This window comes from Aristolochia californica, unplaced genomic scaffold, assembly GCF_029961685.1.
Source record: "Aristolochia californica isolate CCGP_79_NKW_82.1479 unplaced genomic scaffold, dmAriCali1.0.hap1 SCAF_8, whole genome shotgun sequence".
NCBI lineage: Eukaryota > Viridiplantae > Streptophyta > Magnoliopsida > Piperales > Aristolochiaceae > Aristolochia > Aristolochia californica.
Window position 1 is genome coordinate 31,441,121 of NW_027182279.1, and position 125,877 is coordinate 31,566,997.

At 35.3% G+C, this 125,877-nt stretch overlaps 2 pseudogenes; both read right to left on the minus strand.

The window, feature by feature from the left end:
• Positions 1 to 43,353: 43,353 nt before the first annotated feature.
• Positions 43,354 to 99,989, minus strand: LOC137939515 (protein transport protein SEC23 D-like; annotated as a pseudogene).
• Positions 99,990 to 110,583: 10,594 nt separating this feature from the next.
• LOC137938407 (general transcription and DNA repair factor IIH helicase/translocase subunit XPB1-like) lies at positions 110,584 to 116,839 on the minus strand (annotated as a pseudogene).
• Positions 116,840 to 125,877: the final 9,038 nt, after the last annotated feature.

Below are 125,877 nucleotides of genomic sequence, written 5' to 3' on the forward strand. Positions count from 1 at the left end.
GATCATTAGGTCACTTGCATCCTCAACATGTTTCTGGCATGCATGTCCACCACATTTAAAGCATGTTAGGATCAGTTAGAAGTCCCTTTCCTATAAAATTCCACCAAGCTTTTTATATGGGGTTGTACCAGAGGAATTTCTGAAACACTGATGACAAAACCTTGGAGTTCATTTTTACTGTGTTCACTTACATTTATTATAGTTTTCATATTTTTTTGCATACATGAACTCTAAAATTTTATTTTTTTATGCCTCATATCTTTTTTGTTTATAAGAAGAATGGGAGAGTGAGTTTTGGATCTGAAAAGAAATAAGAACAACCAAAATGGAAATGCACAAATGCTGAGAGAGATAATTCCAAAAAGTATCTGTGATTTTCAAGGATAGGTAAAAAGTGGGTTGTTTTGCTCTGGTAAATATCGAACCACTTGAGAATTTGATTTTTTCTACTCTTTTAAATTTTTGGATCATTAGATCACTTGCATCGGCAACATGTTTCTGGCATGCATGTCGACCACATTTAAAGCATGTTAGGATCAGTTAGAAGTCCCTTTCCTTTATAATTTCACCAAGCTTATTATTAGGGGTTGTACTAGTGGAATTTCCCAAACATGGATAACAAAACCTTGGAGTTCATTTGTAGTGCGTTCACTTACATTTATTATAGTTTTCAAATTTTTTTGCTTAAAATTTTCATTTTGTTATGCCTCACATCTTTTTTGTTTACGAGAAAAATGGGAGAGAGAGTTTTGGATCTGAAAAAAAATTTGAACATCCAAAATGGAAATGCACAAATGCACAGAGAGATAATTTAAAAAAGTATCTGTGATATTTAAGGATAGGCAAAAAGTGGGTTGTTTGGCTCTGGTAAATATCCAACCACTTGATAATTTGATTTTTTCTACTCCTTGAAATTTTTGGATCATTAGGTCACTTGCATCCTCAACATGTTTCTGGCATGCATGTCCACCACATTTAAAGCATGTTAGGATCAGTTAGAAGTCCCTTTCCTATAAAATTCCACCAAGCTTTTTATTAGGGATTGTACCAAAGGAATTTTCGAAACACTGATGACAAAACCTTGGAGTTCATTTTTACTGTGTTCACTTACATTTATTATAGTTTTCATTTTTTTTGCATACATGAACTCTAAAATTTTTATTTTTTTATGCCTCATATCTTTTTTGTTTACAAGAAGAATGGGAGAGTGAGTTTTGGATCTGAAAAGAAATAAGAACATCCAAAATGGAAATGCACAAATGCTGAGAGAGATAATTCAAAAAAGTATATGTGATTTTCAAGGATAGGCAAAAAGTGGGTTTTTTTGCTCTAGTAAATATCCAACCACTTGAGAATTTGATTTTTACTACTCCTTGAAATTTTCGGATCATTAGGTCATTTGCATCCTCAACATGTTTTTGGCATGCATGTCCACATCTTTTAAAGCATGTTAGGATTAGTTAGAAGTCCCTTTCCTATAAAATTCCTCGAAGCTTATTATTAGGAGTTGTACTAGAGGAATTTCCCAAACAAGGGTATGAAAACCTTGGAGTTTATTTTTAGTGGATTCACTTACATTTATTATAGATTACAAATTTTTTTGCATTAAATTTTTATTTTGTTATGCCTCGTATCTTTTTTGTTTACGAGAAAAATGGGAGAGTGAGTTTTGGATAAGAAAAAAACTTCGAACATCCAAAATGGAAAAAACACAATTGCTAAGTGAGATAATTCCAAAAAGTATCTGTGATTTTTAAGGACAGGAAAAAGTGGGTTGTTTGGCACCGGTAAATATCCAACTACTTGAGAATTTGATTTTTTCTACTCCTTGAAATTTTTGGATCATTAGGCCACTTGCATCGTCAACATGTTTCCATCCTGCATGTCCACCACATTTCTACCATGTTAGGATCAGTTAGAAGTCCCTTTCCTATAAAATACCATCAAGCTTATTATTAGGGGTTGTACTAGTGGAATTTCCCAAACATGGATAACAAAACCTTGGAGTTCATTTTTAGTGCGTTCACTTACATTTATTATAGTTTTCAAATTTTTTCCCTAAAATTTTCATTTTGTTATGCCTCATATCTTTTTTGTTTACGAGAAAAAAGGGAGAGTGAGTTTTGGATCTAAAAAAAAATAGAACATCCAAAATGGAAAAGCACAAATGAGGAGGGAGATAATTCCAAAAGTATCTGTGATTTTTAAGGATTGGCAAAAAGTGGGTTGTTTGGCTCTGGTAAATATCCAACCACTTGAGAATTTGATTTTTTCTACTCCTTGAAATTTTTGGATCATTACGCAGCTTGCATCTTCAACATGTTTCCGGCATGCATGTCCACCACATTTAAATCATGTTAGGATCAGTTAGAGGTCTCTTTCCTATAATATTCCGCTAAGCATTTTATTAGGGGTTGTACTAGTGGAATTTCCCAACCATGGATAACAAAACGTTGGAGTTCATTTTTAGTGCGTTCACTTACATTTATTGTAGTTTTCAAATTTTTTTGACTAAAATTTTCATTTTGTTATGCCTCACATCTTTTTTGTTTACGAGAAAAATGGGAGAGAGAGTTTTGGATCTGAAAAAAAAATTGAACATCCATAATGGAAATGCACAAATGCTCAAAGAGATAATTTTAAAAAGTATATGTGATATTTAAGGATAGGCAAAAAGTGGGTTGTTTGGCTCTGGTAAATATCCAACCACTTGAGAATTTGATTTTTTCTACTCGAAATTTTTAGATCATTAGGTCACTTGCATCCTCAACATGTTTCCGGCATGCATGTCCACCACATTTAAAGCATGTTAGGATCAGTTAGAAATCCCTTTCCTATAATATTTCGCCAAGCTTATTATTAGGAGTTGTACTAGTGGAATTTCCCAAACATGGATAACAAAACCTTGGAGTTCATTTTTAGTGCATTCTCTTACATTTTTTATCATTTTCAAATTTTTTTGCCTAAAATTTTCATTTTGTTATGCCTCATATCTTTTTTGTTTACGAGAAAAGTGGGAGAGTGAGTTTTGGATCTGAAAAAAATTTGAACATCCAAAATGGAAATGCACAAATGCTGAGGGAGATAAATCCAAAAAGTATATGTGATTTTTAAGGATAGGCAAAAAGCTAGTTGTTTGGCTCTGGTAAATATCCAACCACTTGAGAATTTGATTTTTACTACTTCTTGAAATTTTTGGATCATTAGGTCACTTGCATCCTCAACATGTTTCTGGCATGCATGTGCACCACATTTAAAACATGTTAGGATCAGTTAGAAGTCCCTTTCCTATAAAATTCCACCAAGCTTATTATTAGGGGTTGTACTAGTGGAATTTCCCAAACAAAGGTAACTAAACCTTGGAGTTCATTTTCAGTGTATTCACTAACATTTCTTATAGTTTTCAAATATTTTTGACTAAAATTTTCTTTTTGTTATGCCTCATATCTTTTTTCTTTTCGAGAAAAATGGTAGAATGAGTTTTGGATCTGAAAAAAATAAGAACATCCAAAATGGAAATGCACAAATGCTGAGAGAGATAATTCCAAAAAGTATCTGTCATTTTCAAGGATAACCAAAAAGTGGGTTGTTTTGCTCTGGTAAATTTCGAACCACTTGAGAATTTCATTTTTTCTACTCTTCGAAATTTTTGGATCATTAGATCACTTGCATCCGCAACATGTTTCTGGCACGCATGTCGACCACATTTAAAGCATGTTTGGATCAGTTAGAAATCCCTTTCCTATAAAATTTCACCAAGCTTATTATTAGGGGTTGTACTAGTGGAATTTCCCAAACATGGATAACAAAACCTTGGAGTTCATTTGTAGTGCGTTCACTTACATTTATTATAGTTTTCAAATTTTTTTGCATAAATTTTCATTTAATTATGCCTCATATTTTTTATTCACGGGAAAAATAGGAGAGTGAGTTTTGGATCTGAATAAAAAAATTGAACATCCAAAATGGAAATCCACAATTGCCCAGAGAGATAATTCCAAAAAGTATCGGTGATTTTTAAGGATAGGCAAAAAGTGGGTTGTTTGGCACTGGTAAATATCCAACCACTTGAGAATTTGATTTTTTCTACTCCTCGAAATTTTTGGATCATTAGGTCATTTGCATCCTCAACATGTTTCTGGCATGCATGTCCACCACATTTAAAGCATGTTAGGATCAGTTAGAAGTCCCTTTCCTATAAAATTCCACCAAACTTTTTATTAGGGGTTGTACCGGAGGAATTTCCGAAACATTGATGACAAAACCTTGGAGTTCATTTTTACTGTGTTCACTTACATTTATTATAGTTTTCATATTTTTTTGCATACATGAACTCTAAAATTTTTATTTTTTTATGCCTCATATCTTTTTTGTTTACAAGAAGAATGGGAGGGTGAGTTTTTGGATCTGAAAAGAAAAAAGAACATCCAAAATGGAAATGCACAAATGCTGAGAGAGATAATTCCAAAAAGTATCTGTGATTTTCAAGGGTAGGCAAAAAGGGGGTTTTTTTGCTCTGGTAAATATCCAACCACTTGTGAATTTGATTTTTACTACTCCTTGAAATTTTTGGATCATTAGGTCACTTGCATCCTCAACATCTTTCTGGCATGCATGTCCACATCATTTAAAGCATGTTAGGATCAGTTAGAAGTCCCTTTCCTATAAAATTCCACCAAGTTCATTATTATTAGTTTTACTAGTGGAATTTCCCAAACAAGGGTAAGAAAACCATGGAGTTCATTATTAGTGCATTCACTTACATTTATTATAGATTTCAAATTTTTTTGCTTAAAATGTTTATTTGGTTATGCCTCGTATCTTTTTTGTTTACGAGAAAAATGGGAGAGAGAGTTTTGGATAAGAAAAAAAATTCGAACATCCAAAATGGAAAAACACATTTGCTGAGAAAGATAATTCCAAAAAGTATCTGTGATTTTTAAGGACAGGCAAAAAGTGGGTTGTTTGGCACTGGTAAATATCCAACCACTTGAGAATTTGATTTTTTCTACTCCTTGAAATTTTTGGATCAATAGGCCACTTGCATCGTCAACATGTTTCCATCCTGCATGTCCACCACATTTCTACCATGTTAGGATCAGTTAGAAGTGCCTTTCCTATAAAATACCATCAAGCTTATTATTAGGGGTTGTACTAGTGGAATTTCCCAAACATGGATAACAAAACCTTTGAGTTCATTTTTAGTGTGTTCACTTACATTTATTATAGTTTTCAAATTTTTTTGCCTAAAATTTTCATTTTGTTATGCCTCATATCTTTTTTGTTTACGAGAAAAAAGGGAGAGTGTGTTTTGGATCTGAAAAAAATAATTTAACATCCAGAATGGAAAAGCACAAATGCGGAGGGAGATAATTCTAAAAAGTATCTGTGATTTTTACGGATAGGCAAAAAGTGGGTTGTTTGGCTCTGGTAAATATCCAACCACTTGAGAATTTGATTTTTTCTACTCCTTGAAATTTTTGGATCATTAGGCCACTTGCATCCTCAACATGTTTCCGGCATGCATGTCCTCCACATTTAAAGCATGTTAGGATCAGTTAGAGGTCTCTTTCCTATAATATTCCGCTAAGCTTTTTATAAGGGGTTGTACTAGTGGAATTTCCAAACCATGGATAACAAAACATTGGAGTTCATTTTTAGTGCGTTCACTTATATTTATTATAGTTTTCAACTTTTTTTGACTAAAATTTTCATTTTGTTATGCCTCACATCTTTTTTGTTTACAAGAAAAATGGGAGAGAGAGTTTTGGATCTGAAAAAAAATTTGAATATCCAAAATTGAAATGCACAAATGCTTAGAGAGATAATTTCAAAAAGTATCTGTGATATTTAAGGATAGAAAAAAATTGGGTTGTTTGGCTCTGGTAAATATCCAACCACTTGAGAATTTGATTTTTTCTACTCCTTGAAATTTTTAGATCATTAGGTCACTTGCATCCTCAACATGTTTCCGGCATGCATGTCCACCTCATTTAAAGCATGTTAGGATCTGTTAGTAGTCCATTTCCTATAATATTTCGCCAAGCTTATTATTAGGAGTTGTACTAGTGGAATTTCTCAATCATGGATAACAAAACCTTGGAGTTCATTTTTAGTGCATTCACTTACATTTCTTATCGTTTACAAATTTTTTTGCCTAAAATTTTAATTTTGTTATGCCTCATATCTTTTTTGTTTACGAGAAAAGTGGGAGAGAGAGTTTTGGATCTGAAAAAAATTTGAACATCCAAAAAGGAAATGCACAAATGCTGAGAGAGATAACTCCAAAAAGTATCTGTCATTTTCAAGGATTGGCAAAAAGTGGGTTGTTTTGCTCTGGTAAATATCGAACCACTTGAGAATTTGATTTTTTCTACTCATTGAAATGTTTGGACCATTCGATCACTTGCATCCGCAACATGTTTCATGCATGCATGTCGACCACATTTAAAGCAAGTTAGGATCAGTTAGAAGTCGCTTTCCTATAAAATTTCACCAAGCTTATTAGTAGGGGTTGTACTAGTGGAATTTCCCAAACATGGATAACAAAACCTTGGAGTTCATTTGTAGTGCATTCACTTACATTTATTATAGTTTTCAAATTTTTTTGCATAAAATTTTCATTTTGTGATGCCTCATTTTTTTGTGTTCACGAGAAAAATGGGAGAGAGAGTTTAGGATCTGAAAAAAAAATTTGAACATCCAAAAGGGAAATGCACAAATGCTGAGAGAGATAATTCCAAAAAGTATCTGTGATTTTTAAGGATAGGCAAAAAGTTGGTTGTTTGGCCCTGGTAAATATCCAACCACTTGAGAATTTGATTTTTTCTACTCCTTGAAATTTTTGGATCATTAGGTCACTTGCATCCTCAACATGTTTCTGGCATGCATGTCCACCACATTTAAAGCATGTTAGGATCAGTTAGAAGTCCCTTTCCTATTAAATTCCACCAAGCTTTTTATTAGGGGTTGTACCAGAGGAATTTCCGAAACACTGATGACAAAACCTTGGAGTTCATTTTTACTGTGTTCACTTACATTTATTATAGTTTTCATATTTTTTTGCATACATGAACTCTAAATTTTTTATTTTTTTATTCCTCATATCTTTTTTGTTTCGAAGAAGAATGGGAGAGTGAGTTTTGGATCTGAAAAGAAATAAGAACATCCAAAATGGAAATACACAAATGCTGAGAGCAATAATTCCAAAAAGTATCTGTGATTTTCAAGCATAGTCAAAAACTGGGTTTTTTTGCTCTGGTAAATATCCAACCACTTGAGAATTTGATTTTTTCTACTCTTTGAAATTTTCGGATCATTAGGTCACTTGCATCCTCAACATGTTTCTGGCATGCATGTCCACATCATTTAAAGCATGTTAGGATCAGTTAGAAGTCCCTTTCCTATAAAATTCCACCAAGCTTATTATTAGGACTTGTACTAGTGGAATTTCCCAAACAAGGGTAAGAAAACCATGGAGTTCATTTTTAGTGCATTGACATACATTTATTATAGATTTCAAATTTTTTTGCACAAAATTTTTATTTTGTTTTTCCTCGTATCTTTTTTGTTTACTAGAAAAATGGGAAAGTGAGTTTTGGATTAGAAAAAAAATTCGAACATCCAAAATGGAAAAACACAATTGCTGAGAGAGATAATTCCATAAAGTATCTGTGATTTTAAGGATAGGCAAAAAGTGGGTTGTTTGGCACTGGTAAATATCCAACCACTTGCGAATTTGATTTTTTCTACTCCTTGAAATTTTTGGATCATTAGGCCACTTGCATCGTCAACATGTTTCCATCCTGTATGTCCACCACATTTCTACCAAGTTAGGATCAGTTAGAAGTCCCTTCCTATAAAATACCATGAAGCTTATTATTAGGGGTTGTACTAGTGGAATTTCCCAAACAAGGATAACAAAACCTTGGAGTTTATTTTAAGTTCGTTCACTTACATTTATTATAGTTTTCAAATTTTTTTGCCTAACATTTTCATTTTGTTATGCCTCATATCTTTTTTGTTTACGAGAAAAAAGGGAGAGTGAGTTTTTGATCTGAAAAAAAAATTGAACATCCAAAATGGAAAAGCACAAATGCGGAGGGCGATAATTCCAAAAAGTATCTGTGATTTTTAAGGATAGGCAAAAAGTGGGTTGTTTGGCTCTGGTAAATATCCAACCACTTGAGAATTTGATTTTTTCTACTCGAAATTTTTGGATCATTAGGCCACTTGCATCCTCAACCTGTTTCCGGCATGCATGTCCACCACATTTAAAGCATTTTAGGATCAGTTAGAGGTCTCTTTCCTATAATATTCCGCTAAGTTTTTTATTAGGGGTTGTACTAGGGGAATTTCCCAACCATGGATAACAAAACGTTGGAGTTCATTTTTAGTGCGTTCACTTACATTTATTATAGTTTTCAAATTTTTTTGACTAAAATTTTCATTTTGTTGTGCCTCATATCTTTTTTGTTTACGAGAAAAATGGGAGAGAGAGTTTTGGATCTGAAAAAAAATTTGAACATCCAAATGGAAATGCACAAATGCTCAGAGAGATAATTTCAAAAAGTATCTGTGATATTTACGGATAGGCAAAAAGTGGGTTGTTTGGCTCTGGTAAATATCCAACCACTTGAGAATTTGATTTTTTCTGCTCCTTGAAATTTTTGGATCATTAGGTCACTTGCATCTTCAACATTTTTCCGGCATGCATGTCCACCACATTTAAAGCATGTTAGGATCAGTTAGAAGTCCCTTTCCTATAATATTTCGCCAAGCTTATTATTAAGAGTTGTACTAGTGGAATTTCCAAAATATGGATAACAAAACCTTGGAGTTCATTTTTAGTGCATTCACTTACATTTATTATCGTTTTCAAATTTTTTTTCCTAAAATTTTCATTTTGTTACGCCTCATATCTTTTTTGTTTACGAGAAAAGTGGGAGAGTGAGTTTTGGATATGAAAAAAAATTTGAACAACCAAAATGTAAATGCACAAATGTTGAGGGAGATAATTCCAAAAAGTATATGTGATTTTTAAGGATAGGCAAAAAGCTTGGTGTTTGGCTCCGGTAAATATCCAACCACTTGAGAATTTGATTTTTACTACTCCTTGAAATTTTTGGATCATTTGGTCAATTGGATCCTCAACATGTTTCAGGCATGCATGTGCACCACATTTAAAACATGTTAGGATCAGTTAGAAGTCCTTTTCCTATAAAATTCCACCAAGCTTATTATTAGGGGTTGTACTAGTGGAATTTCCCAAACAAAGGTAACTAAACCTTGGAGTTCATTTTTAGTGTATTCACTTACATTTAATATAGTTTTCGAATTTTTTTGACTAAAATTTTCATTTTGTTATGCCTCATATCTTTTTTGTTTTCGAGAAAAAAGGGAGAGTGAGTTTTGGATTTGAAAAAAAATAAGAACATCCAAAATGGAAATGCACAAATGCTGAGAAAGATAATTCCAAAAAGTGTCTGTGATTTTCAAGGATAGGCAAAAAGTGGGTTGTTTTGCTCTGGTAAATATCGAACCACTTGAGAATTTGATTTTTTCTACTCTTTAAAATTTTTGGATCATTAGATCACTTGCATCCGCAACATGTTTCTGGCATACATGTCGACCACATTTAAAGCATGTTAAGATCAGTTAGAAGTCCTTTTCCCATAAAATTTCACCAAGCTTATTATTAGGGGTTGTGCTAGTGGAATTTCCCAAACATGGATAACAAAACCTTGGAGTTCATTTGTAGTGCGTTCACCTTCATTTATTATAGTTTTCAAATTTTTTTGCATAAAATTTTCATTTTGTTTTGCCTCATATTTTGTTGTTCACGAGAAAAATGGGAGAGTGAGTTTTGGATCTGAAAAAAAAATTTGAACATCCAAAATGGAAATTCACAAATGCTCAAAGAGATAATTCCAAAAAGTATCTGTGATTTTTAAGGATTGGTAAAAAGTGGGATGTTTGGCACTGGTAAATATCCAACCACTTGAGAAATTGATTTTTTCTACTCCTTGAAATTTTTGGATCATTAGGTCACTTGCATCCTCAACATGTTTCTTGCATGCATGTCCACCACATTTAAAGCATGTTAGGATCAGTTAGAAGTCCCTTTCCTATAAAATTCCACCAAGCTTTTTATTAGGGGTTGTTCCAGAGGAATTTCCGAAACACTGATGACAAAAACATGGAGTTCATTTTTATTGTGTTCACTTATATTTTTTATAGTTTTCATATTTTTTTTGCATACATGTACTCACAAATTTATATTTTTTTATGCCTCATATCTTTTTTGTTTACATGAAGAATAGGAGAGTGAGTTTTGGATCTGAAAAGAAATCAGAACATCCAAAATGGAAATGCACAAATGCTCAGAGCGATAATTCCAAAAAGTATCTGTGATTTTCAAGGATAGGCAAAAAGTGGGTTTTTTTGCTATGGTAAATATCCAACCACTTGAGAATTTGATTTTTACTACTCCTTGAAATTTTCGGATCATTAGCTCACTTGCATTCTCAACATGTTTCTGGCATGCATGTCCACATCATTTAAAGCATGTTAGGATCAATTAGAAGACCATTTCCTATAAAATTCCACCAAGCTTATTATTAGGAGTTGTACTAGTGGAATTTCCCAAACAAGGGTAAAAAAACCATGGAGTTCATTTTTAGGGCATTCACTTACATTTATTATAGATATCAAATCTTTTTGCATAAAATTTTTGTTTTGTTATGCCTCGTATCTTTTTTGTTTACGAGAAAAATGGGAGAGAGAGTTTTGGATAAGAAAAAAAATTCGAACATCCATAATGGAAAAACACATTTGCTGAGAGAGATAATTCCAAAAAGTATCTGTGATTTTTAAGGACAGGCAAAAAGTGGGTTGTTTGGCCCTGGTAAATATCCAACCACTTGAGAATTTTGATATTTTCTACTCCTTGAAATTTTTGGATCATTAGGCCACCTGCATCGTCAACATGTTTCCATCATGCATGTCCACCACATTTCTACCATGTTAGGATCAGTTAGAAGTCCCTTTCCTATAAAATACCATCAAGCTTATTATTAGGGGTTGTACTAGTGGAATTTCCCAAACATGGATAACAAAACCTTGGAGTTCATTTTTATTGCGTTCACTTACATTTATTATAGTTTTCAAATTTTTTTGCCTAAAATTTTCATTTTGTTATGCCTCATATCTATTTTGTTTACGAGAAAAAAGGGAGAGTGAGTTTTGGATCTGAAAAAAAAATTGAACATCCAAAATGGAAAAGCACAAATGCGGAGTGAGATAATTCCAAAAAGTATCTGTGATTTTTAAGGATAGGCAAAAAGTGGGTTGTTTGGCTCTAGTAAATATCCAACCACTTGAGAATTTGATTTTTTCTACTCCTTGAAATTTTTGGATCATTAGGCCACTTGCATCCTCAACATGTTTCCGGCATGCATGTCCACCACATTTAAAGCATGTTAGGATCAGTTAGAGGTCTCTTTCCTATAATATTCTGCTAAACTTTTTATTTGGGGTCGTAATAGTGGAATTTCCAAACCATGGATAACAAAACGTTGGAGTTCATTTTTAGTGCGTTCACTTACATTTATTATAGTTTTCAAATTTTTTTGATAAAATTTTTATTTTGTTATGCCTCATATCTTTTTTGTTTACGAGAAAAATGGGAGAGAGAGTTTTGGATCTGAAAAAAAATTTGAACATCCAAAATGGAAATGCACAAATGCTCAGAGAGATAATTTCAAAAAGTATCTGTGATATTTAAGGATAGGCAAAAAGTGGGTTGTTTGGCTCTGGTAAATATCCAACCACTTGAGAATTTGATTTTTACTACTCCTTGAAATTTTTGGATCATTAGGTCAATTGCATCCTCAACATGTTTCAGGCATGCATGTGCACCACATTTAAAACATGTTAGGATCAGTTAGAAGTCCTTTTCCTATGAAATTCCACCAAGTTTATTATTAGGGGTTCTACTAGTGGAATTTCCCAAACAAAGGTAACTAAACCTTGGAGTTCATTTTTAGTGTATTCACTTACATTTAATATAGTTTTCAAATTTTTTTGACTTAAATTTTCATTTTGTTATGCCTCATATCTTTTTTGTTTTCGAGAAAAAAGGGAGAGTGAGTTTTGGATTTGAAAAAAAATAAGAACATCCAAAATGGAAATGCACAAATGCTGAGAGAGATAATTCCAAAAAGTTTATGTGATTTTCAAGGATAGGCAAAAAGTGGGTTATTTTGCTCTGGTAAATATCAAACCACTTGAGAATTTGATTTTTTCTACTCTTTCAAATTTTTGGATCATTAGATCACTTGCATCCGCAACATGTTTCTGGCATACTTGTCGACCACATTTAAAGCATGTTAAGATCAGTTAGAAGTCCTTTTCCCATAAAATTTCACCAAGCTTATTATTACGGGTTATACTAGTGGAATTTCCCAAACATGGATAACAAAACCTTGGAGTTCATTTGTAGTGCGTTCACTTACATTTATTATAGTTTTCAAATTTTTTTGCATAAAATTTTCATTTCGTTTTGCCTCATATTTTGTTGTTCACGAGAAAAATGGGAGAGTGAGTTTTGGATCTGAAAAAAAAATTTGAACATCCAAAATGGAAATTCACAAATGCTCAAAGAGATAATTCCAAAAAGTATCTGTGATTTTTAAGGATAGGTAAAAAGTGGGATGTTTGGCACTGGTAAATATCCAACCACTTGAGAATTTGATTTTTTCTACTCCTTGAAATTTTTGGATCATTAGGTCACTTGCATCCTCAACATGTTTCTTGCATGCATGTCCACCACATTTAAAGCATGTTAGGATCAGTTAGAAGTCCCTTTCCTATAAAATTCCACCAAGCTTTTTATTAGGGGTTGTTCTAGAGGAATTTTCGAAACACTGATGACAAAAACTTGGAGTTCATTTTTACTGTGTTCACTTACATTTTTTATAGTTTTCATATTTTTTTGCATACATGAACTCAAAAATTTATATTTTTTTATGCCTCATATCTTTTTTGTTTACATGAAGAATGGGAGAGTGAGTTTTGGATCTGAAAAGAAATCAGAACATCCAAAATGGAAATGCACAAATGCTCAGAGAGATAATTCCAAAAAGTATCTGTGATTTTCAAGGATAGGCAAAAAGTGGGTTTTTTTGCTCTGGTAAATATCCAACCACTTGAGAATTTGATTTTTACTACTCCTTGAAATTTTCGGATCATTAGCTCACTTGCATTCTCAACATGTTTCTGGCATGCATGTCCACATCATTTAAAGCATGTTAGGATCAGTTAGAAGACCATTTCCTATAAAATTCCACCAAGCTTATTATTAGGAGTTGTACTAGTGGAATTTCCCAAACAAGGGTAAGAAAACCATGGAGTTCATTTTTAGGGCATTCACTTACATTTATTATAGATATCAAATCTTTTTGCATAAAATTTTTGTTTTGTTATGCCTCGTATCTTTTTTGTTTACGAGAAAACTGGGAGAGAGAGTTTTGGATAAGAAAAAAAATTCGAACATCCATAATGGCAAAACACATTTGCTGAGAGAGATAATTCCAAAAAGTATCTGTGATTTTTAAGGACAGGCAAAAAGTGGGTTGTTTGGCACTGGTAAATATCCAACCACTTGAGAATTTGATATTTTCTACTCCTTGAAATTTTTGGATCATTAGGCCACTTGCATCGTCAACATGTTTCCATCCTGCATGTCCACCACATTTCTACCATGTTAGGATCAGTTAGAAGTCCCTTTCCTATAAAATACCATCAAGCTTATTATTAGGGGTTGCACTAGTGGAATTTCCCAAACATGGATAACAAAACCTTGGAGTTCATTTTTAGTGCGTTCACTTACATTTATTATAGTTTTCAAATTTTTTTGCCTAAAATTTTCATTTTGTTATGCCTCATATCTATTTTGTTTACGAGAAAAAAGGGAGAGTGAGTTTTGGATCTGAAAAAAAAATTGAACATCCAAAATGGAAAAGCACAAATGAGGAGTGAGATAATTCCAAAAAGTATCTGTGATTTTTAAGGATAGGCAAAAAGTGGGTTGTTTGGCTCTAGTAAATATCCAACCACTTGAGAATTTGATTTTTTCTACTCCTTGAAATTTTTGGATCATTAGGCCACTTGCATCCTCAACATGTTTCCGGCATGCATGTCCACCACATTTAAAGCATGTTAGGATCAGTTAGAGGTCTCTTTCCTATAATATTCCGCTAAACTTTTTATTTGGGGTCGTAATAGTGGAATTTCCAAACCATGGATAACAAAATGTTGGAGTTCATTTTTAGTGCGTTCACTTACATTTATTATAGTTTTCAAATTTTTTTTACTAAAATTTTCATTTTGTTATGCCTCACATCTTTTTTGTTTACGAGAAAAATGGGAGAGAGAGTTTTGGATCTGAAAAAAAATTTGAACATCCAAAATGGAAATGCACAAATGCTCAGAGAGATAATTTCAAAAAGTATCTGTGATATTTAAGGATAGGCAAAAAGTGGGTTGTTTGGGTCTGGTAAATATCCAACCACTTGATAATTTGATTTTTTCTACTCCTTGAAATTTTTGGATCATTAGGTCACTTGCATCCTCAACATGTTTCTGGCATGCATGTCCACCACATTTAAAGCATGTTAGGATCAGTTAGAAGTCCATTTCCTATAATATTTCGCCAAGCTTATTATTAGGAGATGTACAAGTGGAATTTCCCAAACATGGATAACAAAACCTTGGAGTTCATTTTTAGTGCATTCACTTACACTTATTATCGTTTTCAAATTTTTTTGCCTAAAATTTTCATTTTGTTATGGATCATATCTTTTTTGTTTACGAGAAAAGTGGCAGTGTGAGTTTTGGATCTGAAAGAAAATTTGAACATCCAAAATGGAAATGCACAAATGCTGAGGGAGATAATTCCAAAAAGTATATGTGATTTTTAAGGATAGGCAAAAAGCTTGTTGTTTGGCTCCGATAAATATCCAACCACTTGAGAATTTGATTTTTAATAATCCTTGAAATTTTTGGATCATTAGGTCACTTGCATCCTCAACATGTTTCTGGCATGCATGTGCACCACATTTAAAACATGTTAGGATTAGTTAGAAGTCCCTTTCCTATAAAACTCCACCAAGCTTATTATTAGGGGTTGTACTAGTGGAATTTCCCAAACAAAGGTAATTAAACCTTGGAGTTCATTTTTACTGTATTCACTTACATTTTTTATAGTTTTCAAATTTTTTTGACTAAAATTTTCATTTTGTTATGCCTCATATCTTTTTTGTTTTCAAGAAATAAGGGAGAGTGAGTTTTGGATCTGAAAAAAAATAAGAACATCCAAAATGGAAATGCACAAATGCTGAGAGAGATAATTCCAAAAAGTATTTGTGATTTTCAAGGATAGGCAAAAAGTGGGTTGTTTGCCTCATGTAAATATCGAACCACTTGAGAATTTGATTTTTTCTACTCTTTGAAATTTTTGGATCATTAGATCACTAGCATCCGCAACAGGTTTCTGGCATGCGTGTCGACCACATTTAAAGCATGTTTGGATCAGTTAGAAGTCCCTTTCCTATAAAATTTTACCAAGCTTATTATTAGGGGTTGTACTAGTGGAATTTACCAAACATGGATAACAGAACCTTGGAGTTCATTTGTAGTGCGTTCACTTACATTTATTATAGTTTTCAAATTTTTTTGCATAAAATTTTCATTTAGTTATGCCTCATATTTTTTTGTTCACGAGAAAAATGGGAGAGTGAGTTTTGGATCTGAAAAAAATATTTGAACATCAAAAATGGAAATGCACAAATGCTCAGAGAGATAATTCTAAAAAGTATCTGTGATTTTTATGGATAGGAAAAAAGTGGGTTGTTTGGCACTGGTAAATATCCAACCACTTGAGAATTTGATTTTTTCTACTCTTTGAAATTTTTGGATCATTAGGTAACTTGCATCCTCAACATGTTTCTGGCATGCATGTCCACCACATTTAAAGCATGTTAGGATCACTTAGAAGTCCCTTTCCTATAAAATTCCACCAAGTTTTTTATTAGGGGTTGTAGCGGATGAATTTCCGAAACATTGATGACAAAAACTTGGAGTTCATTTTTAATGTGTTCACTTACATTTATTATAGTTTTCATATTTGTTTGCATACATGAACTCTAAATTTTTTATTTTTTTTATGCCTCATATCTTTTTTGTTTAGAAGAAGAATGGGGGTGTGAGTTTTGGATCTGAAAAGAAATAAGAACAATGGAAATGCACAAATGCTCAAAGAGATAATTCCAAAAAGTATCTATGATTTTCAAGGATAGGCAAAAAGTGGGTTTTTTTGCTCTGGTAAATATCCAACCACTTGAGAATTTGATTTTTACTACTCCTTGAAATTTTCGGATCATTAGGTCACTTGCATCCTCAACATGTTTCTGGCATGCATGTCCACTTGATTTAAAGCATGTTAGGATCAGTTAGAAGTCCCTTTCCTATAAAATTCCACCAAGCTTATTATTAGGAGTTGTACTATTGGAATTTCCCAAACAAGGGTAAGAAAACCATGGAGTTCATTTTTAGTGCATTCACTTACTTTATTATAGATTTCAAATTTTTTTGCATAAAATTTTTATTTTGTTATGCCTCGTATCTTTTTTGTTTAGGAGAAAAATAGGAAAGAGAGTTTTGGATAAGAAAAAAAATTCAAACATCTAAAATGGAAAAACACAATTGCTGAGAGAGATAATTCCAAAAACTATCTGTGATTTTTAAGGACTGGGAAAAAGTGGGTTGTTTGGCACTGGTAAATATCCAACCACTTGAGAATTTGATTTTTTTCTACTCCTTGAATTTTTTGCATCATTAGGCCACTTGCATCGTCAACATGTTTCCATCCTGCATGTCCTCCACATTTCTACCATGTTAGGATCAGTTAGAAGTCCCTTTCCTATAAAATTCCACAAGGCTTATTATTAGGAGTTGTACTAGTGGAATTTCCCAAACAAGGATAAGAAAACCTTGGAGTTCATTTTTAGTGCATTCACTTACATTTATTATAGATTTCAAATTTTTTTGCATAAAATTTTTATTTTGTTATGCCTCGTATCTCTTTTTTTTACGAGAAAAATGGGAGAGAGAGTTTTGGATAAGAAAAAAAATTCGAACATCCAAAATGGAAAAATACAATTGCTGAGAGAGATAATTCCAAAAAGTATCTGTGATTTTTAAGGACAGGGAAAAAGTGGGTTGTTTGGCACTGGTAAATATCCAACCATTTGAGAATTTGATTTTTTCTACTCCTTAAATTTTTTGGATCATTAGGCCACTTGCATCGTCAACATGTTTCCATCCTGCATGTCCACCACATTTCTACCATGTTAGCATCAGTTAGAAGTCCCTTTCCTATAAAATACCATCAAGCTTATTATTTGGGGTTGTACTAGTGGAATTTCCCAAACATGGATAACAAAACCTTGGAGTTCATTTTTAGTGCGTTCACTTACATTTATAATAGTTTTCAAATTTTTTTGCCTAAAATTTTCATTTTGTTATGCCTCATATCTATTTTGTTTACGAGAAAAATAGGGAGAGTGACTTTTGGATCTGAAAAAAAAATTGAACATCCAAAATGGAAAAGCACAAATGCGAAGTGAGATAATTGCAAAAAGTATATGTGATTTTTAAGGATAGGCAAAAAGTGGGTTGTTTGGCACTGGTAAATATCCAACCACTTGAGAATTTGATTTTTTCTACTCCTTGAAATTTTTGGATCATTAGGTCACTTGCATCCTCAACATGTTTCTGGCATGCCTGTCCACCACATTTAAAGCATGTTAGGATCAGTTAGAAGTCCCTTTCCTATAAAATTCTACCAAGCTTTTTATTAGGGGTTGTACCAGAGGAATTTCTGAAACACTGATGACAAAACCTTGGTGTTCATTTTTACTGTGTTCACTTACATTTATTATAGTTTTCATATTTTTTTGCATACATGAACTCGAAAATTTTTATTTTTTTATGCCTCATATCTTTTTTGTTTACACGAAGAATGGGAGAGTGAGTTTTGGATCTGAAAAGAAATAAGAACAACCAAAATGGAAATGCACAAATACTGAGAGAGATAATTCAAAAAAGTATCTGTGATTTTCAAGGATAGGCAAAAAGTGGGTTTGTTTGCTCTGGTAAATATCCAACAACTTGAGAATTTGATTTTTACTACTCCTTGAAATTTTCAGATCATTAGGTCACTTGCATCCTCAACATGTTTCTGGCATGCATGTCCACATCATTTAAAGCATGTTAGGATCAGTTAGAAGTCCATTTCGTATAAAATTCAATAGAGCTTATTATTAGAAGTTGTACTAGTGGAATTTCCCAAACAAGGGTAAGAAAACCTTGGAGTTCATTTTTAGTGCATTCACTTACATTTATTATAGATTTCAAATTTTTTTGCATAAAATTTTTATTTTGTTACGCCTCGTTTCTTTTTTGTTTACGAGAAAAATGGGAGAGAGATTTTTGGATAAGAAAAAAAATTTGAACATCCAAAATGGAAAAACACAATTGCTGAGAGAGATTCATCCAAAAAGTATCTGTGATTTTTAAGGACAGGGAAAAAGTGGGTTGTATGGCACTGGTAAATATCCAACCACTTGAGAATTTGATTTTTTCTACTCCTTGAAATTTTTGGATCATTAGGCCACTTGCATCCTCAACATGTTTCCTTCCAAGATGTCCACCAAATTTCTACCATGTTAGGATCACTTAGAAGTCCCTTTACTATAAAATACCATCAAGCTTATTATTAGGGGTTGTACTAGTGGAATTTCCCAAACATGGATAACAAAACCTTGGAGTTCATTTTTTGTGCGTTCACATACATTTATTATAGTTTTCAAATTTTTTTGCATAGAATTTTCATTTTGTTATGCCTCATGTCGATTTTGTTTACGAGAAAAAAGGGAGATTGAGTTTTGGATCTGAAAAAAAAAATTGAATATCCAAAATGGAAAAGCACAAATGCGGAGTGAGATAATTCCAAAAAGTATCGATGATTTTTAAGGATAGGCAAAAAGTGGGTTGTTTGGCTCTGGTAAATATCCAACCACTTGAGAATTTGATTTTTACTACTCCTTGAAATTTTTGGATCATTAGGTCACTTTCATCCTCAACATGTTTCTGGCATGCATGTCCACATCATTTAAAGCTTGTTAGGATCAGTTAGAAGTCCCTTTCCTATAAAATTCCACCAAGCTTATTATTAGGAGTTGTACTAGTGGAATTTCCCAAACAAGGGTAAGAAAACCTTGGAGTTCATTTTTAGTGCATTCACTTACATTTATTATAGATTTCAAATTTTTTTGCATAAAATTTTTATTTTGTTACGCCTCGTATCTTTTTTGTTTACGAGAAAAATGGGAGAGTGAGTTTTGGATAAGAAAAAAAAATTCGAACATCCAAAATGGAAAAACACAATTGCTGAGAGAGATAATTCCAAAAAGTATATGTGATTTTTAAGGACAGGCAAAAAGTGGGTTGTTTGGCACTGGTAAATATCCAACCACTTGAGAATTTGATTTTTTCTACTCCTTGAAATTTTTGGATCATTAGGCCACTTGCATCGTCAACAGGTTTCCATCCTGCATGTCCACCACATTTCTACCATGTTAGGATTAGTTAGACGTCCCTTTCCTATAAAATACCATCAAGCTTATTATTAGGGGTTGTACTAGTGGAATTTCCCAAACATGGATAACAAAACCTTGGAGTTCATTTTTAGTGCGTTCACTTACATTTATTACAGTTTTCAAATTTTTTTGCCTAAAATTTTCATTTTGTTATGCCTCATATCTTTTTTGTTTACAAGAAAAAAGGGAGAGAGAGTTTTGGATCTGAAAAAAAAATTGAACATCCAAAATGGAAATGCACAAATGCGGAGGGAGATAATTCCAAAAAGTATCTGTGATTTTTAAGGATAGGCTAAAAGTGGGTTGTTTGGCTCTGGTAAATATCCAACCACTTGAGAATTTGATTTGGTCTACTCCTTGAAATTTTTGGATCATTAGGCCACTTGAATCCTCAACATGTTTCCGGCTTCCATGTCCACCACATTTAAAGCATGTTAGGATCAGTTACAGGTCCCTTTCCTATAATATTCCGCCGATCTTATTTTTAGAGGTTGTACTAGTGGAATTTCCCAAACATGTATAACAAAATGTTGGAGTTCATTTTTAGTGCGTTCACTTACATTTATTATAGTTTTCAAATTTTTTTGACTAATATTTTCATTTTGTTATGCCTCACATCTTTTTTGTTTATGAGAAAAATGGAGAGAGAGAGTTTTGGATCTAAAAAAAATGTTAACATCCAAATACGAAATACACAAATGCTCAGAGAGATAATTTCAAAAAGTATCTGTGATATTTACGCATAGGCAAAAAGTGGGTTGTTTGGCTCTGGTAAATATCCAACCACTTGAGAATTTGATTTTTTCTACTCCTTGAAATTTTTGGATCATTAGGTCACTTGCATCCTCAACATGTTTCCGGCATGCATGTCCACCACATTTAAAGCATGTTAGGATCAGTTAGAAGTCCCTTTCCTATAATATTTCACCAAGCTTATTATTAGGAGTTGTACTAGTGGAATTTCCCAAACATGGATAACAAAACCTTGGAGTTCATTTTTAGTGCGTTCACTTACTTTTATTATAGTTTTCAATTTTATTTGACAAAAATTATCATTTTTTTATGCCTCAAATCTTTTTTGTTTACGAGAAAAATGGGAGAGAGAGTTTTGGATCTGAAAAAAAATTTGAACATCCAAAATGGAAATGCACAAATGCTCAGAGAGATAATTTCAAAAAGTATCTGTGATATTTAAGGATAGGCAAAAAGTGGGTTGTTTGGCTTTGGTAAATATCCAACCACTTGAGAATTTGATTTTTTCTACTCCTTGAAAATTTTGGATCATTAGGCCACTTGCATCCTCAACATGTTTCCGGCTTGCATGTCCACCACATTTAAAGCATGTTAGGATCAGTTAGAGGTCCCTTTCATATAATATTCAGCCAAGCTTTTTATTAGGGTTTGTACTAGTTGAATTTCCAAACCATGGATAACAAAACGTTGGAGTTCATTTTTAGTGCGTTCACTTACTTTTATTATTATAGTTTTAAATTTTTTTGACTAAAATTTTCATTTTTTTATGCCTCGCATATTTTTTGTTTACGAGAAAAATGGGAGAGAGAGTTTTGGATCTGAAAAAAAATTTGAACATCCAAAATGGAAATGCACAAATGCTCAGAGAGATAATTTCAAAAAGTATCTGTGATATTTAAGGATAGGCAAAAAGTGGGTTGTTTGGCTTTGGTAAATATCCAACCACTTGAGAATTTGATTTTTTCTACTCCTTGAAATTTTTGGATCATTAGGTCACTTGCATCCTCAACATGTTTCCGGCATGCATGTCCACCACATTGAAAGCAGGTTAGGATCAGTTAGAAGTCCCTTTCTTATAATATTTCGCCAAGCTTATTATTAGGAGTTGTACTAGTGGAATTTCCAAAACATGGATAACAAAATCTTCGAGTTCATTTTTAGCGCATTCACTTACATTTATTATCGTTATCAAATATTTTTGCCTAAAATTTTCATTTTGTTATGCCTCATATCTTTTTTGTTTACGAGAAAAGTGGGAGAGTGAGTTTTGGATCTGAAAAAAAAATTGAACATCCAAAATGGAAATGCTCAAATGCTGAGGGAGATAATTCCAAATAGTATATGTGATTTTTAAGGATAGGCAAAAAGATTGTTGTTTGGCTCTGGTAAATATCCAACCACTTGAGAATTTGATTTTTACTACTCCTTGAAATTTTTGGATCATTAGGTCACTTGCATCCTAGACATGTTTCTGGCATGAATGTGCACCACATTCAAAACATGTTAGGATCAGTTAGAAGTACCTTTTCTATAAAATTTCACCATGCTTATTATTAGGGGTTGTACTAGTGGAATTTCCCAAACATGGATAACAAAACCTTGGAGTTCATTTATAGTGCGTTCACTTACATTTATTATAGTTTTCAAATTTTTTTACATAAAATTTTCATTTTCTTATGCCTCATATTTTTTTGTTCACGAGAAAAATGGGAGAGTGAGTTTTGGACCTGAAAAAAAAATTTGAACATCCAAAATGGAAATGCACAAATGTTCAGAGAGATAATTCCAAAAAGTATCTGTGATTTTTAAGGATAGGCAAAAAGTGTGTTGTTTGGCACTGGTAAATATCCAACCACTTGAGAATTTGATTTTTTCTACTCCTTGAAATTTTTGGATCATTAGGTCACTTGCATCCTCAACATGTTTCTGGCATGCATGTCCAGCACATTTAAAGCTTGTTAGGATCAGTTAGAAGTCCCTTTCCTATAAAATTCCACCAAGCTTTTTATTAGGGGTTGTACCAGAGGAATTTCCGAAACACTGATGACAAAACCTTGGAGTTCATTTTTACTGTGTTCACTTACAGTTATTATAGTTTTCATATTTTTTTGCATACATGAACTCTAAAATTTTTATTTTTTTATGCCTCATATCTTTTTTGTTTACCAGAAGAATGGGAGAGTGAATTTTGGATCTGAAAAGAAATAAGAACATCCAAAATGGAAATGCACAAATGCTCACAGAGATAATTCCAAAAAGAATCTGTGATTTTCAAGGATAGGTAAAAAGTGGGTTTTTTTGCTCCAGTAAATATCCAACCACTTGAGAATTTGATTTTTACTACTACTTGAAATTTTTGGATCATTAGGTCACTTGCATCCTCAACATGTTTCTGGCATGCATGTCCACATCATTTAAATCATGTTGGGATCAGTTAGAAGTCCCTTTCCAATAAAATTCCACCAAGCTTATTATTAGGAGTTGTACTAGTGGAATTTCCCAAACAAGGGTAAGAAAACGTTGGAGTTCATTTTTAGTGCGTTCACTTACATTTATTATAGTTTTCAAATTTTTTTGACTAAAATTTTCATTTTGTTATGCCTTACTTCTTTTTTGTTTACGAGTAAAATGGGAGAGAGAGTTTTGGATCTGAAAAAAAATTTGAACATCCAAAATGGAAATGCACAAATGCTCAGAGAGATAATTTCAAAAAGTATCTGTGATATTTAAGGATAGGCAAAAAGTGGGTTGTTTGGCTCTGGTACATATCCAACCACTTGAGAATTTAATTTTTTCTACTCCTTGAAATTTTTGGATCATTAGGTCACTTGCATCCTCAACTTGTTTCCGGCATGCATGTCCACCATATTTAAAGCATGTTAGGATCAGTTAGAAGTCCCTTTCCTATTATATTTCGCCAAGCTTATTATTAGGAGTTGTACTAGTGGAATTTCCCAAACATGGATAACAAAACCTTGGAGTTCATTTTTAGTGCATTCACTTACATTTATTATCGTTTTCAAATTTTTTTGCCTAAAATATTCATTTTGTTAGGCCTCATATCTTTTTTGTTTACGAGAAAAGTGGGAGAGAGAGTTTTTGATCTGAAAAAAACTTTGAACATCCAAAATGGAAATGCACAAATGCTGAGGGAGATAATTCCATAAAGTATATGTGATTTTTAAGGATAGGCAAAAAGCTTGTTGTTTGGCTCTGGTAAATATCCAACCACTTGAGAATTTGATTTTTACTACTCCTTGAAATTTTCGGATCATTAGGTCACTTGCATCCTCAACATGTTTCTGGCATGCATGTGCACCATATTTAAAACATGTTAGGATCAGTTAGATGTCCCTTTCCTATAAAATTCCACCAAGCTTATTATTAGGGGTTGTCCTAGTGGAATTTCCCAAACAAAGGTAACTAAACCTTGAAGTTCATTTTTAGTGCGTTCACTTACTTTTATTATAGATTTCAAATTTTTTTGACTAAAATTTTGATTTTGTTATGCCTCATATCTTTTTTGTTTTCGAGAAAAATGGGAGAGAGAGTTTTGGATCTGAAAAAAAATACGAACATCCAAAATGGAAATGCACAAATGCTCAGAGAGATAATTCGATAAAGTATCTGTGATTTTTAAGGTAAGGGAAAAAGTGGTTTGTTTGGCTCTGGTAAAATTCCAACCACTTGACAATTTGATTTTTTCTACTTCCTGAAATCTTTGGATCATTAGGCCACTTGCATCCTCAACATGTTTTCGGCTTGCATGTCCACCACATTTAAAGCATGTTAGGATCAGTTAGAGGTCCCTTTCCTATAATAATCCGCCGAGCTTATTTTTAGGGGTTGTACTAGTGGAATTTCCGAAACATGGATAAAAAAACCTTGGAGTTCTTTTTTAGTGAGTTCACTTACATTTATTATAGTTTTCAATTTTTTTTGCATAAAATTTTCATTTTGTTATGCCTCATATTTTTTTGTTCACGAGAAAAATTGGAGAGTGAGTTTTCGATCTGAAAAAAAAATTTGAACATCCAAAATTGAAATGCACTAATGCTCAGAGAGATAATTCCAAAAAGAATCTTAGATTTTTAAGGATAAGCAAAAAGTGGGTTGTTTGGCTCTGGTAAATATCCAACCACTTGAGAATTTGATTTTTTCTACTCGAAATTTTTGGATCATTAGGCCACTTGCATTCTCAACATGATTCCGGCATGCAAGTCCACCACATTTAAAGCATGTTATGATCAGTTAGAGGTCCCTTTCCTATAATATTCCGCCAAGCTTTTTAGTAGGGGTTGTACTAGTGGAATTTTCCAAACATGGATAACAAAACCTTGGAGTTCATTTTTAGTGCGTTCACTTACATTTATTATAGTTTTCAAATTTTTTTGCCTATAATTTTCATTTTGTTATGCCTCATATCTTTTTTGTTTACGAGAAAAAAGGGAGTGTGAGTTTTGGATCTGAAAAAAAAAATTGAACATCCAAAATGGAAAAGCACAAATGCGGAGGGAGATAATTCCAAAAAGTATCTGTGATTTTTAGGGATAGGCAAAAAGTGGGTTGTTTGGCTATGGTAAAATTCCAACCACTTGAGAATTTGATTTTTTCTACTTCTTGAAATTTTTGGATCATTAGGCCACTTGCATCCTCAACATGTTTCCGGCTTGCATCTCCACCACATTTAAAGCATGTGAGGATCTGTTAGAGGTCCCTTTCCTATAATATTCCGCTGAGCTTATTTTTAGGGGTTGTACTAGTGGAATTTCCCAAACATGGATAACAAAACCTTGGAGTTCTTTTTTAGTGCGTTCACTTACATTTATTATAGTTTTCAAATTTTTTTGCATAAAATTTTCATTTTGTTATGCCTCACATATTTTTTGTTTACGAGAAAAATGGGAGAGAGAGTTTTGGATCTGAAAAAAAATTTGAACATCCAAAATGGAAATGCACAAATGCTCAGAGAGATAATTTCGAAAAGTATCTGTGGTATTTAAGGATAGGCAAAAAGTGGGTTGTTTGGCTCTGGTAAATATCCAACCATTTGAGAATCTGATTTTTACTACTCCTTGAAATTTTTGGATCATTAGGTCACATGCATCCTCAACATGTTTCTGGCATGCATGTCGACCAAATTTAAAGCATGTTAGGATCAGTTAGAAGTCCCTTTCTTATAAAATTTCTCCAAGCTTATTATTAGGGGTTGTACTAGTGGAATTTCCCAAACATGGATAACAAAACCTTGGAGTTCATTTGTAGTGCGTTCACTTACATTTATCATAGTTTTCAAATTTTTTTGCATAAAATTTTCATTTTGTTATACCTCATATTTTTTAGTTCACGAGAAAAATGGGAGAGAGAGTTTTGGATCTGAAAAAAAAAATTTGAACATCCAAAATGGAAATGCACAAATGCTCAGAGAGATAATTCCAAAAAGTATCTGTGATTTTTAAGGATAAGCAAAAAGTGGGTTGTTAGGCACTGGTAAATATCCAACCACTTGAGAATTTGATTTTTTCTACTCCTTGAAATTTTTGGATCATTAGGTCACTTGCATCCTCAACATGTTTCTGGCATGCATGTCCACCACATTTAAAGCATGTTAGGATCAGTTAGAAGTCTCTTTCCTATAAAATTCCTCCAAGCTTTTTATTAGGGGTTGTACCAGAGGAATTTTCGAAACACTGATGACAAAACCTTGGAGTTCATTTTCACTGTGTTCACTTACATTTATTATAGTTTTCATATTTTTTTGCATACATGAACTCTAAAATTTTTATTTTTTTATGCCTCATATCTTTTTTGTTTACAAGAAGAATGGGAGAGTGAGTTTTGGATCTGAAAAGAAATAAGAACATCCGAAATGGAAATGCACAAATGCTCAGAGAGATAATTCCAAAAAGTATCTGTGATTTTCAAGGTTAGGCAAAAAGTGGGTTGTTTTGCTCTGGTAAATATCCAACCACTTGCGAATTTGATTTTTTCTACGCCTTAAAATTTTTGGATCATTAGGTCACTTGCATCCTCAACATGTTTCTGGAATGCATGTCCACCACATTTAAAGCATGTTAGGATCAGTTAGAAATCCCTTTCTTATAAAATTCCACCAATCTTTTTATTAGGGGTTGTACTAGTGGAATTTCCCAACCATGGATAACAAAATGTTGGAGTTCAATTTTAGTGCGTTCACTTACATTTATTATAGTTTTCAAAAAAATTTCCTTAAAATTTTCATTTTGTTATGCCTCATATTTTTTTGTTCACGAGAAAAATGGGAGAGTGAGTTTTGGATCTGAAAAAAAATTTGAACATCCATAATGGAAATGCACAAATGCTGAGAGAGATAATTCCAAATAGTATCTGTGATTTTTATGGATAGGCAAAAAGTGGGTTGTTTGGCTCTGGTAAATATCCAACCACTTGAGAATTTGAATTTTTCTACTCCTTGAAATTTTTGGATCATTAGGCCACTTGCATCCTCAACATGTTTCTGACTTGCATGTCCACCACATTTAAAGCATGTTAGGATCAGTTAGAGGTCCCTTTCCTATAATATTTCGCCAAGCTTTTTATTAGGGGTTGTACGAGTTGAATTTCCCAACCATGGATAACAAAACGTTGGAGTTCATTTTTAGTGCGTTCACTTACTTTTATTATTATAGTTTTAAATTTTTTTGACTAAAATTTTCATTTTGTTATGCCTCACATATTTTTTGTTTATGAGAAAAATGGGAGAGAGAGTTTTGGATCTGAAAAAAAATTTGAACATCCAAAATGGAAATGCACAAATGCTCAGAGAGATAATTTCGAAAAGTATCTGTGGTATTTAAGGATAGGCAAAAAGTGGGTTGTTTGGCTCTGGTAAATATCCAACCATTTGAGTATCTGATTTTTACTACTCCTTGAAATTTTTGGATCATTAGGTCACATGCATCCTCAACATGTTTCTGGCATGCATGTCGACCACATTTAAAGCATGTTAGGATCAGTTAGAAGTCCCTTTCTTATAAAATTTCACCAAGCTTATTATTAGGGGTTGTACTAGTGGAATTTCCCAAACATGGATAACAAAACCTTGGAGTTCATTTGTAGTGTGTTCACGTACATTTATTATAGTTTTCAAATTTTTTTGCATAAAATTTTCATTTTGTTATACCTCATATTTTTTAGTTCACTAGAAAAATGGGAGAGAGAGTTTTGGATCTGAAAAAGAAAATTGAACATCCAAAATGGAAATGCACAAATGCTCAGAGAGATAATTCCAAAAAGTATCTGTGATTTTTATGGACAGGCAAAAAGTGGGTTGTTTGGCAGTGGTAAATATCCAACCACTTGAGAATTTGATTTTTTGTACTCCTTGAAATTTTTGGATCGTTAGGCCACTTGCATCCTCAACATGTTTCTGGCATGCACGTGCACCACATTTAAAGCTTGTTAGGATCAGTTAGAGGTCTCTTTCCTATAATACTCCGCCAAGCTTTTTATTAGGGGTTGTACTAGTGGAATTTCCCAACCATGGATAACAAAACGTTCGAGTTCATTTTTAGTGCATTCACTTACATTTATTATAGTTTTCAAATTTTTTTGACTAAAATTTTCATTTTGTTATGCCTCACATCTTTTTTGTTTACGAGAAAAATGGGAGAGAGACTTTTGGATCTGAAAAAAAATTTGAACATCCAAAATGAAAATGCACTAATGCTCAGAGAGATAATTTCAAAAAGTATCTGTGATATATAAGGATAGGCAAAAAGTGGGTTGTTTGGCTTTGGTAAATATCCAACCACTTGAGAATTTGATTTTTTCTACTCCTTGAAATTTTTGGATCATTAGGTCACTTGCATCCTCAACATGTTTCCGACATGCATGTCCACCACATTTAAAGCATGTTAGGATCAGTTAGAAGTCCATTTCCTATAATATTTCCCCTAGCTTATTATTAGGAGTTGTACTAGTGGAATTTCCCAAACATGGATAACAAAACCTTGGAGTTCATTTTTAGTGCATTCACGTACAATTATTATCGTTTTCAAATTTTTTTCCCTAAAATTTTCGTTTTGTTATGCCTCTTATCTTTTTTGTTTACGAGAAAAATGGGAGAGTGAGTTTTGGATCTGAAAAAAGATTTGAATATCCCAAATGGAAATGGAGAAAAGCTGAGGGAGATAATTCCAAAAAGTATCTGTGATTTTTAAGGATAGGCAAAAAGTGGGTTGTTTGGCTCTGGTAAATATCCAACCACTTGAGAATTTGATTTTTTCTACTCCTTGAAAATTTTGGATCATTAGGCCACTTGCATCCTCAACATGTTTCCGGCATGCATGTCCACCACATTTAAAGCATGTTAGGATCAGTTACAAGTCCCATTTCTATAAAATTCCACCAAGCTTATTATTTGGAGTTGTACAAGTGGAATTTCCCAAACATGGATAACAAAATCTTGGAGTTCATTTTTCGTGCATTCACTTACTTTTATTATAGTTTTCAAATTTTTTTGACAAAAATTATCATTTTTTTATGCCTCATATCATTTTTGTTTACAAGAAAAATGGGAGAGTGAGTTATGGATCTCAAAAAAAATTTGAACATCCAAAATGGAAATGCACAAATGCTCAGAGAGATAATTCCATAAAGTATTTGTGATTTTTAAGGAAAGGCAAAAAGAGGGTTGTTTGGCTCTGGTAAAATTCTAACCACTTGAGAATTTGATTTTTTCTACTTCTTGAAATTTTTGGATCATTAGGCCACTTGCATCCTCAACATGTTTCCGGCTTGCATGTCCTCCACATTTAAAGCATGTTAGGATCAGTTAGAGGTCCCTTTCCTATAATATTCCGTCGAGCTTATTTTTAGGGGTTGTACTAGTGGAATTTCCCAAACATGGATAACAAAACCTTGGAGTTCATTTTTAGTGCGTTCACTTACATTTATTATAGTTTTCAAATTTTTTTGACTAAAATTTTCATTTTGTTATGCCTCATATCTTTTTTGATTTCGTGAAAAATGGGAATGCACGACTGCTGAGAGAGATAATTCCAAAAAGTATCTGTGATTTTCAAGGTTAGGCAAAAAGTGGGTTTTTTTTATCTGGTAAATATCCAACCACTTGAGAATTTGATTTTTTCTACGCCTTGAAATTTTTGGATCATTAGGTCACTTGCATCCTCAACATGTTTCTGGAATGGATGTCCACCACATTTAAAGCATGTTAGGATCAGTTAGAAATCCCTTTCTTATAAAATTCCACCAATCTTTTTATTAGGGGTTGTACTAGTGGAATTTCCCAACCATGGATAACAAAACGTTGGAGTTCAATTTTAGTGCGTTCACATACATTTATTATAGTTTTCATATTTTTTTGCATACTTGAACTCTAAAATTTTTGTTTTTTATGCCTCATATCTTTTCTGTTTACAAGAAGAATGGGAGAGTGAGTTTTGGATCTGAAAAGAAATAAGAACATCCAAAATGGAAATGCTCAAATGCTGAGAGAGATAATTCCAAAAAGTATCTGTGATTTTCAAGGATAGGCAAAAAGTGGGTTGTTTTGCTTTGGTAAATATCAAACCACTTGAGAATTTTATTTTTTCTACTCCATGAAAATTTTGGATCATTAGGCCACTTCTATCAACAACATGTTTCCGGCATGCATGTCCACCACATTTAAAGCATGTTAGGATCAGTTAGAAGTCCCTTTCCTATAAAATTCCGCCAAGCTTATTATTTGGAGTTGTACTAGTGGAATTTCCCAAACATGGATAACAAAACCTTGGAGTTCATTTTTAGAACGTTCACTTACTTTTATTATAGTTTTCTAATTTTTTTGACTTAAATTATCATTTTTTATGCCTCATATTTTTTTTGTTTACAAGAAAAAAGGGAGAATGAGTTATGGATCTGAAAAAAAATTTGAACATCCAAAATGGAAATACACAAATGCTCAAAGAGATAATTCCATAAAGTATTTGTGATTTTTAAGGAAAGGCAAAAAGTGGGTATTTTGGCTCTGGTAAAATTCTAACCACTTGAGAATTTGATTTTTTCTACTCCTTGAAATATTTAGATCAATTGGCCACTTGCATCCTCAATATATTTCCGGCTTGCATGTCCACCACATTTAAAGCATGTTAGGATCAGTTGGAGGTCCCTTTCCTATAATATTCCGCCGAGATTATTTTTAGGGGTTGTACTAGTGGAATTTCCCAAACATGGATAACAAAACCTTGGAGTTCATTTTTTGTGCGTTCACTTACATTTATTATAGTTTTCAAATTTTTTTGACTAAAATTTTCATTTTGTTATGCCTCATATCTTTTTTGATTTCGAGAAAAATGGGAGAGTGAGTTTTGGATCTAAAAAAAAATAAGAACATCCAAAATGGAAATGCACAACTGCTGAGAGAGATAATTCCAAAAAGTATCTGTTATTTTCAAGGTTAGGCAAAAAGTGGGTTGTTTTGCTCTGGTAAATATCCAACCACTTGAGAATTTGATTTTTGCTACACCTTGAAATTTTTGGATTATTAGGTCACTTGCATCCTCAACATGTTTCTGGAATACATGTCCACCACATTTAAAGCATGTTAGGTTCATTTAGAAATCCCTTTCTTATAAAATTCCACCAATCTTTTTATTAGGGGTTCTACTAGTGGAATTTCCCAACCATGGATAACAAAACATTGGAGTTCAATTTTAGTGCGTTCACTTACATTTGTGATAGATTTCAAAAACATTTCCATAAAATTTTCATTTTAATATGCCTCATATTTTCACGAGAAAAATGGGAGAGTGAGTTTTGGATCTGAAAAAAAATTTGAACATCCATAATGGAAATGCACAAATGCTGAGAGAGATAATTCCAAATAGTATCTGTGATTTTTATGGATAGGCAAAAAGTGGGTTGTTTGGCTCTGGTAAATATCCAACCACTTGAGAATTTGATTTTATCTACTCCTTGAAATTTTTGGATCATTAGGCCACTTGCATCCTCAACATGTTTCTTGCATGCATGTCCACAACATTTAAAGCATGTTAGGATCAGTTAGAAGTCCCTTTCCTATAAAATTCCACCAAGCTTATTATTAGGGGTTGTACTAGTGGAATTCCCAAACATGGATAACAAAACGTTGGAGTACATTTTTAGAGCGTTCACTATCAATTATTATAGTTTTCAAATTTTTTTGCATTAAATTTTCATTTTGTTATGCCTCATATCTTTCTTGTTTACGTGAAAAATAGGAGAGTGAGTTTTGGATCTGAAAAAAAATTTGAACATCCAAAATGGAAATGCACAAAAGCTGAGGGAGATAATTCCAAAAAGTATGTGTGATTTTTAAGGATAGGCAAAAAGTGGGTTGTTTGGCTCTGGTAAATATCCAACCACTTGAGAATTTGATTTTTTCTACTCCTTGAAAATTTTGGATCATTAGGCCACTCTCGCTCCCTCAACATGTTTCCGGCATGCATGTCCATCACATTTAAAACATGTTAGGATCAGTTAGAAGTCCCTTTCCTATAAAATTCCGCCAAGCTTATTATTAGGAGTTGTACAAGTGGAATTTCCCGAACATGGATAACAAATCCTTCGAGTTCATTTTTAGTGCATTCACTTACTTTTATGATAGTTTTCAAGTTTTTTGCCAAAATTATCATTTTTTTATGCCTCATATCTTTTTTGTTTACGAGAAAAATGGTAGAGTGAGTTATGGAAATGCACAAATGCTCAGAGAGATAATTCCATAAAGTATTTGTGATTTTTAAGGATAGGCAAAAAGTGGTTTGTTTGGCTCTCGTAAAATTCCAACCACTTGAGAATTTGATTTTTTCTACTCTTTGAAATTTTTGGACCATTAGATCACTTCCAACCGCAACATGTTTCTAGCATGCATGTCGACCACATTTAAAGCATGTTAGGATCAGTTAGAAGTCCCTTTCCTATAAAATTTCACCAAGCTTATTATTAGGAGTTGTACTAGTGAAATTTCCCAAATAAGGGTAAGAAAACCTTGGAGTTCATTTTTAGTGCATTCACTTATATTTATTATAGATTTCAAATTTTTTGCATAAATTTTTTTTTTTGTTATGCCTCTTATCTTTTTTGTTTACGAGAAAAATGGGAGAGTGAGTTTTGGATAAGAAAAAATATTCGAACATCCAAAATGGAAAAACACAATTTGATGAGAGAGATAATTCCAAAAAGTATCTGTGATTTTTAAGGACAGGCAAAAAGTGGGTTGTTTGGCACTGGTAAATATCCAACCACTTGAGAATTTGATTTTTTCTACTCATTGAAATTTTTGGATCATTAGACCACTTGCATCGTCCACATGTTTCCATCCTGCATGTCCACCACATTTCTACCATGTTAGGATCAGTTAGAAGTCCCTTTCCTATAAAATACCCTCAAGCTTATTATTAGGGGTTGTACTAGTTGAATTTCCCAAACAAGGATAACAAAACCTTGGAGTTCATTTTTAGTACGTTCACTTACATTTATTATAGTTTTCAAATTTTTTTGAATAAAATTTTCATTTTGTTATGCCTCACATCTTTTTTGTTTACGAGAAAAATGGGAGAGAGAGTTTTGGATCTGAAAAAAAATTTGAACATCCAAAACGGAAATGCAAAAATTGTCAGAGAGATAATTTCCAAAAGTATCTGTGATAATTCACTTACAATTATTATTTTTTTCATATTTTTTTGCCTAAAATTTTCATTTTGTTATGCCTCTTATCTTTTTTGTTTACGTGAAAAATGGGTGAGTGAGTTTTATATCTGAAAAAAAATTTGAATATCCCAAATGCAAATGCACAAAAGCTGAGGGAGATAATTCCAAAAACTATCTGTGATTTTTAAGGATAGGCAAAAAGTGGGTTGTTTGGCTCTGGTAAATATCCAACCACTTTAGAATTTGATTTTTTCTACTCCTTGAAAATTTTGGATCATTAGGCCACTTGCATCAACAACATGTTTCCGGCATGCATGTCCACCACATTTAAAGCATGTTAGGATCAGTTAGAAGTGCCTTTCCTATAAAATTCCGCCAAGCTTAATATTTGGAGTTGTACTAGTGGAATTTCCCAAACATGGATAACAAAACCTTGGAGTTCATTTTTAGAACGTTCACTTACTTTTATTATAGTTTTCTAATTTTTTTGATTTAAATTATCATTTTTGTATGCCTCATATCTTTTTTGTTTACGAGAAAAATGGGAGAGTGAGTTATGGATCTGAAAAAAAATTTGAACATCCAAAATGGAAATGCACAAATGCTCAGAGAGATAATTCCATAAAGTATTTGTGATTTTTAAGGAAAGGCAAAAAGTGGGTTGTTTGGCTCTGATAAATATCCAACCACTTGAGAATTTGATTTTTTCTACTCTTTGAAATTTTTGGATCATTAGGTCACTTGCATCCTCAACATGTTTCTGGCATGCATGTCCACCACATTTGAAGAATGGTAGGATCAGTTAGAAGTCCCTTTCCTATAAAATTCCACCAAGCTTATTAGTAGGGCTTGTACTAGTGGAATTTCCCAAACATGGATAACAAATCCTTGGAGTTCATTTTTAGTACGTTCACTTACATTTATTATAGTTTTCAAATTTTTTTGCATACATGAACTCTAAAATTTTTATTTTGTTATGCGTTATATCTTTTTTATTTAGGAGAAAAATGGGAGAGCGAGTTTTGGATCTGAAAAAAAATTTGAACATCCAAAATAGAAATGCACAAATGCTGAGAGAGATAATTCCAAAAAGTATATGTGATTTTTAAGGATAGGCAAAAAGTGGGTTGTTTGGCTCTGGTAAATATCCAACCACTTTAGAATTTGATTTTTTCTACTATTTGAAATTTTGGGATCATTAGATCACTTGCATCCTCAACATATTTCTGGCATGCATGTCCATCACATTGAAAGCATGTTAGGATCAGTTAGAAGTCCCTTTCCTATAAAATTCCACCAAGCTTATTATTAAGGGTTATACTACTCGAATTTCCCAAACATGTTTAACAAAACCTTGGAGTTTATTTTTAGTGCGTTGACTTACATTTATTATAGTTTTTAAATTTTTTTGCATACATGAAGTCTTAAATTTTCATTTTGTTATTCCTCAAATCTTTTTTGTTTTCGAGAAAAATGGGAGAGTGAGTTTTAGATGTGAAAAAAATTTTGAACATCTAAAATGGAAATGCACAATTGCTGAAAGAGATAATTCCAAAAAGTATCTGTGATTTTTAAGGATAGTCAAAAAGGGGGTTGTTTGGCTCTAGTAAATATCCAACCACTTGAGAATTTGATTTGCATGTCCATCACACAGGTTCTCGACATTGCATCTACAAGGTCAAGTAATATAAGAAGAAAACTTCAAATATAAACGTACAACAAGTCAATATGCTTGGACAAGATGCAGAACACCCATCAGTAAAATGCAGCTCAACTAATTTGTGGCAGAAAACACAAAAACCAAGGCACAACAAGAATTTTTTTTCAACGACAACAAGAAAAAAGAAAGAATTTATTAAGAAATACATGGAACAGCCAAACTATTTGATAGGATAAAAATGAAAGCAAATGTTGAAAAGGATTATCAAGAATGGATATGATAATATTATGCTTCATTAACATATTTTTGATATAGAATCTTATATGATATAGATCGCGATATAAGATATCACCAAGCACTACGTCAGTACAACAACTCCAAATGACTGACAACTACGACGGAAGTTCTGAAATTTAAATTTTTTCATCCAATAGCATCACCACCAAAGTTCCTGATAAGTTACTTTAAATAGACCATGTCAGACATTTGGTATTCGACACTACAAAAGAGAGCAGCCTACTTCCAAGTACATGATTCTTTAAATTTTTGGTAATAGAAAAATCAGTTGAAATTGCACCTATCATGATGGAGATGTCCACTGGTAAGCATGATTATGTTTGGCCTATGTGACAATTAGTATAATCACAGTACCAAGATGAAGTAAGATTATACATGAAATTGGATGAAATCATGGATAACCAATGTGTGTAATTAGGGGTGACATCGAGCCAAGCCGAGCCTGAACCTGCCTATGTTCGAGTCGAACTTGATTTAAATATTTCGAGACGAGCTTCAAGCCGAGCTTCGAGCCGAGCCTCGTCTCGAGCCCAAAAATTTTAACCGAGCTTCGAGCCGAATTCGAGCCTCAACATACATTTAAAAATTTTCAAAAAATATATATCAAATAAATTATATATAAAATTATACATACTTTTTACATAAAATTGGACATGACCTCTAGAAAAAATTAGGCATAACCTATATATATATATATATATATATATATATAATACATGTATAAGATTGAGGCATAACCTCTTCTTAAAATTGAGTATAATTTATGTATATAATACCTGTATAAAATTCGGCATGACCTCTACTTAAAATTGGGCATAATCAATATACATAATACCTGTATAAACACTCCATAAACACTCCATAAACACTCCATAAACACTCCATAAATACTCCATAAAATTATCTATACATTCCATAAACACTCCATAAAATAGTCTAAACACTTTATACATTGCATAATATTATAAATAAACTTCATACAATAATCAAACACAACAAAATTAAATGAAATATCACTATCAATTTACAATCACCCAAATTAAAACTATAAATCCATTATAAAATTACAAACTATAATTGTTTCTCTTAATGCTAGAAAATAATAGACGTCCTTGCATGAGCAAAATCTCCACCTACGACAAAAACAAAAAAATAAAATTAGTTATTGTCAGATAAAAAAATACTCTTCTATTACTAGTTAATGTCGTTAAAAATATTAAAATTACCATGATGAGAGAAACATAAAAAATCATGTAACTGGTAGCATTATCTCTACACTCTTCTTCTCAGGCTGTAATCATAAAAAAAAAATTTAATAAATAAAACTAAAAAATATCATAATAAAGAATTGATCAAAGAAATTCACCTTTTGATTTTTCTTTACACCGTGAAGAACCCGAATCCAATCACTGCCACAAATCAAAGCTTGAATTGTACTTGGTGCCAAGGAAGAACGATATGAGTCTATTACTCTACCACCAGCACTAAATGTAGACTCTGAAGCTACTGTGGATATGGGAATTACAAGGATGTCTGCTACCATCTTAGATAATACTCGAAATTTCATATGATTCACTTTCCACCATTCTAAAATATCAAAATCATATTGTGAAGTTTCCTCACAACTATATACACCTTCTTCAAGATAAATTTTAAATTCTGACCTTGGTGAATTAACTACATCCTTTTGTTTCATATAACTCATCAACTTTGACCAACCTGAACTTGATGAAGGCCTACAACTTGTGGAAACACCCATAGAGCTACTAGTACTTGAAACAATCTCTTCATTTCTAATATCCACATTATATAAGGATACATATTCATCATAGATCTCATATAAGGTGCATCGAACTAAATTTATATTCATTGTAGTTTCCTCCATAGAATATATCACTGGAAAACACATTTCGATCAACTTTAATTTGACCCTTGGATCCAAAACTGAACCAACAGCCATCAATAAATTGAATTCACCCCAATACTTCTCAAATTTCTCTTTCATTCTACTAACCATTGTCCTAATGAAAACATTTTCATTTGTAGAATGAAAATCTAGAACTTATTTTACCCTATATACCTCACTAAGGTACAAATTAGAAGTAGGGTAGTCACTCCCAGAAATTATATTAGTAACTGCATTAAAAACTTCTAAAATCTCACACACCATGTCAACCTTTTTCAATTCATCAAAACTTGGCAAACAATCATATGTTGGTTCTCTAAATTTAAATCTAGAGAATGCATTGAATTTTAATGCAGAAGACAACATGTCATAAGTGGAGTTCCAACGAGTTGGACAATCAATAACCAACCTCTTTTCACCAAGTTCTAATTGTTGTACAATTTCAGAAAAAGTGCGAAGTCTAGCCTCAGACAGATTTATGAATCTGACACTTTCACGCACATTATAAATGATATCTTTAATCTGAACAAGACCATCTTGGACTAATAAGTTCAAAATATGAGCACAACAACTCATATGAAACAACTTTCCACCACACACCAAATTTTTTTTCCTTGAAAAATCTTGTTTCAAAACTCTGATACAAACATCATTATATGCAGCATTATCAACTGAAATACTAAAAACTTTATTTTCAATCTCCCACTTTTTCAAACACTTGTAAATAGCATCTGCTATATCAACGCCATGACGAGGAGGAGGAACATGCACAAAACTCAAGACTCGTTTTTGTAGCTTCCAATTACTGTCAATAAAATGCCCAGTAATAACCATGTATTCAATTTTTTGATTTTGAGACTTTCAAAGATCCGTGGTAAGACTAATCTTGTTAATCTCTTTTAACAAAATTTTCAATTTCTTTTTCTCTGCCTCATACACCTCCATACACTCCTTAATAGTCTTCTGGGATATTTTCTCATAATTCATATTTGCCATCTTCATTATAAAATTAAATCCCTCCTCTTATACTATCATGAATGGATGCTCATGCATAAGAATCCAATGAGCAATGAGTACTCTCATTTTAGCTTGATCATAATTTCCTCCAAAATCCATAAAAGGAAGTCCAGATGGACTCTGATCAACATTAGACCCCGCTCCCACTGGTTGAAAGTTTAAGGTTTTTTGTTTCTCATTGCCACTTTTCTACTAGTGTAACGTTTCAAATGTTGACTCATATGTGTGGTCACTCCACTACTAATAACACTCAAATTGATTTTACAATGAACGCATTGAGCCTTTTTTGTACCATTAAGTGATACTTCTTTGAATTCCAACCACACATGAGACTTTTTTTGTCTTTTTGAAGTATGAGTAGAATCACCTTCATCCTCATTTATGGTAATTTCATCTGGGCCCACTTCTATGACAGAGGGTAATGACTCTGGTGGAGTTGAGTCACTATTTATAGTCACACTAGAACTAGTGTTAATTATTGATGTCAATTGAGGAGGTGTTGACATTCTTACTTCTACAAAAAAACAAAATTACAAATTAAAAACATAAAGAAAAGAAAGTTATCCGAACAACAAAGATCCTACACATAATTTAAGATACTTGTTTATTCTTAGAGGAAGGTACGTGACATTGTGACAATCGGGAACGACCCTTGTCTTTCAATGCAGCGGGGTCTCTTTGAGCCAGTAGCCCTGCACCCAATAGTTTCCAGTCCAATATACCGATCCTTTTTTTATATATAAATTTAAAAACTTCTAAGATAAGGAAATAAGCACACCAACATTCTCTTCTAATATTCTGATGAAATTCAACCTCAATACCAAGAAATTAATGATAAAAATGAAAAAAAAAATCAACACTTACAGAACCCGAAAGTGTGTCCGCCGTTCAGGGATATCTCCAAAAGCCTTTCCAAGAATGAAGGAGCACTGCTGAAACGAAGCAAGAGTTAGAAATTTAGTAGGGTTAGGTCGGCGACAAAAAAAAAAAAAAACATTAAATAAAAATCTTACCTCCCATCGGACCGTCGCTTTCGTCTCGTCAGCGAGGAAGAACTTCGGATGAAGAAATCGAAGAGGAAGGTTAAAAATCGATTGTAAAAAAGAGAGATAATTTACATCCGTCTATATCTAACGTATCAATTCAACGAAATATGAACATTTGACAAGGTTTAGGCATCATATATCATCCAATGAGTAAATTTAAGACATCAAAGGTTCACACACAAGATCTCAATTTCCAAAAGATAGAAAAGGAACTATCAAATCACTTTTGCTAATACATCAAGCCATATAACATTTGAGAACAGCAGTAGATATAAGTTCAATGAGAATTAAGAAAGAAGGACAAAAACTAACTTTTTTTATTCTTTTTTATAATAAAGAGAAGTTGGATGCAATTAAGAAAGCTCCTAATTCCATTAACTATAATAGAGTATTATTGAACAGAATATGTTATTAACACTCAAAATCATGAAATAAAATTCTATTGCTAAAATATATCAAGTAACAATTTGAATACCATTGTTGTTTATTACTGAAATGTATGATAAATGTACAAAATTTTATAAGAGGCCAGACACCTAAAAATAAGAAGGCAAAAAAGAAACAAGATCCCACAACATAAAAATATTTGAAAGTCTAGAATAATAACTTCATTTATGAAGAACAATGGAATTTGAGCAAAAAAATCATTGACAACCAACCAACTATTTTCCAAACATTATAGCACTTGAGCTTAGTAAGTCATTCTGAGATATACAAAAACATAACAAATGACAAGGTGGGGGATTTCTCCCCCACCCTTCCTTTCCTTCTTGAATGTTAGCTCAGTATGAAGTTTCTGGGCTCTCAGCCAGCTAGAATGCAATTGATGGCACACTCAAGCAAAAAATAAAATTTAGAGAATAAAATAGGTCAACCTTATACAATCTGTATAAAATGATCTTCTTACATTCTACCCTTAAATCAAGAACTCACCGTTTCAAAAAATCAAACAGTATCAACACTCAAAATCATGAAATAAAATTCATACCAGTTTTCTTCCAATGATTTCTTCCCGAGTGTACTTTGAACTGTCAGCTGGAAATATCGGAAAAAAAAAAAAACAGAGCTGAGTTTGCTTACAAAAATAGAGTGCGCCGTTTGGATATCCAAAAAGACTTTCCAATAATGAAGGAGCACTGCTGAGAAACGAAGCGAGAGTTAGAGATTTTTTAGGTTAGCTCGGCGACGAAAAAAAAATAGAAAGATTAAATAAAAATCTTACCTCCTTCCGTCGGACCGTCGTCTTGTCGGCGAGGAAAAACTTGGATGAAGAAATCGAAGAGGAAGAAGAGAAAGAAATTGTTGAGGAAGAAGAGACAGAAATCGTAGAGGAAGAAATCGAGGAATCGAAGAGGGAGAGGGAGAACGAGGGATTTGAAGACCAAATCCCCCATTTCCCCTGAATACCTGCCAACGGACAGCGATTTCCGCAAGAAATCACGCTGAAACGGCATGGAAATGGCAGAGGGAGGTATGGGTTTCGCAGAGAGATTTCCCGAATCGAAGAGGTCTCCCGATCCCCGATACCCGAATCGCTCGTTATATTAACGAGTCGGGTCGCGAGCCGACGAGCCGAACCAGGCTCTGCTCGAGCTCGACTCGTTAATGTAAACGAGCCCATCCCTGAGTTCGAGCTCGGCTCGAGCTCGAAATATAACATTTCGAACCGAGCCGAAACCGAGCCGAACTCGAGTGGCTCGCGAGCCGGCTCGGTTCGAAGCCACCCTTATGTGTAATATCCAGTTCACTAGCACTAGCCAATGTAGCCTCTCTGAGAATTCTACACAATGTCTTCAACAATCTCAACTATTTTGCTGGAGAGTTATATTGACATGAAAAATATTGTCTTACAATAGGCCTCACCATTTCCAAACATTTTATTGAGACTCTTTTCCTTGTATGGGTGTGGCTGAGCCTGAGGCTTCAATTCCATGGTTAAGTCAGGGTTCACCTGCAGTAACCGACATCAAGTCAACAACATACCCATGATGTATGACAAGGAACAAAACTGGCAGAACATCAAGCATTTGTGAGAAATAAAGCTTACTGTATCATTTCTGAAGTCATACTCCTCCAACATGGGATAATTTAATGCATTTGGTAAGCACCTTTGCTTGACACTTTCAACCTGTAAATGTTTAAGTTGGGTCAAAAAAATTATAACCACTAATCACTTAAATATACATCATCATTCATAGACCACCCTACCTGAGTAGGATCTATTTCAAAAGAATGGGTTTCTTTCTCTTCAGCTATTGTTGCCACATCAGCACCAGTGAACAACTCCTGATGACCACCACCATCCATTTCGCTCAAAGCTTTGCTAACTGTAAATACATCACTTCCTTGTGAACCCTAAACAGTAGATCAAGAGTTTGCATCACCATCAGACTCGTGTCAGAGTTCTCATGATCTATCATAGAAATTTAACCATTTATCTGAAGGTTTAGCCATAGTGACAAATAATCTCTCCATGTTGTAGTGTGATAGTGGCTTTGGAGATGATTTCATAATTTCAATTCAAATGAGTTTTGATTCACTATGCAGGCAAAAAATGATTAAATTATTGAACAGCACAGTTTTTTTTTTCAAAAGAGATGTTCAAACTCCACTTCCCTTCTATGAAAAAGAAAAAGAGCAAAAGTTATTTTCTTCCACTGTAACAAGCAAACAACTTCATGATTTAAATGGTAAATGCAACCATTTTGAATAATAGTAAAATATGTAAAGAATAGGCATATAGATGAATCCATAGAAATTCCTATGTAAATTTTCTGTCACTCGCCAAAAAGATAAGATAAAAGACAAAATATAAAAAGGCACAACTCAGAATAACACCTCAGAAAAATAAAGTGGACATGCATGAAGAAAATAACAGCAAAATAAATTACCTCATTGGAATAAATTCTCGCTTTAGATATAACCTCGTCCTTCAGCAAAGTCTTCAACACCTGCAAGTATCATGTAAAGGATAAGTTCCAAATTCCCCTCATCACCATAAGAATAATAATAATGATAATAACAACATCAATAATAATAATAAACCACTTGTGAAAGAATACGAGACCAAATTCGCACCACCTGCAAGTATCATGTAAAGCATAAGTTCCAAAAAGTACCGGTTCTTCTTCAATACAAGTTTTACTTTCCCATAATTAGAAGTTGAAGCATAAATGAAATCAATCATTTCTTTAGGGATCTCAGTATTTGATAGCTTGTTCAAAACAGTAATTATTGTTTCAGTCTCGAACCCAACAGAAACAGCAGCATATAAGGAATGAGGCGTCAAGTTATACTCATGCATAGACTCTGGCCTGCACAACATTTTTCCAACAAAATGAAAATGAGCAACCACACAGAGTTTTAAGTAGAAGAAAATAGAAGGACATCTTAAATACCGGCAAACGGGTTCAACAATTGCAATGAGGAAATCATAGGCTTGCTTATACAACGGTGAGAATGTCTCAAGAAAGATCCGGCCATCAGCGCAAGCCCATAAAGGGCGGTTTGCATGATCAGGCTTTAATTCGAGTTTAGAAAAATCCCTCTTCGTCAGTTCGCTTTCATCTTCATAATCCATATTCCGTACCCATAAACACAATTCAAGCACCTAAAGTGAACTAAAAACAAAAAGCTAAAACAAAACGAAAAAACGAGCAAAAGTAATACCTTCACGACGATCCTCATCAAAATCTTCGGCATAATCAACATCATCATCAACAACAGCAATTCGATAATCCTCCTGCCAAGAAAAAACAATCAGGGGAAGAACAGGAGAGCAACCAAATACATAATGAGAGTTGGGGTTTTCAAAATTATAAAACCTTAGTGGAAGTCCTGAGCTTCTTACTAGGCCGACCTTTTTCCCTTGCGAATGAAGAGACATGAAGACATTTCAGCTCGCAGAGAATTGAACCATAGGATTGAATAATTAGGAGAAAGAAAGAAAGTAGTACCATGTCCAGCCATATTTTATGAGTCCCACAGTTCGATGTAGTACCCGTCAAAATGAACGAGTTGCTTCTAAAAAGGGAAGAAATACTTTTCGGTTTCAGTATTCTCGATTCTAATTAGTTCTCTGTCGCTCACTCTAAGGGACACAAATGAGGGACCTATTTCTTTCTTCACTCGAAAGTGATTATAGGGGTGGATGACTCGTTCGTCGCCCCTTCTGACTACGGCCTCTGGAAAGAGCAGAATACCAATGCGATATCAAAGGCTACTCCATGGGTTTTGACACAAAGCATGATTTGGTACTACAAGAACATTTATCTAGCTAACTCATTTATGCAAGATACTCCGCCACCCGCTGAGTCACTTCATCCAAGAAGGATACAAAGCCTACCACACTTGTTAAACCATTACCATCAACATCCTGCTCTTCTATGAGATAGTTTTCGAACACAGTGGCATCATCCTGTCCCCCTTGAATAAATGTGAGCTTTGGAGTGATACTTTTGTCTTGTTTCAGTTTGTTAATTGTTGTTCGCAAGAGGCCTGCACCAAATAACATTAGTATTAGTAGGTGAATCAAAATAATCTAAACACTGTTATTGAAATCGTTAACGAAAAAAGGTCTAGAACCCAAAGGAGAGAGTAGGGTCCATCTGGCTGGTCAGTCCAAAAAGATTATGCATATAATCCAAGAAAAATGAGCAATCAGATGATCCTTGATTTCCACTCGGTGGCCCCATCATGTCAGGATTACTTTCCTGTAACCCTGCAGCATTTGAGCTAAATATTTCCAAACCCACCATTAGACTCAACAAACATAATCTATTTAACACGTGATTGCAAGAATATGACCCCAGTTAAGATCACATATCGATCTGTTTCTGCACAAGGATGTCACACAACATCCTTACGGGACTTGACAAACAGAATGACTGGATTCTAACCCCCAAATCTTATGTTTAAATATTAGGGTCTTCTCCTGGTATGATTACTTGATGAACCACAAAAAGGAAACACATTTCTTGTGACAGTGCAGTTGGAATAACTTGGTTAAATATTTATGAGCTCACAATCAAACTTAACAACTAAAGGATTTTTTAAATCCTAACTACAGGCTACAGGTAGGAATCAAATTCCAAAACCTGGAATGTAAACCCAAATTTTATGCCTTCCTCCTAGCATCAGTATTTGAAGAACCAAAAAAGAAATAACTTACAGTCTTGTGGAGGAGGAAAGGGGAGTGCCGGATCTGCTGTTATGCCTCCCTCCCTAATTCCTTGCTCCAAAGAAGCTGAAATTACCTGAAAATTTGTGCCAAACAAGGGCAAATGAGCAGGAAGGATCAATATAAAGTAGATTGTGGTACTCAAGTCTCCAGTCAGGACTGACCTTAATGTTTTTGACTAGTTTAATTGACTCGAAAACACATCAGTTTTCCTTCTTTTTCCCTTCTCCAAATGTGATGGAACTTTAAGAAGTATAGTAAACTAGAAGGCATATTTGGCACAGGAAATTTATGATTCAACAACAATGGCAAAGAAATCATGTTCACAAACCATATTACCACAATCAAGTCAAAAAAATACTACAGATAGCTAAGCATTTGACAAATTCCCTTTTTTTTTTCTGAAATGGTCAATTCCATATTATTAAATGAATACAAAGAAAAAAATGCTAATGAGAAAAAAAAACCAAATACATATATCTACACACACACACTCATCAACAGTGACAATTTACAGAATGTATCACACGGAATAGGCACTAATGCATCAATCTCTAGCTTACCTAAAAGATGTAACACCCCTTTTACCTAGATAATGCTCATGTGTACTTGAGTTCAACCTGCCATTTTAAGAGTTTACTTTACTCTAGTTCATCCATAGCCCCTGGTCCAATTTTTTAATCCAACAACACTAAGTGTTTTGGACCCAAAACGTTTAGATGAGCTTCAGGTATAGATTGTTGCCTTAAACCAAATTTCCCGCCAATGCTCAAAAAGCCATTCAGAATGGTGATGCATATTAGGCCTCTCAAATACAGAAGTGTCTTACTCAACCAAGATATTCCAAACTCTCAATAAAACTAGCTTGTTCTACACTAAGAAACAAATGAAATCTAATAATAAAAATACAACAAAAAAATTTGATACGAAACAACCTTATGAACAAGGATTGACAACACAACTTCAGGATCAACGCTGTCGTAAAGTTCTTTCATATTTGCAGCTGTAGCATATTGAAATGTCCTTATCCTTAAGTGCCGCTTAAGGGAGTATCTAGACCTAAAGAAAGTACATTGTTATGCCATAAAAAATGCAGTGAGAAGAATGTTGACAGTTAGGGGAAGGCATTGACAACCACATTTCAACAATGAAAAAGGCCAAAACACTCCTCTTTATGAGTGGAACAATATACGAGAAAGTTTTTCACGGAGTAGTTACCAACAAACATCTTTGAATTAAAAAAAAAAAGAAACAGTTTCAAAATTTTCTTTCCTCGAGTAATTAAATACTAGTACCTATCAATCATCAGTCAAAAGAATCCAATTCCACAAAATATTGTTAACATCAATGTTCATATTTTTTTCTTTCTAAAAGGCAAATAAGATTTTCTTAACAACTGTGGACAGGTGTTTCTTATAATTCAGGGGCATTCCTGTTATTGTGGTTTATGCTTAGAGCATGCTTTTTAAGCTAATGGTAGTTCAGTCCCTCAACTTATTCTGAGTGTTACTCACAGGTATTTTAGTCTCATCTTGTAAAAACTCATTAGACAAATTTATTAAGGGATGAAGGTTCGATATATATCCTAATCTCAGATTAACGCAAAGAGAGAATTCCTGTAGTTGGCTATTCTTTACTCCAAAACTTCATCTTTCCTAATTCTGATTATTTTAATGGTATCAGAGCCACATTGTTGTAGTTGTCACTGGGTTTTTATGAAACATTCTCTCCTAATGTCAAATTAAATTTCATCCAATTCTATTACTGTTAATAAAGGGTAGGACATTAAAAATGTCTTTTTTTTATGAAGATATTATTGTAAAGGCCTATATCAAGCAATATCCTAGATATGTTGCTCAAGGGGAGAAATATAGGGCTCGTAGATTGGAAAGACAATATATGGTCTAAAACCGAGCCAAGAGTTTGGTTTGATAAATTCAGTCAAACGATGATAGGCTTGGGGTCTAAAAAGAGCCATTCATATCACTTTATCTTTGTTCTCCAGAGGGACAAAAGTATTGTTATCTTAATAGTCTATGTAGATGACTACACAACAAGAAAGTGAGAATATCAAACAACATTTTCAAACCAAGGATTTAAGACACCTGAATTACTTCCTCAATATTGATGTTGCACGAAACAAGGAGAGAATTATACGAACACAAAGGAAATATACAACTGATATGTAGACTAAGATAAGCTGAGAGAGGTTTATTTGGAGCAAAGTCAACAGAGAGTCTGATGCAAACAAATGCAAATTTGCATGATGAACAAAACCCAATATTTAAATATAAGACCCAGTATAGACAACTTGTTAGCAAACTGAATAACGATCCAATAATTCAACCTAACATTTCCTATGTTGATAATGTCAGACTTCAATACCTAAAGATAAGACCCAATACTACAAGACTTGTTGGTAAGCTGATTTAAGACTCAACCTAATATTTCCTATGTTGATGGTGTTGTCAGTCAGTTTATGGAAAACCTCAGGAGTTGAAGTTGTGAAACAGATATTAAGGTATTTAAAATGTGGACAGGGATTGTTTCATAAACCACACCATAATCTAGAAATAATGAGGTTTTCAAAATGTTGACAATGTAAAGTCTAAAATTAGGAGAACCTCAGTAAGTGCTTATTGCACATTTATGAGCAGTAACCTTGTGACCTAGAAAAAGTACCAAAACAAACTATACTAGCAAGGTCAAGCGTATGCAGCTTGTGAAATAATGTGGATTAAGTCTTTAGCAATAGAGTTTGGGTTCTCAATTGAAAACTTATGGCAATATTTTGTGACAATCAGGCTGTTAGTTTTATTGTTAACAATCCAATATTTCATGAGAGAACTAAATACATTGAAGCAAATTGTCATTTCATTCACGATGCAATTATGAGTGGCAAGATTATAACATGGTATGTTTGCTCTGCACATCAACTCGATGACATCTTTATATAGGGGTTGATCAATGTTGACGCAAAGTGAGACTTCCCAGAATTGACTATTCTTCACTCCAAAACTTCATCTTTCTCATATATGATTATTTTACAATAACAATGACCAAGATCTTTTTTGTGACTTTAACAAGAGCATTGACCAAAGCAAAGAGTAATTATCAAATGCTGTAGCTGCTGTTTGAGGCTGGCAAAACTCATTTCTTTGCCAAAAAAACCCCCTAGAAGATGCTTGAAGAAAGTCAAACAATCCCCTAAAAAAAGGTTTGAATGAATAAGAGAAACAAAGTAATGATGAAAATGGTAGCAAATTTACAGCATAACAGTGTTGTTTATTGCTCTATGAGGGCTAGAGTTGAATTAGTTGCCAAGATAGTCTTCATCTCAGTATAAGATGTTAGGTTCGGTCAGAGAGAGAAGAATAAGTCCCGATAAGTTTAGCCTTGAAAACAGTAAGGTCTACAGGTTGAGGAGTGGACCTCCCAAATTGACTAATCAACTAAGATTTAGAACTACATAAAATTTTGGTCCAGTGAAATTCCTGACCTTTTTCATCTCCTTGGATCCATTTAGAGAGAAACAGAAAGCTGATTGCCTCACATTTGACTGCTAGAATGGAGACAATCAAGGAGTAGACACCACCATAGAACAGGTGGTAAAAACACAATTTTGATCTCAGAGCAATCCTAGCGTAGCTGGTGGATGCAGTGTCACCCATTGAGGCAGAGTTTTTGATCCTCCTCATAGGCCTTAAGAGTGTTTACCAACTCTTTTTTCTAATCCTGCCATCATTGAGGTGATTTGGCTGTTGTTTCAAGCAGGATGTTCAGGGAAGTCCTCACCTTGATGCTTAATTCTGATTTTTGAAAAAATTGTCGACCTTTATAGGTATTTGATGGAAGAGCTGGATGCCACTCTATGGGGATGTGAATCATCTAACTGATTTATTGGAACAACAACTCATTGTGGGAGATTCCCTTCCCATTGCTTAACATTGTAATAGATTGGTTGTGCTATTGTATTTGTTTTCTTTAATGTCCTCTAATAACTATTCAGTTGTATGCTTTTTAAGTTTGATTTTAACATCTTGTACCTCTCTCTACTAATAAATTACTATCTCGCTTTTATACAAAAAAAGAAAAAAAGATAGAGAACAGCTAATAACTATTCAGTTGTATGCTTTTTAAGTTTGCTTTTAACATCTTGTACCTCTCTCTACTAATAAATTACTATCTCGCTTTTATACAAAAAAAGAAAAAAGAGATAGAGAACAGCTTATTACTCCTCTTCCCAAGAAACTCTAATATTAGACCAATTTCTGATCTCCATACACTGCTTCTATAATACTAATTACAATATAATATGAAAAACTAGAGAAATCCTTGTGATGAAATAGTACAAGAAACCTAAAATACATATGATTCTGGGTTAAAAAAACTTTGATGTTTACACAACTTTAACTGTAGGTAAGAGCAATTATATATTTTAGAGTCGATTAAAACACAGAATGACCACAAATGAAAAGACAAGGACTTCCTAGCACATGGCAGCTGGTTATACGTACTTGTTTTCAGCACTTGATCCTGAAACTGAAGATTCCTCAGGTGGCACAATGACAGTATACTAGAAAGCAATTTGTATCACAGGAGGCTCTGTGTGTCTGTACATGATTTAAGACATATTGTTTCATATTTCTAAAATAAAGACCCATCCTTCTCAGTATATGACATCAAGACAGGATCTGAATACCTCGAGAATCCCACAGAATTAGAAAAATCAAAGTCATAACCATAAGTGGCATAAGGATCGCAACATATAATGTGCTGAACGTTCTCATACTGAGGATCTGCAAAGAAATGACCATACTATAGAAGAAAAAAGTAAATCAGACCACATAAGAGCAGCTCTTAGTTAGATATGAATCAGAAGCAAAACTTAAATGTTTTTGAAGATCTCCAAGACCATACCGAGCGTCCTGGCTGGAAATCAGAGGATGTTCTCAATCTTAGTATGCATCGAAAGGCATATGAACGGCTAAGCATCCGGTATCTGAAACATCAATTATATTTTCAAAAATGAACTTAGATTAACCTACCCATGAAACTGTCAAAATATAGACAGTAGTGGACTATAGCTTATCTTTGCCCATTATGAGTCATATACTTGTGTTGAGTCATACATGTAATATCGGAATAAAGCTTCACCCTCTTTCAATTAATAAAACAGTCAAACAAACCAGTTTGAGGGTAATCTAGCACTCACTACCAATCAGCTTACTCATAGATGTTTTATTTAAGAATAAAGATAACGCAAAATTTTCATGTAATCAATGGAGAAGGTAGTGACCACACAATCAAAATGTCCATGAAAGCACAGAGCCTCATTGCCATTGTGGCAGGCAGCAAAGACGACAAGCCCTTTTTTACATTTTTTGGCACTCCACACACTAATCTGTTAATTTCCCCTCCTCCCTTCCTCTCCCATAAATTTTTTATGTAATATTAAAGAAATTCAATAGAAAAAACAACAACATAATCTGCCTTTATGCCTTCCACTATGAGAAATCAAGGGCAAAGAGCGGATGCATGCAGAGGCTAAGCAGCTTTCAGCTTCATACCACCTGCATCCAAGCTCCAAATCACAACCACAAATAACATCATAAGGGTGAAACAAAGACCAATACACCAATTGGTGCACAAACAGAGCTTCTAAGCCCCTTCCCAAGAAACATTTATAAGAGAACCAACAAAATCTAATGACTGCATCTTCCCCATCACTGCACAGCACTTCCTTTTCCTTCTCTCTGTCATTTTTATTTTAGATAGTAGAGAAATAGATACATGAGCTGGCTACTAAAAACATTAGATGACTGCAAGGAGCCCATCATCGCCAGTCCATCTATACGAGGGGAATGCAATCACCCATGATAGGATTGACTGCTGTAGCCACTCCCAAACGAAAGAAATATCATGGAGAATTGCTGAGCAAGGGGTGCATACCCAAGAAACAGCAAGTGAACTTTTTTTTAAAAAAACTTGTCATCGATCTCCTTAAACATATGTGAGAGCTTCCAAAATGGAGGGATCTAGCCTAAGCCCACTAGGTGACATTTGAAGAGGCTCCTTCAAGTCTAAGCAAGATGAAAAAGCAATCTCTAGACAGCCTCAAACCATGAAGCAGAGGCCACAATGCTTGAACAGTCTCATGGTTTCCTCCACATCCCCTCCCTCACTCTACATTTAGTGCTATAAAATCCATCTGCAAGCTCACTCAGTTTTTTTAGTGGATTACGAATTGATGTCCAGAAAGATAACTTCACCAGATGTTTGCTTGATCCTGGGTCAGAGGTCTACATGCATATGCCAAACACACTCAAATTAAGGTCCAAAATTCCCTTCATCACAGTGGTACATTTTTTCCTTGAGACCTTAATCAGAGGCGTGCTTTGACCAACACTGGGATGGATGAAGCAAGAAACCTTCTTAACCACCTTGAGAACAGATACATTCTTAGGACAGGTTGTTGACCTCATGGTTTGGAAAGACAGCACTTAGGGTCATTAACTGTCTACTCTCCGACAATAATCATCTGGTTGGCTGACAAGCACGAGCATCTCTCTCTCTCTCTCTCCACTCTTAATCCTATGGGTCAAATCAGGAGACAGAACAATTTTACCAATTTAAATCTCAAAACAATTGGCCAATAGCTAATTCGTATTGAAGATTTTTGGGATAAAGGTAAAATCCAGAGAAATATTGTCAAAATCCTTATGACTTATCTTCTCGAAAATTAACTTTGTTGATGAACAATAAACCGCTCATCAAACTACCCATTCCTATTAGGAACTTTAAATGGGATAATAATTCTGAAGTTGTTGATGAATTATTATCTCAGCTTGGAAGATTGAATCTTTCTGAAGATCAACTAAAACAAGCCAAAGAAGCAAAAGCTGCGAAGATTCTGAAAAGTATTCAAACATTAGAATCTCATGAAGATCTAAATGAAGATTTTTCATCTCAAAATTTTGAGGATGTAACTCCTTCAGCATATTCTGATTCTGATATTGGTCAAAACTCTAATCTCAAAGATTTAGGTTTAACCAATGTCAATTAGACTGAAGAAATTCTTCAAGACATGATACAAGATTCGAGAATCCAAAAATTGGATTATGAGAAAAAGTCTACTCAGAAATGGGATCTACCTAACAAACTCTATTACCATAGGCCTACACCTCAAGACCTATTGTATGAAGAGTGTTTATTTAGATAAAAAATCTTATGATGGCAAATCCATTTATGAATGGAATATAGATGGATTATCTGAATATCAGATATTGGAACATTGTCACCGAATGCTTATGTATTGTACAATCTGTCGGCAACATAAGAATTTCGATCAAGGAATTGCAAAAATGCTTACTGTAGGGTTTTCTGGAACTCTCAAAGGTTGGTGGGATAATATCCTCACCCCTGAACAACATCAGGAAATTTATAATTCAAAGAAGGTTATCAAAACTGAATCTGGCCAAGCCTACCTAGGTGAGGACGATGCAGTTTATACCGTGATTTCCTGTATTGTTCATCATTTCATTGGAAATCTGACTTCCCAATCAGATAAGGGAAGAGAGGTTTTGCAAAATCTTAGGTGTCGAACACTTAGCCAGTTTTGCTGGTATAAAGATGTTTTCCTCACTAAGGTTATGCAAAGACCAGATGCCAATAATGAATATTGGAAAGCAAAATTTATTGATGGTTTACCAACTCTTTTTGCCAGCAAGGTAAGAAAAAGGTTAGGTAATGAGGTAGGAATTATAAACTACCATCAATATACATATGGTCTCCTTACCAGTGCTATCATCCAAGAAGGGCTGACCTTATGTAATGATTTAAAGCTTCAAGCTCAACTTAAAAAACAAAATCTTACTGGAAAGCGTGAGCTTGGTGAATTCTGTGAACAATTTGCTTGTGACACAGGTCCATCACCTTCCAATCAAAGGAAGGGAAAAGGTAAAGTCACTCACTCTAAGAGACATGAACCCTATTCACACCAGAGTAGGAGATATCCAAAAAGACAGTCTCATCAAAAGACTCATCATGAATCTAGGAGACCTCCTCCTCGTCAGAAACAACCTCCTAGAAGAAATCCTCCAGACAAAAAGAAAATTGTCTGTTACAAATGTGGTAAATTAGGCCACTATTCAAATAGATGCAAAACTAAAGAGAAACTTAACAAACTTCAGATTGATGAAGGATTAAGAATTCAGTTTGCCAAAATTCTCTTAAACTCTGATTCTGGGGATGATATTGACTATGCCTCATCCAACCAATCAGAAGAAGACCAAGATTGTAGTTGTTCTCATCTACAATTTATGGCACAAATGCATCAGATTAATGTTCTTACGAATGAACAACAACTTGTGCTTAAGAACATTGATCAAGAGGAAGATCCTCAAACCCAAAGATATTTAATCAAAGAATATCTCTGTCTATTTAGATCTGTACCTTCCTCCTCTAACCCAGGGTTAATCCCAAGCATAGAGTAAAAACATTGCGGTATTCCTTTGATGCTTCATGGTCCATGCGTCCCTTGTTTCTGCCCGTTTATACCCAAGGAGGTTTCAGGGGTTTGTTTTCTTGGGACTAAATGTTGGATCCCATGGCAGAAGCTTAATGCTAGGAAATTGCACACCTCTCTATGTCTTGGGTTTCCCATACCTGAAGGAGTAAGCATAAAGATCTAAACAGCTTTGATCTAAAGATAAACCCCTCGGGAATTACACTCCTTACTTATTTTTCGTAATCGTCTCCATGCTTGTGCTTTTTATAACTTTAGGTATTGTTCTTATCTGTTTAATCCTCACTACTTTTATTGTCTGCTAAGTTTTATAGATTGTGGGGCTTGGTGTTTGTTTTTGTGTTTATACATAAGGGTATATTAGGCTGGAAACTACTGGGTGAGGGCTGACAAATGCCTCTGCCTCTTCGGGGCCAAGCGTTGCTCCCGGAAGCCACAACGCTGCTATACTTTTATGTTTATTTGGTTAGTTAATAAAATATTAAGACAGTTTTTTAGAATAATCTTACCCATATTACCTATATACTATATATATCTAGCTCTTTTTTACAACTCCATATATTATGGTAGAAACAATATAGGGGCCCCATAAGGTGCTTTGCTTGGCCTTATGAATCCAGCGTCCAACAGCTCACTGAGTTGTCTTCGCAGTTTATCCAGATCTTTGGGCACCATTCGGTATGGTGCTTGTACTGGCTTTCTTGCTCCGGGCTCAAGATCTATGCAATGGTCCACCCCTCTCCTAGGTGGTAACCTCGCTGGAAGTTGTTCAGGCATGACATCTCTATATTCATGCAGTACAACTTGTATCTCTTTAGGGGTAGGCATGACCTCTACCTGCTCTATAGCACAAATAGAAGCAATGTAAGTAGAGCAGCCGTGCTTAAGACCTTTCTTAAGCTGGAGGGCTAATAGCATTAAGTCCTTTTTTGTTACATCTTTGTTCTCAAGTTCAGAAATAGTACAAGGACTTTGCTTGTCCATAATCCCCACTATGCCAACATGCGGCATTACAAATGCCTTACAAACCGTGAAAAACTCCATTCCCAAAATCACATTGAAATCATCCATGACAACAATAGTAAAATTCAGAAATCCAACCCACTTGCCTATCTCCACCGGGACGTTCTTGGCAATGCCTTGGACTTCACGAGCACCAGAATTTACAGCTTTCATTTTACTCCCATCTTTCTCTCCTCGTATATTTAGGCGCCAAGCCTCCTCTGACGAAAGGAAGTTGTGGGTGGCGACAGTGTCCACCACTACTCTAACAATACGTCCAGCAAGTGTTAGAGAGATAAAAAGATGTTCTCTTAAGGGTCTTACCAGAAGTGGAGCAGCCTTCTCCTCCTTTGAACGGACAACAGCATGGAGAAGTGTTAAGGAGCCCAACCTAGGCTCAATCCTTCCATTGTTCACCTCAGTTTGAGCAGCATTGATGAACCTCTTTCTAAGACAATCCCTCGCATATGAAACAATGGAACTTTTTTTTTTTGTCCCCTCGTTTCTTCTCTTCCGGCCTAGCCTTGGCGTCCTTTGCCCAAGACTTCTTCTCCCCTTTCTCCTTCTTCTTAAAATTCATTTTACCATTGTTATTTTCCTTAAGCACTTTGTTAGCCGAATAATTTTTTCTCTCATATTCGGTTAACTTTTCAGCAGTAGATAAAGCTGAAGCTAATGTTTTTACTTCCCGTCTTCTCAATTCTTGCTCAGCCCACGGGAAGTAAAGACATTAGCTTCTACTTTATCTAATGCTGAAATGTTAACCGAATATGAGGGAAAGAATGATTCGGCTAACAAAGTGTCTAAGGAAAATAACAATGGTAAAACGAATTTTAAGAAAAAGGAGCAAATCAAGGGATTTGAATGGAGGATCAAATCAAGGAGATTTTATAAGGGAGGATCTCTGCTCTCATTGGACGGAAGCATGAGAGAAGGGAGGGGTTGAAGCCTATAAATACCAAGGCATTCAACCCTTGTAGATTCATTCAGCATAGACAAGAGGGAGAGTTTTTGTAGAGTGTTGGCCTTCCACCTTGGACGGTCACTCCTTGTAATCTTCTCTAGTATTAATACAAGGTTACTTTCTCTTCCTATTCCATTGTCTTTCTATCTTTTCATTGCTCGTGCTTCATTTGAGAGGAAAAAGCTTGCAACGTTGATCTAAGGGGTGAGAGGCTGTACTACCTTTGACGAATTGAAGGTAGGCCATCACGGGAGGTGGAGTTCCGCTAGCCAAAGTGAGTTTAGGCTCATCTGACCTCGTGACAAACTGGGTGGGGGGCCTTGTACCTACCTCGGTGGAGTCTCGAAATGGCAGTGGAAGCGGATGCAGGCCCAAAAAGCCAAACAGCTCCTAAAGGCCCGTCTTTGCCGTGAGTGCCAGATTTATGAAATGAGGCAGAGGGCGGAACATAGAGCCGCATTTTCTGAGCTTGAACGACCGTGGGAGGTTGTTGAGCGAGCCCCAACTCTCTTTTCCATCAAAGCTGACGAGCAGTTGAAGGCTTTGGCTAACAGGTCTCAATTTTCTTGAGGCTATGATCTGTGGTCGGAGCGGGATGAGACTCAGCTTTTTCATAACCAGGACTGGCTCCCTTCCGCGAGGTTTTTCCCTAAAGGGGTTGTGCACAATGTCAAACTGTATGGTATTATTGACAGTAAGAGAGTATGGCAGTGCCGCTCGGATAAAAAATCACCCCGCCAAAACCATCCAAACCCGGGTTCCCAAAAGGTACTACCATCAAAATTCAGCTTATAATGGTTCCTAAACGGTTTCTAGTCACATGGGCCATGGGGTGTTAACTGGGGTGGTTGTACATGAGGAGGCATGCGCCAAGAAGCACATGACCATTCGAAGGGGCATGTGGCCAGCAATTCCCCAACTATATATAGGGGGGCTGGATGAGTGCCAATCAATCAGACATTGACATAGAGACTCAAAGGAGAGCTCGAATATCATGTATGTAGACAGATTTGTGTACATGAGAAAAGATTTATTGTGTGCCAACTCTTTGTATGCAAGGGAGGCTGACTATTGTGGGTTATCCCAAGGACGCAACTAGGCCGACACAGTGTTAGATAGTGGTCTCACCAAAATCGATTAAAAAAAAAATGATCCCTACTAAAAAAAATATTTTCTGAGTAAATAAGAACCTTAAGAGTGGACACTACTTCAGAATGTGTACATACGTGGTCATGGAATCCAGGGTTAGATAGTAATCCTTGTTTTAAGTGTGCTTGGTATCCTAGCAAAAAACAAAGAGCTAAATGCAATCAGTGTTCCTCAGAAGCTTTCATCCCTTGTCTAAAAGCCCTAGGTATAGAACTTGCAGATCAGACTCTCTCTCTCTCTCTCTCTCTCTCTCTCTATATATATATATATATAATTCTTTAGGGTATATTATCTCATCTGTTTCTAATTCTATATTGATTAGGTCATAATTTTCACTAGAGATTGATTCCGTATCTTCTATATTCTTTTGTTCATAGCTATTAAATCTAATATTTATGTTACCTTTAGTACCTGTGTGCATGATACTTTCTTCAGGACTGATTATTTTTCTTCTCTAAATTTAAGGTTCCATTCTAATCCTTCTAAAATGTCTGGAGAATATTTAATAGGCTTAATTAATTTTATTCCTTTGTTTACTATTAAATTAACTACATCATCTATTTTAACCTTGAACCTAGTAGTGCTAGAACAAGTACACCTTCCTAAGAATTCAATACACAATAAAAGATTGTTTCCTACAAAGGATTCATATCCTTTTGTCTGAATACCTATTTTGATATATTTTCTAAAATCTTGTATTCCAATAAGGAAGTCTAGGGAGCAATAAAATATTCCTCCATTTTGATTCATATCTACCTCAGTGATTCCTAACATTGCCTTTTTAGGGTCTGCCCATCTATCATTGTAGATACTAAGTAAGGTTTTAGTTCCTAGATGTTTTCGTCCTAATCCTTTTACCCCTATTACAATCAGACCTAAATGAATCCTTGTACCCCTATTTCTTTAAAGGTTTGTTCTGCTATTAAGTTAATGTTAACAGAATCTTGTCCTACACAACTAATCTGGATTTCTCGGTAATGTCTAAATAATCTGGTATTAAAGTTTAATGGTCCTGTTCTATATAATTGTCTGGGGTTAAGAAGATTTAATTGGTTATTGCTAAATATAATAATGTCTTGATCTATATCTATTATTTCGTCTAATTGTATATCTCTTTGGTCTACAGTTCTCCTTCACCTTGCTGTGAAAGTGCCATGGTTTTTTAGCTAAGGAGGTTCTAGGTTCTATTGTGATACCTTTCAATTTCTGGGATATTAAATCTATTTCTTTATCAATATTTTGTTGCGATCCTTTACTACTTTTTAGATAGTCTAAATTCTCAGAGAGTTTTTTTGTTTTAATTTTTAATGTCTTAATTTCGTCTTGTATCTTAGTTAAAGTGAATTCTTTTTCAGTTACTTTGTTTGAAGATTATTACCTAGACTTATAATAAGATCTGTGATAGTATTTAATTGGGGATTATTCCCGTGTAAAATATGTTCTTCACTGTTGAAAAGACACCTAAGGGAATTAGGTCCTATATATTTTATCTCAAATCTTGATGGAAGTCTAAGGTCTAAATAATCTAGTTTTTTGGAGGGTTCCAGGTCTTAGGGCTCTGATACCAATTTGGAGGGGGTACTGATTAGTCTGGAGTATTTAAAGCTGAATGATTTGCAGGTCTCCTTACTATTTGTCTTCTAGGTATAAAGATTTGCCTAGGGGTTTCTTCGAATCTTCTATAAGAATATAAAGACAAAGTAAAACAGATAAAACTAAAAATAACCAAATTACAGAAAACTATTACTAAGGCTATAAAGACAAAGATCATGTATCTACGATTCTAACTATAATATTAATAATTAAGAATATATAGGAACCTAAAAGATTCTCTATGCTTGTGCTTTTCATAACCTTAGGAATTGTTCTTATCGCTTTAGTACTTACTGCGTTTATTTTTTCCTAAGTTTTATAGATGGTGTGTGTTTAATACATAATACATAAAAGTATATTAGCAACGCTCTAACCCATGTCAAAGGTGAAGAATAAGATCCAGAAAAGGTGGAGCAGTTGGTAAAGAATTGGATCTTTCCTTCATCGAAATAGGTGGTATATGGGTTATAAGTACCATCTACTTGTTGGCTAAAAACTTGTTTAGTTGTTTTCTTGAAAAGCTGAGGGGGAACGAGACTTCTATGGATGATACATTTTGTACAGCCAGAGTCTACTAAGGCATCTAATATTAAGGATTGTTTATTAGGGAAAATAATCTTGGCCCTGACAACTATGCTAGAAAAAGATTTGTCTTGGTTGCAGACATAGAAAGTTTCTGGGTCTTCCATGCCTACTGTAATCCCATCACAGGAGTCTTTTTCGATTGTATCTAATCTATGTTTGAGGAGAGTAATTCACAGTTTTCTATTTTTCTGGCCATAATTTCTAACTTAGTGTTATGTATCCTATTATGGATAGGCTGCTCTCTCTCTCTCTCCATCTCACTCACTCTCTCTCTCCCTCCCACCCTCTCTCTCTCTCTCCCTCTAGATACCAATTCGGAGGGGTACTACTTTAATCTGCTTTAATCTGGAGTATTTAGAGGTGAATTATTTGGGGTTATTCTAATTACTTGTCTTCTAGGTATAAATATTTGCCTAGGAGTCACTACAAATCTTCTGTATGAATATAAAGATAAGGTAAAACAGACAAAACTAAAGATAACTAAATTACAGAAGACTATTGTTAAAGCTATAAAGATAAAAATCATGTATCTAAGGTTCTATCTATGATTCTGGCTAAAATATTAACGAATAAGAATATATCAGAGCATAAAAGATTATCAACTTGTTCTGGGAGAAATATAAAATATCCAAATAATTCTAATGCTATTATTACCAAGAACAATATGTACCTATAAGTTCCTATGATATTGCACAATAATCTCTTAAGGTATTGGTATAATAATCCTAAGTATTAGTAATATATAGGTAATATTCGCAAAACAAACCTCAAAAACAGTTTTATTATCTTATTAATTAACCAAATATACATAAAAAGGTACAGCGGCGTTGTGATAACCGAGAGCAACGCTTGGCTCAACTGAGACAGAGGCGTTTGTCAGGGCATAGCCCTCACCCAGTAGTTTCCAGCCTTATATACCTTTCTATAATAACGTCTTAAAATAAAGTAGTAAATATGAACAAAAACGAAAATACTCAACACACAATAAAAGCAGTAAGTATTAAGGTAACAAGAATGATGCCTAGTATTATGAAAAGTATAAGCATGAAAGCAATCGTAAGAGAAGGAAAAGATAGTTGTAAAAACTTCCAGAAGGTAGTTCCTAAAACGCTTTGTCTTTTAATTTTCTGTTTGAACACTTAGTCAGAAGGTAGTTCCTAAAACGCTTCTGTCTTTAATATTTTGTCAGAACACTTAGCCTCCCTCCCTCCCTCCCTCCCTCCCTCCCTCTAGATACCAATTCGGAGGGGTACTACTTTAATCTGCTTTAATCTAGAGAATTAAGAGGTGAATTATTTGGGGTTCTTCTAATTACTTGTTTTCTAGGAATAATTATTTGCCTAGGAGTCTCTACAAATCTTCTGTACAAATATAAAGATTAGGTAAAACAGACAAAACTAAAGATAACTAAATTACAGAAGACTATTGTTAAAGCTATAAAGATAAAAATCATGTATCTAAGGTTCTATCTTTGATTCTGGCTAAAATATTAAGGAATAAGAATATATCAGAGGTTAAAAGATTATCTACTTGTTCTAGGAGAAATATAAAATATATAAATAATTCTAATGCTATTATTACCAAGAACAATAAGTAGCTATAAGTTCCTATGATATTGCAATAATAATCTCTTAAGGTATTATATAATAATCCTAAGTATAAGTAATATATAGGTAATATTCGCAAAACAAATATCAAAAACTGTTTTATTATCTTATTAATTAACAAAATATACATAAAAAGGTACAACGGCGTTGTGACAACCGAGAGTAACGCTTGGCTCAACTGAGGGAGAGGCATTTGTCAGGGCTTAGCCCTCACCTAGTTGTTTCCAGCCTTATATGCCTTTCTGCAATAACGTCTTAAAATAAAGTAGTAAATATGAACAAAAACGAAAATACTCAACACACAATAAAAGCAGTAAGTATTAAGGTAACAAGAACGATGCCTAATATTATGAAAAGTATAAGCATGAAAGCAATCGTAAGAGAAGGAAAAGATAGTTGTAAAACTTCCATAAGGTAGTTCCAAAAACGCTTCTGTCTTTTAATTATCTGTCAGAACACTTAGCCAGAAGGTAGTTCCTAAAACGCTTCTGTCTTTAATGTTCTGTCAGAACACTTAGCCTCCCTCCCTCCCTCCCTCCCTCCCTCCCTCTAGATACCAATTCGGAGGGGTACTACATTAATCTGCTTTAATCTGGAGTATTTAGAGGTGAATTATTTGGGGTTCTTCTAATTACTTGTCTTCTAGGTATAAATATTTGCCTAGGAGTCTCTACAAATCTTCTGTATGAATATAAAGATAAGGTAAAACAGACAAAACTAAAGATAACTAAATTACAGTAGACTATTGTTAAGCAATAAAGATAAAAATCATGTATCTAAGGTTCTATCTATGATTCTGGCTAAAATATTAAGGAATAAGAATATATCAGAGGCTAAAAGATTATCTACTTGTTCTGGGATAAATATAAAACATCCAAATAATTCTAATGCTATTATTACCAAGAACAATATGTAGCTATAAGTTCCTATAACATTGCACAATAATCTTTTAAGGTATTATATAATAATCCTAAGTGTAACTAATATATAGGTAATATTCGCAAAACAAATCTCAAAAATTGTTTTATTATCTTAATAATTAACCAAATATACATAAAAAGGTACAGCGGCATTGTGACAACCAAGAGCAACACTAGGCTCAACTGAGGCAGAGGCGTTTGTTAGGGCTTAGCCCTCACCCAATAGTTTCCAGCCTTATAGACCTTTCTATAAAAACGTCTTAAAATAAAGTAGTAAATATGAACAAAAACGAAAATACTCAACACACAATAAAAGCAGTAAGTATTAACGTAACAAGAATGATACCTAATATTATGAAAGTATAAGCATGAAAGCAATCTTAAGAGATGGAAAACATAATTGTAAAAACTTCCAGAAGGTAGTTCCTAAAATGCTTTTGTCTTTTAATGTTCTGTTAGAACACTTAGCCAGAAGGTAGTTCCTAAAACGCTTCTGTCTTTTAATGTTCTGTCAGAACACTTAGCCTCCCTCCCTCCCTCCCTCCCTTCCCTCTAGATACCAATTCGGAGGGGTACTACTTTAATCTGCTTTAATCTAGAGTATTTAGAGGTGAATTATTTGGGGTTCTTCTAATTACTTGTCCTCTAGGTATAAATATTTGCCTAGGAGTATCTACAAATCTTCTGTATGAATATAAAGATAAGGTAAAACAGACAAAACTAAAGATAACTAAATTACAGAAGACTATTGTTAAACTATAAAGATAAAAATGATGTATCTAAGGTTCTATCTATGATTCAGGCTAAAATATTAAGGAATAAGAATATATCAGAGGCTAAAAGATTATCTAATTGTTCTAGGAGAAATATAAAATATCCTAATAATTCTAATGCTATTATTATAGAGAACAATATGTAGCTTTAAGTTCCTATGATATTGCACAATAATCTCTTAAGGTATTATATAATAATCCTAAGTATAAGTAATATATAGGTAATATTCGCAAAACAAATCTCAAAAACTGTTTTATTATCTTATTAATTAACCAAATATACATAAAAAGGTACAGTGGCGTTGTGACAACCGAGAGGAACGCTTTGCTCAACTGAGGCAGAGGCGTTTGTCAGGGCTTAGCCCTCACCCAGTAGTTTCCAGCCTGATATACCTTTCTGTAATAACGTCTTAAAATAAAGTAGTAAATATGAACAAAAACGAAAATACTCAACACACAATAAAAGCAGTAAGTATTAAGGTAACAAGAACAATGCCTAATATTATGAGAAGTATATGCATGAAAACAATCGTAAGAGAAGGAAAAGGTAGTTGTAAAAACTTCCAGAAGGTAGTTCCTAAAACGCTTTTGTCTTTTAATGTTCTGTCAGAACACTTAGCCAGAAGGTAGTTCCTAAAATGATTCTGTCTTTAATGTTCTGTTAGAACACTTAGCCTCCCTCCCTCCCTCCCTCCCCCCCTCCCTCTAGATACCACTTCGGAGGGGTACTACCTTAATCTGCTTTAATCTAGAGTATTTGAGGTGAATTATTTGGGGTTCTTCTAATGACTTGTCTTCTAGGTATAAATATTTGCCTAGGAGTCTCTAAAAATCTTCTGTATGAATATAAAGATAAAGTAAAACAGACAAAACTAAACATAACTAAATTACAAAAGACTATTGTTAAAGCAATAAACATAAAAATCAGGTATCTAAGGTTCTATTTATGATTCTGGCTAAAATATTAAGGAATAAGAATATATCAGAGGCTAAAAGATTATCTACTTGTTCTAGGAGAAATATAAAATATCCAAATAATTCTAATGCTATTATTACCAAGAGCAATATGTAGCTATAAGTTCCTATGATATTGCACAATAATCTCTTAAGGTATTATATAATAATCCTAAGTATAAGTAAAACAAAACTCAAAAACTGTTTTATTATCTTATTTATTAACCAAGTATACATAAAAAGGTACAGCGGCGTTGTTACAACCGAGAGCAACGCTTGGCTCAACTGAGGCAGAGGCATTTGTCAGGGCTTAGCCCTCACCCAGTAGTTTCCAGCCTTATATACCTTTTTTTAATAACATCTTAAAATAAAGTAGTAAATATGAACAAAAACGAGGATTTGCCAAACGGACTGGTTGGCTTAAGCCTATCTCGACTGATTCTGACCAGGACATTCCTTTATTGCAATATGTTGATGATACTATATTTTTTGGAGAAGGTTCACTTTCTCAAGTATCCCACTTGAAAGCTCTATTGAACCTCTTTGAGTTGTCTTCTGGGCAAAAGGTAAGTTGGTCTAAATCTTCCTTCTGGGTTTCAATATTGATCCTTTGGTTCTTAATTCCATGGCAAACTATTTGGGTTGTAAAGTTGCCTCCTCTCCGGGTACGTATTTGGGCGTCCCCCTTTCTCCTTTGTTACCCGAAAAATCTTATTGGCACCCAGTAATTGAACGGCTTGAAGGTAGGCTCGCTTCATGGAGAGGGAAGTTTTTGTCTAAAGCTGGTAAACTCACTCTGATTAAGTCATGTTTACATGGTATTCCATCTTATTTTTTATCATTGTACTATTGCCCAACCTCTGTAAGGAAGATAATAGAGTTTTTAAAAAGAAGATTTTTATGGGGTGGGCAAAATGGTGAAAAAAAATATTGCCTTGTAAAATGGGTTGACATATGTAAATCTTTTGCTGAGGATGGCCTTGGAATTCGCAACACTGCAACAACAAATTCGGCCCTACTTTTGAAGTGGATCTGGAAATTCAACATGACCCCATCTTTAGTTTGGCGAAACATGGTGGCGAGTAAAGCAGATAAATTCTTGGGATGGTGGATTGAAGGAGAAAGGTATAATAGATTCTCCTATCTGGAAAAAAATTGCTAAGTTGTTGCCTGTCTTCAAAACCGTTGTCAAATGTTATATTGGATCTGGAAGTACGACAAGGTTTTGGACGGATTGGTGGATAGGTCAGGCAAGTCTAAACTCTTGCTATGGTCAAATCTACTCTCTCGCCAGAAACAAGGAGGCTTATATTTCTACTATTGGACAAAATTCTTGTGATTGGAACCTAAATCTCCGTAGAAGGCTCACAGAAGCAGAAACTATTGAAGCCGCAGAACTCATTACGAGTCTTTCTTCGGCCCATGCCAAAAATGACCCGGACACCTTGATATGGACACTTTGTCCCAAAGGTACGTTTTCTGTCTCATCTGCATATAAAGCTCTTCTACCCCCCTCCCATGCTCAATCCTGTCACCCATCAGCCATTGCGTGGTCCCTACATGTACCCCCGAGAGCAAAAATTTTTATCTGGACTGCATGTCAAAACAAAATCCTAACATCGGATGTGCTAATTCATCGGGGAACTCATGTTTTGGATCCTCTTTGCCCGTTCTACATGTTCTCCACTGAAATTACGGATCATGTACTTCTGCATTGTAATTATGCGCACTCGGTATGGACATATCTCATCAACAAAATTGGCTTGCACTATTGCTCATCCCAAAATCTCGTTTCTACAATCCACACGATTACTAAGGTTAATCTTCCTAAAATTGGAAAGTTATTAATCTCCTGCAGCGTTGGTCACATTATCTGGGGCCTTTGGAAAGAACGGAATAACAGAAGGTTTAATAACAAATCCCTTCCTGACTACATTCTCTATAATCAGATTGTGGGGCAAGTCATCTCTTGGATTCGGATGAGAAAAGAATTCAAAAGTTTTGGAGGGATCATTCTTTGTGAGAATTGGGGTCTTATTGCAAAATTGTCCTTTCCCCCCCGCCCTCCGACTATGGAGACTTGGTCTCTTCCTCCGTCTGGATTTTTTAAACTAAACTTTGATGGAAGTGCGTTAGGTTGTCCGGGGTTAGCTGGATATGGGGGGGTTATCCATGATGATCAAGGAAAATTGCTCCTCTCTTTTTGCGGGCCACTCAGCATATCAGACACAACGACTGCCGAGTTATCTGGGTTGTTCAATGGCCTGAAGCTGTTTCATCAGAGAATGGACGAACCTTTATTTGTCGAAGGCGATTCACAAGTTGTTATCAGTTGGTGTAAGAAGACTTGCAAACCCCCATGGCGGCATTGGAATCTTTTTGATGATATATGTACTTTAATTTCCCAAATACAATGTAAGTGGAATTATATTCCTAGATCCGCAAATCACTTGGCAGATAGTCAGGCTAAAAAAGGTGTTTTTCTCCAACAGCTTGTTGTGGAGGAAGGTCCTGTTTAGTAAGGTTTGTATTATTCTGTCTTAGTAATATATTCACACTTTTTTCAAAAAAAAAAAGAAAAAAAACGAAAATACTCAACACACAATAAAAGCAGTAAGTATTAAGGTAACAAGAACGATGCCTAATATTATGAAAAGTATAAGCATGAAAGCAATCGTAAGAGAAGGAAAAGATAGTGGTAAAAACTTCCAGAAGGTAGTTCCTAAAACGCTTCTATCTTTTAATGTTTTGTCAGACAGAACACTTAGCCTACACTTGCCCTAAAAGACAGAACATTAATTCTAAAGATAGTTGTAAAAAGGACATTGCAAACAAGGAGTAAAGAGAACCATTGTTATGAAGAATAAAATTAAGACCTAAAATAAAGTCTACGTTGAGTTTGAGATCTGTAACCCAGGTTAAAGGTAAAGGATAAGATCCAGAAAACGTTGAACAGTTGGTAAAGAACTGGATTTTGCCTTCATCAAAATAGGTTGTATATGGGTTATAGGTACCATCTACCTGTTGGCTAAACACTTGTTTATTGGTTTTCTTAAGGAACTGAGGAGGAACTAATATTCTATGGATAATACATTTGGTATAGCCGAAATCTACTAAAGCATCTAACATGAGGGATTGTTTGTTAGGGAAAATAATCTTTGCCCTAACAAGGATACTGGAAAAAGATTTATCTTGGTTACATACGTAGGAAGTTTCTGGTTCTTCTAAACCTACAGTGAAACTATCATAAGAATCTTTTTCTATTGTATCTAATCTATGTTTGAGAAGAGTTATTTCTGCCTCACAGTTTTCTATTTTTCTGGCCATAATTTCCAATTTAGTATTGTATACCTTATTATGATTAGGGGATTCTACATGTTCAATACCTAAGAGTTTTAAGCAAGGAATACAAGCTTCTAGGAAACATTGAGTGCATATTGCTCTTTGTTTCTTACTAGGATACCAGGAGCATTTAAAGCAGGGGTTATTGTCTAAACCAGTATTCCAGGACCAGGTATGGGTACATTCTATTACTGTATCCATAAGGTCAAGGTTTTCTTCAATATTAAGGTCTAGGACAAGATCTTCATCAGATTCTGATGTATCTAAAGGAGCATTGGGTATGCTTACAATACTATAGATGGATTCTGTGTCTGATATATTCATCTACTTCTATAAGATCTTGTTGTACGTTTTCTACAAGGGTGGATCTTCTAGAATTAATGTTCTATCTTTTAGGGCAAGTGTTGGCTAAGTGTTCTGTCTGACCACAAATATAACATGATAATTTATTTTTATAAGTTCTTTTTGGGTTGTATCTTCTGACATGTCTATCTTTGTTCAGGTAAGGCTTTCTACTCTTAGATCTTCGAAAAAAATATCCTTTCTTAAAATATCTTTTATTTCTAGGTTTTTGTCTTGAATCTTTTAGACCATAAGCTTGAGTAGTATATATCTATTTGCAGGAGCCAAAGTCATTTCCCTTAAGTTGTCTTTGTATCTAGATATCTATACATTTTTCTTGGAGAACTGTCATAATGAATTTTGTTCTCTGTCCGATGGAGTATACCGATGTAGGGTTTGCTAATTCTATGTTTTGCCATTGTCATAAATTTCTTTTCCTAAAGCTCCAGGTAGTTTTCTAAATAATTTGATTCCTAAGTCTTTGTTAAAGGCATTACCTGAAATGCAGGTATAATAAAAGTAGTCTTGTAGGAATTTTTTAACATATTTATAATTATGTAAACTATGTTGTTCTAAGTAAACTACAACATCTTTCTGTAGTGTTATAGAACCTAAATTAGGGTCATCTCCTGTTACTAACTGGTAAACTTTGTTAACAAAATTATAAGGGTTGGATCCTAGGCCCATTAAATGACCAAATTCTTCTGGATTGCTTCTTTTGTAGCTTTCCCATAAAGCTTTAACGTTTTCTCCTAGGAGTGTTTCTAAGTACCTATACATTTCTTCTACATCTTGGGATGAAAAGTTCTGGATATAATCTAATACTACTTGGTTTTTCCAAAGGTCTAATACAGTTGTCCATTCTTGAGGATCATGGGCTGAAAGATTAAGAATTTTTCTTTTGCCCTTTTCCTGAAAAGTTATAGGTCTTTCTATTTCTTTTCTGTTTTCCCTTTGGATGTATTTTTCTATCCAAATTTATGGGTTCACTATAAGGAATATTTAATAGGTTTAAGTAATTTGATTCCTTTATTACCTATTACATTTACTACATCATCTACCTTAACTTTAAACCTGGTGGTACTAGAACTAGTCCATCTTCCTAAGAATCCAATACATAATAATAGATTATTTCCTACAAAGGATTCATATCCTTTTGTTTGGAGGCATCTGTATTTACCTCAAATGGCTTGCTGAAATCAGCAAGGTGCAGCACTGGTTCAGCCACCATGGTGTCCTTTAGCCGCTGGAATGCTCTTTGGCATGAGTCCGTCCATTGCCACTTTTGGTCTTTCTTGAGAAGGTCGGTCAAGGGGGCTGCTATAGCTGAGAAGCCCTTGATAAACCTCCTGTAATAATTTTCAAGACCATGGAAACTCCTAAGCTCAATCACCTTGGAAGGGATCGACCAGTCATGCACAGCCTCCACCTTCTTGTTGTCCATCCATATCCGTCCTCCCCCTGTCCAATGTCCAAGAAAGGACACCTCTTGCAACCCAAAGGAGCACTTCTCCTCCTTGACATACAACTGATTATTTCTCAACGTTTCGAAGGTGTTTCTTGTGCTCGTCCATACTCTTGTTGTACACCACGATGTCATCCAAATAAACAACGACAAACTTGTCCAAGTATTCGGAAAATACCTCGCTCATGAGAGTGAAAAATGTTGCAGGTGCATTGGTTAGGCCAAAGGGCATAACCATGAATTCGTAAGCCCCATATCTGGTTACACAAGTAGTCTTCCCCTCGTCTCCTTTAGCAATCCGGACTTGGTAATAACCACTTCAAAAATCCAATTTGGAGAAAACTTGCGCCTCTTTCAACTGATCAAAGAGATCTGCAATAAGAGGAATAGGGTACTCATTCTTTATAGTTACCTTGTTGAGTGCCCTACAATCGATGCATAGTCTCATACTTCCAGCCTTCTTAGTCTGAAACAGTATAGGGGCCCCATAAGGTGCTTTGCTTGGCCTTATGAACCCAGCATCCACCAGCTCACTGAGTTGTCTTCGCAGTTCGTCCAACTCTTTGGGCGCCATTCGGTATGGTGCTTGTGCTGGCTTTCTTGCTCCGAGCTCAAGCTCTATGCGATGGTCCACCCGTCTCCTAGGTGGTAACCTCGCTGGAAGTTGTTCAGGCATGACATCTCTATATTCATGCAGTACGGCTTGTATCTCTTTAGGGGTAGGCATGACCTCTACCAGCACAAATAAAAGCAATGTAAGTAGAGCGGCCCTGCTTAAGACCTTTCTTAAGCTGGAGGGCTGATAGCATTAAGTCCTTTTTTGTTACATCATTGTTGTCAAGTTCATAAATAGTACAAGGACTTTGCTCGTCCATAATCCCCACTACCCCAACATGCGGCATTACAAATGCCTTACAAACCGTGAAAAACTCCATTCCCAAAATCATATTGAAATCATCCATGACAACAATAGTAAAATTCAGAAATCCAACCCACTTGCCTATCTCCATTGGGACGTTCTTGGCAATGCCTTGGACTTCACGACCAGCAGAATTTAGAACTTTCTTTTTGCTCCCATCTTTCTCTCCTCGTATATTTAGGTGCCGAGCCTCCACCGACGAAAGGAAGTTGTGGGTGGCGCCAGTGTCCACCACTACTCTAACAATACATCCAGGAAGTGTTAGAGAGATAAAAAGAAGTTCTCTTAAGGGTCTTACCGGAAGTGGAGCAGCCTTCCTCCTTTGAACGGACAACAGCATGGAGAAGTGTTAAGGAGCCCAACCTAGGCTCAATCCCTCCATTGTTCACCTCAGTTTGAGCAGCATTGAGGAACCTCTTTCTAAGACAATCCCTCGCATATGAAACAACAGACCTTCTTATTCTGTTTGTCCCCTCGTTTCTTCTCTTCCGGCCTAGCCTTGGCGTCCTTTGCCCATTACTTCTTCTCCCCTTTCTCCTTCTTCTTAAAATTCGTTATACCATTGTTATTTTCCTTAGGCACTTTGTTAGCCGAATAATTCTTTCTCTCATATTCAGTTAACTTTTCAGCAGTAGAAAAAGCTGAAGCTAATGTCTTTACTTCCCGTCTTCTCAATTCTTGCTAAGCCCACGGGAAGTAAAAACATTAGCTTCAGCTTTATCTACTACTGAAAAGTTAACCGAATATGAGATACAGAATGATTCGGCTAACAAAGTGTCTAAGGAAAATAACAATGGTAAAATGAATTTTAAGAAAAAGGAGCAAATCAAGGGATTTGAATGGAGGATCAAATCAAGGACATTTGATAGGGGAGGATTTCTGATCTCATTGGACGGAAGCATGAGAGAAGGGAGGGGTTGAAGCCTATAAATACCAAGGCATTCAACCCTTGTAGATTCATTCAGGATAGACGAGAGGGAGAGTTTTTGTAGAGTACTGGCCTTCCACCTTGGACGGTCACTCCTTGTAATCTTCTCTAGTATTAATACAAGGTTACTTTCTCTTCCTATTCCATTGTCTTTCTATCTTTCATTGCTCGTGCTTCATTTGAGAGGAAGGAGTTTGCAACGTTGATCTAAGGGATGAGAGGTTGTACTACCTTTGACGAATTGAAGGTAGGCCATCACAGGAGTTGGAGTTCCGCTAGCCCAAGTGAATTTAGGCTTATTTGACCTCGTGACAAACTGGGTGGGGGGCCTTGTAACTGCCTCGGCGGAGTCTCGAAATGGCAGTGGAAGCGGATGCAGGCCCAAAAAGCCAAACAACTCCTAAAGGCATGTCTTTGCCATGAGTGCCAAATTTACGAAATGAGGCAGAGGGCGGAACGTAGAGCCGCATTTTCTGAGCTTGAGCGACCGTGGGAGGTTGTTGAGCGAGCCCCAACTCTCTTCTCCATCAAAGCCGACGAGCAGTTGAAGGCTTTGGCTAACAGGTCTCAATTTTCTGGAGGCTACGATCTGTGGTCGGAGCGGGATGAGACTCAGCTTTTTCATAACCAGGACTGGCTCCCTTCCGCGAGGTTTTTCCCTAAAGGGGTTGTGCATAATGTCAAACCGTATGGTATTATTGACAGTGTTGGGCGCACCAGTTATTCAGAAATGACGGACATTGAGGAAGATTTACCAGAGAAGAGGAATGGGACTAAAAGATCGATTCTCTTTTTTCGATGCCCATGAAAAATAAGAGAGAAAAAAAAGAAAAATGTGGTTTCTCTTGTTTGGATGCACGGGGAAAATGGAAAAGAAAAGAAAAGAGAGCATGCATATTACCAACCACTAGTAATATGCATGCTCAGATTTTTACGGAAGTTTCATATTTCAGTCCTTCCTCAACCTATTTCCGCCATGTTCCATCTTCAGCGCTTTCAATCTCTTCATCGCACAACCGCATTTAGACATTGCTGACCTGGGCGTTGCAGATGAAAGTCACGGAATATATGTTAGCCACAGGTAAGCTCATTTCTCCCATTTGATCTCCTTCATCCTTATTCTCTCCATGTAATGTAGTACAGAATTTTTGCAATACAAATTATTTTGATATCCTTTATGAGTTATAGATCTAGTCATATTTCGTTTCTTAATAACTCTGATATGCAAGATCATCTCTATTTGTTTTCCATACTTTTAGGATTCTTTGAACTTAATAATAAACATGTATTTTATGGAAAGTTTTAAATGTAGGTTAAAGTTCAAACCTGACTCGAGCTTGAGCTCAAATTTGGTTAAAATTCTTGGGCTAGAGCTCGATTCCAATTTTAGTCTCAAAGCTAAGCTTGAGCTCGAACTCAAGTTCAAAGTATTCAAATCAAGCAAAGCTCGAACATATACAGGTTCGAGTTTGGCTAGGCTCAAGAGAGTGGGAAATGTATATAAAAGTCACATTTTGTATATAGGTCATGTTTTTATATAAGTCACATTGGCATAATATTATGCAGTGTTTATAAACAATTTTATGCAGAGTTTATAGACAATTTTATGCAGAGTTTATGTACAAAAGTCATGCCCAATTTTAAGTAAAATTTATGCACAGTTTATTTGACTTGTATTTTATGCAAAGTTTTAAATGTTGGTTGGAGCTTGAACCCTGCTCAAGCTCAATTCCAATTTTAAGCTTAAGGCTGGGCTCGGCTCTAGCTTGAGTTCGAAGTATTTAAATCAAGCCCAGCTTGAACATATGCAGATTCAAACTCGGCTCGACTCGACTCGATGCCACCCCTAGGCACTGCACGTATAGGCTGGGAACATACGGACTAGTGTCTGAACACCAAGGCATGGAGGCAAGTCAGATTAGTGGCAGCCAACATTTTTTTAAATGATGATAAACTTATTTCAAAGAAAGGGAAGATACATCAAGGGAGACCTCCCCTAACAATAAGAGATTGAAGGGGGGACCTAGGCACACAAATCAGCAACCGAAATGGCTGATCTAAGTATATGAGATGAAGTACAAGAAATGGTGGATACAATATCCAAAATATCAAGAAAAATCTGCCAGTGACCCCACGGGGGGAAGGATGAGGTGGAGCACCATCCGATGACGACCTTGGAGTCTCCCTCCATTATAAGGAGACCACTAAAGCGATCCTTAAAAATACACAAGCCGTGAAGGAGACCAGAGAGCTCAGCAATGATCGAGTCAGCAATTCCGAGGGGGCCACAGTAAGAGAGTATGGTAGTGCCGCCCGGATAAAAAATCACCCCGCCAAAATCATCCAAACTCGGGTTCCCAAAGGCGCTACCATCAAAATTCAGCTTATAATGGTTCCTAAATGGTTTCTAGTCATGTGGGCCATGGGGTGTTAGCTGGGGCGGTTGTACATGAGGAGGCATGCGCCAAAAAGCACATGACCTTTCGAAAGGGCATGTGGCCAACAATTTCCCCAACTATATATCGGGGGGCTGGATGAGTGCCAATCAATCAAACATTGACATAGAGACTCAAAGGAGCACTGGAATATCTTGTATGTAGACAGATTTGTGTATATGAGAAAAGGTTTATTGTGTGCCAACTATTTGTATGCAAGGGAAGCTGACTAGTGTAGGTTATCCCAAGGACGCAACTAGGCCGACATAGGTAAAAGTAAATTCAACTTTCCACTGCATAACAGAACCCATGCAACACCTAAGCTCTAACATTACAAGCATGATCTTTACACAATATGACACACCTTGAATGAATGAGCAGGCCAAATCGTCTCAACAAAATTGATTTAAAAAAAAATGATCCCTATTAAAAAAATATTTTCTGAGTAATTAAGAACCTTAAGAGTGGACACTACTTCAGAATGTGTACATACGTGGTCATGGAATACAGGGTTAGATAGTAATCCTCTTTTTAATGTGCTTGGTATCCTAGCAAAAAACAAAGAGCTAAAATGCAATTAGTGTTCCCTAGAAGCTTGCATCCCTTGTCTAAAAGCCTTAGGTATAGAAGCTGCAGACCAGACTGACTCTCTCTCTCTCTCTCTCTCTCTCTCTCTCTCTCTCTCTCTCTCTCTCTCTCTCTCTCTCTCTCTCTCTCTCTCTCTCTCTCTCTCTCTCTCTCTCTCTCTCTCTCTCTCTCTCTCCCTCCCTCCCTCCCGAGGGGTACTACTTTAATCTGGAGTATGTAGAGGTGAGTTATTTGGGGTTCTTCTAATTACTTGTCTTCTAGGTATAAATATTTGCCTTGGAGTCTCTACAAATCTTCTGTATGTATATAAAGATAAGGTAAAACAGACAAAATTAAATATAACTAAATTACAAAAGACTATTGTTAAAGCTATAAAGATAAAAATCATGTATCTAAGGATCTATCTATGATTCTGGCTAAAATATTAAGGAATAAGAATATATCAGAGGCAAAAAGATTATCTACTTGTTCTGGGAAGAAATATAAAATATCCAAATAATTCTAATGCTATTATTACCAAAAAAAATATGTAGCTATAAGTTCCTATGATATTGCACAATAATCTCTTAAGGTATTATATAATAATCCTAAGTATAAGTAATATATAGGTAATATTCGCAAAACAAATCTCAAAAACTGTTTTATTATCTTATTAATTAACCAAATATACATAAAAAGGTACAGCAGCGTTGTGACAACCGAGAGCAACGCATGGCTCAACTGAGGCAGAGGCGTTTGTCCGGGCTTAGCCCTCACCCAGTAGTTCCCAGCCTTATATACCTTTCTGTAATAACGTTTTAAAATAAAGTAGTAAATATGAACAAAAACGAAGATACTCAACACACAATAAAAGCTGTAAGTATTAAGGTAACAAGAACGATGCCTAATGTTATGAAAGTATAAGCATGAAAGCAATAGTAAGAGAAGGAAAAGATAGTTGTAAAAACTTCCAGAAGATAGTTCCTAGAACGCTACTGTCTTTAAATGTTCTGTCACACAGAACACTTAGCCTCCCTCCCTCCCGAGGGGTACTACTTTAATATGCTTTAATCTAGAGTATTTAGAGGTGATTTATTTGGGGTTCTTCAAATTACATGTCTTTTAAGTATAAATATTTTCCTAGGAGTGTGTACAAATCTTCTGTATGAATATAAGGATAAGGTAAAACAGACAAAACTAAAGATAAACTAAATTATAGAAGACTATTGTTAAAGCTATAAAGATAAAAATCATGTATCTAAGGTTCTATCTAAGATTCAGGCTAAAATATTAAGGAATAAAAATATATCAGAAGCTAAAAGATTATCTACTTGTTCTGGGAGAAATATAAAATATCCTAATAATTCTAATGCTATTATTACCAAGAACAATATGTACCTATAAGTTCCTATGATATTGCACAATAATCTCTTAAAGTATTATATAATAATCCTATGTATAAAGAATATATAGGTAATATTCGCAAAACAAATCTCAAAAACTGTTTTATTATCTTATTAATTAACCAAATATACATAAAAAGGTACAGCGGCGTTGTGACAACCGAGAGCAACGCTTTGCTCAACTGAGGCAGAGGCGTTTGTCAGGGCTTAGCCCTCACCTAGTAGTTTCCAGCCATATATACCTTTCTGTAATATCGTCTTAAAATAAAGTAGTAAATATGAACAAAAACGAAAATACTCAACACACAATAAAAGCAATAAGTATTAAGGTAACAAGAACGATGCCTAATATTATGAAAAGTATAAGCATGAAAGCAATCGGAAGAGAAGGAAAAGATGGTTGTAAAAACTTCCAGAAGGTAGTTCCTAAAACGCTTCTGTCTTTTAATGTTCTGTCAGAACACTTAGCCAGAAGGTAGTTCCTAAACGCCTCTGTCTTTTAATGTTCTGTCAGAACACTTAGCCTCCCTCCCTCCCTCCCTCCCTCCCTCTAGATACCAATTCGGAGGGGTACTACATTAATTTTTTTTAATCTGGAGTATTTAGAGGTGAATTATTTGGGGTTCTTCTAATTACTTGTCTTCTAGGTATAAATATTTGCCTAGGAGTCTCTACAAATCTTCTGTATGAATATAAAGATAAGGTAAAACAGACAAATCTAAAGATAACTAAATTACAAAAGACTATTGTTAAAATTATAAAGATAAAAATCATGTATCTAAGGATCTATCTATGATTCTGGCTAAAATATTAAGGAATAAAAATATATCAGAGGCTAAAACATTATCTACTTGTTCTGGGAGAAATATAAAATATCGAAATAATTCTAATGCTATTATTACCTAAAACAATATGTAGCAATAAGTTCCTATGATGTTGCACAATAATCTCTTAAGGTATTACATAATAATCCTAAGTATAAGTAATATATAGGTAATATTCGCAAAACAAATCTCAAAAACTGTTTTATTATCTTATTAATTAACCAAATATACATAAAAAGGTACAACGGCGTTGTGACAACAGAAAGCAACGCTTGGCTCAACTGAGGCAGAGGCGTTGGTCAGGGCTTAGCCCTCACCCAGTAGTTTCTAGCTTATATACCTTTCTGTAATATCGTCTTAAAATAAAGTAGTAAATATGAACAAAAACGAAAATACTCAACACACAATAAAAGCAGTAAGTATTAAGGTAACAAGAATGACGCCTAATATTATGAAAAGTATAAACATGAAAGCAATCATAAGGGAAGGAAAAGATAGTTGATAAACTTCCAGAAGGTAGTTCCTAAAACGCTTCTGTCTTTTAATGTTCTATCTGAACACTTAGCCAGAAGGTAGTTCCTAAAATGCTTCTGTCTTTAATGTTTTGTCAGAACACTTAGCCTCCCTCCCTTCCTCCCTCTAGATACCAATTCGGAGGGGTACTACTTTAGTCTGCTTTAATCTGGGGTATTTAGAGGTGAATTATTTGGAGTTCTTCTAATTACTTGTCTTCTAGGTATAAATATTGGCCTAGGAGTCTCTACAAATCTTCTGTATGAATATAAAGATAAGGTAAAACAGCCAAAACTAAAGTCAACTAAATTACAAAAGACTATTGTTAAAGCTATCAAGATAAGAATCATGTATCTAAGGTTCTATCAATCATTCTGGCTAAAATATTAAGGAATAGCAATATTTCAGAGGCTAAAAGATTATCTACTTGTTCTGGGAGAAATATAAAATATCCAAATAATTCTAATGCTATTATTACCAAGAACAATATGTACCTATAAGTTCCTATGATATTGCACAATAATCTCTTACGGTATTATATAATAATCCTAAGTATAAGTAATATATAGGTAATATTCGCAAAACAAATCTCAAAAACTGGTTTATTATCTTATTAATTAACCAAATATACATCAAAAGGTACAACAGTGTTGTGACAACCGAGAGCAACACTTGGCTCAACTGAGGTAGAGGTGTTTGTCAGGGGTTAGCCCTCACCTAGTAGTTTCCTGCCTTATATACCTTTCTGTAAAACCGTCTTAAAATAAAGTAGTAAATATGAACAAAAACGAAAATACTCAACAGACAATAAAAGCAGTGAGTATTAAGGTAACAAAAAGATGCCTAATATTATGAAAAGTATAAGCACGAAAGCAATCGTAAGAGAAGGAAAAGATTGTTGTAAAAACTTCGTGAAGGGAGTTCCTAAAATGCTTCTGTCTTTTATTGTTCTGTCAGAACACTTAGCCAGAAGGAAGTTCCTAAAACGCTTCTGTCTTTAATGTTTTGTCAGAACACTTAGCCTCCCTCTCTCCCTCCCTCTAGTTACCAATTCAGAGGGTTACTACTTTAATTTGCTTTAATCTGGAGTATTTAGAGGTGAATTATTTGGGGTTCTTCTAATTACTTGTGTTCTAGGTATAAATATTTGCCTAGGAGTTTCTACAAATCTTTTGTACGAATATAAAGATAAAGTAAAACAGACAAAACTGAAGATAACTAAATTACAGAAGACTATTGTTAAAGCTATAAAGATAAAAATCATGTATCTAAGGTTCTATCTATGATTATGGCTAAAATATTAAGGAATAAGAATATATCAGAGGCTAAAAGATTATCTAATTGTTCTGGGATAAATATAAAATATTAGGCATCTTTTGATGCACAGTCTCATACTTCCATCCTTCTTAGTCTGAAACAGTATAGGGGCCCCATAAGGTGCTTTGCTTGGCCTTATGAACCCAGCGTCCAGCAGCTCACTGAGTTGTCTTCGCAGTTCATCCAGCTCTTTGGGCGCCATTCGGTATGGTGTTTGTGCTGGCTTTCTTGCTCCGAGCTCAAGCTCTATGCGATGGCCTAGCCCCCTCCTAGGTGGTAACCTGTTATGGACTCCATAGCATCACGAGTTATCCATAGGCATAGGAATTAAATTATGTCAATTTACTTTTCATGTAATTTCAATTCGGTTTGGTTTACTTTATTTGGTTTGGTTTATTTTGGGTTGGTTCAGTGTAATGTGGCACTTGACCTAATGGGTCATCTTTGTATTTTCGTTCTCAACCCTATTTAGGGGGACGTGAAGGAAAAGAGAGGCAAGTATTGAGAAAATTATATTTTACAGGTCTGATTCTCCCTCAGAGGTCAAGGTCGGATTCTCCCTTTGAGGTCCAAGGTTGAGCTTCCTCCAAAGCTCCTTGATTCTAAATTGAGTTCCACCAATACTCGTTCAAGAAACAAGGTTTCTCTTCCAACGTCAAGATCATCCATGGAGGGAAGAGAGGAAAGAAGGGTGACTCGATCTATGGCAAGGGAAGAACCTAACATCTTGGTATCAGACAGGTCCACCCTTGGGGATTCCTCTTCCCCTGACGATTTGAGACAGCGAGTGGAAGAAAATAGGCAAAGGACAGATAACCAAGCTCATGCCCTGGAAGAGGTGCGTCAAACAACCTCTGATTTGCGTGAAGCAATAAAATCAATGGATGCTGCCATCCAAGCTCTCCTCCGGCGACAAGAGGACCATGAGACACGAGCCCAACCTCCAGCTGCCTACTCTCAGCCAGCCGAACACCATCCATTCCACCCACCACCTCCCCCACAACCACCACTGCGTCAACACCATTCTCATGTGGGTCCTGCCGTTCAGGGACCAAACACTGTGCCCAGGTATTTAAAACTTGACTTTCCTACGTATGATGGGTCTAAGGACCCTTTGATTTGGTTAGCCAAGTGTGATCAGTTCTTTTACCATAAAAAAAAACCTGCGGATGAGAAAGTGTATTTGGCCGCCTACCACATGCTCGATGAAGCGCTTCTATGGTACCACCAATTCCGAAATGACCAAGTGGTTCAGGATTGGGCAACTTTTAAACAGTCTTGCATGATGAGATTTGGTCCTCCTGCTAGTAGCAATCCATTGGGCGAGTTAATCAATTACAAACAAACTGGCACACTAGAGGTGTACCAAAAGACCTTCCAGGAAAGGTTAGCCCGAGCAAACCAGTTTGTTAGCCACACACAGTATGTTCACATTTTTACTGCTGGTTTGACAGAAGCTCTGCGTTTAGAAGTTGAATTACATGCTCCTACAGATTTAGACCACGCTATGAACTTAGCCAGAGCAATTGAGCACAAGCAGTGTGTTCTAAAAGAGTCACTGGTCAGAAAACCAGCTTGGCCAGGAAGGCACAATGCCTCTGCGCCAAACCATTCCTATGGACCTCCAAGATTTAGAGACAGTGCAGCCCCACGCCCAGACATTTCTAATTCAGCTCCACCTGCTCCTTATTTCAAAAAACTTACTAGACAGGAAATGGAGCAGAGAAAGGCCAAGGGCCTCTGTTTTAACTGTGATGAACATTATGTTTTTGGTCACCACTGCAAACGATTATTCAGTATATGTCTGTGGGAGGAGGGAGAAGAAATACCACAAGAGGAAGAAATTGTGGAAACTTACCAAGAAGGTCCAGAGATTTCCCTGCATGCTATGACTGGTCTACGCAGTGCAAGCACAATGCAGGTTAAAGCCCAATTACATCATTTACAGTTACTGGCTTTAGTTGACTCGGGTAGTACACATAATTTCATCAGTCAGCAGGCGGTAGAACAACTTGGGTTAGTAGTACAGCAATAGAATGGTCTTTCTGTATCAGTAGCCAATGGGGCTAAAATTACTAGTGTAGGCATATCACCAGCCACACACTTTGATATTGAGGGATATAAATTTGTTGCAGATTTTTTGGTGATTCCACTATCAGGATTTGATTTGGTGCTAGGAATTAAATGGCTACAATTGTTGGGACCAATACTATGGGATTTCCAAGCTCTCACCATGTCTTTTATAGAGGACCAACATCAGATTATATTGCATGGCACACAAGCACCACTCACCTGCGCACTACAGGTTGCCCAGGTCCAGTCCATAAATACATGTAAGTTATCTCACTTACTTACAGAATTTGAGGATATCTTTCAAGACCCAACTGCCTTACCGCCACTTAGGCACTGTGATCACTGTATCCGTTTGAAAACGGGGACCGAGCCGGTAGTGGTACATCCGTATCGTTACCCTCACTTACAGAAGGATGAGATTGAAAGGCAGTGCCAGCAGATGTTAGCACAGGGTATTATTCAGCCCAGCAGGTCTCCTTTTTCTTCACCGGTATTACTAGTCCGCAAGCATGATAAGTCCTGGAGGTTCTGTGTGGATTACCGAAAACTCAATGCCCATACAATTAAAGATAAATTTCCTATTCCAGTGGTGGACGAGCTTTTAGACGAGCTACATGGAGCTACTATATTTACTAAACTCGATTTGAAATCTGGCTATCATCAAATCCGAGTTCATCCATCCGATGTGGAGAAAACAGCGTTCCGCACGCATCACGGCCATTTTGAATTCCTCGTAATGCCATTTGGTCTGTCAAATGCGCCTTCCACCTTCCAGGCCCTCATGAATGAGGTATTTTCCCCTCTCTTGCGCAAATATGTATTGGTCTTTTTCGACGATATTTTGGTCTATAGCAATAGCTGGGAAGAACATCTTCAGTACCTTCACCAGGTATTTTCTCTTATACGCTCCCATCATTTGGTTTTAAATCGGTCAAAATGTTCTATGGGCACATCAGAAGTGGCATATTTGGGCCACGTTATTTCAGCATCAGGGGTGAAGGTAGACCAGAGTAAGATACAAGCGGTCACAGATTGGCCAATTCCTACATCTATTACAGCCTTAAGAGGTTTTTTGGGCCTAGCTGGATATTATAGAAAATTTATTCGTAGCTATGGCCAGCTTGCAGCTCCGCTCAACAATCTCCTCAAGAAAAATGCTTTTACCTGGTCAGAGACAGCAGCTCATTCCTTTCAGCAATTGAAAGACGCCTTATCATCAGCCCCAGTTTTGCAGCTTCCCGACTTTGAGGAGTCCTTTGTAGTGGAATGTGATGCTTCAGGGGGCGGTATTGGCGCAGTGTTGCACCAACAGGGCCACCCGATTGCTTATTTTAGCCGTCAACTGGGCCAACACCACCACAAGTTGGCAGCTTATGAGAGGGAATTGATTGGATTGGCGAAAGCTATACAACATTGGCGCCCTTATCTTTGGGGACGTTCTTTTTTGATTCGCACTGATCATTGCAGCCTCAAGTATCTTCTTGAGCAGCGTCTCACTACTTCACCACAACAGCATTGGTTAAGTAAGCTTATGGGGTTTGACTTTTCTGTCGAGTATAAACCGGGAAGTTTGAATGTAGGGCCTGATGCCTTATCTCGCCGGGACGTTCCAGAGCCGCAATTAAACGCCATCAGTCAGCCCAGAGCTCTCTTGTTGGATTCTATATAGGAAGAGGCACAACAGCACCCAGATATTATCTCCTTATGCCAGGATATCCAGCAGGGCACAGCGGCACCACATTGGACGGTTCAGGACAATCTCGTCCTCTACAAAAACAAAATTTTTCTCCACCACACATCCCCTCTGATTAACAGCATTTTGGCCTCCTTCCATGACAGTACACATGAAGGCCGACAGAAAACATATTTTCAAATTAGTAGGGAATTTTATTGGAGGGCCATGAAGCGCAGTATAGTTGATTATGTGGTGGCTTGTCAGACTTGTCAATGGAATAAAGCTGAAACATTAAGTCTAGCGGGGTTGCTCCAACCACTTCAGCTTCCGTCACAGGTCTGGTCTGATATTTCTATGGACTTCATAGATGGACTTCCCTCTTCGTCGGGTAAATCTATTATCCTTGTAGTGGTGGATCGTTTCTCTAAATATGGGCATTTCATTCCTCTAGCACATCCTTACACTGCACCGCAGGTCGCTCAACTTTTTATGGATAACATTGTACGATTACATGGGATGCCTAATTCAATTACCAGTGATAGGGATGCAATCTTTACAAGTTCCTTCTGGAAAGAACTCTTCAAGTTACAAGGCACAACGTTAGCCTTTTCTTCAGCCTACCATCCACAGACTGATGGTCAGACAGAGGTCGTCAACAGAACCATTGAAATGTATCTCCGTTGTTTCGTGGGGGACTCACCTAAGAGGTGGGTTAAGTGGCTCGCCTGGGCTGAGTTCTGTTACAACACCTCCTACCACAGCGCACTCGGCACAACCCCATTCAAGGTGGTATATGGTAGAGAACCTCCCCGTCTTTTAGCCTATGAACCAGGGGCCTCTAAAGTCGCAACTTTGGACCAAGCATTGGCTGAAAGAGACTCATTCATCACTGAGGTGTGCACTCATCTACAGAAAACACAACATTCTATGAAACAATATTATGACAAGAAGCACCGGGAAGTCTTCTTTTCTCCTGGAGATTATGTTTAGTTGCGTCTCTAACACTACAGGCAGCTGTCGTTGATAGCCTCCAAACGTCACAAGCTCTCTCCAAAATATTATGGTCCCTTTCAGGTGATGGACCACATTGGGACAGTGGCCTACAGATTGTAGCTTCCGCCAGAGGCCAGAATTCACAACGTCTTTCATGTCTCACAATTAAAGGCCTTCCACGGTGATTCACCCTTGCTGCACACCCCACTGCCACCACTCCATGAGGGACGTGTACTTTCTACTCCGGCACAGGTATTACAAACTCGCCGTATTTAGGGTGATTGGGAGATCGTAGTGCAATGGGCAGATGCTGACCCCAGTGGCACAACATGGGAGCCATTAGCGGCGTTTCGCACCCTCTACCCATACTTTGAGCTTGAGGACAAGCTCTTTCTCCAAGGTGGGGGGGGGGGGGGGGTGATGTTATGGACTCCATAGCATCACGAGTTATCCATAGGCATAGGAATTAAATTATGTCAATTTACTTTTCATGTAATTTCAATTCGGTTTGGTTTACTTTATTTGGTTTGGTTTATTCTGGGTTGGTTCAGTGTAATGTGGCACTTGACCTAATGGGTCATCTTTGTATTTTCGTCCTCAACCCTATTTAGGGGGACGTGAAGGAAAAGAGAGGCAAGTATTGAGAAAATTATATTTTACAGGTCTGATTCTCCCTCAGAGGTCAAGGTCGGATTCTCCCTTTGAGGTCCAAGGTTGAGCTTCCTCCAAAGCTCCTTGATTCTAAATTGAGTTCCACCATTACTCGTTCAAGAAACAAGGTTTCTCTTCCAACGTCAAGATCATCCATGGAGGGAAGAGAGGAAAGAAGGGTGACTCGATCCATGGCAAGGGAAGAACCTAACATAACCTCGCTTGAAGTTGTTCAGGCATGACTTCTCTATATTCATGCAGTACGGCTTGTATCGCTTTAGGTGTAGGCATGACCTCTACCAGCACAAATAAAAGCAATGTAAGTAGAGCGGTCCTGCTTAAGACCTTTCTTAAGCAAGAGGGCTGACAGCATTAAGTCCTTTTTTGTTACATCATTGTTGTCAAGTTCACAAGGACTTTGCTCGTCCATAATCCCCACTACCCCAACATGCGGCATTACAAATGCCTTACAAACCGTGAAAAACTCCATTCCCAAAATCACATTGAAATCATCCATGACAACAATAGTAAAATTCAAAAATCCAACCCACTTGCCTTTCTCCACCGGGACGTTCTTGGGAATGCCTTGGATTTCACGAGCAGCAGAATTTACAGCTTTCATTTTGCTCCCATCTTTCTCTCCTCATATATTTAGGTGCCTAGCCTCCACTGACGAAAGGAAGTTGTGGGTGGCGCCAGTGTCCACCACTACTCTAACAGTACATCCAACAAGTGTTAGAGAGATAAAAAGTCCTCTTAAGGGTCTTAACGGAAGTGAAGCAGCCTTCTTCCTTTGAACGGACAACAGCATGGTGAAGTGTTAAGGAGCCCAACCTAGGCTCAATCCCTCCATTGTTCACCTCAGTTTGAGCAGCATTGAGGACCTCTTTCTAAGAAAATCCCTCGCATATGAAACAACGGACCTTCTTTTTCTGTTTGTCCCCTCGTTTCTTCTCTTCCGGCCGAGCCATGGCATCCTTTGCCCATGACTTCTTCTCGCCTTTCTCCTTCTTCTTAAAATTCGTTCTACCATTGTTATTTTCCTTAGGCACTTTGTTAGCCGAATAATTCTTTCTCTCATATTCGGTTAACTTTTCAGCAGTAGATAAAGCTGAAGCTAATGTCTTTACTTCATGTCTTCTCAATTCTTGCTAAGCCCATGGGAAGTAAAAACATTAGCTTCAGCTTTATCTACTGCTGAAAAGTTAACCGAATATGAGAGAAAGAATGATTCGGCTAACAAAGTGTCTAAGTAAAATAACAATGATAAAACGAATTTTAAGAAAAAGGAGCAAATCAAGGGATTTGAATGGAGGATCAAATCAAGGAGATTTGATAAGGGAGGATCTCTGCTCTCATTGGACGGAAGCATGAAAGAAGGGAGGGGTTGAAGCCTATAAATACCAAGGCATTCAACCCTTGTAGATTCATTCAGCATAGACGAGAGGGAGAGTTTTTGTAGAGTGCTGGCCTTCCACCTTGGACGGTCACTCCTTGTAATCTTCTCTAGTATTAATACAAGGTTACTTTCTCTTCCTATTCCATTGCCTTTCTATCATTTCATTGCTCGTGCATTATTTGAGAGGAAGGAGTTTGCAACGTTGATCTAAGGGGTGAGAGGTTGCACTACCTTTGACGAATTGAAGGTAGGCCATCACGGGAGTTGGAGTTCCGCTAGCCCAAGTGAGTTTAGGCTCATCTGACCTCGTGACAAACTGGGTGGGGGGCCTTGTACCTACCTCGGCGGAGTCTCGAAATGGCAGTGGAAACGGATGCAAGCAAAAAAAGCCAAACAGCTCCTAAAGGCTCGTCTTTGCCGTGAGTGCCAGATTTACGAAATGAGGCAGAGGGCGGAACTTAGAGCCGCAGTTTCTGAGCTTGAGCGACCGTGGGAGGTTGTTGAGCGAGCCCCAACTCTCTTTTCCATCAAAGCCGACGAGCAGTTTAAGGCTTTGGCTAACAGGTCTCGATTTTCTGGAGGCTACGATCTGTGGTCAGAGCGGGATGAGACTCAGCTTTTTCATAACCAGGATTGGCTCCCTTCCTCGAGGTTTTTCCCTAAAGGGGCTGTGCACAATCTCAAACCGTATGGTATTATTGACAGTGTTGGGCGCACCAGTTATTCAGAAATGACGGACGTTGAGGAAGATTTACCCAAGAAGAGGAATGGGACTAAAAGATCGATTCTCTTGTTTGGATGCCCATGAAAAATAAGAGAGAAAAAAAAGAGAAATGTGGTTTCTCTTGTTTGGATGCACAAGGAAAATGGAAAAGAAAAGAAAAGAGAGCATGCATATTACCAACCACTAGTAATATGCATGCTCAGATTTTTATGGAAGTTTCGTATTTCAGTCCTTCCTCAACCTATTTCCGCCATGTTCCATCTTCAGCGCTTTCAATCTCTTCATCGCACAACCGCATTTAGACATTGCTGACCTGGGCATTGCAGACGAAAGTCACGGAATATATGTCAGCCACAGGTAAGCTCATTTCTCCCATTTGATCTCCTTCATCCTTATTCTCTCCATGCAATGTAGTACAGAATTTATGCAATACAAATTATTTTGAGATCCTTTATGAGTTATAGATCTAGTCATATTTCGTTTCTTAATAACTCTGATATGCAAGATTATCTCTATTTGTTTTCCATACTTTTAGGATTCTTTGAACTTAATATTAAACATGTATTTTATGGAAAGTTTTAAATGTAGGTTAAAGTTCAAACCTGACTCGAGCTTGAGCTCAAATTTGGTTAAAATTCTTGGGCTTGAGCTCGATTCCAATTTTAGTCTCAAAGCTAAGCTTGAGCTCGAACTCAAGTTCAAAGTATTCAAATCAAGCAAAGCTCGAACATATACAGGTTCGAGTTTGGCTAGGCTCAAGAGAGTGGGAAATGTATATAAAAGTCACATTTTGTATATAGGTCATGTTTTTATATAAGTCACATTAGCATAATATTATGCAGTGTTTATAAACAATTTTATGTAGAGTTTATAGACAATTTTATGCAGAGTTTATGTACAAAGGTCATGCCCAATTTCAAGTAAAATTTATGCACAGTTTATTTGACTTGTATTTTATGCAAAGTTTTAAATGTAGGTTGGAGCTTGAACCCTACTCAAGCTCAATTCCAATTTTGAGCTTAAGGCTGGGCTCGGCTCTAGCTTGAGTTCGAAGTATTTAAATCAAGCCCAGCTTGAACATATGCAGATTCAAACTCGGCTCGACTCGACTCGACGCCACCCCTAGGCACTGCACGTATAGGCTGGGAACATACGGACTAGTGTCTGAACACCAAGGCATGGAGGCAGGTCAGATTAGTGGCAACCAACTTTTTTTTTAATGATGATAAACTTATGTCAAAGAAAGGGAAGATACATCAAGGGAGACCTCCCCTAACAATAAGAAATTGAAGGGGGGACCTAGGCACACAAATCAGCAACCGAAATGGCTGATCTAAGTATATGAGACGAAGTACAAGAAATGGTGGATACAATATCCAAAATATCAAGAAAAATCTGCTAGTGATGCCACGGGGGGAAGGATGAGGTGGAGCACCATCCGATGACGACCTTGAAGCTCCCTCCATGATAAGGAGACCACTAATGCGATCCTTAAAAATACACAAGCCGTGAAGGAGACCAGAGAGCTCAGCAATGGTCGAGTCAGCAATTCCGAGGAGGCCACAGTAAGAGAGTATGGTAGTGCCGCCCGGATAAAAAATCACCCCGCCAAAATCATCCAAACCCAGGTTCCCAAAGGCGCTACCATCAAAATTCAGTTTATAATGGTTCCTAAATGGTTTCTAGTCACGTGGGCCATGCGGTGTTAGCTGGGGCGGTTGTACATGAGGAGGCATGCGCCAAGAAACACATGCCCATTCGAAGGGGCATGTGGCCAACAATTTCCCCAACTACATATAGGGGGGCTGGACAAGCATGATCTTTTCACATTATGGCACCCCATGAATGAATGAGCAGGCCAAATCGTCTCACCAAAATCGATTTAAAAAAAATGATCCCAATTAAAAAAATATTTTCTGAGTAATTAAGAACCTTAAGAGTGGACACTACTTCAGAATGTGTACATGCGTGGTCATGGAATACAGGGTTAGATAGTAATCCTCTTTTTAATGTGCTTGGTATCCTAGTAAAAAACAAAGAGCTAAAATGCAATCAGTGTTCCCTAGAAGCTTGCATCCCTTGTCTAAAAGCCCTAGGTATAGAAGCTGCAGACCAGACTCTCTCTCTCTCTCTCTCTCTCTAGGGTATATTATCTCATCTGTTTCAAATTCTATATTGACTAGGTCATAATTTTCACTAGAGATTGATTCTGTATCTTCTATATTCTTTTTTTCATAGCTATTAAATCTAATATTTATGTTACCTTTAGTATCTGTGTACATGATACTTTCTTCAGGACTGATTATTTTTTCTTCTCTAAATTTAAGGTTCCATTCTAATCCTGCTAAAATGTCTGGAGAATATTTAATAGGATTAATTAATTTTATTCCATTGTTTCCTATTAAATTAACTACATCATCTATTTTAACCTTGAACCTAGTAGTGCTTGAACAAGTACACCTTCCTAAGAATTCAATACACAATAAAAGATTGTTTCCTACAAAGGATTCATATCCTTTTGTCTGAATACATATTTTGATTTATTTTCTAAAATCTTGTAGTCCAATAAGGAAGTCTAGGGAGCAATAAAATATTCCTCCATTTTGATTCAAATCTACCTCTGTGATTCCTAACATTGCCTTTTTAGGGTTTGCCCATCTATCATCGTAGCTACTAGGTAAGGTTTTTGTTCCTAGATGTTTTCGTCCTAATCCTTTTACCCCTATTACAATCAAACCTAAATGAATCCTTTTACCCCTATTTCTTTAAAGGCTTGTTCTGCTATTAAGTTAATGTTAACAGAATCTTGCCCTACACAACTAATCTGGATTTCTCGGTAATGTCTAAATAATCCAGTATTAAAGTTTAATGGTCCTGTTCTATATAATTGTCTGAGGTTAAGAAGATTTAATTGATTCTTGCTAAATATAGTAATGTCTTGATCTATATCTATTATTTCGTCTAATTGTATATCTCTTTGGTCTACACTTCTCCTTCCTGTTATTTTGTCTACTATATTAAGCTTTCTCGAAGAGCTTCCTATTTCTGAGGTAAATCCTTCACCTTGTATCTAATCCTATTTCTGTAATAACGACTTAAAATAAAGTAGTAAATATGAACAAAAACGAAAAATTCTCAACACACAATAAAAGCAATAAGTATTAAGGTAACAAAAACGATGCCTAGTATTATGAAAACTATAAGCATGAAAGCAATCGTAATAGAAGGAAAAGATAGTTGTAAAAACTTCCAGAAGGTAGTTCCTAAAACGCTTCTGTCTTTTAATGTTCTGTCAGAACACTTAGCCAGAAGGTAGTTCCTAAAACGCTACTGTCTTTTAATGTTCTGTCAGAACACTTAGCCTCCCTCCCTCCCTCCCTCCCTCTAGATACCAATTCGGAGGAGTACTACTTTATTCTGCTTTAATATGGAGTATTTAGAGGTGAATTATTTGGGGTTCTTCTGATTACTTGTCTTCTAGGTATAACTATTTGCCTAGGAGTCTCTACAAATCTTCTGTATGAATATAAAGATAAGGTAAAACAGACAAAACTAAAGATAACTAAATTACAGAAGACTATTGTTAAAGCTATAAAGATAAAAATCATGTATCTAAGGATCTATCTACGATTCTGGCGAAAATATTAAGGAAGAAGAATATATCAGATGCTAAAAGATTATCTACTTGTTCTGGGAGAAATATAAAATATCCAAATAATTCTAATGCTATTATTACCAAGAACAATATGTAGCTATAAGTTCCTATGATATTGCACAATAATCTCTTAAGGTATTATATAATAATCCTATGTATAAGTAATATATAGGTAATATTCGCAAATCAAATCTCAAAAACTGTTTTATTATCTTATTAATTAACCAAATATACATAAAAAGGTACAGCGGCGTTGTGACAACCGAGAGCAACGCTTGGCTCAACTGAGGCAGAGGGATTGTCAGAGCTTAGCCCTCACCTGAAAGTTTCCAGCCTTATATACCTTTCTGTAATAACGTTTTAAAATAAAGTAGTAAATATGAACAAAAACGAAAATACTCAACACAAAATAAAAGCAGTAAGTATTAAGGTAACAAGAACGATGCCTAATATTATGAAAATTATAAGCATGAAAGCAATCGTAAGAGAAGGAAAAGATAGTTGTAAAAATTCCATAAGGTAGTTCATAAAACACTTCTGTCTTTTAATGTTCTGTCCCTAATATTATGAAAAGTATAAGCATGAAAGCAATCGTAAGAGAAGGAAAAGATAGTTGTAAAACCTTCCAAAAGGTAGTTCCTAAAACGCTTCTGCCTTTTAATGTTTTGTCAGACAGAACACTTAGCCTCCCTCCCTCCCTCCCTCCCGAGGGGTACTACTTTAATCTGCTTTAATCTAAAGTATTTAGAGGTGAATTATTTGCGGTTCTTCTAATTACTTGTGTTCTAGGTATAAATATTTGCCTTGGAGTCTCTACAAATCTTCTGTATGAATATAAAGATAAGGTAAAATAGACAAAACTAAAGATAACTAAACTACAGAAGACAATTGTTAAAGCTATAAAGATAAAAATCATGTATCTAAGGTTCTATCTATGATTCAGGCTAAAATATTAAGGAATAAGAATATATCAGAGGCTAAAAGATTATCTAATTGTTCTGGGAGAAATATAAAATATCCAAATAATTCTAATGCTATTATTACCAAGAACAATATGTAGCTATAAGTTCCTATGATATTGCACAATAATCTCTTAAGTTATTATATAATAATCCTACGTATAAGTAATATATAGGTAATATTCGCAAAACAAATATCAAAAATTGTTTTATTATCTTATTAATTAACCAAATATACATAAAAAGGTACAACGACATTGTGACAACCGAGAGCAACGCTTGGCTCAACTGAGGCAGAGGCGTTTGTCAAGGCTTAGCCCTCACCCAGTAGTTTTCAGCCTTATATACCTTCTGTAATAAAGTCTTAAAATAAAGTAGTAAATAAGAACAAAAACGAAAATACTCAACACACAATAAAAGCAGTAAGTATTAAGGTAACAAGAACGATGTCTAATATTATAAAAAGTATAAGCATGAAAGGAATCGGAAGAGAAGGAAAAGATAGTTGTAAAAACTTCCAGAAGGTAGTTCCTAAAACGCTTCTGTCTTTTAATGTTCTGTCAGGACACTTAGCCAGAAGGTAGTTCCTAAAACGTTTTTGTCTTTAGTTTTCTGTCAGAACACTTAGCCTCCCTCCCTCCCTCCCTGTAGATACCAATTCAGAGGGATACTACTATAATCTACTTTAATCTGGAGTATTTAGAGGTGAATTATTTGGGGCTCTTCTAATTACTTGTCCTCTAGGTATAAATATTTGCCTTGGAGTTTCTACAAATCTTCTGTATGAATATAAAGATAAGGTAAAACAGACAAAACTAAAGATAACTAAATTACAGAAGACTATTGTTAAAGCTATAAAGATAAAAATATAAGAATATATCAGAGGCTAAAAGATTATCTAATTGTTCTGGGAGAAATTTAATCTGGAGTATTTAGAGGTGAATTATTTGGGGTTCTTCTAATTACTTGTCCTCTAGGTATAAATGCCTTGGAGTTTCTACAAACCTTCTGTATGAATATAAAGATAAGGTAAAACAGACAAAACTAAAGATAACTAAATTACAGAAGACTATTGTTAAAGCTATAAAGATAAAAATATAAGAATATATCAGAGGCTAAAAGATTATCTAATTGTTCTGGGAGAAATATAAAATATCCAAATAATTCTATTGCTATTATTACCAAGAATAATATGTAGCTATAAGTTCCTATGATATTGCACAATAATCTCTTAAGGTATTATATAATAATCCTAACTATAAGTAATATATAGGTAATATTCGCAAAACAAATCTCAAAAACTGTTTTATTATCTTATTAATTAACCAAATATACATAAAAAGGTACAGCGGCATTGTGACAACCGAGAGCAACGCTTGGCTCAACTGAGGCAGAGGCGTTTGTCAGGGCTTAGCCCTCACCCAGTAGTTTCCAGCCTTATATACCTTTCTGTAATAATGTCTTAAAATAAAGTAGTAAATATGAACAAAAACGAAAAATACTCAACACACAATAAAAGCAGTAAGTATTAAGGTAACAAGAACGATGCCTAATATTATGAAAAGTATAAGCATGAAAGCAATCCTTAGAGAAAGAAAAGATAGTTGTAAAAACTTCCAGAAGGTAATTCCTAATACGCTTTTGTCTTTTTTAATGTTCTGTCCGATAGAACACTTAGCCTCCCTTCCTCCCTCCCTCCCGAGGGGTACTACTTTAATCGGCTTTAATCTGGAGTATTTAGAGATGATTTATTTTGGATTCTTCTAATTACATGTCTTCTAGGTATAAATATTTGCCTAGGAGTCTTTACAAATCTTCTGTATGAATATAAAGATAAAGGTAAAACAGATAAAACTAAAGATAACTAAATTACTGAAGACTATTTTTAAAGCTATAAAGATAAAAATCATGTATCTAAGGTTCTATCTATGATTCAGGCCAAAAGATTAAGGAACAAAAATATATCAGAGGCTAAAAGATTATCTACTTGTTCTGGGAGAAATATAAAATATCCAAATAATTCTAATGCTATTATTACCAAGAACAATATGTAGCTATAAGTTCCTATGAAATTGCACAATAATCTCTTGAGGTATTATATAATAATCCTAAGTATAAGTAATATATAGGTAATATTTGCAAAACAAATCTCAAAAACAGTTTTTTTATCTTATTAATTAACAAAATATACATAAAAAGGTACAGCGGCGTTGTGACAACCGAGAGCAACGCTTGGCTCAACTGAGGCAGAGGCATTTGTCAGGGTTTAGCCCTCACCCAGTAGTTTCCAGCCTCATATACCTTTCTGTAATAAAGTCTAAAAATAAAGTATTAAATATGAACAAAAACGAAAATACTCAACACACAATAAAAGCAGTAAGTATTAAGGTAACAAGAACGATGTCTAATATTATGAAAAGTATAAGCATGAAAGCAATCGTAAGAGAAACAAAAGATAGTTGTAAAAACTTCCAGAAGGTAGTTCCTAAAACGCATCTGTCTTTTAATGTTCTGTCAGAACACTTAGCCAGAAGGTAGTTCCTAAAACGCTTTTGTCTTTAATGTTCTGTCAGAACACTTAGCCTCCCTCTCTCCCTCCCTGTAGATACCAATTCGGAGGGGTACTACTATAATCTGCTTTAATCTGGAGTATTTAGAGGTGAATTATTTGGGGTTCTTCTAATTACTTGTCTTCTAGGTATAAATATTTGCCTAGGAGTCTCTACAAATCTTCTGTATGAATATAAAGATAAGGTAAAACAGACAAAACTAAAGATAACTAAATTACAAAAGACTATTGTTAAAGCTATAAAGATAAAAATCATGTATCTAAGGTACTATCTATGATTCTGGCTAAAATATTAAGGAATAAGATTATATCAGAGGCTAAAAGATGATCTAAAAGATTATCTACTTGTTATGGGAAAAATATAAAATATCCAAATAATTCTAATGCCATTATTACTAAGAACAATATGTAGCTATAAGTTCCTATGATATTGCATAATAATCTCTTAAGGTATTATATAATAATCCTAAGTATAAGTAATATATAGGTAATATTCGCAAAACAAATATCAAAAACTGTTTTATTATCTTATTAATTAACCAAATATACAAAAAAAGGAACAGCGGTGTTGTGACAACCGAGATCAACGCTTGGCTCAACTGAGGCAAAGGCGTTTGTTAGGGTTTAGCCCTCACCCAGTAGTTTCCAGCCTTATATACCTTTCTGTAATAACGTCTTAAAATAAAGTAGTAAATATGAAGAAAAACGAAAATACTCAACACACAATAAAAGCAGTAAGTATTAAGGTAACAAGAACGATGCCTAATATTATGAAAAGTATAAGCATGAAAGCAATCGTAAGAGAAGGAAAAGATAGTTGTAAAAACTTCTAGAAGGTAGTTCCTAAAACGCTTCTGTCTTTTAATGTTCTGTCAGACAGAACATTAATTCTGAAGATAGTTGTAAAAAGGACATTGCAAACAAGGAGTAAAGAGAACCATTGTTATGAAAAATAAAATTAAGACCTAAAATAAAGTCTACTTTGAGTTTGAGATCTCTAACGCATGTTAAAGGTAAAGGATAAGATCCAGAAAAAGTTAGTTGGTAAAGAACTGGATTTTGCCTTCATCAAAATAGGTTGTATATGGGTTATAGGTACCTTCTACCTGTTGGTTAAACACTTATTTATTGGTTTTCTTAAGGAAGTGAGGAGAAAATAATCTTCTATGGATAATACATTTGGTACAGCCGGAATCTACTAAAGCATCTAACACGAGGGATTCTTTGTTAGGGAAAATAATCTTTGCTCTAACAAGGATACTAGAAAAAGATTTATCTTGGTTACGTACGTAGGAAGTTTCTAGTTCTTCTAATCCTACAGTGATACCATCATAAGAATCTTTTTCTATTGTATCTAATCTATGTTTGAGAAGAGTTATTTCTGCCTCACAGTTTTCTATTTTTTTGGCCATAATTTCCAATTTAGTATTGTATACCTCTTTCTAAGACAATCCCTCGCATATGAAACAATTGACCTTCTTTTTCTGTTTGTCCCCTCGTTTCTTCTCTTCCGGCCTAGCCTTGGCGTCCTTTGCCAATGACTTCTTCTCCCCTTTCTCCTTCTTCTTAAAATTCGTTATACCATTGTTATTTTTCTTAGGCACTTTGTTAGCCGAATAATTCTTTCTCTCATATTCGGTTAACTTTTCAGCAGTAGATAAAGCTGAAGATAATGTCTTTACTTCCCGTGGGCTGAGCAAGAATTGAGAAGACAGGAAGTAAAGACATTAGCTTCAGCTTTATCTACTGCTGAAAAGTTAACCGAATATGAGAGAAAGAATGATTCGGCTAACAAAGTGTCTAAGGAAAATAACAATGGTAAAACGAATTTTAAGAAAAAGGAGCAAATCAAGGGATTTGAATGGAGGATCAAATCAAGGAGATTTGATAAGGGAGGATGTCTGCTCTCATTGGACGGAAGCATGAGAGAAGGGAGGGGTTGAAGCCTATAAATACCAAGGCATTCAACCCTTGTAGATTCATTCAACATAGACGAGAGGGAGAGTTTTTGTAGAGTGCTGGCCTTCCACCTTGGACGGCCACTCCTTTTAATCTTCTCTAGTATTAATACAAGGTTACTTTCACTTCCTATTCCATTGTCTTTCTATCTTTTCATTGCTCGTGCTTCATTTGAGAGGAAGGAGTTTGCAACGTTGATCTAAGAGGTGAGAGGTTGTACTACCTTTGACGAATTGAAGGTAGGCCATCACGGGAGTTGGAGTTCCGCTAGCCTAAGTGAGTTTAGGCTCATCTGACCTCGTGACAAACTGGGTGGGGGGCCTTGTACCTACCTCGGTGGAGTCTCGAAATGACAGTGGAAGCGAATGCAGGCCACAAAAGCCAAACAACTCCTAAAGGCCCATCTTTACCGTGAGTGCCAGATTTACGAAATGAGGTAGAGGGCGGAACTTAGAGCCGCAGTTTCTGAGCTTGAGCGAGCCCCCAACTCTCTTTTCCATCAAAGCCGATGAGCAGTTGAAGGCTTTGGCTAACAGGTCTCAGTTTTCTGGAGGCTACAATTTGTGGTCGGAGCGGGATGAGACTCAGCTTTTCCATAACCAGGACTGGCTCCCTTCCGCGAGGTTTTTCCCTAAAGGGGCTGTTCACAATGTCAAACCGTATGGTATTATTAACAGTGTTGGGTGCACCAGTTATTCAAAAATGACGGACGTTGAGGAAGATTTACCCAAGAAGAGGAATGGGACTAAAAGATCGATTCTCTTGTTTGGATGCCCATGAAAAATAAGAGAGAAAAAAAAGAGAAATATGGTTTCTCTTGTTTGGATGCACAAGGAAAATCAAAAAGAAAAGAAAAGAGAGCATGCATATTACCAACCACTAGTAATATGCATGCTCAGATTTTTACGGAAGTTTCATATTTCAATCCTTCCTCAACCTATTTCCGCCATGTTCCATCTTCAGCGCTTTCAATCTCTTCATCGCACAACCGCATTTAGACATTGCTGACCTGGGCGTTGCAGACGAAAGTCACGGAATATATGTCAGCCACAGGTAAGCTCATTTCTCCCATTTGATCTCCTTCATCCTTATTCTCTCCATGCAATGTAGTACAGAATTTATGCAATACAAATTATTTTGAGATCCTTTATGAGTTATAGATCTAGTCATATTTCGTTTCTTAATAACTCAAATATGCAAGATTATCTCTATTTGTTTTCCATACTTTTAGGATTCTTTGAACTTAATATTAAATATGTATTTTGTGGAAACTTTTAAATGTAGGTTAACGTTCAAACCCGACTCGAGCTTGAGCTCAAATTTGGTTAAAATTCTTGGGCTTGAGCTCGATTCCAATTTTAGTCTCAAAGCTAAGCTTGAGCTCGAACTCAAGTTCAAAGTATTCAAATCAAGCAAAGCTCGAACATATACAGGTTAGAGTTTGGCTAGGCTCAAGAGAGTGGGAAATCTATATAAAAGTCACATTTTGTATATAGGTCATGTTTTTATATAAGTCACATTGGAATAATATTATGCAGTGTTTATAAACAATTTTATGCAGAGTTTATAGACAATTTTATGCAGAGTTTATGTACAAAGGTCACGCCCAATTTTAAGTAAAATTTATGCATAATTTTATGCACAGTTTATTTTACTTGTATTTTATGCAAAGTTTTAAATGTAGGTTGGAGCTTGAACCCTGCTCAAGCTCAATTCCAATTTTAAGCATATGGTTGGGCTCGGCTCTAGCTTGAGTTCGAAGTATTTAAATCAAGCCCAACTTGAACATATGCAGATTCAAACTCGGCTCGACGCGACTCGATGTCACCCCTAGGCACTGCACGTATAGGCTGGGCACATATGGACTAGTGCCTGAACACCAAGGCATGGAGGCAAGTCAGATTAGTGGCAGCCAACCTTTTTTTTTAATGATGATAAACTTATTTCAAAGAAAGGGAAGATACATCAAGGGAGACCTCCCCTAACAATAAGAGATTGAAGGGGGGACCTAGGCACACAAATCAGCAATCGAAATGGCTGATCTAAGTATATGAGACGAAGTACAAGAAATGGTGGATACAATATCCAAAATATCAAGAAAAATCTGCCAGTGACGCCACGGGGGGAAGGATGAGGTGGAGCACCATCCGATGATGACCTTGGAGTCTCCCTCCATGATAAGGAGACCACTAAAGCGATCCTTAAAAATACACAAGCCGTGAAGGAGACCAGAGAGCTCAGCAATGGTCAAGTCAGCAATTCCGAGAGGGCCACAGTAAGAGAGTATGGCAGTGCCGCCCGGATAAAAAATCAGCCCGCCAAAATCATCCAAACCCAGGTTCCCAAAGGCGCTACCATCAAAATTCAGCTTATAATGGTTCCTAAACAGTTTCTAGTCACGTGGGCCATGGGGTGTTAGCTGGGGCGGTTGTACATGAGGAGGCATGCGCCAAGAAGCACATGACCATTCGATGGGTCATGTGGCCAGCAATTTCCCCAACTATATATAGGGGGGCTGGATGAGTGCCAATCAATCAGACATTGACATAGAGACTCAAAGGAGCGCTCGAATATCTTGTATGGAGACAGATTTGTGTATATGAGAAAAGGTTTATTGATTGCCAACTATTTGTATGCAAGGGAGGCTGACTAGTGTCGGTTATCCCAAGGACGCAACTAGGCCGACACAGGTAAAAGTAAATTCAACTTTCCACTGCATAACTGAACCCATGCAACACCTAAGCTCAAACATTACAAGCATGATCTTTTCACAGTATGGCACCCCATGAATGAATGAGCAGGCCAAATCGTCTCACCAAAATCGATTTAAAAAAAAATGATCCCTCTTAAAAAAATATTTTCTGAGTAATTATGAGTGAATTTTACTCTTCAATGCAGATGAACAGTTAATGTCATTCTACATCATTGCAAAAAAAAATTCTTCAATCATTCAAAAAAAGTGATTCCACGTTCATTCACAACAAAAAAAAAAGTATGATTTCTCAAAATGATGGATATAAGCAAATCAACTTACATGTCCTGAGGAAGTGTAGAGTCATCAGTATTAGAGTACAGAAACAGTGAGCCGCCACTCTCGATGCTAAGGAATTTTAATGAAGCTAAGTCTGTATATTCATTGGTAACAACAAATATGTCCACACAAACCCGCGATTGAACAACAATAGCTGCCTGTGCAAAGTCATCATGGGTTATTTTTCCAAAGATCTGTAGATTCTACAAAACTCAACCATTTCAGCACTTGGTTGTATATAGAGGCATAAGGCAATTTACCAGTTCTTTGTAGAAGGGTGTCTGCTCAGGAAGCAGTGCACAGTCTGCATCCTCTCCTTTACTGGCATATTGCTCACCATAACGCCTTCTATCTAATTGACTGGCTCCATAATCAGGAGGACCAGAAAAAAATGTAAAAACCCTAGCTGCAATCAATTTTTGACCCACATAAATATCTAATAAACAAATGCTGATAGTCACTAATGCAGTCAATTTTGGAGCCACATAACCAATAAACGAATGTTTATAAATACTAATACAATTAGTACAGTCAATTTTAAGAAAACAAAATTCAGAAAGGTAAATTGAGACAAGATATTCTTCCAGGCCCCTATTGTCGCCCTTGAGAGGAAACACTTCACCCAAGGAAAAGAACATGTTATTACCTGGTAAGAGGAAGTATCCAAAAAAATTGTGACCAGTGCTTTTCCAGGAAACCGATAATCAACCATTGAAAAACCAATTCTTTCAATTGGCAATATTTAGCTCATTTCCAGCCATTATGGTTTCACAAAGCATAATTAATAGAATTAACATATACTTTTCATAGTGAGGGATAAAGACAATCCTAGATTCAAAGCAGAAATCTTCAAAAATACGAATAGAAAAACAAGGAATGACTCTCCAGATTTATCCCTCACAATAAGTTGCATGCATATGACTAATGAACATCAATGGGAAAAGAACAATGAAAACACTCAACTTTTTTAAAGAGAGAACATCCAGCAATAAGGGGTACAGGCCATTTTTTCAATAATGAAAAAGATTTTATTAGAAAAAAATTAATGATAGATTTTAGTTGAAAGAATAAGTCTACCCATAAGGAAAACAGAACCAGATATATCTTGTGCATGGAAAAGAGGAAGACATCAAACATGGATGACACACTTTGGTGGCAGTAACTGCAAGAATGTTTGATGATCTAAATCTAGTGCCACCAGATGTCAATAAGTTGAAAGATTAACCGAAATTTCCTCATAGCACTGCTCCATCCTCAATGGGAATCAGAAGCCTTTTCTCATCCAAGGATGGAGGCTTTGCAATTCAAGACCACTTCCTAAGAAACAAAATGTCATTCTGTAAATCCATTTACAGGTAATATGCATTTACTTGATTTACAACAAACATCACTAAATAGTTAGAACAAAGATGACTATAAAAGAAACATATGTTAATTTATTTTGGTCCATGATAATGTAAAAGAAGCACAGGGAAGTAAGAATTGGACTTTACCATACCCAGTGCAAATGTATTTCCGTATTCTGATCCAAGGTAGTTAATTAGAGCCTCCATTGCAGCTCCAAAACCTCTGCCACCTAATAATATACCATCAAGTCCTTGTCCAGCAGCTATAGTTCTTTCCCATGAAGTTGTAGGTTTCAGTGTTTCCAAGGCTGTAGCTATTCGGTCATTGCAAGTATCTACCTGTTGGAGAATGAACCAAACCTTCGCTAAAATCCATTTTCGAATTGATTGTAGTGTTGGTAGAGATTCTTTTTTTGTTAACAATTTGAAGTCAAGGGTATGTTGACAGTGTCCATCATAAACATACAGGAGCCAAGAAAGAAAACAATGGCATGGCATCTTCAAGCTCAAAGGGCAATGAAGCATCTGTATCTGGGGGGAATAAAGACATTTTTGACAACTGGTATGGGTCCTTGCACATCGTATAAGCCTATCTTATGACTGAATGTAACAAGCCCAGGCAGAGAACCCGGCCCAAGTGCTGCAAATGTAAAAGGTAATTGGTATTAAAACATTATCATAAACAAGAATAATAATTACCAATGCAACCACAAATGTGTGAAAAGCTGAGAGTGATCTTCTAAAATATTGATCACCTTATGAAGGCCAATACTGAGATAAAAAATTGCCCACCTTCTAAAGCAGCCAGTAGCGCACTTTTGATCAACTCCAAAAACTCCTCAGATGCTGCATTTATGTTCAGAAGTACAACAAAAAACTAGTAAGTGAATTCTAGCACAATGTAAGGGATAGAGCATGTTGAGAACTTAAAATTTTTATATCACTAATAAATGTGCAAAATAATTAATACAGTTTTGAGCCTCATGCCAACTCATCATGTTGAACTTGTAGAATACATGATTTATGATTATAATTCCGCCTCCATGTAATATCCATGAATGATAACCATGAACACAAGATTACCCTCATCATCTTGCTTTTGCATCACAGCCGCAAACAACTTTTAGATGGGCTTTTGAGACATCTTTGAGAAAGTTTTGCTTACTATGATCCATTTAGAAAAAATAAAAAAGGCTAGAAGAACTGTAATGCAATACCATAATGGATGTAGGGACATAAATATTTAGTGGATGAGCATTCAAGTGATTGAACTATACATTGTTCCTGAAACATGAACAGTATCTTTAATGAAGTAGCCATTTGTTAATGCTTGATGACACCAAAAAATAAAAAAGAAGAATGCCAATCTTTTCTCCCAATAAATCTTCAGGCAACCTTTGGCTCCTAACAGGTAAGGTAATACAGGAAATGATTGGACATAATGCAGCTTGACTGAACTAGTTTCATCAATTGCATAAGTTACCATTACTCCATCTGGACACAACACTCCAAAGTGGGAATCAAGAATTCATCATTTATCTTGGCTGGATAAATATGTAATCCTACCAACGCTGTTTACCATAAAAATTTTTACATGATACAATTAAAATATTTGAATACTCAGATACATCGAGTGCATAACTAGTACCATTGTACAAGTCAATACAGATTCGACAAGGAAAACACATACAAACATAGCAACATAATCACCTCAATACATGAGCCATCTTATCAGTAAACCATGGTTAAACATTTAACAATAACAAAAGAAGACACCCCTAAAACACTTACACCTCGATCTAGGAAATACAAACTCTATATAAGGTACTAATAAACACTTACGAAAAAAAGCAAAATGTAGTAGTAACATCGATAAAGATAAAATGTAGCAAAGTTCGCATATGAAATGAAAGGTATGATCACAAAGACTATCGGATCTTACATGCAAGATCCACTGCTGCAACATAAACCGGCCGAGCCTTCACAGCTTCCTCGCCGTCATCTGGTAAGATCAAACGCTATTAGACTTAAATTCTCACAGCTAAATGATCTAGTAAAACTCGGGTTCAATTATAATAAAACGGAACTCTACCAGGTAGCTCGAGATCTATGAAGGAAGAGCACATCTCTGCACATAACTCCGGTTGAGAGTAACGAGCGATTGTTTCCGACGTTAACCCACTAAGAGTGCCACAGAGAGAACAAGTCCAAGCCCATTGTTCAAGTTCGCAGTAGGAATTGAAATAAGCCTAGCAATTATCGCAGCGATGAACAAGGTTACCGTTGGACCCGGAAATAGGGGGGTTACCAAGCTTGTCAACTGGAGAAAATGGGGAAATGGTGACACCTCAAGGAAGGCTGGAGGCTTCCTGTGCATCGGGATCGGTCGGGAAACGAGATACTGTCGCCCTAATCACAGCGAGGAACAAGGTTACCGTTGGACCCGGAAATAGGGGGGGTTACCAAGCTCGTCAACTGGAGAAAATGGGGAAACGATGACTCCCCAAGGAAGGCCGGAGGCTTCCTGTGCATCGGGATCGGTCGGGAAACGAGATACTGTCGCCCTAACCGCCATCGATGAGAAGACAGCAGCAGAGTTGCAGAGTCGCGAGGTCGATAAAAACCCAAATAATGAGGGAGAAAAAAAACACACAAACTTCTTACCCTACTTGCCTCGATTCGTCTAAACCAGCGATCTAGTAAACGCCTTTTGAGCTAGTCCGGCCAAAGAAAAAGCGGGTTAATTCAGAGGGGAAAGCATGGGTCGGGTTTTGAGAACCCGAACCCCAACTCGGAAACCCGAACGGTTTAGAAATCAAACATTATCCATTGTCTCATTCCCAAATCAACCTAGTAATTCTCCAATTAAAATATTTTTTAAATATAAAAATATTTAAAGAATACAATGCATAAAATTATTATACAATGTCAAAATATAAATAATAAAAAATAAAAAAATAGATAAGTTTTATATATATGTTATTTTAATTTAAAAAAAATATCAATAAGGTATTTCCATCAAGTTTAGGTCAAATTTTGGAAAACCCAAGCCTACCTCCAACTTCGGTTTCTTTCCCTCCATCCCTTCTCCTCCCAACGGAGTGAATTTAAGTTTTTTTTTTTTGCCCACTCCTAACTTTGATTATGTGTTGGACCTTGAGTCCCAAACTTGACCTGAACTTAGGGTTTTCTCCTTCTATCCCTTCTCCACCCAACGGAGTGAATTTAAGTTTTTTTTTCGCACACTCCTAGTTTTGATTATGTGTTGGACCTAAGTCTTTGATGAGGACAATGTAACCTCAGGTTTGTGGAGGTCATGAGAAACATGATTGAAAAATAACAAGGTATACCCTAGCTAGCACATATTTTACTTATGTTATGGAGATTACATGTAACGAGTCATAAAAAATTTAAGGGTGTGTATATGCCGATAGAACATTATAAGAAAAATAAATTGAGGAAATTTTTTTTTTGAATTTTTTTCTAATATTTGCACTATTTAATGAATAGAAAAAGTTTTCTTTTTGATCTTCTTGTCTTTAAAAAAAATAACTATGTTTCTTATTGTTTAATCTGATATCATGGGAAAAGTAAGCCAAGAAGATTTATGTTGATTGCTCATTTTCTATATTTAATTTCTTATTTTGTTCCAATTGTAAACACTACAACTACATAATTATTATTTTATTTTATTTTCAATGGCATCACAAATGCAAGAAAATTTTCTAAGAGAATTTGTCAAAAAAAACATCATCCAATGAGAAAATTAGTAAAAGAAAAAATAATTTTCTCACAGTTTTATTTTCCTAAGTCGACACAAATGATCGTTAAGCGTTGATGTTAATGTCTTATGCAACTATCAACATTAACTAAATCATCTCTTACAACAGCTGAATTGCCATCAATTGTGCATTAAATTGGAAATTGAAGTGAAGAAAAGTATTGATGTTGTTAGATACATACCCTTTATTACACACTCTAGTGGTCTATGGTATGAGTTGGAGCGAGAAAATAGAAGATTTAAGTTGTTCAGTCAATACCCCAAAGGAAAAATTGAAAGAAAACTATTATGAAGATGGCAAGTAAAGTGGAAGACCTTAAAGATCATAAAAGTAAAATTTTATATAAAGTTATAAAACCTAGTTCATATGGATTAAACCATGGAATTTAATAATAATTAAAGTCCATCCAAGAAAAAAAATGTATTATTGATCCATTCAGTGTTTTTCATGGGTTACCCTAGATTTGAGAAAGGGTATATAGATGTTATGACCCTCAAAGTAGAACTTGGTATGTTTCGACATATGTTTCCTTCTTTTAAGATAATCCTTAACTACCGGCCCAACATGTTCAAATATCATTCTCATGGGGAAGTACTTATTGTCCTACCAATGAATGCATTGGAAGATACAGATAATGGCAGAGTTGAGAATTGTGATGCTCCTCTTCAAGGCTCCCTGTAGTCATTTCTTCCGAAGGAGAGTCCTCCTCTTCCTTATTTCCTAATTTGCATTTGCTTGTTGTTATTAGGAAGGGAGTTAGACAATGTACTTGATTTCCCATCTCAAAGTTTTTGTCATCATTTGATTGATTCTCTTCTTGCTATAAGGTTTGTTTTGTCTACTCTTGATGTTTCATGTGTTCCCATTAGTTGTGTTGAAGCTTTTTAGAGTCCTCATTGAAAATCTAGAATTGAAGATGAAAGTGTTGCTCTTGTGTCTTATAGTACTTGGTATCTCTTTATATTCCTCCCCTAAATGCCAAAAATGTGGATTGCATATGGGTCTTTACCATTCAAGTCAAAGCTCAATTGGTAACTAAAGATTACATACAAACTTACGGCATTGACTGTCGTGTGAGATTTTTCCTAGTTGCTAAATTAAATTCAAACCAATTTGATATCTATGGTTGTGAAAAAGGGATGCTCACTTCAACAATTGGATGACATTTTTTATACAGTGATCTCAATGCAAAAGTCTATATAGAACAACCACCTAGTTTTGTTTCTTAGGGAGAGTTAAGTAAAGCATGCAAATTGCATAAAGCCATTTATGGGTTGAAACAAACCCTTCGATCATAGTTTGAGCAATTCAATCGTATTGTTCTAGGGTTTGGATTTCATAGAAGTAACTATGATCAATCTATATTTATTTTGGAAAGAGTAACAAGTTGTGTGATATTGATAGTACTTTATGTAGATGATAAAATTTTGTCTGGAGATGACAAAGGTGGACTTGTTAAGATTAATGCCTATCTTCAAAAGCATTTTCAAATTAAAGACTTTGGGATCCTTAAATACTTTTTTTGGAAATAGATGTGGCAAGAAACAAATCATGTATTATTTTGTCTCAAAGGAAATCTATAATTTATCTTCTAAGTGAAATTGGATTATTGGGAGCTAAACTAGTTGATACACCACTAAAACCTAATCTTGATTTATTTTATGCTAGTTCTCCTCCTTTAAAGATCTAACTTCTTATATATGCTTAGTTGGAAAGCTCATATATGTTAGTGGTGATGAGGCCGATATATTGTATGTTGTGGGACTAGTTAGTAGGTTTATGGGAAAACATAGAAAAGTTCATGCAAAGGTTGTTCAATGAATACTTTAGCATCTAAAAGGAGGACTAGGGAGAAAATATTTTGTAAGTATTAGCATCACATAAAAGTGATGGACTACTATGCTAGAGACTATGTTGGATAAAAGGTGACATGAAGTCAAGCACTGGTTATTGTACCTTTGTTGGGAACATTTGGAGCATTGAAAAGTAAATGAACAAGAAGTAATAGCAAGATCAAGTACAGAGGCTGAATGCAAATCTATGGCCCCTATCACTTGTGAAATGATCCAGATACAATCTCTTTTGTCAAAATTTGGTGTGGAGGTAAATTTGATTGATAGTTATCAAGCGATAATCAGACCATTATCTTTATAGCCAATAATCTTGTTTTTTATGAACGAACGAAGTTCATCAAATTATATGGTCATTTCACCAAAGATTAAGTGTACTAAGTGGAAGAATCATAACCCCTCATATGAGAATTGAACATCAATTGACAAATATTTACTAAGGCATTGCATGGAGCTTAGTGTGATACCTCGTGCTCCAAACTGGTATTATTTGATGCATATTTCTTAGCTTGAGGAGGAGTGTTAAAAGTTAATTAAAATATGTATGAGTGTAGTTTATTGAGAACCTTGGGGGTAATTTTTTAATCATGTAATCACTCTCATATTTAAGTAAATGCAATGCATGAGTGAGGTGTAGTCGAATTTTTCAAGTTTGCCCTCTTTAAATGTTTCTCTTTTCTTTCTTCTTCTTCCTTTGTCTTCTACTACTTTACTTCTTTCCTTTTCCTTATCTTCATCTCTCTTACTTCATTTTTTTTATGTTCTTAATTAACAAAAGATCATAACTTTATTTTTTCATCTGATTTTTTCCAAATATAATGTCCATTAACAAGCCATGCCTCAATTAGCCCAGTGCCTACAAAATTAACAGCAGAAAACCAATTAAAAAATATCTTTCCAAGAATAGAGCCTTTTAAGTTAGTACCACATGAGATTCTTTGGAATGAATTCACCTCCTTGGGACCCTCAGGTGCCTCGAACAGCCCCTCCTACCCACATTAGAAAGTCCAATCTCTTGCAATGATTGGGTTCTCCTCACTGACATTTTAACTTGCATGAATTTAAAACAAATATAGTCGGGAAAAAGAGAGAGAGAGAGAGAGAGAGAGAGAGAGAGAGAATGTCTCCTTCTCCAAACCCCAAAAACTCAAAATTTGATAAAAACGTCCTACTATTTGGCTTTCATATCTACTGGTTGAACTCCAAAAACACATTTAAATAAGGCCCCGAGTTTGTTCACAATTCAAATTGAGTAAGGGCATCCTGAGAGCACATGCTAACATTCCTTACTCCCATCAGGGGCTTTTAAAATAAAATTCAGGAGAATCCCATTGAAGAAACTCCAGAATAGCTCTTGTTTCTAAAAGCTTAGAAACCCTCAAAATTCTCACAGAGAGTAAAAAAACTCTCCAGCTTTAACTTACCTCGTTCTCATTATATGCTTTGCTTGAGATTCTTCTTACACTCTCCTTGAGCTCCATGCGTTTCAAATATCAAGAAATCCTGTCTTCCTTGACCATTCTTGTTTTGGCTTTTTGTCTCGACTTGATACAGATGCCAATCTCTAAAGTGTGAATAACCCACGTTAGAAAACAACATCTCTGTCCTTTGTCGTCCTCCTTGACTTGGATCTTCATGGAAAGAACTGTAAATCCTCCTTTTTTTTCATCAGACAGATCATTTGAGTCTCCCAGTAATTTTTTTGGGACCACTCTCTCTCTGAACAGCTGTTTGATAGTGGAAGACAGTCTCACATGTGAATTTTGTTGAGCAGCCACTCAAAAGAAGGAAAATTTAATCTCCATGGAAATGGAATCAAGACCCCTTTTTTTCTCTTTCTTGTAATGGTGAAATGCCAACAGAGGTGTCTATGTACCTACTGCAGCAGAGCAAGGAACGATGCTGTTTCAGGCATCCATTGTAAGAACTGGTCAAGAATGGAATAGTAGCAATAACTCTACAGCCTACAAATGGAGGTAGAGGGGAACTGAAACATAGCTAGAAACAACCCCACCGTGAAAGCAGAATCGTCGACATGGACATGGCATGCTAAAACCGAACCCCTCACGGGAGTCGGAGCTAGCGATGCATCTGGGTTTGTTGATCAATATATGCGGCTTCTACATGTGTTTGTTATATTGACTACGTCAATTCCCAAGGTTTACCATATCCATGCAGACATAGATGTACCCACTGAGAGCTCAGATATGGATTTACTGAACTTAAAACAACTGAAGCTGGAGTGTCTAATTCGTTCTAAGTGAAGCTGAAACGAAGAACTGTGAGAAGACATGGACGTGCCCTTTGGCGCACACATGGCCAGGCATGCAAGCACTGGTTGGCGATGGTGGCTGATAGCGACAAGAAGATGTCAGTCTAGGCCCAGGACTCAATCGCAGATGATATCGAAGATGACGATGATGATGGGAATGATGATCTGAGGATCAAAGCATGGAAATCGAAACTAGGGTTTTTGTGTTTGGTGGGGGGTGGGGGAGGGACTGAGTAGTCTATTATGAACCTAGAACAAAAGGGATCCTACATAGAGATGGCCAACAGTTCCTTTTTCTATCTGGTGCAGATTCTCATTGTGAGACTCCTAACTTTGGGGTTGGGATTTTAATAGATGTGAAATTTAGAAAAAAAACAGAGTTGGAGATAAAAGGCCACAATATGTTATATGCTCTCACATGCTTTGTATATATTAGGCATAGTTTGTAAGGTTGACAAGGAACAAATTTAGAAGGGTGGTGAATAAGTTTGTTAACTTTTGCTTTTAATTTTAAATGGTTTTGCTTAATTCCTATGTATGTATTTGTTTCTTCAATTAATCCAAAGTGTAAAACTAAATATATAGTTTAAAACCAATTTCACAGTTTACATTTATGCATGGTGATCAACGGCAACGACGCCAAAAACTTGATGTAGAATTTAGTTACATCGGCTTTAATACCTCGCAAGCGTACGAATCGTTCATGTAATTTAGCGGGAACCGAGGGTCATATCCACAGGGAGGACTGAATTTTGTGTATTCTTCAGTCAACTAGCCTAACCAAATATGATGAATTAATATTAACTAAACACTAATTATATCCTAAATTATCAAGCAATCATCTGGTTAACTACTTGCACAACAGGAAACGTCAACTCTGGATTTTACGGTGCTTCGTGCCTCTCTCGAGCGCCACGTAACCACAGATCCAATTTCTCAATCCTTGCATCTAGCCCCTCTTGGGCGCATAGAGTGAAAGACAGAAATCGGATTAAAATACCAAAATCCAACCTCAATTATAATCCTACCCTAATTAGCTAATTTAATCAAATATTCAGAAAAAAAATATTCAATAAACATTAATTATCAAATCAGATTCTATAAACATTCAAAACCTAAGTTCAAACTATATAAAAAATTAAATTAAAAAATGACGAATTACTCCCCTTCTCCTTCCTCTCGCTCGGGCAGCAACTCGTTCTCACGGGTGCTGCAATTTCTCGAAATTGATGGCTTCGGGTAGCAAGAGTGAGTGGCCGGAAGTAGAGATGACGCCGGCGACGAAGGATAGAAGCCGACGGACGGAGTTGACATCCGGTGTAGAACGAAACAGAGCTGAAGTCCTCTAACCGCTCTCTCGAGTCTCGGTCGGAGTCGGAATAGCTCCGGGAATGGTCGGAAATATGTAATAAACGCCGGAGGAAGGTCGAAATGCGGAATTGGCACCGGAGAAGCCCTCTTGGATCACCTCCCGGCCTGGCGAGCGGAAACTAGCACTGTCGAACTCACCTCGACGGAGACTCTCTCGAGCTCTCCTCGGGTTTGTTCTCGGTTGCTGAACGGCGGTGGACAATGGTGGTGCGGCGAAAGACAGTGGCACGGCGAACGACGGTGGGAAAATCCTCTCGGGACTTCCCCTGTTTCCGGTGCAAGGTCCTCTATTTTGGTCGATGCCCCCTATTTTCTCTTGACGCTCTCCTCTCGCCTTCGACGCTCCTCTTTTCCTTTAATACCATCTTATTTGTTTTAAAACGATTTGCCCTAAAAATCACCTCCATTTCACTAAGGACATTTTGGTAAATATCTCCTTCTCCACCAAAATTCTCCTGAAATTCCATAATTGAATCTATAAAAAGCATTTCAAGAAGAAATAAACCTTAAAAACAATGAAATATAATTCAGGAGAGAAAAATATGCAATATCGACAGTGATTAATGCCAAATTCAATAAATGCTCATTTCATTTGAAAACCGATAAATAACCACCTATAACACAATTATAAAGGTTATTCTATTATAATTAACCTAGTTCTCATGTCAGAATATGGCATCTATCAGGTGGTGAATAAGTTTGTTAACTTTTGCTTTTAATTTTAAATGGTTTTGCTTAATTCCTATGTATGTATTTGTTTCTTCAATTAATCCAATGTGTAAAACTAAATATATAGTTTAAAACCAATTTCACAGTTTACATTTATGCATAGTGATCAAGGTACAAGCCGGAGTAATCACATAGAAAGTACACATATACAATATTTTTAGGTAGTTCATAATTCTTTCACAGATTGCTAGTCCCCCTCCCAAGATGTTTTGGCACCTTGAAACTCCGTTAAGTTGGGGTTGGCCTATGATATTTACAATAAATCGTCTTTAAGGCCAATTATAATACTAGCCATGCAAGGACTTACAACAATTCACTAAGCTCACTAGCCTAACCCGCAAAGGGTTTTTCCAATAGCTAACTAGGGTGGTCTAGCCTAGACTTTCACAAATTTGCAACAACTCACTAGGCACATCAACTTAAACCTACAAAAATATTTTCAACACCGCCTACCTACAAGGTCTTATGCCTCACACAACAACAAACACAACTTTCCAACTTCTATTCTCAACCACGATAATTTTTCTCAAATAATTTTGGAATTAGGACGATTTTACCTATTCAAAGTTTGACCCAATTGCAAATGATTACTTGCTTAGAATATAGTCCAATGTAAATTACATGTTAATAGATAGATTTTAACAATCTAAACACAAGTAAATAAGTACACCAACTCTAAGTACTTACCCATGTAATTAGCAACTTAAAATATCCATTAATGACAGATTTAAAAATATAATCAAGTCAATATAATCTTCAATGACTTGATTAAAAAGTGTAGTCTCCATGTAAATTCGAGATTGGTTTTAATTGCAAATTGGGTAATGCACATACAACTACTTAATGTAATGATTGAAATATCTCAAAGTACATGCATGTCAAATACTTAGATTTGATCCACATTTTAATACTTAAAAAAGGCCCTTTCAAATACCCCACTAAAACAACATACAAACATGTATTGATATTATTGATGCTCCAAAATTGATTTCAAATCGTTGTCAACTGCACAGCTATTCACAATGTTATGATTGATTCAAATATGAACTTAAAATTACTTGGCACACATTTAAAAAGCTGAAATATAAGCATTCGATAAGGATTTAAATGATCAAGTAAAAAAAAACATTGGTCAATGAAAAAAATTATCGATTTTGACTTCCTTTCAAGCTTTAGAGGAGGTAAAAAACTCCTTAAATCATGCGGGAGGGCTTAGGAGGTTTGGTTTTCACTGTGATGAGAGAGAAAGTTTGTTCGGGGTGTGTTTGGGTTAAATAGCACGAGTTCCAACAATGAAAAAATTAGTTATTGTGGCTAGAAAATGACTTTTTTTGTATTTTAGAAATAATGGATTAACAAAGGTTAATTTTTTTTTAAAATATATTAAATTCTTTTTTTGATGTTGAACACAATAATAGGTCACTAGTAAAATTTTGAAACTTAAAGCTCCTAAAACTGAGCTTGAAATATTGTAGAAAATATTTTTTGTGCAACACAACAACAATTTTAGAATGTGGCCAACTTCTTTCATTGTGTTTGACCTCTTACGATGTTTTCACTTCCTCCTATTGAAGAATTTGACTCCTTCGTACCTTAAACTTGATCTTTGCAGTGGTCAACTTTTTTGATCATTTTTACTCTTTTACCCTCTTTTGGGTTGGTCATCCTGAAGTTTGGGCAAACATTCCTCAGTAGAGTCTCTTCTCTCTCTTATTACAAATGGTGTTGCAGGCTGTTTAACGATGAACTGCTAGCTAACCCTTTTTGTATGAGCCATTTGGAAAGACCATGGCCGGTCAAAAGGATATGTTACCAGAAATCTCTTTTGAGGCCTTTTGAGGTAAGAGCTATACTTTATGTATATCATTAGTAACTTGAGTATTTGTTATAATAAAAAAATATCTCAATGAAGATCTTGAGATCTACAATCTCCCCCTGTTTATAATGATAAACAATCATAAGTGATTTCTATGGACTTTTTATCTGAATTCAATTTTCCTTGGGAACTTTCTTTCTAGGTTGCCCAATGGATCATTCGTTCTCCCTAAACACACCATGCCTTATCTCTAAAACCGATTTTAGAGATAAGTATCACATTTCAAATATGCGTCTAATATAAGAATGTTAAAATAAAAAATAATATTTGACTCATTTCAAATGTGTTTTGAAGCTTTTAAATCAAAATCATAATAAATTGACTTACGAAATAAAGGAGAATTTCTAGTCTTGAGAAATAAATATATTGCAAGAATATGATAACAAAATAATATACCTACTAAAATAACTTTACTAATGGAATTTAGAAGAAAAAAAAATTATTTTCTCATAAAATTCTGTTATGTTACTTGATTATCACATTCCAAAAAAGGAGACCTTCCCTTCCAATTGGCTTTATTGGCGCAAACGAGCATAAAGGGGGGGGGGGGGGGGGGGGGGGGGGGGGGGGGGGGGTGGTTCCCCTACCCCAACCCTCAAATAAGGAAGGGGAAGGCCAACCCCCTCTATCGACAATGTTCTCGTCAACACGCAATGAGAGGAGGGGCCTACCTCCTTCTCTATTTCATGTAAGTCCTACATGTGGTCTTGATTGTTTCAATATCAATTATTTATGCACAAAGTTGATTTTTTACAACATGACATTTTAAGAGGGTTGAATTGTATATTTAGATAAATAAATTTCATCTTCATATGATTAGTCAATAAAAAATTTGAATCAAGCTAGGGGAGGCTGATTTCTCTATTGATACCTAAACAAGGTTAAAGATGGAAGACTCCAAAATGGTGGAATAAACTCCATCCAGCCCCAAAAGCGGCAGAACCCTAAGAGTCTTAAAAGTAATTACAAATGATTTGCTCATGATATAGCCTGGCCCGTGAGCTAAACAGACTTCCAATTCCCTTCTTCCCTTTCATTACAAGACAAAATCCAACACCCATGTCAGGACAATTGCAAGGCCGGCCACCTCACTTGCCACCAAAACCAGAAACAAAACCAGACTCCTCCTCTGTAATCTTCTGCAGTCTCTTCAATCCTATATCTTCCACTCTTCTACAGCCTCTCCGTCCTATATCTTCTCCTCTTCTCCTTGTTTTTTTCTTCTTCTTCTTTTTCTTTGGCCGAGAGGGTGAGAACAAGAGTGAGAGGAGACTTTGATGGATTATCTGTTACCCGCCCCTGCTCTGAGAGTTAAAATCTTCTGCAACTGAAAAATTGAGACGACTCTGAGCTTTACTTCGCATAATTTGACTGAAGAGTGAGTTTTTGGGATGTGGGTTTTATTTTTGGTTTTCATCAGAAGAACTAAAAAACCCTAAAAGCTGAACTATCGATTTTCTTGATCCAGTTGCAGAATTCACCCGAAATATGCAGAGCTAGCTTCTGTAATGGCTCTTTTCCCTAGGCTTTCAGTGGTGGGGGACTTGTCTCTTTCTTCTTCTGCCCCACCTCTACCGTCTGCTCCCTTCTGAAATTCCTTTCTTTCTTTCTCTCTCTCTCTCTCTCTCTCTCTCTCTCTCATAGCATACTCAGTAAGTGCAAAAAGATTATCAGCAAACACAATGATCTTATCACCGCGCTGTTGTTCATGAAACCAGATAAGAAACTCACATGCCCTGAATTTATTTGGGTTCATTATATATAAAGCCTGAAAAAATAAAGACCGTTGCAAAGAAATAAATAAGACCACAATTTTATTCAAAAAATAAAATATAAGAACAGTTAAGCAGGAAAGAAGAGTAACTAATAGAAATACTCTTTGGGTGAAGCAGACTGTTAACATCCTAAAAATAAGAGTATGGTGACATAAACACAGTATCAATGTATTTTTTAATAACAATCCAATTAGTTTATGACGGTGCATTTCCATGATTTCAGTGTGAAATTCCCCAATACAACAAATAAAACTGCAAAGATTGTACTTGTTCAATACCAAAATCATGGCATACTCATCTGAAGGGTGAACTTCTACATATGCTGACTCCTACCAAAAGAGAGATCTATGTTGGTTGAAGTCAAAATCAAGTTACTTCAACACTATGGGCAATTCATTAACGAAGTCAGCTTCATGCAGATTAAATTAATAAACCCATCCACTTGAAAAAATAAAGTACATTTAGCTAGTCATTTTAAAATGTAAATTCACTTAAATTAGTCTAGGAACAGGACTATTAACACCTCGAAATTGTTGGAAAATTGTAATGTCACTAAAAATTGCATTGTCAATTGATATACACTTAAAGATGTAAAATTACTATATGCTAAAAGGCACAAGCTCTCACAATGCATAACAGCTGTCAATAAGAAATATAGGACATAACATATTTCATAGTTAAGGCAATCAAAATTAGAAACTATTTTTTTATATAACCAAATTTATGAATAATCTAGAGAGGTGAAAATACAAATGAGTGCAGAGAGCATATGTAACTAACCTATTTTTTTTTAGAATTTTCTTTCTTCAAATATTCTAAAAAAAACTCTTTTGTCATTGGACACCATACTTCAGCACACTGGACATTTGCAATGAACCCTCCTTTTACAAGATCCAACCAGTTTGATTCATATAATTTAGGGTCAATAACGAAGTTCAAATCTGTGATACGTTCATCCTCTCTCACGAGGGTTGCTGTGGTGTGAAGTTCGAAAGTCAGTTCCTAGCAAATATGAAGAGTGAAGACAACATTCTTTAAGAAGGGCAGATCCAAAATCCATCAAATACCAATACTGACCAGTTAGCCCAAGTTTACAATGAGATTTAGTGATACTAATGACCTTCTGAAACATATGTGCAGGGACAACATGCACCTGAAAACACCGTTTGAAACCCAAATAAAAGGAAACAGTAAGAAAAATTCAATTAGAAAGCACAGGAAGCAGGTAGATAATCTCCGAAGTAAAAAATGTGTAAATCAACAGTGTGAAAGAGTTTAAATTTAGTGAAATCTTTATTTAAGAGCACCAAGATCATATATCCATGTCAGAAACTGCTTAACCTCACAAGCCTAGTGTGCAATCCACGTCCAATAGTGACAACACACAATTTGCTAACCAAAATGATCAAGAAATGATGCTGCATAAATGCACTTTGTATATACAACAAACAACTTAGCTACGCTGAAGCAGTTGCTCCGAAAATCATCCACTTAAGAACCTGTACTCAGCAAGAGGGTCTAGGTCATAGTTCAAAATAGTTTTCCCTCATGGTCTAACAACTAAAATTATCTAATAGGTGAGATTTTTGGATCGTAGCCCATACTCTATTTCATATTTTATGTCGCTTTTTGCCATTGACATCAATTTTTCCTTTCTTCCATTAAACACCTACTATAAGTCCAAAGCATACACACATAACTAAAATATAGCTTTACACAAGAAATGTACCTCATCCATGAGAAGCAAACCTCATTCTTGATTTCTTATCTCCTCAATTATCTTCTCAGACTCTTCAGACCTTTTCCCGCCAAAAGCAACCATGTTATAAGTTGTACAACCACACCAGCATTACCACAAAATCTCTCTTTACTATCAAAGGTGAAACGACATATCTGATCATCTCGAATAGTAGAACACAACTTGAATTGGAAGGCCCACTAGTCTACAGGAACAACATTTGTTGCTAAACAGAGGCAAATCTTTCGTATTCGACAGGCTGCAGAGACACCAACAAGAGACTTCCCAGCCCCACAAGGAAGAACTATAATTCCTGATCTTGCTCTTCCTACAATTTACTGCAAGTTCACCCTCATGCTGAAAAATCTATAATCGAAACAGAAAAGACCAAGCTACACAGAGAAGTAAACAAAATAATCAAATCTCAACTTTAAGACACAAATGTTTAAAGAAAGGTGTGAACCTAGCATCCTATTTAAGAGATCATTTCTTAAATGAAAGCCTCTGGGTATACACATCCAAGGTGGTCTTCTTCAAAACCAACATTATTTCTAACAAGTGACTGACAATCGACAGCTTGCACCCACCAATTGAGGGCTCATACCATGAAGAGGCTCGCTCATGTTAGAGCAAATTGACAGCCTCATCATTGCCACATTATTCAATCCACTACATACGACAAACTCCTGCATAACTCAGTAGCATGATGTCTTTGCAAGTGCAAGCATGTGGTAGCATTGACCAACCAACACTAGGCCACCTCTTGGGTGGTACATCCAAAACTGGCACCCTCAAAATAGCAAATAATCGAACACAGGTTCTCGACATTGCATCTACAAGGTCAAGTAATATAAGAAGAAAAGTTCAAATATAAACGTACAACAAATCAATATGCTTGGACAAGATGCAGAACACCAATCAGTAAAATGTAGTTCAACTAATTTGTGGCAGAAAACACAAAAACCAAGGCACAACAAAAAAAATTTTTCAACGACAACAAGTAAAAAGAAAGAATTTATTAAGAAATACATGGAACAGCCAGACTATTTGATAGGAGAAAATGAAAGCAAATGTAGAAAAGGATTATCAAGAATGTATATGATAATATTATGCTTCATTAACATATTCTTGATATAGAATCTTATATGATATAGATCGCGATATAAGATATCACCAAGCACTATGTCAGTACAACAACTCCAAATGACTGGCAACCACAACGGAAGTTCTGAAATTTAAATTTTTTCATCCAATAGCATCACCGCCAAAGTTCCTGATAAGTTAATTTAAATAGACCATGTCAGACATTTGGTATTCCACACTACAAAAGAGAGCAGCCTACTTCTAACTACATGATTCTTTAAATTTTTGGTAATAGAAAAATCAGTTGAAATTGCACCTATCATGATGGAGATGTCCACTGGTAAGCATGATTATGTTTGGCCTATGTGACAATCAGTACCAAGATGAAGTAAGATTATACATGAAATTGGAAGAAATCATGGATAACCAATGTGTGTAATATCCAGTTCTAGTGCACTAGCCAATTTAGCCTCTCTGAGAATTCTACACAATGTCTTCAACAGTCTCAACTATTTTGCTGGAGAGTTATATTGACATGAAAAATATTGTCTTACAATAGCCCTCACCATTTCCAAACATTTTACTGAGACTCTTTTTCTGGTATGGGCGTGGCTGAGCCTGAGGCTTCAATTCCATGTTTAAGTCAGGGTTCACCTGCAGTTAGCAACATCAAGTCAACAACATACCCATGATGTGTGACAAGGAACAAAACTGGCAGAACATCAAGCATTTGTGAGAAATAAAGCTTACTGTATCATTTCTGAAGTCATACTCCTCCAACATGGGATAATTTGATGCATTTGGTAAGCACGTTTGCTTGACACTTTCAACCTGTAAATGTTTAAGTTAGGTCAAAAAAATTTTAACCACTAATCACTTAAATATACATCATCATTCATAGACCACCCTACCTGAGCAGGATCTATTTCAAAAGAATGGGTTTCTTTCTCTTCAGCTACTGCTGCCACATCAGCACCAGTGAACAACTTCTGATGACCACCACCATCCATTTCACTCAAAGCTTTGCTAACTGTAAATACATCACTTCCTTGTGAACCCTAAACAGTAGATCAAGAGTTTGCATCACCATCAGAATTGTGTCAAAGTTCTCATGATCTATCATAGAAATTTAACCATTTATCTGAAGGTTTAGCCATAGTGACAAATAATCTCTCCATGCTGCAGTGTGATAGTGGCTTTGGAGATGATAGTTTTGATTCACTATGCAGGCAAAAAATGATTAAATTATTTAACAACACAATTTTTTTTTTCAAAAGAGATGTTCAAACTCCACTTCCTTTCTATGAAAAAGAACAAGAGCAGAAGTTATTTTCTTCCACTCTAACAAGTAAACAACTTCATGATTTAAATGGTAAATTCAACCATTTTGAATAATAGTAAAATATGTAAAGAATAGGCATATAGATGAATCCATAGAAACTCCTATGTAAATTTTATGTCACTCGCCAAAAAGATAAGAGAAAAGACTAAAAATAAAAAGGCACAACTCAGAATAACACCTCAGAAAAATATAGTGGACATGCATGAAGAAAATAACAGCAAACTAAATTACCTCATTAGAATAAATTCTCTCTTTAGATATAACCTCGTCCTTCAGCAAAGTCTTCAGCACCTGCAAGTATCATTTAAAGCATAAGTTCCAAATTTAACCACTTGTGATAGAATACGAGACCAAATTCGCACCTCCAGGAAAGGGGACTCCACAAAGTACCGGTTCTTCTTAAGTACAAGTTTTACTTTCCCATAATTAGAAGTTGAAGCATAAATGAAATCAATCATTTCTTTAAGGAGCTTAGTCTTTGATAGCTTGTTCAAAATAGTAATTATAGTTTCAGTCTCGAGCCGAACAGAAACAGCACCATACAAGGAATGAGGCGCCAAGTTATACTCATGCATAGACTCTGGCCTGCACAACATTTTTCCAACAAAATGAAAATGAGCAACCACACAGAGTTTTAAGTAGAAGAAAAATAGAAGGACATCTTAAATACTAGCAAATGGGCTTAGCAATTGCAATGAGGAAATCATTGGCTTGCTTATACAATAGTGATAATGTCTCAAGAAAGATCCGGCCATCAGCGCAAGCCCATAAAGGGCGGTTTGCATGATCAGGCTTTAATTCAAGTTTAGAAAATCCCCTCTTCGTCAGTTCGCTTTCATCATAATCCATATTCTGTACCCATAAACATAATTCAAGCACCTAAAGTAAACTAAAAACAAAAAGCTAAAACAAAACAAAAAAACAAATAAAAGTAATACCTTCACGATGATCCTCATCAAAATCTTCGGCATAATCAACATCATCATCAACAATAGCAATTCGATAATCCTCCTGCCAAGAAAAAACAATCAGGGGAAGAGCAGGAGAGCAACCAAATACAGAACGAGAGTTGGGGTTTTCAAAATTATAAAACCTTAGAGGCCTGAGCTTCTTACTAGGCTGACCTTTTTCCCCTGCAAATGAAGAGACATGAAGACATTTCAGCTCGCAGAGAATTGAACCATAGGATTTAATAATTAGGAGAAAGACAGAAAGTAGTACCATGTGTTGTCTTTTTAGTCTTTTCTATCCAGCCACTTTTCTAAATAGTCTTTTTAGTCTTTTCTATCTAGTCTCTTTTCTAAATTAATAGTCTATTTGCCATCAAGTGTTGTCAAATTATGGATGGCTTCTGAGTCGAAATCAAAGTTTTCGTGTTTATCTTGGGAATAACACTGAATAGTCTGAGTTCCAATTCTTGTGGATCCAGTTTTACTGGAAGCATCTGAATCGTTCTTCTCATAACCTTGTTCTTTTAAGTATTCTTCAAAATATTCTTTCATCATCTTATTGATTTCCTCTAGGTTTGTATACTGCTTTTCTGTAGGCTCTATCTGTTGTTTGTCTTTATTTTTCTCTTCTGACATTTTTGGCAAATGTTCAACCATCAACGGTCTTGATGAGTCTTTACCGGCTGCCGTTTGAGTCGGACTAGCTAGTGAAAACCCTTCACTAGTAAGGATCTGGTTACAAATAGTACCTATTGCCTTGGTTTTTAGCCTTCTGTTTTCTTCTTCCAATTATTTGATGTATCCTTTTAGGAAGTCATTTTTCTCTTCTAGAAGTCTTCTTTTCTCGTTCAGTCTTTATATGGTTCTGGCTAAGGTTTCACAAAGGTCACAGAAAATAATTCTTTTATTATCCATGGCAACGCCAGAGGATACTTGATTTTCTCTCACATGTTTCAAGGAAGGGGCTATGTAATAATTTGTCCCTATTGTTAACTTGGCTGCTTCTAAGGCTTCTTGTAGATTATTAAAACCTTTGTAAATGGGTCTTTTAAAATTTTGGATGCTCTCAAAAACTTTGGTCCAGGAATGGAAGACTCCAGGAGTATGACCTTGAAAAACTACATAAAAATTAAAACTTTTCTTTTTCTGAGAAAAATATTCTGAAAGCCCATTTATGCTGGCTAAGAAATACTTCTGATCTTTTGGAATTCTTTGATAAGAAAGCCATAAATTGTCTAGTAAACATTGTTCTTCTTTTGTTACCGAAATGCTTGGTAAAGTTTTAAAAGTAATATTAGATTTAGGAAAAACTACTAATTTCTGGCTACCAAAATTAAGAAATTCTTGACCATAATTATTAAATTTCCAGCTAACATAACTACAATTTTTTGTTTGCTCTTTCTCGCTATACTTATGGGGTTTAGCTATAAGAACACCACCCCATCCTAAATTACTTCCGTCAGTTTCTATTATAAGGTAATCGGAGTCTAAAGGCATTTGTAATTTGGACAACTTTTGGATTTTTTCTTTAACCTTTTTGACCAAAATTTTATCTTCTTGATGAAAGAATTTTTGGCCTGTTGGAGAGGTTTTTCCATACAAAGGGCCAATGATTTTTCCTATGTCTTTAATAAAGGGTCTAGCATAATTGACATCTCCTAAAAATCTTTGAAGTTGTTTTGTATCTGATAGATCATCTGGCATTTTTAAAATTTTCTTGGAAATATGTCCTTGTCCTATATTTACTCTTAAGAATTTTATATATTATTTAAATAATTCAATTTTTGTTTTGCTAATAATGATTCTTTCTTGCATAAAAGTGGCTAATACTAATTGTAAATGACCTAATATGTTCTTCAATAGTTTTGCTAAAAACTAGAATGTCTTCTATGTAAACTAGAACAAAAGTGTCATATTTTTTAAATATATTATCCATCTTTCTTTTGAAAATTGCAGGTGCATTCTTTAAACCAAAAGGCATTACTAACCATTCAAAATGTCCTTCTGGACATGTGAATGCCATCCATTCTATACTATCAGGGTGCATTTTTACCTGCCAAAACCCCGACTTGCAGTCAAACTTACCAAATATATTTTTATCTTGAATTTTATTAATTACTTGAGACTTATCTGGTATGTTATAGCTATCTGTGACAGTGTTATCATTTAATCTTTTATAGTTAATTACCATTCTAGATTTTCCGCTTTTCTGTTCACTGTGTTTTCTTACTATACAGGCTGCGGATCTATGGGGGCTAATAGATTTTCTAATGGTTCCTAAATTTAGTAGTTCTGTGATATGAAGTTTAAAATTTTCCCTATCTAGGTTAGTAGCTTCTATATTGGCTGTTTTAACTATATAATTGGGATTTAATAATTCTAACCTACACTGTATATGATTATTATCCCAATGTTTTAGGGGATTCTCTCCAAAATATTCTAATTGGTCTAATTTGTCTATGATCTGTTGTAAGTGATGTTTATCTTTATGATGAACGTTAATTATTTCTAAATATAGTTTTTCTGTGTCTAAGAAAGTATAATCTAAATCTATCAATCTTTCTATCCAATCATCCATATCTTCATGTTCACCCATTACCTCTTCTGGATAATCTTGAGGACTTGGTAATTGTTGGATGTAGGTCTCAGGTTGAACTGACACTGGGACTAAGCCTGTATGAACTACGACTTCAGGAAAAGTCTGAAATTGTTGAATAAGGACTTCGGTTAAAGCTTCATCTATTTCTTCATAACATAATATTTTATTTTATTTTTAAAAAAAGGTGTGAATATATTACTAAGAGAGAAAAAATACAAACCATACTAAACAGGACCTTCCTCCACAACAAGCTGTTGGAAAAAAACACCCTTTTTAGCCCGATTATCCGCCAAGTGATTTGCGGATCTAGGAATATAATTCCACTTGCTCATAACATAGTAGTTTATTATCTAATTTAACTATATTGTTGTCTATTTGTTGTTCTAATGCGAGAATAGTAGGGTTATTGAGTTGTTTACAACTACCTGGAATTTGACATTGACAACTAGTTTTTAATTTGGATTCTGATTCTTTTAATTCTCTAGTTTTTAATTCAGATTCTGATTCTGAATCTAGGGGACCACCACGCTCCGCGGAAGAGGTGGTTCAGACAGTATGTGGTTCGGACAGGAATTGTACTGGTGTCCGTATGGAATTGAAGATAATCTCTGGAAATAGTAAGGGAGCCATTATTATGAAAGATAAAATTAAGGCCTAAAATAAAGTCGACTTTTAGTTTAAGGTCTCTAACCCATGTTAATGGTAAAGGATAAGATCTAGAAAAGGTGGAGCAATTTGTATAAAATTGGATCTTGCCTTCATCAAAGTAAGTGGTGTATGGGTTATATGTGCCATTGACTTGTTGACTAAAGACTTGTTTAGTAGTTTTCTTAAGAAATTGGAGAGGAACTAGTCTCCTATGGATAATACATTTAGTACATCCAGAATCTACTAAGGCATCTAAAGTTAAAGATTGTTTATTGGGGAAAATAATCTTGGCTCTAACTAAGATACTAGAAACGGTTTTGTCTTGGTTACAAACATAAGAGGTTTCTGGTTCATCTAATCCTACAGTAATCCCATCATAGGAATATTTTTCTAATGTATCTAGTCTGTGTTTTAGGATACTGATTTCTACTTCACAATTTTCTATTTTTCTAGCCAAGATATCTAGCTTAGTGTTATGTAATCTGTTGTGGATAGTATTGTCTACAGGTTCTATACCAAGTATTTTGAGACAAGGGATGCAGGCTTCTAAGAAGCACTGATTACATTTAGCTCTTTGTTTCTTACTGGGATACCAAGCACATTTAAAACAAGGATTGCTGTCTAGCCCAGTATACCAACACCATATATGTGTACATTCAGAAGTTGTGTCCATTAGGTCAAGGTTTTCTTCGGTATCTACAACTAAGTCTTCATCTGATTCTGAAGAGTCTAGAGGAGCATTTGGTATACTAATTATGCTATAAATGGATTATGTATCTGACATATATTCATCTACTTCTATAAGATCTTGTTGGAAATTTTCTAATAGAGTAGATCTTCTAGAGTTAATGTTTTGTCTTTTGGGACAGGTATTAGCTAAACGTTCTGTTTGCCCACAAATATAAAAAGAGAGTTTATTCTTATAAGTTATTTTTGGGTTAAATCTTTTGACATGTCTATCTTTGTTTAGATAAGGTTTTCTACTTTTTGACCTACGGATAAAGTATCCTTTTTTGAAATATTTCTTATGTCTCCTAGGTTTATGTCCTGAGTCTTTTAAACCGTAAGCTTGAGTAGTGTATAGCTGTTTGCAAAACCCAAAGTCATCTCCTTTGAGTTGTCTTTGTATTTGGATGTCTGTACATTTTTCTTGAAGAATGGTCATAATGAATTTAGTTCTTTGCCCTATAGAGTAAACTGCTGTTGGGTTTGCTGTTTCTAGATTTTGCCATTTATCATAAATTTCTTTTCCTAAGGCTCCTGGTAATTTCCTGAATAACTTTGTACCTAAATCTTTATTAAATGCATTCCTTGATATGCATGCATAATAAAAGTAATATTGGAGGAATTTCTTAACATATTTGTAATTATGGAGACTAAGTTGTTCTAAGTAAACTACTGCATCTTTTTGTAATGTAATGAATCCTAAGTTGGGATCATCTCCTGTTACTAATTGATAAACTTTATTAACAAAATTATATGGATTGGATCCAAGACTCATTAAATGACCAAATTCTTCTAGATTTCCTCTTTTGTAGCTTTCCCATAAGTCTTTTACACTTTCTCCTAAAAATGTTTCTAAGTATCTATACTTTTCTTCTAAATCTTGGGATTGAAAGTTTTGGATATAGTCTGAGACTACCTGGTTTTTCCAAAGATCTAATACTATTGTCCATTCTTGAGGATCATGGGCTGAAAGATTAAGAATTTTTCCTATGTCCATTTCTTGAAACTTTATAGGTCTTTCTGTCTCCTTTCTTTTTCCTTTAGGATGTATCCTATGATCGAAGTTTACTGGATCACTATAAGGAATCCTTGGCATATTTCTTGAGTAATATCCTTCTCTAGGAGGAGTTCTTGGGTAAGTGGTATAGCTATTACGAGGAATAGAATTAGAGCTTTCTTCATCCATATATTCTTTGATACTTAAGAGTTTCTTCTGTTTCTATTTTTTCATCTTCTTTAGGTTCCAATGGCATTTTTCCTATTCTGATGTTGGCTTCTTGGTCATAATAGAGATATTCTTCTTCTTGGATTTTTCCATTTTTTATTAAGTCTTCTTCTAGATGAAGAAATTCTCTTTCTGTCAGTTTTAATTCAAATTCTTTAGGGTATATTATTTCATCTGTTTCTAATTCTATATCAACTAAGTCATAATTTTCACCAGAAATTGACTTTGTATCTTCTGTACTCTTTTGTTCATAACTATTAAGTCTAATATTTATATTACCTTTTGTATCAGTGTACATAATACTTTTTTCAAGACTCATTATTTTTTCTTCTCTAAATTTCAGGTTCCATTCTAATCCTGATAAGACATCTGGGGAATATTTGATGGACTTAATTAGTTTAAATCCCTTACCTATTAGATTTACTACATCGTCTATCTTGACTTTAAACCTAGTAGTACTAGAACAACTGCATCTCCCTAAAAATCCAATGCATAATAAAAGATTGTTTCCTACAAAGGATTCATATCCTTTTGTCTGAATACCTATTTTAATATATTTCCTAAAATCTTGTAATCCTATAAGAAAATCAGGGGAGCAATAAAATATTCCTCCTTTCTGGTTCATGTCTACTTCGGTAATCCCTAACATAGCCTTTTTAGGATCTGCCCATCTATCTTCATAGATGCTAAGAAGAGTTTTAGTTCCTAAATGTTTTCTCCCTAATCCTTTAACTCCTATGACGATTAAACCTAAATGAATCAAAGTATATAATTTCTTAATTTCTTTGAAGGCTTGTTCTACTATTAAATTTATGTTTACTGAATCTTTTCCTACACAGCTAATTTGAATTTCTCTATAATGTCTAAATAATTCAGTGTTGAAATTTAAAGGTCCTGTTCTATATAGTTATCTAGGATTAAGAAGGTTAACTTGATTGTTACTGAATAAAGTAATATCTTGATGTATATCTATTATTTCATCTAATTGTATGTCTCGTTGATCTACACTTCTTCCTGTTATCCTATCTATTATATTAAGGTTTCTAGAGGAACTTCCTATTTCTGAGGTGATTCCGTCACCTCGTTGTGAAAGTGCCATGATTTTGTAGTTGCTGATATTCTAGGTTCTATTTTGACAACTTTTAATTTTTGAGTAATTAAATCTATTTCTTTATCTATGTTTTGCTGGGATCCTTTACTCGTTTTAAGATAATCTAGGTTTCCTGCTAATTTGTCTGTTCTTATTCTTAAGTTTCTTGTTTATTCTTGTATTTTGTTTAAATTGATTTCTATTTCTGTTAATTTACTTTGTAGATTATTTCGTAGACTTATGATAAGGTCTATGATGCTATTGAGCTGAGGGTTATTTCCATGTAGAATATGTTCTTTACTATTAAAATGACACCTAAGAGTATTAGGTCCTATATATTTTGTATCAAATCTTGTAGGAAGTCTAAGGTCTAAATAATCTATTTTTCTGAAAGGTTCCAGGTCTTATAGGCTCTGATACCAAATTGAAGGGGGTACTCTATTTAAATTAATCAGGAGTATTTAAATCTGGAGTATTTGAAGGTCTTTGTCTTTGAAGTCTTTGTCTTCTGGGTGTAAAAACTTGTCTAGGGGTTTCTATGAACCTTCTATAGGAATATAAAGATAAAGTAAAATAGATACAATTAAAAATGAAAAGATTACAGATAACTATAACTAAAGCTATTATAACAAATATCATGCGTCTAAAATTCTGACTATAATATTAGCAATTAAAAATATATAAGATTCTAGAATATTTTCTAATTTTTCTGGCAGAAAGACAAAATATCCAAATAACTCTATTACTATGATTCCTAAGAACAGGATGCTAGAATAAGTTCCTATAGTTTAAATCTTTTACCGTAATGTAAAGCTTTATAAAACAGGGCTAAGTATAAGTAAAAGATAGGTAGGAAGAGTAAAATTATTCTAGAAAATTGTTTGATTAAATTATAAACTAGCCAAAAAAACATAAACGGTACGACGACGTTGTGACTTTCGAGAGCGACGCTTGGCTCAAAAGAGGCAGAGGCGTCTGTCAGGGCGTAGCCCTCACCCAGTAGTTTCCAGCCTAATATATCTTTTATGTATAGACACACAATATATATAGATATTCTTAACAGACAATAAAAGCAGTATGGATTAAACATGTAAGAACAATTCCTAGGGTAATCAAAAGCACAAGCATAGAAAGGATTTTTGAAATCAAATAGGATGTGTAATTCCCGAGAGGCATACTTTAGATCAAAGTTGTTTAAATCTTTATTCTCACTCCTTCAGGTATAGGGAACCCAAGACACAGAGAGGTGTGCAATTTCCTAGCACTGTAATACTTCTGCCACGGGTTCCAGCATTTAGTCCCAAGATAAACAAAGCCCTCAAACCTCCTTGGGTATAAACGGGTATGAACAAGGGACACATGGACCGTGAAACATCAGAGGAATACAACAATATTTTTACTCTGTGCTTGGGATTGACCCTAGATTAGAGGAGAGAGGTACAGACTTAAACAGACAAAGATCTAAAGTTTCCCCTTAGGGAAGTTCTGAAGGCTGAAAGAAAATAACTGGGATGCACACTTACTTTGGAAGCAGGAGTTGGTCGTAGGTGAACTCAGAAAGAAAAGAAAAGGAAGCTCATGGGTGGAAGATCAAGGAGGAAACAAACTGCACTCTTTCATTCATATCTTGTGAAACATACATAAGGCTATTTATAGCCAAGGGTTGCCGACACTTGGAGACAAAGGGAATCACCCAGGTGCTCATTGGGCCCCATCATCAGTGAGTTTTCTCTTACTGCTTTCCAGGTGTGCGGTTACAAAAAATAAACTGTACAAAAAGTATACAAAGTCAAAAGGTACAATAATGAAATCTCTCTGTCTCTCTGTCTCTGTCTCTGTCTCTCTCTCTCTTTTACTAAATATCTTCTTATCTTGAATCCTATTAATTAACTGTGATTTGTCTGGTATGTTATAACTGTCAGTAATAGTATTATCATTTAATCTTTTATAATTTATAACCATTCTAGAATTGCCTCTTTTTTGTTCACTATGTTTTTTTACTATAAAAGCAGCAGATCTATGAGGGCATTTACATGCCCTGAAGGACATTTTGAATGGTTAATCATACCGTTTTATTTAAAGAATGCACCTGCTATTTTCCAAAGGAAAATGGATGACATATTTAGTAAATATGATACTTTTTTTTTAGTTTATAATGACAACATTTTAGTCTTCAAAAAAACCATTGAAGAACGTATAGGACACTTACAATTAGTACTAGCCACATTCATGCAAGAAGGAATCATTATTAGTAAAACAAAAGTAGAATTATTTAAAGAATACATTAAATTCTTAGGAGTTAATATAGATCAAGGATAGATAGAATTACAAGAACACATTTCCAAGAAAATTCAAGAAATGCCAGATGACCTATCGTATACAAAACAACTTCAAAGATTTTTAGGATTAGTAAATTATGCTAGACCCTTCCTTAAAGACATAGGAAAAATCATTGGTCCTTTGTATGGAAAAACTTCCCCTACAGGCCAAAAATTCTTTAATCAAGAAGACAAAAATTTGGTAAAAAAAGTCCAAGAAAAAATTCAAACTTTGTCTAAATTACAAATGTCTTTAGACTCTGATTACCTTATAATAGAAACTGATGGAAGTAACTTAGGATGGGGTGGTGTTCTTATCTCTAAACCGCATAAGTACAGTGAAAAAGAGTAAGAAAAATTTTGTAGCTATTCTAGTGGAAAATTTAAAGAAAAAGGAAATATGAGTAGCATAGACTCAGAAATCCTAGAAGTAATGTATTCTTTAGAGTCTTTTAGGATATTCATTATTAATAAACTAGAATTTACTTTAAGAACAGATTGCGAAGCAATAGTCAAATATTTTCAAAGAAGTAAGGAGAATAAAATAAGCAGAAGAAGGTGATTAAATTTAGTAGATATTATTACAAGAAACTGATATATAATAGAATTTGAACATATTAAAGGTAAAAATAATAGTCTTGTAGATACATTAAGTAGACGATTTTTTTATTCTTCCCTTGTCAATTGAATAGATCGATCCTCCAGACCAGACGTCCTCAAGGCAATCCTCTTCCAGATTGAATAATTATGGTCAAGAATTCTTAAATTTTGGTAATCAGAAGTTAGTAGTTTTTCCTAGATCTAACATTACATTTAAGACTAAACACAAGAACAATGTTTGTTAGATAATTTATGGCTTTCTTACCAAAGAATTCCAAAAGACCAAAAATATTTTTTAGCCAGTAATAATAGCCTATCAGAATATTTTTGCCAGAAAACGAAACGTTATAACTTTTAAGTAGTTTTTAAAGGTAAAACTCCAGGAGTTTTTCATTCCTGGACAGAAGTAGTAGGAAGTATTCAAGATTTTCAAAGACCGGTTTACCAAGGATTCAATAATTTACAAGAAGCTTTAGAAGCAGCAAAACT